The sequence below is a fragment of the Enhydra lutris genome, unplaced genomic scaffold (assembly GCF_002288905.1).
Source record: "Enhydra lutris kenyoni isolate GAN:26980312 unplaced genomic scaffold, ASM228890v2 scaffoldscaffold41, whole genome shotgun sequence".
Taxonomy (NCBI): Eukaryota; Metazoa; Chordata; class Mammalia; order Carnivora; family Mustelidae; genus Enhydra; species Enhydra lutris.
In genome coordinates this window covers 13,717,248-13,861,426 of record NW_019154125.1, presented here as the reverse complement: position 1 = coordinate 13,861,426, position 144,179 = coordinate 13,717,248, and the positions used below count along the sequence as shown (strand labels likewise).

At 37.6% G+C, this 144,179-nt stretch overlaps 1 protein-coding gene across 2 annotated transcripts; it reads right to left on the bottom strand.

The window, feature by feature from the left end:
• Positions 1-24,731: 24,731 nt before the first annotated feature.
• LOC111155420 (ST18, C2H2C-type zinc finger) lies at positions 24,732-137,704 on the bottom strand. 2 transcript variants are annotated; one of them, XM_022515563.1, is made up of 24 exons: positions 137,683-137,704; positions 129,385-129,535; positions 128,553-128,656; positions 122,103-122,157; positions 119,769-119,799; positions 96,698-96,784; positions 89,102-89,298; positions 80,765-81,556; positions 76,019-76,153; positions 74,207-74,297; positions 73,050-73,154; positions 70,848-71,041; positions 68,425-68,636; positions 59,696-59,941; positions 52,842-52,957; positions 45,156-45,218; positions 44,256-44,324; positions 42,144-42,206; positions 41,960-42,040; positions 40,803-41,024; positions 35,175-35,263; positions 28,351-28,454; positions 27,060-27,203; positions 24,732-24,872 (listed from the first exon to the last, which is right to left on the bottom strand). In XM_022515563.1, exons 4-24 carry the CDS (start codon positions 122,155-122,157, stop codon positions 24,732-24,734), a joined length of 3,237 nt encoding a protein of 1,078 aa, XP_022371271.1. In that variant the 5' UTR covers positions 128,553-128,656; positions 129,385-129,535; positions 137,683-137,704. The 2 variants fall into 2 exon arrangements, with proteins under 2 accessions (XP_022371271.1, XP_022371272.1); XM_022515564.1 differs by lacking the exons at positions 59,696-59,941; positions 80,765-81,556; positions 96,698-96,784; ... (3 more) ...; positions 129,385-129,535; positions 137,683-137,704 and having other exon boundaries at positions 89,102-89,288.
• Positions 137,705-144,179: the final 6,475 nt, after the last annotated feature.

Genomic DNA, 144,179 nt, shown 5'->3' with positions numbered 1-144,179 from the left:
GTGATTTAGAAAAAGAGCTTCCCCTTGCATACAGTGTGATTGGGGTGGGTGCTGAGGGCACTACCTAGTCCCTCACTACCAGGCTGAAGCAATGATACTCCTTTCTCTCAGTTTCTGGGTGCCACCCGCTCCCCTGAAGTGAGCTGCTTTCACCTTCCACAGAGCTGCTAGGGTTTAGGGACTCATCTACTGGGGGTGGGTAGATTTTAAAGGCCCAGTTTCCTTGACTCAATGTGCAACTATCTTAGCTCCAGAGTTATCCTTGGACTCACTGAAGTCTTTGTAAGGACTGTATCCCAGTTCAGCTCCTCTTTCTGCCCAATGCCGTTCCCACAGGACATGATTGTAAGTACACTCACCACTAAACATCTTCTATGCAAATTTTCACCTCTGTCCATTTCCTGGGATCTCACCTCTTCTTTACTGGATGTGGTTGGCATTACTTGGCCTGTGTTGTTATAGTAGAGGTACTGAGAATGTGTTGGTTGAATTGAACAAAACAGAGGTTCGTAGTTCTGCCCCCTATCATAGCCCAACATCAAAAAGTAATTCAATCTAGGTCTTGTTCTCATCAGAGATGAGCTTCAGGGAAATTGATAAAGAAGACTGGGCCTTTTATTCCTAGGTGGGAATGCAACAAATATTGAATTAAATTAAACCTATACTTTAGATAGTGGGAGAAACCGAGGCCAAGAAATGTTGTGAAACTCATCCCAGATCACAAAGGTAGTAACTAATAGAGTTAGAGCTGCAAATTAGTCCTTTTCTCATTAAGGATAACTCCCACTCATCTCATAAAGTGCCTGTGACTCTGAAAGTCTTGATTCCAATGGGATCATTACAGAAAAATCTCTTTTTTAAAAGATTTTATTTATTTATTTGAGAGAGAGTGTGTGTGTGAGTGGGGGAAAGAGCTGAGAGGGAGGGAGAGGAGGAGGGAGAGAATCTCCAGCAGACTCCATGCTGAGCTTGACCTCACAACCTTGAGATCATGACCTGAGCTGAAGTCAAGAATCAGTCACTCAACTGACTGAGCAACCCAGACACTCCCCAGATAACCATTTTTTTAAAAAAATATAAGAAAAATCAATTTTAGCTCCAACTTGGACTTCATTCTGAGGCTCTATTTTAGCACTGAGCTAAAATTCAAACATCCCTTGTTGAAATGGCTGGTGTGCTTCTCTTGGTTCTCACTTTCCCTTTAACCATTCCATAGACTTCTCTCTGGTATCTGGACACTTCTTTTGGGGGTAGTCTGGAGCTGTAGTTTTGAGAATTGCTTTTGAAGTTGGGGTTTGACTGCCTCAGGCATCACTGGAAATTCAGGCATCGCTGCCCTACAGGGCTACCTAAACAGCACACAAGTTGGGAGAAATGGAAAGTCAGTTCAGTATGACCCAAAATCGTGTTTAGAATTCCTGATGGACAAGCCAAAGCCAGCAGGGTGATATGGTTAGAACATAACCAGAGTGGCTTGAGCATTAAATACTTGCTAAAAGTATAGCTTTATGAAACTCACTATTTCCATCTTCTGTGATAGGACATTCATGCATCCTCTAAATCCATCCTGCTTCATGGGTTACCTGAATGAGATGAATTCTCCTCACTGTTTTAGACTGCGGAGTACAGGAGGGAGTGGCTCTTTCTTGTGGTTTGAGAGAAGCCCTGCAGAGAATTGTCTTGTGAGGCAGTTGCATGGTGAAGTGATGTCTGCTTGGAGATCCTTGGGAGAAACAGGATGTGTTACATTATGGATATACGTTATACCTTTGTCTGATCACTTCTTTGGATTTCCCAAAGCTAATAGAAGTAAATTTTAGTATGTGCACTTTTAGCAAGAGCCTTCAAATGTTTTAGGGACTATTAAAGGACATTATTAAGATAAATTGTTCTGGGTATACATAATAGAGAGTAGATATTAACTGACTACAAATCTACTAACCAGGGCTTTGGACCAAATTAAATCAGAGAATATGTTGGACTAATTTTCAAATAGAATAATGTGTAGGGTTGACTGGAAAAGAATTATGAGAATAAAAGAGAGGGAAGTAAAACAAATTAAAATGGTTGTTGAAGGGTGATGAAATTGGGTTACTGTTGTCACAGTCCATGAAATACAGGACCTCCCCCCCCAACACATTTTAATGAGTTCCTCTCCATAGACCATGTAATCCAACCTTTTTACTGAAGGGAAAAACATTTATCTATATGTGACATAAGCATTCCACACACTGTGTGCCCTAGTAAATCAGGTATTTGAGGAATCAAATATAGAAGCCTCAAAATCATGAGGGAACATGCAAAAAAATGATATGCACTATGATAGGAAATGAGTTTTGAAATTAAGAGCATCATGGGAAATGTGTATAATTCAGTCATAGGGACAGGCTAAAAAAGGCTATTAAAAAGTTGATTTACTCATTGTTTAGTGCCACATCCAAATGTAATTGCAGTGGAGAAATTAGCATTAGATTATTGCATAGCAGTTTTGAAAAACTGTATCTTAGCCAATTTTTTTTTCTAAATCTATATAACATTAGCTAACATGAGTCAGGCTGTAATATTTTTCAGGCTCTGTCTATTTAGTGCCAAAACCTTTAGAGGAAAAGTGAAAAATAAAATAAAAGTAAAACTGTATTGATACAGATACAGATGCTTTTAGCTTTTTACCAAATATCTTACCTAAGTACTTTATAGCTTTTGTTAATATGAATCATAATTTTACACATTTGGGTGAAAATAAAAAACAATAATTGTTAAGTGATATTTTTCAAGGTGAAATGTAGAAGGAGATAATCATTTCATTGCGCTGCCTGAAGGTGCCTGGGCCCTCTGACACTCTCAAATTAAGAGGTCATGTATCTATATGAGAAAATGGAGGCTAGCTGAACTTATTGCAGTAAACATTGCAAAGTATATTAATTCAAGCCATCAAGCTGTATGTCTTAAACCTACACAGTGATGTGTGCCAATTATTTCTCAATGAAGCTAGGGAAAAAAGAGATCAGATATAGGCAGGGTGGTGATGTGATAAGGCTTGTAGTTAGCAATGACCCTACTCTGCCCACTGGCTGGTCACCTCATCCCTGTGGTGTCTCACTTGGGTCCTTCACCCAGAAGTCCCTAAGACCAGGATGCCAGTGAATGTGATATTGGGAAATGTTCCAAGGAAAAACTGGTAGGGGAGTTAGAAAGGAGGGACAGGGAGGCCCCCAAGGATGGGATGTCAAGGAAAACCCATAGAGAGGATCCACTTAAGGAAGCTCTGCCTCCTCCAGGTGAATTTTGAGACATTGTAGGTCCCCTACTGAGAGGGCAGATCAGGGACAAAGGAGCTGCAGTACTCATATCCCCAGGTCTGTGCAACAGTCAAGAGAGATTGGGGGTGAGAAGATAGAACTCTCTTGGCACTGCTAGCTGGGCACACACAACAGTAGCCTGCCCAGGGACTAAGTGTTGAAAACTCCCAGAGAAGGGGGCACAGATTTGTTGAGGGGCTCTCAGAGCATCAGTGTCCCCAGGCACCCCAGGGCAGAGCTGCAGCAAGAGCACCACCCCCTTTTTCAGCTGTCTCAGCAGCTCCACCATCCTTCCATGAGACTGAAGTTCATTGTTTCTTCTGCTGGACCTTAACCAAAAGCCATAGAGGTTGCCATCAGACACAAGAAAAAGTAGTCAACATCAAAAATCATCCAGGGAAATGCAAATCAAAACCACGGTGAGATATCATCTACCTGTTAGAATAAATATTATCAAAAGACAAAAAATAACAAGTGACGGGGTGCCTGGGTGGTTCAGTGGGTTAAAGCCTCTGCCTTTGCTCAGGTCATGGTCCCGGGTCCTGGGATTGAGCCCCGCATTGAGCTCTCTGCTCAGCAGGGGGCCTGCTTCCTCCTTTCTCTCTGCCTGCCTCTCTGCCTACTTGTGATCTCTGTCTGTCAAATAAATACATAAAATCTTAAAAAAAAAAACAATAACAAGTGAGTGGTAAAGATGTGGAGAAAAATGGAACTTTTGTGCACTGTTGAGGTGAGTGTAAATTGGTAAAGCCACTATGGAAAACAGTCTAGAGGTTCCTCAAGAAATTAAAAATAGAAATAACATATGATCCAGCATTTCCACTTATGGGTACTTACGCAAAGAAAACAAAAACACTAACTTAAAAAGAGGTATGCACCCCCATGTTCATTGGAGCATTTATTTACAATAGTCAAGATATGGAAACTACCTATGTGCCCATAGATGAATGAATGGATAAAGAATATTCATATATATATATATATATATATATATATATATTTAAGTATTAATCATAAAAAAGGAATGAAATCTTGCCATTTGTGACAATGTGAATGGACCTTGAGAGCATTATGGTAAATGAAATAATTCAGACAGAGAAAGACAAATAATTTATGATCTCTTGTAAATGTGGAACAACAACAACAACAAAACAAATAAATCACACAAACAAAAAAACCTGAGCTTGTAGATACAGAGAGTTAGGATAGGTGTTGGGCAAAATAGGTGAAAGGGGTTGAAAAGTACAAACTAGTTATAAAATAAATAAACCTTGGGGATATAATGTATTGCATGGTGACTATAGTTAATAATGCTGTATTGTATATTTGAAAGTTGCTATTAGAGTAGATCTGAACATTTTTCATCACAAGAAAAAAGTTTTTGGAACTACATATGGCAATGGATGTTAATTGGACTTAACACGGTGGTTATCTCATCATATATACAAATATCAAATTGGTATGTTGTACACCTGGAACTAATATCATTTTATATGTCAATGATATCTAAAAATAAAACAACAAAATAACAACAAACACAACCAGCAATCTGTGGTGCTACATATTTGGGCTTCTGAGCCTCAGCCCTTTCTGACTTACTTTCTTGTCCACATGTGCAGATTTAGAAATGATCTGAAAAAAGCCCAGCTGTGATTACTAAAAATAGGTGGAAAGGGGCAGAGGGGACTGGATAAGCCCTACAGTGTGTGAGGCAGAACTGTCATCAAACCTGAACTCATTTACTTTAAAACAGCCTGATGTTACCTCATCTCTGTAGTTGAAGAAAGCTTTCCTCTGTTGTTTCAGGGCTGCTGAGAAATTAAGTCAGCACCCGCACAGAATGGGACAAGGACCTGAACACTTAAAGTGGAGATAGTGCAAGGGCTGAGAGGGGTACGGTCTCCAGCCCCAGCTGCGTCTGACTTGAGGACAGTTTGGTTTGGAGAGGCTGGAGTTATGTCACTGGTTCCAGAAGGCACCCAGCAGAAGGAGGGGGCCTGGAATTGATGGAGAACCAGGGTAGGAGGAGGGCTGCCAGCAGCTCTGCACTCCACCTCACTGCCCACACCCTACTCAACTAGAGTTAGGGAAGTTCATGTGACCAAAGAAAGTAAGTAAAATATTCTGTGTGGTGGCTGGTTGAAGGGAGTTGGCTAAAGCTCTGTGGCTCCAGTTTTTGCTCTTTTGCCTTTCTTGCCATACATCTCTTAGTCTGAGATGCAGGAGAGATGGTTGGAGATCCAGCAGCCATTTTGGCTTATGTGGTAACCTTGAGACTGCAACCTAGGGAGAGAATGATGGATTAGAAAGGCAGATAGGAGGGGCGCCTGTGTGGCTCAGTGGGTTGGGCTGCTGCCTTCGGCTCAGGTCATGATCTCAGGGTCCTGGGATCGAGTCCCACATTGGCCTCTCTGCTCAGCGGGGAGCCTGCTTCCCTCTCTCTCTCTGCCTGCCTCTCTGTCTACTTGTGATCTCTGTCTGTCAAATAAATAAAATCTTAAAAAAAAAAAAAAAGAAAGGCGGATAGGATTAGAGCTACACTGGATGCCTGCCATCCAACTTGAAGAAAGAGAGAGCAAGAGAAGTAACTTTCCATCATGTTAAATCTACTTTTAATGGGGTTTAACTATTATATTCAAATAAACCAAATCTAACACAATTAAGCGTTTTACTCTTTATGTTAAATTAGAAAATCCTGGATGGATCTAGGGAATATAATGTGCTAAATTAAATAATTCAGTCAGAGAAAGAGAAATACCACATGATTTTATTCATATATGACACTTAAGAAACAAAACAAACAAGAAGGGAGAAAAGCAGAAAACCAGACTTAACTGTAGAGAATGAACTGGTGGTTGCCAAAAGAGAGGGGGATGGGGGGATGGATGAAATAGATGCAGGGGATGAAGAGAACACTTACTGTGATGAGCACTGAGTAATGTATAGAGTTGTTGTATCACTCTATTGTACATCTGAGACTAATACATTCATGTTAATTATACTTAAAAGAAACACAAAAAAAGAAATAGTTGCAAAATTAGAAAATCCTAGCATAATTATAAGTCTTTGAGGTGATAGCAATTGTTTGGCAGCTCTGGCAGGAAGTATTGGATATTTGATTGAACATGGACCCAGAAATAATGTAAAGATTTCCCTCTCCTTAGTAATTTCAGTGCTTCAAAGGTATTAAGGTGACAAATACCTCACACTCAAACATTGAGCGGTTCAACGTTAACTTGGATAATAGTTGTAAATGGATTTCTAATCCATTCCTTGGTTATATATGTCTCTGAAAGCATTTTGGAATGTACTTGATCTTAGTATAGTTTATAAATATATCCAATAATGGGACGTTGATTTCTTTCTCCACTGAGTGAAAAAATAATCAAGTTTTGTGAAAGTATTAACTTCAGGTGATCAAACTATTAAATCTGTAGTTCACTTTATTCAGGAAATTCTCCTATCTTATCCTCAACATTAGAAATTATGATATTTTAGCTTTAAAGTTATAGGTTCATCCTATTTCTGACACTGACGATCTTTGAGATCCCAACTTAACAAATCTGCATGAAATCTGAGAGATGGTTTTAATTGGCAGTATCAAAGTAATTAAAAATATCTTTATTTCATTCTTCATTTAGGAAAAATCTCGATTAGCACTTATGCTTTCCCTTTTATTAGACAGCACACTTCAGGGTAAAAAAACCAAACTCAACTTCCTGGTTCTTTACAAAGAATGCTAAGAATATGTATATTCAGTGTCCAAAGCTAATTTTCCAATTTTCACTGTTTCCTTCAACACAGCATTAAGATCAAGAAGCATATGGCAATGCCAGCTGCTCTCTATGAATGAAGTAGTTTGTGGATTGGCATTCAGGTTGAACCAGTTTTATGCCAGTACTAATGCCCTTCCTTTTTTCACACTTAGCAGGTGCTCCATTAGTACTGATACTAAGTATAAATAATGTTTTAAAAATTGTCATTAATTCAGCAAAAAAAAAAAAAAACAAAACACAACTCACAGATTTCGGGTGATAACAGAACAAGGCTCCCTCATTAACTGTGTGGTAGCATATCATGGTGCTTACAACTGCAGGCTCCAGACCTAAAATGCCAGGGTTCGAATCCAAGCTCTGTCACCTAGGAGCTTTGTAATTCCACCTGGGTGACTTGGTTAAGCATCTGACTCTTGATTTTGGCTCAGGTCATCATCTCAGGGATGTGAGACAGAGCCCTTGTCGGGTTCCACACTCAGTGGGGAGTCTGCTGGAGATTGTCTCACTCCCTTCGCCCCTAGCTCCCTTCCCACTCTCTCTCTTAAAAAAAAGAAAAGAAATCCATACATGCCTCAGTTTCCCCACATATCACGGGGGAAATTGTTAGTATCTGCCTCACAGGAATACGTTTTTCTAAATTGAAATACTTGTGTTGGAATTGCCACCTCTTTATTTTCATGTCAACGAATCCGTTTTTAGCCTTCGTTTCACTTCTGTATCAACAAATCAAGACAATGAAAATGTAATCAACTTAAACATAAGGCTCAGCTGACATGAAAATACATTTGCAGAGACGAACTGCACCCCATTAACAAAATGTTAGCCTGTATAAACTCACCCAGGGCGTCTACAGCTTATGTGCAATTCTTCAGAATGAACTGATAAACAGGATTTATGCAGGAATAATAATTGAGTTTATATTTCACATCTGTCAAAATGCACTTGATGAATTTATTCCCCTGCCTGTTCTTCTGAAGCTGTTGCGCCTCCTAGAGATTATGGGGCAGACCCCAGAGACTCCCTGTGACCTGCTTACTACACTGTAGAAGCCCAACCTTAGATGATCAGCTCAGATTCAGAGATTTATTTTTCACTTGGAGTAAAAATCAATCAGTCAGTCTGTCTATCTATCTATCTATCTATCTATCATCTATCTACCTATCTACCTACCAACCTACTATGTGTGTTAATTTTCTTGGCTAATCTAAAAGCTGTAATAATTCTACTTTTTCAAACATTTCCTGAACGCGAACTTCCTTCTAATTTTCACTGTAATTACTTTGGTCAAGTTCTCACCATCTTTTCAACCTTTGCAATAGCCACCCAGCTGATATTCCCAACTTACTTTCTCTCATCTACTTCATCCCCTTCCCAAGTGCAATAGTTTTCTCCATCAAGGGCCAGGTTGCATATAATGTGGGGGAGAACCATGATATTTATAGTAAGACAAACTTGGGTTTAAATCCTAGCTATTTCATAAATCAGCTGGGTGATCTTAAATGACTTAACTTTTTTGAGTCTGATTTAAAATATAGATATAAATATCTGCCTTGTGAGGCGAGACTTTCTTAGATTACATATGTTCAGCAGCTTTTGTTTACATTAGACATCCCTCCGTAGTGCTCTACTGTACCCCTCCGCTCATCAATTTTGACTAAAAATTGTTCATATGTTCATATGTTTGTGTGCTAAGGACAAAGAGAGTGTGAATGCTTTTTATTAGCCCCTTCCCAGATACTTGCAATGAAGGAGTCTTGGATTGAGGTGTCTATGGTCAGGCTGTGCTATGGTCATTAGTAGATAATGGGCTTGTGGCTACTACATTCTGAGAACGTGTAGTGTCCCCATACCTAGAAACTCCTGACCGAAGCTGGTCGCCACAGTCAGTCATACCTGTTAGCTCTTAAAGCCTCAAGATTCCTTAATCCCCACAATAAAATCTCTGTAGATTTATCTTGGAGAGTGGAAACTATCTATCCCACATAGCTTACCATATACATTAATACAACAAATCGATATTATTGTAGTGTCTTTATACACTTGACCTTACAATTCCAGGAAATTCTGCTCAGGAAAATAGAGTTACAAATAATTTCATTTTTCATTTCAGGAACTCCTCCTTCCCAAAACTATTTAAATGGACATCAGAGCCATTAATTTTCCATAGATAGCATCAAACAGCTGTTTATGCTCTAAGACTACCTTCAAAATGCTTATCTCTTAACCTGTGTCCAATGATTATCAGCTATTATATCATGAAATTTACTCAATCCCAGTTAAGGAATGCCATGGAGATATCACTCTTAAACAGGAGCCCCCTACAATATAAATACCCCCTGGTTGACTTTCCCCATCTGGAAGTGATGCTTTCTTTCTGTGGCAGCAATGAACTCAGTTTCCCTTATTAACAAAATATTGTGCTTGTGTGAAGGAAAAGAAATACCTGATTTTTATTCTTCCTCTTTTTTTTTTTTTAAAGTAGCCTGATGCCCAATGTGGGGCTGGAACTCACCACTTGGAAAAAGAGTTACATTCTCTACCGACTAAACCAGTCAGGCCCACCCCTTTTTTGGTTTTCTAATTTCCTTTTTTGGGAAAATCTTATTTTTATTTATTTGTTTGTTTGTTTGTTTATTTAAGAGGGAGAGAGAACATGCCTGTGAGCTGAGGGAGGAGCAGAGTAAGAGGAGCAAAAGGGGAAGGAGAGGGACAAGCAGACTCTGTGCTACACCTCATCAGCCTGAGATCATGACCTGAGCTGAAATTGAGTCCAGTCAGATGCTTAACCGACTGAGCCACCCAGGAACCCTGGGTTTCTAATTTCTAACACGTTCTGTAAGCCTCTAATTCAGTATGAAACTATGCACTAAAACAAACAGACAAACAAATAATCAAACTGATTCCAACTATTACAATGATTTTTTAAAATAGAATTTGGTTCTGTAGATTGGTTTTTGTGGGAGAAAAAAGCTAAAATGGTTAGACTTTTGGGTTATTCTAGCTTATTTGATATATGTATAGATCATATGGTCTGATTAGCCACTTTGCTTCATTGTCTGAACACAAAAATTATCATGGTTGTCAGATGTTTTCATATTTGGAGGGTTTCTCCCTCAAAAAGCAAAGAAACAAACAAAAAGCATTATGATTGCTAGGGGGAGAAGTCAAGATGGCAGAGAAGTAGCAGGCCGAGAAGACATCAGGTAGCAGGAGATCAGCTAGATAGCTTATCAAACCATTGCGAACACCTGCAAATCCATCAGGAGATCGAAGAGAAGAAGAGCAACAATTTTAGAAACAGAAAATCGACCACTTTCTGAAAGGTAGGACCTGCGGAGAAGTGAATCCAAAGTGACGGGAAGATAGACCGTGGTGGGCGGGGCCGGCTCCCAGCAAGTGACAGAACAACGGAGCACAACATCAGGACTTTAAAAAGTCTGCTCCACTGAGGGACATCGCTCTAGAGGCTAAACCAGGGTGAAGCCCATGCGGGGCCAGCGTGGCCCCAGGTCCTGTGGGGTCACAGAAGGATCGGGGGTGTCTGAGTGTCACAGAGCTCGCAGGTGTTAGAGCGGGGAAGCCAGTTACAGAGACAGAGCCGAGGAGTGAGCTCTCAACTCAGGGTTACCTTGAGCTGGTCAGACTGGGTGAGCTCGGAGCACGGCTGGAGGCCAGGGAGATGGGAGTGATTGAGCTCTTTTCTCTGAGGACACACTGAGAAGTGGGGCCCCCAGCTCTTGGCTCCTTCGGGCCGGAGATTGGGAGGCCACCATTTTCATTTCCATCCTCCGGAACTCTATGGAAAGTATTCAGGGAACAAAAGCTCCCAAAAGAGAACCCGAGCAGATACTTAGCCCGGCCCCTGGTATGGGTGGTGCAATTCCGCCTGGGGCAAAGACACTTGAGAATCACTACAACAGGCCCCTCCCCCAGAAGATCAACAAGAAATCCGGCCAAGACCACGTTCACTTACCAAGGAGAACAGTGGAATTCCAGAGGAGGAGAAGGCAAAGCATGGAATTCATGGCTTTCTCACCATGATTCTTTAGTCTTGCAGTTAATTAAGTTTTTTTTTTCTTCTGCTAATTTTTTTTAACTTTTACCCTTTCCTCTCTTAACGTTTTTTAACTAGTTTATCTGAACAATAACTTTTATAAAAAAAATAATCATTTTTGAGACTACATTATTATAGTCATATTTTATCCTTCATTGTATCTATGTTTATTTTTTGTATACACATAGGGATTTTTCTTCTAAAAAATTTGGGGTACAACTTCTTCTAATAGATCAAAATATACCCTAAATCTAGCTCTGGGCTTGTTCTAGTCTCCAGCCTGAGCAAATTCTCTCCACTTTCTTTTTCTTTATTCTCCCAACCAACTTACTTTATCAACTCCTTTTTTAGAAATTAAAAAAAAAAATTTCTTTTCATCTTTATAGGCATATTCCATCCCTTCATTGTGTTTACCCTTATATATGTGTTTCATTCTTTAAAATTTTGGGAGGTAGTTTCTTCTAAGAGACCAAAATACTCCCCAAATTAAGTGGGTGACCCTGTTCTAGTCACCAATCTAATATATATACATACATATATGTATATATGTATATATATTTCTTTTTTATATTTTTTCTTTATTTGTTTTCCTTTTTTAATTTTTTTTTCTTCTGAACTTCTTTTTTACCCTTTCTCCCTCCCATGATTTGAGATCTCTTTTGATTTGGTTAAAGCACATTTTCCTGGAGTCTTTGTCACCCTTTTAGTATTTTATTTGCTCCTTCATATATTCTTATCTGGATAAAAGGACAAGGTGGAAAAACTCACCACAAAAATAACAACAAGAGGCAGTACCAAAGGCTAGGGACCTAATCAATATGGACATTGGTAATATGTGAGATCTAGAGTTCAGAACGATGATTCTCAAGGTTCTAGCCGGGCTCGAAAAAGGCATGGAAGATATTAGAGAAACCCTCTCTGGAGAGATTAAAGCCCTTTCTGGAGAAATAAAAGAACTAAAATTTAACCAAGTTGAAATCAAAAAAGCTATTAATGAGGTGCAATAAAAAATGGAGGCTCTTACTACTAGGATAAATGAAGCAGAAGAGAGAATTAGTGATATAGAAGACCAAATGGCAGAGAATAAAGAAGCTGAGCAAAAGAGAGACAAAGAATTACTGCACCACAAGGGGAGAATTCAAGAGATAAGTGATACCATAAGATGAAATGATGTTAAAATAATTGGGATTCCAGAAGTAGAAGAAAAGGAGAGGGGAGCAGAAAGTATATTGGAGAGAATTATTGTAGAGAATTTCCCTAATATGGCAAAGGGAACAAACATCAAAATCCAGGAGACACAGAAAACCCCCCTCCAAATCTATAAGAATAGATCCATACCCCATCACCTAATAGTAAAATTTACAAGTCTTAGTGACAAAGAGAAAATCCTGAAAGCAGCCCGGGAAAAGTCTGTAACATACAATGGTAAAAATATAAGATTGGCAGCAGACTTATCCACAGAGACCTGGCAGGCCAGAAAGAACTGGCATGGTATATTCAGAGCACTAAACGAGAAAAACATGCAGCCAAGAATACTATATCCAGCTAGGCTATCATTGAAAATAGAAGGAGAGATAAAAAGCTTCCAGGACAAACAAAAGTTGAAAGAATTTGTAAACACCAAACCAGCTCTACAGAAAATATTGAAAGGGGTCCTCTAAGCAAAGAGAGAGCCTAAAAGTAGTAGATCAGAAAGGAACAGAGACAATATACAATAACAGTCACCTTATAGACAATGCAATGGCACTAAATTCATATCTCTCAATAGTTACCCTGAATGTGAATGGGTTAAATGCCCCAATCAAAAGACACAGGGTATCAGAATGGATAAAAAAACAAAACCCATCTATATGTTGCCTATAAGAAACTCATTTTAAACCCGAAGACACCTCCAGATTTAAAGTGAGGGGGTGGAAAACAATGTACCATGCCAATGGACATCAGAAGAAAGCTGGGGTGGCAATCCTTATATCAAATCAATTAGGTTTTAAGCCAAAGACTATAATAAGAGATGAGGAAGGACACTATATCATACTCAAAGGGTCTATCCAACAAGAAGATCTAACAATTTTAAATATCTATGCCCCTAACATGGGAGCAGCCAACTATATAAACCAATTAATAACAAAATCAAAGACATACATCAACCACAATACAATACTAGTAGGGGAGTTTAACACTCCCTTCACTGAAATGGGTAGATCATCCAAGCAAAAGATCAACAAGGAAATAAAGGCCTTAAATGACACACTGGACCAGATGGACATCACAGATATATTCAGAATATTCCATCCCAAAGCAACAGAATACACATTCTTCTCTAGTGCACATGGAACATTCTCCAGAATAGATCACATCCTGGGTCACAAATCAGGTCTCAACCAGTATCAAAAATTTGGGATCATTCCCTGCATATTTTCAGACCACAGTGCTCTGAAGCTAGAACTCAATCACAAGAGGAAATTTGGAAAGAACCCAAATACATGGAGACTAAACAGCATCCTTCTAAAGAATGAATGGGTCAACCAGGAAATTAAAGAAGAATTGAAAAAATTCATGGAAACAAATGATAATGAAAACACAATGGTTCAAAATCTGTGGGACACAGCAAAGGCAGTCCTGAGAGGAAAATATATAGCAATACAAGCCTTTCTCAAGAAACAAGAAAGGTCTCAAATACACAACCTAACCCTACACCTAAAGGAACTGGAGAAAGAACAAGAAAGAAACCCTAAACCCAGCAGGAGAAGAGAAATCATAAAGATCAGAGCAGAAATCAATGAAATAGAAACCAAAAAAATAATAGAACAAATAAACAAAACTAGGAACCGGTTCTTTGAAAAGATTAATAAGATTGATAAATCCCTGGCCGACTTATCAAAAAGAAAAGAGAAAGGACCCAAATAAAGAAAATCATGAATGAAAGAGGGGAGATCACAACCAACACCAAAGAAATACAAACAATTATAAGAACATACTCTGATCAACTCTACACCAACAAATTTGACAATCTGGAAGAAATGGATGCATTCCTAGAGACATATAAACTACCGCAACTGAACCAGGAAGAAGTAGAAAACCTGAACAGACCCATAACCAGTAAGGAGATTGAAACAGTCATCAAAAATCTCCAGACAAACAAAAGCCCAGGGCCAGATGGCTTCCCAGGGGAATTCTACAAAATATTTAAGGAAGAATTAATTCCTATTCTCCTGAAACTGTTCCAAAAAATAGAAATGGAAGGAAATCTTCCAAACTCATTTTATGAGGCCAGCATCACCTTGACCCCAAAACCAGTCAAGGATCCCATCAAAAAAGAGAATTACAGACCAATATCCTTGATGAACACAGATGTGAAAATTCTCACCAAAATAGTAGCCAATAGGATCCAACAGTACATTAAAAGGATTATTCACCACGACCAAGTGGGATTTATTCCAGGGGCTGCAAGTTTGGTTCAACATCCACAAATCAATCAATGTGATACAATACATTAATAAAAGAAAGAACAGGAATCATATGATACTCCCAATAGATGCTGGAAAAGCATTTGAGAAAGCACAGCATCCCTTCCTGATCAAAACTCTTCAAAGTGTAGGGATAGAGGGCACATACCTCAATATTATCAAAGCCATCTATGAAAAACCCACCGCAAATATCATTCTCAATGGAGAAAAACTAAAAGCTTTTCTGCTAAGGTCAGGAACACGGCAGGGATGTCCGTTATCACCACTGCTATTCAACGTAGTACTAGAAGTCCTAGCCTCAGCTATCAGACAACAAAAGGAAATTAAAGGCATCCAAATCGGCAAAGAAGAAGTCAAACTATCACTCTTCACAGATGATATGATACTATATGTGGAAAACCCAAAAGACTCCACTCCAAAACTGCTAGAACTTGTACAGGAATTCAGTAAAGTGTCAGGATATAAAATCAATGCACAGAAATCAGTTGCATTTCTCTACACCAACAACAAGACAGAAGAAAGAGAAATTAAGGAGTCAATCCCATTTACAATTGCACCCAAAACTATGAGATACCTAGGAATAAACCTAACCAAAGAGGCAAAGAATCTATACTCAGAAAACTACAAAGTACTCATGAAAGAAATTGAGGAAGACACAAAGAAATGGAAAAATGTTCCATGCTCTTGGATTGGAAGAATAAATATTGTGAAAATGTCTATGCTACCTAAAGCAATCTACACATTTAATGCAATCCCTATCAAAATACCATCCATTTTTTTCAAAGAAATGGAACAAATAATCCTAAAATTTATATGGAACCAGAAAAGACCTTGAAAAGCCAAAAGAATATTGAAAAAGAAAGCCAAAGTTGGTGGCATCACAATTTCAGACTTCAAGCTCTATTACAAAGCTGTCATCATCAAGACAGTATGGTACTGGCACAAAGACAGACACATAGATCAATGGAACAGAATAGAGAGCCCAGAAATAGATCCTCAACTCTATGGTCAACTCATCTTCGACAAAGCAGGAAAGAATGTCTAATGGAAAAAAGACAGCCTCTTCAATAAATGGTGTTGGGAAAATTGGACAGCCACATGCAGAAAAATGAATTTGGACCATTTCCTTACACCACACATGAAAATAGACTCCAAATGGATGAAGGACCTCAATGTGAGAAAGGAATCCATCAAAATCCTTGAGGAGAACACAGGCAGCAACCTCTTCGAACTCAGCCACAGCAACTTCTTCCTAGGAACATCGCCAAAGGCAAGGGAAGCAAGGGCCAAAATGAACTATTGGGATTTCATCAAGATCAAAAGCTTTTGCACAGCAAAAGAAAGAGTTAGCAAAACCAAAAGCAACTGACAGAATGGGAGAAGATATTTGCAAACGACATATCAGATGAAGGGCTAGTATCCAAAATCTATAAAGAACTTAGCAAACTCAACACCCAAAGAACAAATAATCCAATCAAGAAATGGGCAGAGGACATGACAGACATTTCTGCAAAGAAGACATCCAGGTGGCCAACAGACACATGAAAAAATGCTCCAAATCACTGGGCATCAGGGAAATAGAAATCAAAACCACTATAGATACCACCTCACACCAGTCAGAATGGCTAAAATTAACAAGTCAAGAAATGACAGATGCTGGTGGGAATATGGAGAAAGGGGAACCCTCCTACACTGCTGGTGGGAATGCAAGTTGGTGCAGCCACTCTGGAAAACAGCATAAAGGTTCCTCAAAAAGTTGAAAATAGAGCTACCCTATGACCCAGCAATCGCGTTACTGGGTATTTACCTTAAAGATACAAACTTAGTGATCCGAAGGGGCACGTGCACCCGAATGTTTATAGCAGCAATGTCCACAATAGCCAAACTATGGAAAGAACCTAGATGTCCATCAACAGATGAATGGATAAAGAAGAGGTGGTATATATACACAATGGAATACTATGCAGCCATCAAAAGAAATGAAATCTTGCCATTTGTGACAACATAGATGGAACTAGAGGGTATTAGTCTTAGCGAAATAAGTCAAGCAGAGAAAGACAACTATCGTATGACCTTCTGATAGGAGGAAGTGGAGATGCAAGATGGGGGGTTTGGGAGATAGGCAAAGAATAAATGAAACAAGATGGGATCAGGAGGGAGACAAACCGTAAGAGACTCTTAATCTCACAAAACAAACTGAGGGTTGCTGGGGGAGGGGGGTCAGGAGAGGGTGGTGGGGTTATGGGCATTGGGGAGGGTATGTGCTATGGTGAGTGCTGTGAAGTGTGTAAACCTGGCAATTCACAGACCTGTACCCCTGGGGCTAAAAATACATTATATGTTTATAAAAAAATAAAAATAAATTAACAAAAAAGCATTATGATTGCTAAGCTACAGAAAAGGAAAAAGTAGAATATTTTCTTAGATTTTCTTTTTGAACATTCTTTCTGTTTTTTGCAGAAGGAATGGTCAGACAGACATGTAATGAAAGTCACACACACAACTTTGTATTTTCTAGCAGTTACATTACCAATAAGCAAAAATAGAAGGAGAATTTCACTTTAAAACTATAGTTTATTCAAAGCCATGTGCCCCAGATATTTTTACATCTGCTATGGTACCAGATGTAATTCAGTGCTTTGTCGCTATGGTTGTGAATGGTGCTGGAAGTGCAGGAAGGCAGAGACAGGGAATGAACAGGTGGGTCTGAGGTTAGGAGAAGGTGAAGGATGGATGTAACTAAGCAGGTTTTTTTTTTTTTTTTAGGAAGAGCTGAGACGAAGTGAAAGTAAGATGTTCTCAGCTGTGCACAAGTTACTTAACCACTTTGCGAATCCTCTTCAAAATATGTAATGATCATAATTCTGAATTCACTGAATTGTAGTAAGAGTTATAGCACTTGGGAAATTCCTGATGAACATTAAGCACCGAATAAATGTTGACACACACACACATGTGCGCGTGCACATACACACACACACACACACACACACACACACACACACACACATCCCCTTTTTAAAAAAAAAAAAAACAAAAAACAAAAAATACCTCAGAATGTTTTGGAGTACCTGTGGGAACAGGGAGCTGACTTCACGCCTTGTCCAGGACTATGGATTAGCTTCTGCTGTTTTCTGTAAGGAATCTGAATTCACTTTTTATTTACTTTTCAAAATCCTTATGTTATCAAGGAATGATAATTTTTCTTGTACTTGTTTCTTCCCTTTCCCTTTCACTCTCTCCTCCTTCTGCTCCTTTTCTTCTTCCTCCCCTGGTTTGGTTGACTGTGTACATTTTCTTACTGATCTAGATGGTCACCAGAGATGGGATAGGGCATGTGGGAGAGAATAAAACATTCAGTTTTGCTTTATTTTCACAGAAGTATCCAAAGGAGGTTGTTGAAAATCTTTAGTGTTAAGCTTTTAGGTGTTTGGGTGATTTAAAATAGAGCCATGTATGCAACTGTTTGCTGAAAAATTGAAGATAATCTATGTATTCATGGTTGGGTGTAGGAATTACTTGGGCCTGTAGAATCCTCCAGAATACAGACACAATGATCTGTTGATAGAACAAAACTTTGTTTACCTTGACAGAGTCTTCCAATCTGAGGAGAAGGGCAGGCAAAGAGTGGTTACGTATGCATTTGCGGGATCTGATTTAAGGAGGACTTTTTAATAACAGTGTGATTGGAATTGGGTAGATTCACAGCCTAACAGTCTAGAAGAGACACCATGGCAAAGCTGGGGTTCAAAGTGAGTCTCAGAAAACAGCCATTTCAGGCTGGCTGTTGTTCTGAGATGGGTATTTACTCTGAGAGTACCTTGGGTAGTTCCTGTTCAGATAAATATATTGTTAAGAAGTTCCTGGAACAAATAATGGAAATATTTTCAATTCTTCTTCCTGGGCAGAAATTTCCTGGAACAGTAAACTCATGTTAATGGATACAACCCAATAGTGGAGGCATGTTAGAGAAGACAGCACTCTAAGGCCTGGGAGTGGCCAGCTGTGTATGTGGGTATTTCTGGTCCTTGAAAGTTCTCCCTTTAATTTTTGAAATTCAAGTACACTAGCCTTGGAAATAAATATTTACAATGACTTCCAGTGGCTAAAAGTTTGGTCCTTCAAAAGCATTATTAAGGTGTCAAATCCCCAAAGTGCCATTCTTCAAAATATCTAGCCCATACATCCAGCTCTGGATTTCATCTCAAGCCAGACAAGATAATAAATTACAGAAGAAAAATGACTATATTTATATATGATAATACATATTTGAGCAGACAATTGTGGAACAACAGCTGTTTCTTAAGATCAGGGAACTTCACGTTCTCTTTATGTTTTTAAATATTTAATAGCTGCTAAAGGTCAGTACACAGTGAACTTTAATTTGCCAGAGGTCAATCCAAAACTGTCAAACATACACGGAGCAGCTAGGGACAGAACACAATAATTATGTTGTTTTGCCCTAAAAAATGAGTTATTTACATTTTCTTCATAATTTGGCTGTTATTACAACCCGTATTAAGATTTTCAATCCCAATTCATCAAATAAATGATTAAAATGTCATATTTTTATGATATGCCTTTACAAGAAAAATACATCATAATAGTGTGGCTTAAATGTGAAAATGATGCTTCTTTGAACAACTTCATCTGGAGCAGTGATTAAAATGACTGCCTCTTGCCCAATAACTGTGACTGGCGGCAGGTTATGGCTAAAGACAGTAATGATGGTCAGCAGGAGGGACAGGAGCTGCTCTCTGGGTCAGAGCTGGGTTGAGTACTGACGCTGGTACTTAACTCTTGGTCATCAAGAAAATTCAGTATTCTGTCTAAACCTCGGGTTTCTATCTGCATAACAGAGAGCACCGTTGTGGAGCCTAGGAGAGACAGCTCAAGGGCTTAAAGGGCACCAGAAGGCTGTCGGTAATGGTAGGTAGGCATTCAGAGAAAGGGGAACCTTTATGGAGGTTCCTTAAAAAGTTGAAAATAGAGCTACCAGATGACCCAGCAATTGCACTACTGGGTATTTACCCTAAAGATACAAATATAGTGATCTGAAGGGACATGTGTACCTGAATGTTTATAGCAGCAATATACACAATAGCCAAACTATGGAAAGAGCTTAGATGTCTATCCACAGATGAATGGATAAAGAAGATGTGGTGTATGTATATACACAATGGAATATTATGCAGCCACCAAAAATGAAATCTTGCCATTTGCAACGATGCGGATGGTATTATGCTAAGAGAAATAAATCAGAGAAAGACAATTATCATATGATCTCACTGATATGAGAAATTTGAGAAACAAGACAGAAGATCATAGGGGAAGAGAGGGAAAAATGAAACAAGACAAAACCAGAGAGGGAGACAAACCATAAGAGACTCTTAATCTCAGGAAACAAACTGAGGGTTGCTGGAGGAGGTGGGGGTGGGAGGGATGGGATGGCTGGGAGGAGGGTATGTGCTATGGCAAGAAAAATAAAATAAATTAAAAAAAAGATTTAGGAATATGGGACATGGCTGGACTCTAGCATACATCTTGATCTGAACCAGTTCTTGTTTTCTTTCTTGCAGGTGAGGCAGGTTCTGACAGGTAACTAGACTGATCCCCACAGATTACATCTTCAAAATGATGGAAAGAGGTTGAATGCTGACACTACCTATTCCTAGTTTTCTGGTCTTGAGCAAGTTACTCATTTCCCTGAGCACCAGTTTCTCTGTCAGTTTAATTGGGCATGGTGATATTTACTGCATAAATATGGTTGAGGATTTCATGAGACATAGTATACAAGGCTTCACTGATTGTGTCTGACAGTGTAGACAGCTATTAGCCAATTAAATCTGCTTACTTTATAATTATCTGCTGACTAATGAGAGGAAATAGCAGGGTACTATTCCCAGACCACACTAAAATGGACATAATGTGTGGGAAGAGATGTAGAAAACATTAGTTTTGTGAATAATAAGAAATCATTGATGTATCATAACAAGTCTCATTTTTAAAAACTTTTTCTGGTGAGGCAGTTCCTTTTTTTTCATCCAGGCCCTTGGTTCCAGTGGAAATATTTTAGTTCTTTGTCTGAAGGCCCAGAACCTTTCATGAAATGGTGAGAACAGTCTTACAGAATAGGCTGAAAACAAGCACAGCAGCACTCACTACCAATTTTCATGTTCTACTGTACAGTAAAGATACAGCCCTGAACATTTTTCTTGCTTTGGTGAAACAATTTTAATTGTTTGAATTGCTAGAATAATAATTATTTCCAGTGGAAATCCAATCCTGTCATTTTTGTTTTTTGTTTTAAAGATTTTATTTACTTACTTGTCAGCAGTGGTCTAGGGAGAAGCCGGCTCCCCACTGAGCAGGGAGCCTGATGTGGGACTGTGTCCCAGGACCCTGGGATCATGACCAGAGCCGGAGGCAGAGGCTTAACGGACTGGGTCACCCTGGTGTCCCTCACTCCCTGGTTTTAAAGATTCCTTTGGCATTCTGAAGTCTGCTTGTGGAAATTGGCACCCCTCAACATGGTCGGTTACAGTGCGGCCCCCTCTGACACTTAACTGGGTTCCTTGCCTCTTATCGTCTCACTTCTCACTCCTTTTTTGATATTTCCACTACCTTAAACTACTTGGTTGATGATTTGTCTCACCAGCATGCTTTTCACATGCAATTCCTGCTGCCTGCAATGCTTTTCCTGGAACCTGCCCTGCACCCCCGTCACCAGCACTTTCCCCGGGACGGAGTTTGTTAGGTGCCCCCCCACACCTTTTTTACAGGAGCCTGTATGCGTGGCCATCGCAGTACTTATCACTCATTTCATCATCCCTCACTGGGTTGAAGGGACGTGGAAGCCAGGAAGTGGGCCTCACAAAAATATCCTTGAATTAAACCTCTGTTGTATGAATGTATGAAGCCTAGCGATCCCTCTCTTATTTCCAGTACCAGTAGGACTGGGACTCCTCTTCTGATATGTTGGGAGACAGGGACACAGACACCATTCCTGATTGTGAAATTGCAATCAGGATAAGATACATATCCTCTGTGAAGGGTGGGCTAAGAACACAGCTGAGCATATTGGCATCTTGTGATCTATTTTCATAGAGTGTATCATATGCACATTTGGTATGAATAAATTTGGTGACTCAAAGCAGGCTATCTTGTGCATTAACGACTGTGTGCCAACCCCTGTCCCGCTTAGGTCTACCCAAGTATAGCCCTGGAGCGTTCCTTTGGGGAACCAGACTTCCCTTCAGTCAATTGTTCTTCATTACATGGATTACATTGAGTATAAATGTCAACCAGTCCTAGAGATATGTAAATCCGGGCAGAAACTGGAAAATTAAATTAAGCTGATTATTTGACGTTCGATAGGAAAAATACACAAGCAAAGGAGATGCTGTCAAGAATTAATCATTATTTTTCTTTAATTTGAGTTTAGCTGGCTTGTATGAATACAGAGATATCCTCAGTACCCAAAGCAATTGTGGAGTTAGCAGATACAGATGAATCACCTGTTAGTGCTAGCAAAGTTTTCCCTCACATCGAAGGTAGCCCCTCTTTTGGATGTGTATACTGAAACAAAGGCTGTTGACTTATCAGTTGGCAAAAACATCCTGTCTACTTGGGATAAAATAATGAGCCAGGCAGACTGGTTGGCGGAACTGAAATGCATCAGCACTACTTGATTCTGGGGCAGTCTACCTCAGCAGACCTCCTCCGGGACAGTGCTTTTCATGGAATGGCAGTAATGGTCTCGATAGAGTAGCCCAAGAAAGAGCACAGCAAAACTCATTATCAATTTTTATTTCCTACTATACACCAAATGTACAGCACTGAACACAATTTTGTTGCTTTGATGTAAGAAATATTAATTGTTTGAAGAAACAGTATACAAACAAGCTACTTCAAATTAAAAAAAATGCATACATCATTGCCTTTTTGCTGTTTACAAAAGACCCAATTTACAGTATCTATCATTAACAGAGTTGAAAGGAAAAAAATCAGTGCACATTACAAAACACATCAAGTACAAAGGAGGCAAATAAATACAAACATACTTCACAAAACAGTCTGCTCAAACTATGCAAACACAAATAAATTAACCCGAAGTCATAGTAAATTATAGTAATAAATACATAGGTTGGTAAGAGATTTCTTTTAAATTAAATAAAATATATAACAAACTTGTTAAAATATTTAGCAAATTAAACTTTTGTCTTTGTAATAAGTGAACTTATTTGTATGCCTCTATCAAGTACTGTATAGCAAAATGTTTGCAAGTACATAACTTTAATAGAAAATTTTGTTTGGTGTCCCATTTATAATAGACAGCACATATGGTAGCTCTTTTTTTAAAAGTGATTTTTAAATTAACACCGTTCCTATCTAAGAACAGACATCTCATTTTCACTAAACTAAGATTCAAGGGTTCAAATGAACCCCAAACCGAAGATAAGCCCCACTTAGTACATAACAATCACCACAGTGTCATGGAAGTGGAATTACTGTTGATATTACTTTTCATTTGTGCAGGTAACAGTAATAACAGTGGAATATATCAAGCCTGTGAGTGCCATCACATTCAATCTACATATCCATGAGGCTAATAAAAAATAAACACTTTTGTTATAGCACAGAAAATTAAGCCCACACTAAGTTCAAGTGTCCATTTACACGGAGGCACATTGCACACGAGGTGTGTGTGCACACCAAAAAGGCAGTTTAGCTGGTTGTCTATACCTTTTTCTTAAAAAAAATAAATATAAAAAAACTTTCGAAACAATGTTTAACTACTTTACAATCCCTGAAATAGACATTGCCTTTACTATAGCAACTACTAAACTCTGATCCATCCAGAAATCCAAGATTTGGGGCTCAATTTCATGCGTGTGTGAGTGTATGTGAGTGTGTCTCTCTGTGGGTGTGTGTCTGTGAGTGTGAGTGTGTATACTTTGTAGCACTTGTAGTTCTATGGAAAGATTTTTATCAAATTGAAAGTTCTCCTGTTGCCTAAGGAGGGTAAGACAATGTCACCAGTGTTTAAAGTATTTACTCGGATCGGAGTAATGTTTTTTTTTCATGTGTTACTATATTTCCCATTCCTTTCCAGTCCACCCAGTAAGATAAATGCTATTTCAGGGGATATGGTATCTACAAAATTTTCCATTTGGATGTGTTTGTATTTGCTAAGTACAAATCTACATCAATATTGTCACTTGTATATTGTACCAACATATGGCAGGAAAGCCTGGCTGGTCACATCAAGTCTTATTTCTCATCTTGGGATAAGAGTTGCCAACTATCTGATATGACTTGAAAAACAAACAGACAAATCTGCATCACTAAAAAAGCTTATGTTTCTTTAAAACATGTCAAATAAATAATTCATATTAACTAAAACCGTACAGCCAAGTCGAATACTTTGCTGATTGCTATATTTAATTATTGCTAACAAATTCTGAACAGGCTGTTTTCCAGTACACTGTGCTACTGTGAGTGCGCATTTCCCACTAGTGGGCGCCATTTATCTTCTTATTTCTTCCCGCACCTCACGGCAAGCTCATTTACAAATACAAAAGCCAGTGAAAGGGAGGAAAAGAAATGTGCAATAAAAATCAAACCGGACCATAGTGCAGTCCTTAGACAAGGATTTCCTTCTTATTTTTTTTGTTTTCTCATTTAAACCCAGCAAGGTATGTGATTTGAGAATAGCATTTCTATTTAAATTCTATTGGAAAATAAATTAATAAACACACTTGTAAAAATATGGCAGACTTCAAAATGCACTTAAAAGATAAAAAACTCTTTGATTAGAAATAAATAAAATATAAAAATGTCACATTTATTTTACATATACTTTACAAAAAAAATCCAAAAGAGTGCAATGAAGAAATAAAATTAAAACATATGAAAATAAATAAGATCTGATATTTGACTGCATCGCTTTTAATCCAGAGTCTATCATAGTTTTTCTTTCCTTTTTATGTCAGCTGGGGGGAAAAAATTAGTGCAATGTTGCAATTGTAAATGCAGTACGGCAACCTATGTGCCTTAGCAGCACAGGAGTCCCTTCCAGATCCGTCTGTGTTACTGCTGTTTGTAATTTCTGTTGCCTGGCAGCGCTGTGGTCCTACACATGGATGCCCTTCACTGCCTGTTTGATACTTTCCAGCAGAGCTTTGCATTCCGGGGAATAGTCCCGTTCCAGATTGCTGTACATGTCTGTGAGTGTATTTACATATGCTTCAAAATTCTGCTCACTGATAGGCCCCTAAATGAAGACAAAACACATGGAACCAATCAGAGTCACTCAGGCTGGGACAAAAGGAGGACCTAGTAACACCAAGAGTATCAATGACTCCAGGGTCTTAAAGGGAAGGGAAGAATCCATATGGCTGCTGGAGTTTGGGGAGATGGAGAGACACTGAGTATGTTGGGATTCAACTGTTCACTCTTTACTCTATTGATAGGCTTGCTGTGATTGTTAGTATTTTGCGGTCAATTTGGAGCTGTGTCAGATAGATACCTGGCTACTGAGCTGGACCCCTCAGAGCTGCACTGCTTCTTTGGGGAGGCTGCCTCAGCTTCAGTTGCACGTGTCCAGCACCACAGACCTCCTGTCTGCACAAGGGGAATGTCGGAGAGGCTATAGAGGAAGACTTTGCTTGAACCAGGTGGTTCCTTTGACAGCACTGGGCTGGAATTAAAGGCACTTAAGATCTGAGCAAGTTGCTCACTAACCAGGTGGACATTTTTTCTTTTTTCGTCCTCAGACACCTTTTTGGCTATTTTCCCCATGTGGCATCATTGTAATATATCCTTGCATTTTTCTATCTCTGCTCAGGTAGCACATCAGATTCACCAAGATCTGCTTATCTCTTATTCTTTTTGTGTGTTTTAGTAGCTTCTTTGTCTAATGTGGTGCTTCAGAGAGTGGTCACTTGATCCATGTAAATTGCACATGTGCCTGAAGGGAAATGCAAGACACAAAGGGCATGCTACTAACCATTTCTGGGTTCCTCCATTTTCCCACCTTTTGGAAAATGTGAATGTGCTTTACTTGCTTCACGACATGCTTGGAAGAAAGGATTTTTCAAAGGTCTAAATACTAGAGCAATAAAGGATGTTATCATTATTGCTGTTATTTAGAAGGTAGGCTTGCTAATTCTGAAGATTATCCTGCTGTGCTTAGCAAGATATTGATCTGAATTATGAGTATTGTCTAACCACGGTTTTCTGTTCCCTTTCAGTTTCTGCCCTTGCTGTGTCATGGGTTTCTTGGAGAGTTTGTAACTGGACCAGGACCCAGGCAGCAGAGTGGATAAAGTCCACACAGTAAAGCCTGGCTCATCTGGCTTTGGAGCCTGGATCAAATTACATGATCTCTGAACTTTGATTTCCTCAACTACAGAATGGGAAGGCCAAAGCTGACTGTTGGGTGTCTGTGTGAATATTTAGTGTAATCAGCCTTAAAAATCACCACTAGGCTGCCTTGCATATAGCTCTATAAGGTACAGTTTCTCTTGTATGGTAATGACTATTTTTATGGCATTTGTGAAGGAAAACATAGTAATGAATACAAATTTCAAGTATGAATTAGACAAATGTTCATAAATAATATTACAATAATATCTAAAATTTACCTTAATACTGGCCATGAAGTAATAATTTATTTTCCTTTGTTATCGATTTTTTTTTAATTGTCAAGAGACACGTTTGGAATTGGGTAAGATGAGGGTTCCATGCTGCAAAATTGGGTAAACTGAGGGATTTATTGCTTTCAGGTAAACCAATCATATTTTTTCATGAAATTGCTGCTTCTTTATATATCTTTATATATAAATTCTATATATAAAATTTGCAGCTCTAAAGAACTTGCTCTAAGCATTAAGGAAATTAAAAGCATTCAACAATGCAGCCTCTCTTCCAAATGTTTATAATATTTATGAAAATGTGACAGGAACTAATTATCTATGAATTTGAAATAGTTGCCAAAACTCAAGTATATGTTTAGATTTTGAAAATAAGGATGACTTGCTCACTTTTTATTTCATATGAGAACATGAATATGTTCTTCCTACTTAACGCCAAATTAAAAATAATTTTTTTTTTTATGGTTCTTGAGCAAGAGTGGATGGCACGAATGGCTGTAAGGCTTCTAAGTTCTCTATCTGGAAATAAACTTTTAGGAGGGAGCTTTGGCCTCCAACCTTTGTATTACATTATAAAGCAAGTTTTGAATAAACCGCCACCTTTAAATGATTCCTGCAATTTCAAAAACCTTTGGCTTTCATGTAATTTAATGTATGTGTCTGTCATGGTCCCTGTGAGGGAGGTGGCTGTCTGTCAGACGCGATAGAGCATGCGCACTACCTGTGTGGCTGCTGACGGGTGGCCCTCCTGGTGAGTGCGTAGGGGCGTTGCAACCGAGCAAGCCAAGGTCCTGCCTTGGACTTACCATCTGTGGAAGCTGAATGTCCGCAAGGCTTGAGATGAGAGCTTGACTCAGGCCCGCCAGCTCCTTCAGCAGGCTCTCGTTGTTCTGCTCTATGAGCTTGTTCTCCTCCTCTATTGTCTTTAGGTTGCTCTCCATAGATGTGATCTGAAAAGGAAGTAACTTGGGAATGTGAGCAGCTGGATTTGGAGGAGGGCAAGAGGTTTCTCTCTGAAGGAAAGGCATCCGCTGAACCTGACTGCCAAGGAATGCGTACTACTCCACAACTTCTCATAAAACCGCAACCCCTCATATTGCTTTAAGTTTTGGAATCACATTCCCAAGTTTACGTCTTTAGCCCAGACTTCCTATGAGTTGCAAATTCCACATCTCCACATGGCTACGTGGTGACTATCTCAAGTTTAGTATGTTCAAGAGTAAGCCTTTGCTACTTCTCCCAAACCTGCTCCACACACAGTCCTCATTTTCCCAACTTGAACACTGCTCAGGCCTGAAAGCTCTCTTTTTCTCATAGTTCTTCACAATATCCAAGATGGAGACTGTCCTCACCTGCACTGATGGCCCCTGGGTCCAGCCCCTGGAGTGACTGTGACTGCTTTCTCATGGGTGGCCCTATGCCTGGCTTTGCCCCATGCAATCTCTTCTTGACCTGTCTTCAACACAGCTACCAATAAAAGTCTCTTAAGATGTAAGTCTTAATATAGGTCAAATATGACTGGGTTAACCATTGGCTCAAAATAAAATATAAAAAAATATTTTCCATTTGGATAAATCTAGTCAGAGGATGGGGCAGATGTTACATAGAAGAATACAGAATTGAGAAATTGCTTGGATTTTTCAGTAAACAGTGTCTCCAGAAAAATCTCCAAAAAGACTGTTTCTAACAAATACACATTCAGAGATGTTCTAGAAAATTCAAATGTGAAAAGATCTGTTTATTTGAATTTTGAATAATACTAACTACTCTTACATCTTCTAATGACAGTTTTTCGAAAACACCATGTGCTCTGCAGGACTCTAGTTACAGGATGATTGGCTTTATTTGCTTCTAAAGCCTTTAAGACACCCAAGGCAAAAACATGAGTAGCTTTTCCTACAGATAATCAATGATGGCCCAGGGTGATCTACCTAGCCATGCAATGGTGTCACTGAGACATGGTCAATGTATTCATTGTAAGATATCAGTTTATTTTTTTACACAACATTTAACAGTTTTATGTTTTGCCTCCGCTATTGATTGCGATCACTTTAAAGATAACTAATAGCTTTTCTGTTGTGTTATTGTTGTTTTTACCTGCGTCTGAAGTTTCATCATATCTGCTTCAATTTTAAGGTTGGATTCATTCAATTCCTTTATTTCTTCATCCAAATGCCTAATTTCTTCATCACTCTCTAAACCTACAAAAAGTCAGACTATCTGAGTTTAAACAGAAAATATGAGACAGTGACAATATGAGTCATTTTATGTTTAAATTTGTGCTTTACTAAGTGAAAATTGGACTTTAATTTGAAATGTTGAATTTTTACCCAAATCTATATCCAAGATTCTAAAAAGTGGGTTAAAGAGTTCTTTTGTAAGAAAAAGGAGTAGAAAAGTAATACCATTTAATGTAGCACTGTTATGTTCCAGGTATGTTGCTACACATGTCTGCAGATAATTTCTGATTTAAACTTCACTGCACGCTATGGGGCATGTTCCATTATACCTTTTTCACATATGAAGACACTGAGTCTAGAGAGGCTAAATGCAGCCACACTCATCACAACAGAGGCTGCATAACCTGCCTGTGTCCAGAGTAACAGCAGAGCTAGGAATGAATTCCATAGCCCATGCATCCTCTCGTACACAGTGTTGTAAGAACAGTTATGACACGAATTATGCTGATTAGTTGCATATTTATTACCTGTGTAGGACCTTATGAATCATCACTGGAGGCAGAGCTGGGGTGTAAGCAGGGGGCTTAGAGTCCAAGGACACAAAATTTGGGTTCCCTATGTAGAGCTGGATAAGGAGCAATGCAATCTAGGAGAAGGAACACGGGCTTTGGAATTCGAATGCTGGCCCTGACTCTTGCTCTTGAACCTATACAACTTACTTAATTTCTTTGTGCCCCAGTTTCTTCTTCAATAAAATAAGCATAAAATCTATGTTGTAAGAATTAGTGCAATAAATTATAAAGTGCTGAATGTAGAGTAGGTTCTCAATGAGTGGGAGTTATTTCTCATCACTATTTTATAGAAGGAATATGAATGCATTTTAAGTATTTTTTTTTAAGTTCAGAATGGAAGCTCATATTAAAAAGGACAGAAGCAGGACATGAGGTGAGTGAATCTGCACCAAAGAGATGATGACAATTAAGATGGATAAATGTAAACTTCTGCATTTAGATTTAATAAGATTGAATTCATGAGAGCAAGGATGAGAAAACTGACAACTTGTTTGAAAGAGTTCTAGACTCTTACACTGCCCTGGGGTTACTACTCTGGACAACAGTTCATTGTCCCCCGAAAGTAAACTTCACGTGCTCTATGACCCAGCAATTCCATCCCTAGGTACACACCTGAGACAAACGACTGCAGGTGCACAAGAGGAGGCATGCACTAGATGAACACAACTCATTCACAAAAGCCCAGTCTGGAAACACACTGCATGCCCGCCAAAACAACATGAATGACTCTTACCAATAACATGTTAAGAAAACTGTGAGCTCTATTTTCATAAAGCTTGATGAAGACAGGTGGCTGTTTTGTGGGTCCTTACTGCTTTATTATAAGTTACTAACCACCTAAATAAAAGTGGGCTATGCATGCACCAATGAAGAGAGTATGCCACGAGATTGATCTAATACGGGGCTCTGAGATTCAATAAAGAAGAAAAGCAAACCAACAACTAAGATCTGGGTATTTTAGTACCTAGACCAATTTGAATACGAGTCAACAGAAGTGACACAGCTCCTAAGAGAACAATAAACAATCACCCAGGACCACACTAATGGCTGTATAACATCCAGGACACAGGATTTATTCTGAACTGGCTGACTGTATCTGGGGAATTTCACTGGTTTCTGAGCACCAAGTTTTATCAGTTGGTATCCAAGTACAGGATCTTTATTTCTCAGATGAGTAGGATTGAAATACTTGTTTTTGACAACACCAGGGAGCGTAGATGGTCCATTAAACAGGTATTTTGAGTGCTATCAGCGCTTAAAATTTTTCTGGTTTGAGCAAATGAAAATTTCTATTGCTATATTTCTTTGCCACATTGTTTGTCCTTTTTGTCTCTTCTCAATAAAATTCCACTTCAGAAGACGGCATTTTCTTACATAGTATCTGGTGAGGCAGACGATAAGCAAGGAAGCAACTGATAAACTATGAAGAACTATGAAGGAAACAAGCAGGGCGCTGGGGAAGCCTCTTTTAATCTGAGAGTTTACTGATACAGTAAAAAACAGGCACATGAAAAGCTTGGGATTGGGTTGGGATGAGCACCCCAGGGGAGGGACTAGAAAGCACAGAGGCCTGGGGTGGGAAGGGAATGGATATTCTGCTCCTGGGCCTATAAGAAGGCCCTCATGAGTGAAGAAACAGGTCATGGGAGACCTCACAAAGAGCTTGGTTTTATTCCTTGTGCAATGGGAGCCAGTGAAGAATTTTAAGCAGGGGAGTTGATGTGATCTGGTTGGCTTTGTGAAAGCATAACTCAGATCTGAGTAGAGAATGGGGTGACAGGGAGAGAAAACAGAAACTAGAAGACCAGTTAGGAGATCATCACTGGGATCCTGGCTCATCTGATGGTTCTTTGCCCCATGGAAGTGGTAGTAAGTGTAATAGAAGTGGACTCAACATAAAACTTGTAGGTGGGATTCGCAGCAATTGTGATGAATGGGAGGAAGGAGATAAGAGAATGGAGGAATCAAGGAAGACTATCTGTTTCTGCTTGAGCAGCTGGGCAACTAGTGGCATTCCATGGATGAGGGAGCCTAGGGGAGCAGAAGCTTCTAGCAGGAAAATCAAGAGTTTAATTTTGGTTGTGAAGTCACAGATATTTGTGAGAAGACTCTGTGAGCCCAGATTCTTTGTACTGAGCTCTAGTTAGGATTACATTCCCCTGGCATCCTATGCAGTGAGGACACTCAAGCCTCTTGACAAAGATGGGGCCATTTGAAAGATGCCTAAGAACAAAAGTCTATGGGAAGGTATGATCATGAGATGAGACCTCAAAAAAGGAACATTGTGATGGGATTTTTTTTTTAATTTTGAGGGGAAGGTAGGTATTTTAGCCAGTCTCTTTGTAATTTTTTCCATGAATACATTACCTTATCTATTTCTATTGATTATTTATCTGTCAACCTCCTCTCCATACACCGTCTTTAAGAGGCTCTGCCACTGAGTGGAACTGAGAGGATGCCACACATTTTGAATTTCACACTGCACTTGCAAATATGAACTCATTTGATTCTTTAAGGATCCCAAGAGGCAGATATACTTATTACCTCATTTTATGGACGGGAAAACAAGGCATGAAGAGGTTAAATAGTAAGCAGTAGAGCTAGGATTCAAAACGCAAGCTCTCTGGTTCCAGAATATGTTCTCTCAACCATTTTAATGCTACCTTTACTCATGGATATTTAATCTGCTTTGAAATTTTCAATTAAATATTTGCGCTGATGTTCCTTGATGGATATACACACAACAGAATAGAGAGTAGAAGTAGAGGGCTGGGTTAGACTAGCCATATATTGTTGACCATGGAAACCATAGAAACTTTCTGCTAAATATTTTAGTAGAACTATTTCAGTGTTTCCTTATAGGGAAACCTGTTTAAAATCAAAATAATATGCTTTCTTTACTTGGTGCAAATCTATGCCTAATATACATAATTAGGGATTACATAACTTATAATAATACTTTATATTCTGTATAAATGAATAAGGGATGTAAACACTTGTATATAGTGGATATGCTCAACTTATAAGGGGCTTTAAGTTGTTAGATAAAGTTTTATCCAGAAAAGAATAATGTATCACAATATTTAAAGCATGGTAATTTGCCACATGGAAAGAACTAGAAGGATCTGCTAAATATAAGAATACATACATAGGTCAACCATTATAACTTTTATTTGTCTCACAAAGAACAGAAAGGCAAGGGTTTATTCATGTACAGATGTTCTAATTTTATTATCAAGGACCAGTAATGGTCTTTAAAAAATTAGCATGGCAATTTAATTATGGCAAGGAGGAGAACTAAAGATCAATTCTTCTAAAATAAACATAAATATTTTTGGTGTTGACGTTCCATGTTTTAATTGGTTTGTAGGTAAAATTCTCCTAACATGTTAGGTAATCCGACCAATTGCCTGAATGATTTGTATCTATTTTAACTTAATATAGAACAACAAGAAGTTTAAAGTCATATGCACTTTGTACGTTATTGCAATTTGATTTCTTTTTAGGATCTGGGGAATGTTGGGTTACGCCTGTTTTATAAGTCATCCAGGGAACCATGGCTGTGTCCAAGCTTTAAGGTAGGGGAGTATGGGGATGGCACATGATTAGAGAAGGGCTCAAATAGCTTTAGGTCCTCCCTGACCCTCCACTGACCACTGACTTGAACTCAGGTAGATTTTTCTTCACACACAAGTTATTGTGGGTTCTCAGGCTTCAGAAAAGCATCAGCCCCTAGCTTTTTAGATTATGAAAATGTGTAAATTTTCCAGTTTCCTGGCCCATTTAGAATAAATGCACTTCAGACACTTGTCAATGTGTTCCAGCCATCTTTCTGCTGCTTCACATCCTTTGAAAGTTCAGCTGAAGATGCTCAATTTAAAAAGCACCCTTCAGGGCACGTGCACCCGAATGTTTAGAGCAGCAATGTCCACAATAGCCAAACTATGGAAAGAACCTAGATGTCCATTAATAGATGAATGGATAAAGAAGATGTGGTATAAATATACACAATGGAATACTATGCAGCCATCAAAAGAAATGAAATCTTGCCATTTGTGACGACGTGGATGGAACTAGAGGGTATTATGCTTAGTGAAATAAGTCAGAGAAAGACAATTATCATATGATCTCCCTGATATGAGGGAGTTGAGAGGCAATGTGGGGGTTTTGGGGAGTAGGAAAGGAATAAATGAAACAAGATGGGATCAGGAGGGAGACAAACCATAAGAGACTCTTAATCTCACAAAACAAACTGAGGGTCGCTGTGGGGAGGTGGGTAGGGAGAGGGTGGTTGGGTTATGGACATTGGGGAAGGTATGTGCTATAGTGAGTGCTGTGAAGTGTGTAAACCTGGCGATTCACAGACCTGCATCCCCAGGGCTAATAATACATTATATGTTAATTAAAAATTAAAAAATTAATAAAAAAAATAAAAAGCACCCTTCAAAGAAGGTATGTGCAGTCCATCTGCTCTGAGGTTACTATAACCATCTACTAGGGGGTTTGAACAGCCCAGTGGAGCTGTGTGTACCCGGCCCACATCTCACTGGCACTCTGCAAAGCTTTACTATAATTTGTTGCAATGCCAACAGCTTACTGTTTTGTTCTTATCTTTATTAGGAAGAGCCTGTGATTTCTATTATATTTACTGTTAAAGGTGTTGCTGGTGTTCTTATAATGAAGACTCATAGGAAATATTTTCTTCATGCAGTCACTTCCAGAGAAAGTTTTGCTTTGAATTTACTTGCTGACTGTGTGATTCTTACAGTGATTATACTCTCCTTTTGCTTTGGGGTTTAAAGAGGTGAAAGTAAAATCTGAGATCCCTTTTTAACCACGGCAAAAAGGCTTGTTTCGCACATTCCTGTTATTATCCTCAGGCTTGTCCCACCTTGCTTTCTTATCTTTGATCTCCTTTTGTCTCATTTTTTTGAATTAACTTCTAACTAGCTTTTTCTTAATGTAGCATTGCACTCCCCATCATTTAACTATTGCTTGAAAGAAGGTGACATATAAATTTAAAAAAATATACATGTATACACACACACACACACATATATAAAATTGTGCCAGTTTTACAGAGAATGTGCTAAGAGGCAGTTGAGAAGAGGGGGATTTCCGAGGAACAATGAAAAACATCTGGAGAAAGCACTTTTACTGAGCATCTAGGTGTTGGAAAGAATGTCCAGCACAATCTCTAACCTCCAGTTCTTTTATTCCTCCTCCACAGGCAAATTGACCCCCTTCACCTCTTAGTGGTGGCTCCAAGAGGGAGAGCAGGTCCCCAAGAGGCCACTTTAGATAATGCATCTGACAGCAGATGAAAACCTCAGAAGGGAAATTGTAGGAGGCTCAAAAGTGCTTCCCTCCCTCAGATACTGCATATCTTCTTTGTAAAAAGTCATAGCAAATTAAAAAGATTGGGAAATGCTTTCAAAGAAGTAAGGTAAAAACAGTTACTCCAATCCAGTTATGTGCCAAAGACGTCATCAAATCAATCTCGGAAACAAAACGATGCTTTGCCATTGTTTCTAGATGCTTTAGAAAGATGATCTAAGGAGACAACACATACCTGAGATGACATTGATGACAGCTCTTAGGAAAAGCACTCAAGAGTCAAAGGAAAATTGGAGGATCCAAAGACAGAGTTCAGAAACTGCATTACTAACTTCTATAAAGCATCGACACTAGGGAAGTATAGATATAAATTTAAATCATCCAGATTCATCATAAAAATATTTTGAGGATGCAACAAACCTTAAGGATTCAAAGACAGATGCCCAAAACTGCATTTCTTGAAATCTGATAGAAGGCTTACAACAGGAACACACATACACACACACACAGACACACACACACACACACACACTCATGCAAAGGTGTGATTTTGAGGACTGAAAGACAAAAGTTCAGCTGGTGTGTCTTAGTCCTTCAAATGGTAATGCTTGATTTTCTGTGTTAGAGATACTTAATGAAAAAGGAAAAAAAAAACCCAAGAAGTTGTTTTTTAGATGAAGTTATAGTTTTAGTTGAGATTCAAGGAAAACATCCTCCTTGTATATTAAAATTACACTTTCCATATAGGGAATAATTTGGCAGGCGAACAACTTTGGGGAGTTACGGCTGAGACCTTGGTGGGGATGGTAGCTTTCTAGCCCTGTGCTCTTACCGCCAGTTGCTTTGAGCTTGATGGTCATTAGTTCTTCCGAGACCTTGCCCTTTTTGATGGCTTGTGCGTTTAGAGGACATCCAGATAAGCTGTGAGAATAGAAATAGTACCAGTGTGTGAAATACATATTACTCCTTTTTTTTTTTTAACACATGTCAGTACATCAAAAACTAATGACATACTGTATGGTGACTAACATAACATAATAAAAAAATAATAAAAAAACACATGTTACTTCTTATAAAAATTAAAATTTTATGTTCATCACTTACTAAGTCTTTGCCTACTAATTACATTATAATCTGCAGTCTCTTTGTAGAAATAACACCTAATATCTATGAACACAAAAGCAAAGGCCCTCAGATAATATAATTATATTTTGTGTTTTTGCTCTTTAAATCAAAATTCAAATAACCATTACTGATATTATCATTTAATTAATTTTGTTAAAATGTTACTATTCTGCATTCATACAAGTGCCTTTTTTTAGGAATGGTTACTTTATTTTCTGTAAATGTAAAAGAGTACATATATATTACAAATAAGAATTGTTCCAAATGAGTCAATATTCCATAAATAATTAAGCAGGATCTAGTTCTTCCTGTCTTTTATGTACTATAGTCGGTCTTTACAGAATGACTCAAATTAAACCCAAAATAATAAAAATAAACTGGTATATCACATGCCGTTTGGACATGAGAACGTTTCTACTTTATACTCTTAATTTTTTAAACATTACTTTTCATTAAAAAAAATGCCTATGCTGAAAGGAGAATGAAAGGAACCACTATAAATATATTCAAATGCACTGCCTGCAGGCGGTGTATTGTCCTGCAGTGGGGTTTACATCTTTTCCTTAATTGCTGTATTCTTCAGCTGTGCTTCCTTTCTTTAATGTCATCTGTTTTATTTAAATTGCACCAAAATGATAATGAAACATTGAACAAAATTTGTTTGCTGTAGTAGATGATCAAATGATTTTGTTGTTTTAAGTAACCATTCATTATTTTGCAATTTTGTTGTATTTTCGGAGATGCAATTTTTAAATAATGTTAAAAATTGTCACAATCAGCCACTTAGAATATTTTTTTTCCTAGATATTTGGTTGCAATTCATGTACAAAATAATCATTTTCAATTCAAGCATTACAACACTTGGCAAAGTGAAAAGAAATATTTCTAAAGCATTGCCCTTAATAAATGTTTGCTACATGAATGTGTGTTTTTTTTTTTTTTTTTCAAGATTTATTTATTTATTTCAGTGGGGAGGGGGCAGAGGGTGAGGGAGAGAGAATATCTCAACCTGACTCCTCTCTGAGCGTGGAGCCAGATTTGGGGCCTGATCTCATGACCCTGAGGATCATGACCTGACCTGAACCAAGAGTCGTTCCCTTAACCAACTGTGTCACCCAAGCACTCTATGAATGTATTTTAAAGTACATTCAAAGTTATTCTATATGAAGATTATATGAAATCCAAAAATAATAGATATGTAATACTACATAGAAAAAGAAGGATATGTGGTTTGCCAAAACTTGATAAATTATGAAATATTTAACACAGGAGGAGAAAATAATGAAAAAACACAAACAGAATGATAAACCAGATTTTCCTATTTTGTAAGATTCTCACCATACAATGTGGCCTATATAAGCTTCATTATATTTTTTCTTTTTCTGAAAAGTTTTTATAAGTCTGTCTTACTTTATGTCCTATATAGTGTTCTCAGAAAATGGTCATGAACAGGATTAATATTTGGTAAGATGGATTTTAAAAGTGACCTGTAGTGGGGTGCCTAGGTGACTCAGTTGGTTAAGTATCCAATTTTTTATTTCAGTTCAGGTCATGATCTCAGGGCTGTGGGATCAAGCCCTGCATGGGCTCCATGCTCAGTGGGGAACTTGCTTGGGATTCTCTCTCTCCCTCTCTGACTTCCCCGCCTCCCCACACCTCCCTCTTCCCTCAAACTCGCTTTCTCTCAAATAAAGCAAAAAAACTTTTAAAAGAAAGTGACCTGTAGTAAGTCCATTTGTCATGTAATGGTAATGGCTACTAATAGCTCAGGAGAACATCCCTGACTCTGTCCTCTAAACAATCAGCTTTGTTCCAACAACAAGATAATAAATGTTCAGTTGTAACACAGTGGTGAGGAGAGTTAATGAAGTGTCCACAGCTATGTAACTTAGAACCTAAGGGTATAGTTAAGTTATGAAAGTGAGGGTATGGTTTCACAATGTCACTTGATAGTTTGTATCTTCCAACGCAGTTACATCTTCCAGGGTATAAAACAAATCTTAAATTAAAAAAAATTGGGATAAAAAAATGATAAAATGTCATTTTTCCTTTTGAGGATGACCACATCCTCCATGGGGCTTCAAACTATTCCTTAAGAAAAGATAGAGGTTGACTGGGGTGTCTCTGTCAAGATTTGGGCTCTGAATTGCAAAGGCAGGAAAAAATGTCTTTTATGGTTTTGACCAATTTGCAATTTAATCACATATCATGGCGATTTTAAACCATATCTTCATCTGCCTTGTTAAAGTGATATTTCTGATGATACAATACATGGACATCACAGTTTACATTAAAAAAAACTCAAAAAACCCTAAAAAATGACAGTTATGGCACAGGACTAAATGAGGTCTAATTGTCATAAATGTTCTAGTCTGAAGTTACAAACATCCATCTTGTGTATGTGTGTGTGTTTGTGTGTGTGAGTGTGTGTGTGTCTTTATATAAAAAAATTTGTTTTCCCAGACTGCCAGTTTTTCAAAATAGAAGTATGCCTTGCAAGACTTAAAGCACAGTTTTAAAATAATTAGTCTGTAAATATGCTGATGTAAATGCATGGATCAAATTGTTCTCAACCATCCTATAAGGTGAGTTTTGTAATTATTCCTGTTTTGGTGCATGTTAGAGTGAGAAAAATTATGAAATTCACCTTAGAGAGAATGGCTGGGGAAAGACTGTGAGGCTGGCACACAGAAAGATCCCCTGAACGCTAAGGATGGAGATGATACAGTGCTCACGACAGGGGCTCTGCTGTACTAACGCTGTGTGCAAGGGCAATCCCCGAACTACCCTGTGCTTGTCCTCTTCTGTCAATGGAGGATAATTATACTACCTCTGTAGCTCACAGGGTTTTGTAAAGGATTAAAGGAATAAACCACCTAAGGTACTTAGAACAGTGCTCTCTACTGGAACAGAGCGTGCCCTGAATAGATGTTCGCCATTGTCAGGGATGGGAAAGAGTACCGAACAACCTCGGGGATTTGAGGGGCAAAATACGGAATATATAAAAGTGTCTCATAGGTTAAATCATGCTATTTCAGCATAAGTCATTCCTACTTTAATGAATTATTAATGAATTATTGCATATATACACATATGTTAATATAATTTTTATGAAAGGGAAAGGAAATTGTCTGGGTCAGACACCATTATGTGCCAGGCTATAAGCTAGGCACTTTATTACATTATTTCATTACATTCTATATATAGTAAAGAGAAGCATTCCACCTTAAAGAGAATACCCCAAAGTGAATTCAGTCTCTTAAATCTTCCAAGTAGCAAGAGAGCTCTCTAGTGAAGAACAGTGAAGTCTGAATTATTCACTTGTTTTTACACATAATTATTTCCTTTCTCTTAGAGAATAATATCTTGGCATGAATGTTGAAGCCTAATTTTGAAATCATACTTTTCTTTCTCTTACTATGAAATAGGTAATATGTACCTAGATACATAGTGTGTATTTGCAGTTTAAAGAATACTCTCAGAGTAAATACCTTTTACCTTCAAACATGAAGATGTTTGAAGCTCCCCATGACTTCAACAATTGCCTCTCCTGCCCCCAGACATAACCATTGTCTTGAATTGTAGGTTGATGATACCCTAGCTTTTTAAATGCAATATTGTTACTTGTTTTTTACTTTTTGGAAACAGAAGCATGCCATACATATTCTTCAACAATTATTTTTCTGCTCAGCAAGCATTGTGTTTTATAATCCACTTAGAACACATCTTCATTGTCACCACCATGTGGCAGCACCCCCCCCCGACACATCCTGACTTTGTGGGTACGTGGGTTGTTCCCAGTTTGGACTTTACAGAGCAATGCTACCACAGACATTCTCAGACATGTCTCTGGGGTCCATTATGCATGAGACTCTCTGAGGCATCAGCCTAACAGCTCAGTATCTGGGTTACAAGGTATGTCCATTTGCCCTTTTTCAGCTGGACTCCTAAAGACACTTTGCTTCCTGAAATGGCTCTACCAATTACTCTTCCACTGCTAGTGGGAGCCCCTGTTGCTCCCTATCCTCACCAAGCCTTAGTGTCATCATTAAAACTTCATGATTTTTAAAGATAATCCTGTTGTTGCTGACTGAGGGATGTGCCCATCATAGTACAGCATTAACATTTCATTATCAGTGTTAACATGGATATTACTGAGTCCACAATAAGAAAGTCAAGCTACTGTGCAGTTAATATGCCATTAGGCACACTTGATTTGTGACTGTCGCTCCCAAATATGAAATGAGGATTCAAACTCAGAATAAAGCAATGTGGGCTATTGTGAACATGGCCATGCATTTGAAAATTAAAAAAATTAAAAATTAAAAATTAAAAAATATTATTTAAATTATTAATTTAAATTAATATTTAAATTTAAATTTAAATTATTAATTAAAAATTTAAAAAATAAACCACTTAAAAAATGTAGGTTTTCTCAATAAGCAGATATGGCTGTATATCTACTTAAAACAGCAATTCCTGGAAGGGTTAATTTTCTGATATCATTGATATGTACCTTTAAAACCAAATAAAATATAGAATGCCCCTGCTTTTCTCAGTTTGCATACTGCTCACAAGCGAAGCATCAGGGCTCACTAAAGCTTCATTGGGTTTTTAAATCCACATCACACGCAGGGACCAGTAGACTAGAAGGATCCTCCTTGATTGGAGAAGTGTGTACTGAATCTGCTAGTGCCTTTTCTTTAGGTAGAATGTGAACCAAAAAGCTGGACTAAGATCAGTGTTCCTGACAAAGGGCTCCATTGAAATCCACGACACTCAGTGACAAAGGAATTAAGTCATTGTGAAACTATAAAGGGTTTTCTAAATCTCTCTCATCCTGTCGTATACTTAGTAGTCACTGTGCCATTCTCTTTCTGGCTGCTGGGGATGAGTCACATCTCCCCCGAAGCAAAATAACTACAATTTGGCCTGAAATTGAACCAGTTCACAAGAGGGAGGGATATAAATATGTAAAGAGAAAGTTTACAATTACACTACATAATAGAGTAAATATCACCACTTGAAATTGAAGTGAACCATTAAAAGACTAAACCATTAAAAAATAGCAGCATAAGCAAATTTGAGAACACAAAAAACAAATGCAGTTTCTATAGCACTTAACAACTGTGTAGTAAGTTTTCAGAAACAGAGGATATAACATTTTTCATTCTTCAAAGGAGTCAAACACCTCTCTGGCAAGACTTGCTGCACCATCTAAAGTACTATGATTAATGAACTCAAGGAGGGATTCTTCCCTCAACCCAAAGCCATTGAGGTGAACACAACCACAACCACAACCACAACACAACAAAAGGCAGAAAACAAATGTTACCTTCTGTGGGTGACAAAAACATTATTTACATGGCCCAGCCCATTGCAGCCTGGCAAGGGACAGTGTGGTAGCTCTTGTTTGTTCAGTTTCCAGGAGAGGGGGCCCCCATTGAGAGGATTCTCCTTCTGTCTCTTGGCAGCCAGGGGACAGCCAGAAGCTGTGCGGTGGGACGTGTATTTACCTGATATGTGACCTTGGCCGTCACACCCTATCACAGGACATCTAGAGAGACACAGAAGAGTCATTACCAGCTGGGAGACACTAGATAACTCACACGAAGCGATGTAAGTAGATGAGTAAGAAGACAGTGGCAATTCCATATAGTACAGATGGCAAGTGGTGGAATTAAAGAGTTTTTAAAAATGCCATCACAACCAGCAAAACAGCACTGTATTACCAGAAATAGTGGTCCACAGGGCTGAGCTAAGCAAGGTTTATGCATTATCTCCTGTGATCCCCACTGCAAACCCGCTGAACATAGTGTTACTGTCCCATTTTCCGGGTGGAGAAAATGAGGCTGATAGAGCTTAGTTAAGTTGCCACCCATTTTACAAGAAGTGGAGTCAGGTTCACACCCACACTTTTTAGCTCTAGAGTCAACCACGTAAGCTCTGCCATGCTGCCTCCAACCAAAGACCATGGGTATAAAATGTTTACCGCTTTGCCCTACGTTATGCAGCACATTGCCCATAGCACTGGAATGTTGGTTTTTAAATGTCTCAATAATGCATTGAGAAATGTTGTAGAGCAAGAAATTTAAGATAAAATTTCATCTTAACCAAAATTAAAGCTTTTGGGGGAAACGTTGCCATATTGTCATGCTTGTACTTCCACCATGCTTTTTTTCTTTAAAGCAACTGGAAAAAGTATAGACTTAGTTTTTTTGTTGTTGTTGGTTTTTTTGCTGTTGTTGTTGTTGTTTTTTGTCTGTTTGTTTGTTTGTTTGCATTATCAAAGAACTCTGTACACACAGCTAGGGATAAGATAATTTGCTCAAGCTTTTAAACACTCTGATGGCTGCTTCAAGGGTCCTTGCGTTTAACTGGGTGCCTCCACCCCTCAACCTTAATCAATGCTTAGTTGCCTCCCCACCAACATCCTGCCCATTTGACCAACAAACTACATCTGGCCACACCTCAACTGACAATCACACTCACTTGAGTTCAGGGTCTTCTTTTTCTTCCTTTGTAGGAGTCATTTTGACACTACCTTTCCTGGCACGAGGGCAGCCGGACAAACTAAATATGCAGACAACAAAGAACAAAACCAAACCAGGTGATCTCACTGGCCATTGCTGTCAACATTATGACTGCCCTCCTTCAGAAACAAAATTGATCTCACCTTCTGTGCGAAGCATAGTTTCCAGTCACGTGCCCTGAACCATCACAACCTGGGGTTGGACACCTAGAAAACGCAGGAACAGAGTGCAAGAACTGCATGGTTGTAGTGGAGGCAGAGGGATCAGGACACATTCAAATAGAACTAAACACAATGAGTTGCTTTGTGTGGGACTCTTTTTCCTTATATATAATGAATTTTTAGCTAAGAAAACATTTTTAAAGAAAATGTTAAGATATGTATCTCCTGGGTGATGCTTAGCAGAGAATGTATTAGCTTTTATCCTACCTTCTTTTTTCATTCTTTTTAAACTTCATTTTGGAAGGAGCCTGAAATTTGGCCCACAATTTACTGCCAGGCTTCTGTCTACATCATGCAAAGTTTTTCTTTTTTGCTTAACAAAAAAGTTTTCCAAATTTTTTCTGTGCATAATTTATTTTGTTTGATTTGATCCACTACTGCAATAATCCATTAAATTCAGATGAACAGGAGTGGTATATATGCGCTCCAGAGACTTGGCACATTAATATAATTGCCAAAGAACCTAAGTTGTTTGCACCTGGTCTGTTCTGCCTCATGGCCCAACTTAAATGGCCTTTTGGAAAATCTACCCATAGCTATTATCAACAATCAACCACTAAATTTGGAAAGAAAAGGGGAAAAGAGGAAGGGGAATCCAATTCCACTTGGAATGCTGAGTAGGAACAGCTTCAAAATACACTTGAAAGTAAAAACTGAATAACCAAACAAGAGGTCAATAAATGTCTTTTTTTTTAATAGAAAAACACCTAAAGATGTTACTTATCAGATGTCTGCCTAAAACACGTAAATACTGAATATTGTTGTAGAACTCAGTCTACATGTTTTCAATATTTTTTTCTAGAAATAATGTTTAGAGAAACTATTTAAGAGAACCGACAGTTATTATTAAGGTACAGAAATGTACAAGTTTAGAACAACTGAGTAAGATTGAATAATAAATACTGAGTAAGTAAGATAAGTAAGTTCAATTGAGTATGAATGCCTGGCACTCCTCTTTTCAATCCGTCAGTCATGTCTCAACCTAACATTTTTACATTTCAGTCTAGAAAAATGGCAATCTATAGCATGATTTCCAGAATCTATACTGACACAATCAACTGTTCTTCACATATTGAATATGAGAAAAGTGTATTTCATAGTTCCCTTTAGTATTTCTGGTACTAATATTCCCAAGTTTTAGATCTGCTTAATATCACAGTCACATCTTCTTTCATAAATTTGTTGTTTGTAATTTTAAACAAGAATTTTAAACAAGTTAGAAAAAGGGAATATTAACAAAATATTAAGAAAATAAAATACCTGAAATTTTACTTGTGGTTTAGACACCAAATATTGTTTCTACTACTTATACAAATATTGCATTATCATTAGACTTAGTAAAACTCACTTTTCTTAAGATGTTATTATTACAAATGAGTTTCATTAATTTTGCTTAATGTTATTGGTTATCTTTTCTAAATGTATGCCCTATTATATTTTAAAGGGTGTAAGGTAGATTATAACTTCTTATTATTCTACATGTAATATAATAAGATGTGAAGAAAAAATAAATGAGAAATTTGGAATAAAAGAAGAGAAGAATAGGAAAAATAAAATCAGTAAGTAGAAGTTAATATATACACATGTGGTTTTGAGATCCTAGGTTGAAATGAGCCAAAATTGTGTCTAGGTCCCAGAATTGAAAGACAGGCATATGATTCAAAATTCCTATAAGGTAAAATATTATGCAGTTTACTTAGGATTAGAGGATGAAAGTGCTTTGCCACACTTTCATAAGTCTGATTTAGTGTATAAATTCTGAAATCAGCAGAAAAAAGTATTATGTTTAACTATTCTATTGTTACTGTAAAAAATACTATAAAAGAAAAAAGATCCGCAAAGCAAGCAAATGAACTAAATAAAATTACGATGAGTTGTTTTTAGTCATTTGGACTTTGTGGTGAAAGAATGCATTGGTTATAATTGACGCGGTCATGACTTAACTACTGGTTAGTGAAAACCCACACCGGGCTTGAATGAGGGGAGTCCTAACACAGTGATGAAGAACTAGGAGGTCATGATTCGGATACTTACTTAAGCTCCTGAGAGTTAGCAGCCATGAGGGATTTAAGAGTCTTATCTGCTAAAGGACATCCAGAAACACTAAAAAGGGATGAGAAAAAACAAAAACAAAAACAAAATAGACAACCTTGACATATACATATCAGACTCAAATGGCATCATGAGTTTGTGAACATACGCTAAATTTACTGGTGACCGGGGATTGGGAAAAATATAACTAGGTTAGAATCTGGCTTGGCTACTCTAACCAGTCTGGGCTTATGGACACCTCAATTATTTCTCATAGACTCAGGTTTGCTATTTTATCAAATGAAGGGCTTTAACCCAATGAGACTCCCCAACTCTAGAATTCTGTGATGCAATAATTACTGATTCGGAGTTCACTTCCATTGCACACTAAGGGGTGGTGGCTTAAAGGTCTAAACCGGTGCCCAAAGGGAAGGCAAATAACATCAATGAAGAAGGTAAGTGGAAAGATTAAATGCAGCTTTTTTTGCACTGTTTGTGACCTGGTATTTGCCCAGGGCTGAGTCTGCCACATTCCACAAGGTGAATGGTCAACCCAAGTCACTCTACTATCTCACCTTGGTTTCACTTGGGTCCTAAAACTAGACAGAGCCAAAGTCCTGACATAAACTCTAGCTTTTGGTTTATAATCTACACAATAAAATCAGAAAACTATCTTCAACCAAAAATCATGATTTCTATACCATATAAATAAAAAGCCAAAAGATTTAATTTAGCTTTACTTCTGGGGAAAAAAAAACAAAAAAGAAAACAAAACAAAAACAAACAAACAAACCCCAAACCCCAACTAAATCACTCTTCAATTCTGGATCCAGGTAATATCTTCCTAGAATGGGTGAGAATAAGTATTCACATTAGAATAAGATGTTGTAGGTTGTAAGGTACCTGCGATGGGAAGCATAATTTCCTGTGACATGGCCACTTCCATCACATCCTGGTGTCGGACAGCTGAGTCAATAAAAAAATATAGTCTTAAAGTCAAGTGCTTTTCATAGATTCATTTGCTCTGTCTATAGATTATGAGGTAGGTTCTCTTTTCAAGATCAGTTAGCACCATGCAGGACACACAGGAGCTAGTGAACTAAGGATTTATGTTATCTAGGAACCAGAAGACTAGCTAGAAGAATACTGGCATGATCTGAAGGTATTAGTTTTCAACATCACATTAATTCTCTGACTCAAATCACATAGAAAAGCGATGCCGAAATAAATGCCCTAGTGATGTAGTGAATCAACAACCAAAGATGTTTTTATTTCTTTGAAAGTATAAATGTTATAAATTCACGTTTTATAAAGAGAGTGTCTCTTAGGAATACTGGCACCAATTATATAACAGATTTCAGAAAAGAATTTTTATGAGTCTGAGGTTTTCTTGTCTTTGTTTTTGTTTTTTTTTTTAAGTAGACTCCATGCCTGGTGCGGAGCCCAAAGCCCAGCATGGAGCCCAATGTGGGGCTTGAACTCACAATCCTGAGATCAAGACCTGGGCTGAGACGAAGAGTGGGCTGCTTAACCAACTGAGCCACTCAGGTGCCCCAAGGATTTTTTGAGTTCTTAAGAGAAGGTCATCATAGCAACTTCATATACATTATAGAAACTGCCTGAAAAAGAATATCTTTGAAGATACTACATATACTGGAAGGTAAATTGACATTTTAGGTGGAAAAGGGGCTGACAATAAAGAAACCGATAAGAATTTTAGTTATTAAACCTTGGGATCAGTTTTATCCAAAGCTTGAAACCATCACATATAATTGCTAGTTAACCACCAAAGCAGTTGGCTCTCCCAGCCATCTACTAAAGACCAGAGTCTGTATTGGTGTACTTCATTGTATCTCAGAAGCTGGTCACATTCTGTGTATCTTATGTGTGTTTTAAAAATAATGTAAGAGGATTTGCTTCCGTAGTTAATAGATTTGTTGGTTTCTCAGTCATTTATTTTCCTCTGATGCTCGAAAGTCACTCATTTGGAGTAAGCAGATTGACCCCAGCCCACTCAGTGCTATTTGTGGCAGTGTTAATCAGAGGAAAAATCAGTTACGTCATTCAGGCTTCTGGTTTTCTCTGACATGCTGCCTAAAGTGAACGCTTATCCATATGTGTAGAATACAAAGTTTACCCCCTTTGAAGGGACATTTAGGGAGAGATTGCCAACATTCAAGATTTTCTGAAATGTCACATTCTTAGTTTTTTGTGTTTTGTTTTTTGTTTTCCCTATGAGCTACTTTCTAGTCATCTTCAGGTAACCTAAAGAAACTATAAGAGTTAGAACATTTCCATCTCTCAGAGAGATGCTTGATTTTTTTTTTTAAAGATTTTATTTATTTATTTGACAGAGATCACAAGTAGGCAGAGAGGCAGGCAGAGAGAGAGAGAGAGAGAGGGAAGCAGGCTCCCCACTGAGCAGAGAGCCCAATGCGGGGCTCAATCCCGGGACCCTGAGATCATGACCTGAGCTGAAGGCAGAGGCTTTAACCCACTGAGCCACCCAGGTGCCCCGAGATGTTTGATTTTAAGGGCTCAGTCCAAGCTGAATTGTCTAACTCTTCCCGTACCACATTCCCTAGATGGGATATCAGAAAGGAAAATGTGGAAGCTATACAAACATGTAAACAAGTAAAGGAAAAAAAAAAAAAAAGAAAAATTATTAACATTTGAACTCAGTTATCTCACAAGTGCCATTCACCCACCAAATGGAGAAATACTCTTTTCTGAACACTGTACAACTGGAATATTCAAAGTGTAAGAGATATGTTGTAATTGTCAGGGGATCCCCACTTTAGAAATACATGGCCATCTAGTGTGCAAGAACAGCACTGCATTTATTTTCTTTTTAAATTTTATTTCTATTTTTTAATTACTTCTGTTAATACTGCCAGGAGAGGCAAAAATTGCCAATGAGTTTTAAACCAGTCAGCTATAAATTAATTAGGGAGTAAGATAATAAAGTACGCATTTGATCTGCTGCTAATTTTTTTTTAAGTTTGGTGGTATAAAAAGGTCTAGGAGTAGCAAAAGGACTGGAGATGGCATTGTTGTGGGAAAAGCTTTTGTTTCAGATTCTGATAGCTGGCTTAAATTACAAATTGTCAGTGAAAAATCTTATCCAATAACATGTGCCCATACCAGTTGAGTGAAACATTCTGGGCAAGTTTTCAAGTGAAAGTATTAACACTTAGAGGGGTGCCTGGGTGGCTTTGTAGGTTAAGCGTCTGCCTTCAGCTTAGGTGATGATCTCAGGGTCCTGGGATCTCAGGGCCCTGGGATTAAGCCTTGCAGCAGGCTCCCTGCTCAGGGGGAAGTCTGCTTCCCCCTCTCCACTTTCCCTTCTGCTCATGCTCTCTCTCTCAAATAAGATTTTAAAAATCTTAAAAAAAAAAAAGCATTAACACTTAGAGAAAGGAAACGAGCTAGTTCCTTCAGTAAGTGGCCCTCAAACTCTAAGAAAATTTATTTTAATAATTGACATTAAAAAATCCCATTTTGTAATCAATTAAAGTACATTTATCTGTTAGAAATATAAGGCAAAGCATAATCTTTGAAAAAGGATGAAACTATAGTAAGACTTTTACAAAACCAGTGTATAGCACAGGTCCATAAAGATCAGAATATCTACTGATATGTTCATCTGTCTGGGGATGAAAATGAGAAGAGAATCATGAGGTCTCTATAATTTCCTAAGAATTCATAATTAGATTTTACTTCAAAAACTGTTCACAATGTTTTTAGAACCCTTCCTCTTTTGTATTTGCTTTGTCCCAGTGAGAAGTGCACATTACAAAATAATCTCACTTCATTTTTCTGTTTACATTGGTAATGCAGGTTAATTATCAATCTTTTACACTACATTTAGTTTGGAATGACTCTCACAATTTTCAAAAATCTACCTTCAAAGGATGAAAATTTGCCATTTTTCAAGATATTCAAAGTAATATGAAGAAACAAAATCCATAAAAGATTTTAAAAACTTGAATGATAGCTCCACAAGGGAGTAAGTACGTGGCTGACCCCAAGTCACCTGTGGGAAGGAAAATGTTCAGTGACACAGAAGCTCTAGTGTGTTTGGTACTACATCACCACATTGCTCCAGCCACCAAGCTCTAAGTGAACATTAAACTCATAATAAGAAAAGATGATATTTGAGCCAGTAATGTTTGCCTGTGAAATCCAGAAAGAATGCAGTCTAAGATCATTTAAAAATCAGTCACATATCCACACAATATAACAGTGTTGCACTGGGAATAATTTCATTGAATACTTTCTATGTGTAAGGCCTGTAACAGCATTTGAGATGTATCTCCTGCTCCCAACTCACTGTTTGTGGAGTTGGAGGGGGAAGAGGTACTGCAGTAAATATTACGTAGCAATGATGTGGATGTAGGAGAGAACAAAAGCAGTCAAAGAAGAATACCCTTGCCCTCTGGGGCCCTCTGCTCTAGTTGGGGAGGCAGACAAGAGAGAACGCAGGCGAGCAAAATGTATGAGTGCATTAGAAGGTGATAAATACTGAAGGACAACAGGAGTTCCAGATAAAGGGAGTAGGAACATCAGGGCTGGGGGTGGGTGGCCATAGTGCCAGAAAGATCCCTCAGGTAAGTGACATTTGAGGTATGAGCTGAGGGAGGGTGAGGACCTATGGCACCCTGCAAACATCTGTGGCAGAGGGAATAGCAACAATGAGGCCCTGAAGCCTTATGGAAAAGCAGGAGAAGAGGTGGCTGGTAGAGAGGGAGGGGCAGGGTCCTCTGGGGAGGGGAGAGCTCATTCCCCATGGGCCATTGGAAATGGGTCCGGAGGTAATGCAAGCCTGGAAGTCCTCAGAGTGGAGATAGTTCTAACACCAAGAACCTAGAGAACTGAGTGTAGACAGAGGAGAGAAGGGGTTCTGGGACTGAACTCTGAGACATTCCATCTTTGGAAGTCTTCACAGGAGTCTAATCAGGAGTAACAGGTAAGGTGGGAAACTGTTCCAAGGTGTGGTACCCTAGAAGCCAGGTGAAGAAGATAGAGGAGGAAGTGATCAGCTCTGTCAAATCCTGCAGCCACATCAAGCAGGTCAGGAGGAATAAGAAACCACATACAGATGGGTTCCCTGCAGGACTTAAGGATGGTTTTGATGGAATGATGAGAACACAAGCCTATCTGGGAGAAATTTAGGAGAGAAACAGAGTCACACTTTCTTGAGGAAGATAGCCATAAAAGAAAGAAGAGACAGGGGATCAAGGTGAAAGCCAAGTCAAGAGATGGTTTTTAACTTTTTTATTAGAAAAATTGAAACATACTTTCATACTGATTCAGAAGAAAATGATTCAGAATCAGAAGAGATTCAGAAGAGATCATAGAGATGTTGGTGACTAAGTGGAAAGATTACTTTTTGCTAGAAACTCTCATTAATTGGCAGCTTTGAATATCTTTGTGTATGAATACACTTTAATATTTCACCATTTACACACAAAAATTATTTTCCTGCATGTCACTCACTCCCTCACTCCCTCATGTGATATATAACCCAGCCAGGACTATACTGCCTGCTAAGGATGTAAGTTAGAAAAAACAACAGACCCTGCCTTGTGTTTGCTTGAAACACTTCCCACCTCTTCTCCTCATTTACCATCTATTCTGGGATCTCTACTCCCCTGCCCGGTAAAGTAGAGAAAAAACTTAGGAGTGCCTGCCGTCCAAACAATGCCCAGGCCAAGTTATATCCTCGAGGAATTTGTGTGAATCACACTCTAAATCCTAATCACCCACAATCACAGTTCTTCAAGGTTAAAAAAAAGGGGGGGGGCATGGGAGCTGGGCTCAGTGTACAATCTTTGTTCCTATCCCTGCAATAATTTGGTGGCAACACCTGTGCTGTCCCAGCACACACATTTCTCTGAATTTCCCCATCTCATGCCCCCTTCCCTGCCTCCATTACTTTGTAAGAACCATTTCCCAAAGATTTATCCACATTTTCTTAACTTCTTTGAACTTACAGGGCAAATCAATAATACTAAATGCCCAGTTTGGGAATTGTTTTAGCTTTTTGTTTCCATGGCAATCATTTCCCTTAGTCGTCCTCTTGTGTTTGTAAAGGGCCTCATTTCTGTGTTCTTTGTGGCTTCTTTTCTGCCCTCTCAGGGGCCAGCAGCGTGTGTGTCCGCAAGGCTTCAAGAACACTCTATCCCTTTCTTTTTTTTTTTTATTTTAAAAGAGCCTTTCACTACTTGACTTACTAAATCCCTTCAAGTGAGCCCAACCTGTTCACTTTCTACTTAATTCTTTTTTTTTAAATTTTTTATTTCTTTTCAGCGTAACAGTATTCATTGTTTTTGCACCACACCCAGTGTTCCATGCAATCTGTGCCCTCCCTAATACCCACCACCTGGTTCCCCCAACCTCCCCCCACCTCCTTCAAAACCCTCAGGTTGTTTTTCAGTGTCCATAGTCTCTCATGGTTCACCTCCCCTTCCAATTTCCCTCAACGCTCTTCTCCTCTCCATCTCCCCTTGTCCTCCACTCTATCCCTTTCTATACCTTCTCTAGCCTCATGATCTCATGTCTGAATCTCTATATCAGGGTTTTATTTTATTTCTTTTCACATCAGTGTTTTAGATGACCTTCCAGCTTCAGAATAATTTTGCATACCGTTCTTCCTAAAGCACTACGCCACTAATTCACTTCCCCATTTAAACTCTCGTGGCTTGCTCATGCAAACCTGCAGCCCGGCACTCTTCACAGCACCCCATCCTGCTTAAGTCCATGCCTGCACTCTCTGTCTGTCCAGGTCCGGCTGGTACTCAGAGCTCAGCTCAGGGCTCAGAGCTCAGATCTCTGAAGGTTTGTTCCTGCTCCCTGCTGCCGTCTCAATTAATACTTACTGACATCAGGTGCCCTAGTCTTTAAACTCTCTGAGTCACAGAATCCTTTGAGAAGGTGATGAAAACCATAAACTCCCTTACCCAAATAATCATTTGCATTAAGTGTTATGAGGTTCATAGATGCCCTGAAACACTGACTTGGATCTTCTGGAGTCAGTAGGTGTCAGATTATGACCTTCTGATCAAAACATAAACATTTCTTCAACTCATACACCTGACCCAGAAGCAACATTCTCTATCCCTACATCCTGTTCATTTTCTTCAAAAAGCACTTTCTGGAAGGGCAGAGTTCACTTCAAATCTGACATATGCCTACAACATAGCAGGCATGCAAAAAATAGTTACTGAATAAATTAACAATTGTTCCACTGCCACAGAAGGAATAGCTAGACCCAACTAGTCCTAAAAAGGTGTGACTCCTCAAGAATGGATTCTGGATCCTTCACTCCATCATCACAACTGACTTTATAATATCACTGAACTCATCAATGTGAGAAATGTTAAATGATTTTTAACAGAATCACAAAATTAAATGGAAAAATTCCACTCCAAAAAGAAAAAGCTGGCTTCTGCTTTCAAGGAGAATCTATGAGGCTGTGAGAGAGGTTAGACCTACGGGTAGTAGTTTTTGTATCATCCATATGCTAATGATACTATAATTATGTTAAGGAAAGAAACATTAACTTGCTGACACACTTTAGGGACTTTATATTTATTGCAGAATCAAAAAGAAAAAGGCTGCCGCCTGTACCTCAAACACGTGTCTTATTTTTAAAAATTTCAATGTAATAATTATTTAAATCCTAATTAAATGTGATTAATTTCTCAAAAAATTTTCAGTAGAGACATGAATTAATGTACTTCCCCATTAAAAAAAAGTTTATGCCTTTAGTGAGCAAAATGCAGTAATTCTGCTTAGGATTCTACATCTTAGGGGTCTCATGCCACAAGCTATAATAATTATCGTACAACAAAAACACACTATCCACTTGGCATTTTGTATATTCTTACATGTTGTTTCCCAAGATTTTCACAATTTCATGAGATGATTGTTGATAGCCCTGCTTTAAGAAACTGGAGTTTCAATGAGTTCAAATGAGTTTAAAAACTGTCTAAGACGGGGCACCTGGGTGGCTCAGTGGGTTAAGGCCTCTGCCTTCGGCTCAGGTCGTGGTCCCAGGGTCCTGGGATCGAGCCCGGCATCGGACTCTCTGCTCAGCGGGGAGACTGCTTCCTCCTCTCTCTCTGCCTGCCTCTCTGCCTACTTGTGATTTCTGTCTGTCAAGTAAATAGATAAAAAAACAAAAACAAAAAAAAACAAAAAAAAACTAAGGCCATGAGACTAGTAAATGGTACTATGGAGATGCAGAGTTCAGCCTGACTCAAGTGGCGCAGAGCACAACAAAAGGTTCTGATCAGCCAAACAAATCAAAACAAAACAAAACACAAACATTTCAAATTGTTTTACGCTGTTTTTGTTTTTTCAATCATCTCAGCATGAAATCATGTCATGTATACATCTTTTCCATAATCCTCTTAGCTCTAAGCATAAATAGGTATGTGTTGAACATTTAACTATTGACTGGCTAAATTACCCTAAAACATTCCTAAAGTCAACTATATAAACCAGGATATTATTACTCAAAATTTTGAGCCTGAGTCCTCTAATTCTAGAATCTCACAGAACACACCACTGAAGATCGCTTACGTGATTAGTTCTTTTTTGAGATCTCTTGCATGGAGCTTGGGTTTAGGGCTTGGAATGGAGGCCTCTCCAGGAAACTTTTTTTCCTCTAAATTTTCTAGAGAGCTCACTGGGTCTTTCTGGAAGAAAAAAAAATACAGAAGAACACAAGGCATTAGGGCACCCTGCATAGACAACTGTATTTAAAGTCATCAGGGTGGAATTTGAGTTTTAACTTAACAACTTAGCTGCAATTCTTCATAGGATTTGTACACAAAATGAAGAAGGTAATAAGTATAAAGATATATCCTGATTATTATGGACCTCTGTCCTTGATGAAGAATAAAAAATTACAATTCATGGGGGATACCTTTACAAGTTCACGTTTTGGCAAATACAACTACAGAGGCATTTCTTGAGCTATATAACTAATATGTTTCAGATTTTATTGTATAATGAATGTTTCCTAGATAAAATGGGAATAGTTCTTTATACACAGAACAATTATTGGTAAAACTAAAGAAATTTTGCAAAAATAAACCACAAATTTTAAACAAAAAAGAATGTCAATTTAGGTTAACAAAATATCCCTCTTAATATACAAATAATTAAGATTTAAATTGGTTAAATATGTAATAAGTTGCCCACAATATTTAGCCATTGAATTTTTTTGGATAATTGCTTTTATTATCACATTACTTCCTATTTTTCTTAAGTTACCTCTTTTGCTAAGTTGATATCTTATAACGCTTTAGTCATTGGATGGAATGTTTTGCTGGATTATCACTAATTTTTGTGGTCTTCTTTTAAGCTTAATACTGATCTTGATTTTTGTAAGGAAAATTTAGTAACACTTTCAAAAAACTTATTTACCATCTGATATCTTACAGAAGACTGATGATGGTTTTCCTCAGTTATATAATTAGCTTACTTACATCTTAAACTTATATCCAGTAACTATATAATACTTCCTGCATTTAATATTAAAATCAGATTAACTAACAGAGAATTTCTGATTCTCAAAAGTACTGATCTCTTTAAAATGAGAAAACTATTCTGAATTATTCAAGGTAAGTTTCATTTAAATTAAATGGATATAAAAATGTGATGGCAAAATACAATTTTAATAATCCTGAGTCTGCACTCAAAATCAATGGAAAAGCAAAATATCTGGGTTTTCCGCATCAAGGAAAAATTCTGCACCTTGATCTCAGTCATAAAGGCAAGTGTAATTTTTTTCACTAATTACTTGGGTAGCAATTCAGTCCTTTTCCACAAAACCATTCAGTGGTAAATACATTGGTAAACTATCTCAAGTGACTCTTGAGGCCAAATTAATAAAGCCTGGTTTGGTACAATTTCTTTCTTCATAATTATTTATATTCTAAGTTTTTTTAAAAAAATTGGTGTATGTTTGAAAATATTAGGAGATAATAGTATACCACTTGAAAATAAGGAGACATGGGTGCTTGATTATAGTGACCCTTTAAGGTACAAAGGGGAGTGCCACTTTGATGCTACTTCCACGGAATCTATAGCAAAATGGATGGTCCTTCTCCTTTTCAAGTTTTATAGTATAAATACCTAACATGAAGCAATTCCTAATTAGAAGACCTTAAACCTGATAATGCCACTATCTATTCCATTTGGTGTTATCTGGATTTCACCCAAGTAGTGTTTTCCACTACAATTTATAAATGTCTTGGCTTTTTCAAAGTAGATACAAATACTAAATCCAATATTGTCTCAGTGTGGAACAGCCTTTGTTTTTCTGTTTAGGATGCTGATTTTTTTTTTAAATACCATACAGTGAAAAAGAGCCTTTTATTATTTTCTTTATGATAAAATTAAGAACAAACTATTCTTAAAGACATGTACATTTATGGATGAACATATGAAGTTTATCAGCTATCATTTGACTGCTAAATCTATACATAATGGAAGATAAGGGAATAAGGGATGTTGAAAGAAATCAATAATTACAAAAATTTAAGTTATTGTTGTAACTAAAACATATATAAAAATAATGCTTACAAAATATATGGTATTTAATTTGGCGTAGTAACATGTGGTAATGTTTTAAAAGGGTAATTTCACTGGATATGAGCTTTTAAATATTTTGTGGGTTCTTATAAAAACTATGGACTCATATTAATGCAATTACATTATGAAATAATTATCTTTTTCCCTTTTCTTTGCTGAGCATCCTACCCCAAGAAACCTGCAGAGAGCATATGTACTAAAATACAGGTGACCATCACTGGAAGAATTTTTATTTTGTTACACTATCACTGTACATTAGATAAATTTTTAAATAACACCCAGTAAAAAATAAGCCAATGTCATTTGGAAGAATTTTTTCAAATTTAAAAATATAATTTAAAAAATAATAATTTTATCTTGTGGCTATGTAAGAGAGAATTTGGCATATATACGTTGTGTTTGGAAAGTATACGGATGCAATGAAATTCTTTTAATGTACAGATGGAAGTTTATATTGATTTCAGTAAAGACCAGAACATAATGGTAACATGAATAACAGATAATAGCATCTGGCACTTTTAACATTTTAAGCCCTGAAATCTTTGGAGAACTGACAGTTGAATGGAACTGACAGCCCTAGTTATTTCTCAGCACTTTCCTTTCGAGATTTTTTGAGCTTTTTCCAGATTCAGGATTTTTTTTTTTTTAGAGGGCATCTGGACAGGCTATTTCACTGAGAGAGACAGACAATATTTTCTGAAAATTACCACCAAAATTAAGCAACTGTTGTGCATATGAACTAGATAACAATGAATTAGAAATAATCGTTCCATTTCTGGTTGTGTGTGTGTGTGTGTGTGTACGTGTATGAGTATCGTGTGGGGTAAGGGTGGAGGTGCCAGTGGGAAGGACAGAGTGTCAGATCAGGAGCTGACTACCACCCAGTCTTCAAATATTCATGGTATATTGCTTGGGCCAAGTGCAGCCTCCAAGTGGGCTCATTGGAAAAAACAGGCACGGGCCACTTCCTGTGATTAGTTTGTGTGGTTATGTCCTACAGATTACGGTCAAGGGAGGTTTGGTCCTGCTTCCCTGGGAGCATTGTTGGGTCCCCCACACCTCACCAAACACCATTTCTTCTTCCTTCTCTTCTTCCCTTCTCTTTCTAATTGTCCTCAATATTCCCTTGTTGTTGCCACTTTTTGATGGGCTGTTTGATCTTTTCCTTCTCTCCATTCTCTCCCTTCTCCTCGTTCTTCATTTGGGCTTCCGCCCAAGCCCATTTCTTGATTTCTATAGGACCAAAGACTAACAACCTCCTTGAGCCTCAATTTTCTCCTCCAAAACTTTGACAATAATCCCGCTTTTCATGACTGTTAGGATAATGAGACACTGTGTGTAAAGATCCCTTATCTTTATTCTTACTGAACTCAGTGTCCCTCTGCTACCTTCACAACAAGGACGTTGAATACAATCTATTTTTTCAAAATAGTAACTATCAAGTATCACAGTTTTCATTTATAAGAGTCAGAACAGGGTGATAAATACTGTCTATTTATAGATTAGCTCACCACAGACACAAAGAAGGAAGGCACAAAGGCACAAAGAAGGAAGGGTGAGGCGCTATCTTAGGGAGGTACAGTGCTGCAGAAGCACTTTTTGTGTGAGGGTGTCCCCATAAGGTAGAGTTTCCCCAAGCAATGAGTCATTCATGGTCAGATCACTGTGATAACAAAAATTAAGCTTAAAAAATATTTGGTCAGGATGCCTGAATGGCTCAGTTCGTGGGACTCTTGATCTAGGTTCAGGTTGTGATCTCAAGGTACTGAGATTAAGCCCTGCATGGGGCTCTATGCTGGGAATGGAGCCTGCTTAAGATTCTCTCTTTCCCTTTCCTTCTGCCCCTCCCCCAAATCTGGAACAGGCATACTCTCTCCAAAAACAAATAAAAACAAAACAACAACAACAAAACAATTTGTCAACTCAAACCTAGGGCAAGCACCTTGACTCTAGGAACTCACTTAGCATCTTCAAAGTCCTCTTTTGTCATTCTTAGTGACATCGAATCTCCACATTCTCCATTCCAGATTTCAGAATGTTTAGGTTGCAAACTGTAGCAGGAAAAGTCTGTACTGTCAGACCTGAAGTAAGTAAGCCATTCTGAAAAGAGCAGAAATCTAATCTAACCAAATCCGTTTTTCCCAGGAATTTGCTGGGAAATAAAACACTGTCACAGATATATAAGCATTAGAATAAGAACATACTCCAGTTGAATTTATGAAGCTGCTAAGATGAATCCAGATGTTTTTTGGAATTACACACACACAAAAAAATGAGATTGGAAATAAAGAAGCTATTTGTTATGGGACGTCATTTTCTGGCTATCTGAGTGGTAAGAGGTATAGCTAAGGAAGTTCTTGAGGTACTTACTAGACCTCCAAATGGGAGGAGGGTCTCAGAATATGAGTACATTTTTGTCATTCTTGTGAGGCCAAAAATTATAACCAAGATAAAACAACATAAGAGACCTTAAATGAAAACAAGAACCCACTTAACACAAATTTGCTTCATTACCATTCAGGACTGAATCAGTATGCCTGACATTGGAAAGAAGATTTCTGGTGATTTTTGACCATGGTCCATTTATGGCAGTCATAGGGTGGGGACAGAAAGTCTAAGTCTAAGCACATGACACTGAGATCTCCCAAACAAGGTGGGTTTTATCCTAGTGGGATTCATCTGAGAATAGGAGCACAGTTATGCTTACTTTGTAAATACAGTCCTTCATGTGACAAGAGACTTCTACTGAACCCACATCAACAGATCTTCTAACTAGGATTAGGTTTCCTTTTGGTGGTGTAGAGTGGGATATGCTGGGATATGCCATGATCGCATTGACTATTGGACTAGCTGAGGATGAAGCAGTTTTATGAATGAGAGGGTATTCCCTTTCTCTAAACCTGGCTTCTACAGAGTGGGATTGGATCAACAATCTTGATCTCATCGTGATTGTGCTTCTCAACAACTTACACTGCTTCCTTACCTCCATTTCAGACCAGTTTTGCAAAATGATCAGTTCATGTGAATACTGACAGATCTCCAGATCATAAAAATAAACAGCAGTTAAGCATAACTTCTGTTACTTTTGCACAAGTCCAAAATGGCAGGGGGGAATGTGGTGGAGGGAAGAAGTACGTGTTTGCCCATCTGTGGTCATCACCTAAGGTAAACCAGCTACTAATACTTTGCAGGTATTAGTTTTATAATAATCAGAGTCAAACATACATTATTTCTAGAAATTGTTCTTCTAAAATAGCATTATGATAGGTTAACGAAGACCATCCCTAAATACTTGAAGCAGATTTTGTAAAGCCAAGCAGAATAAAATGAGTAAGACTGTATGGCAGAATCTAGTCAGAAAGTGCTGTTGTATGGATTCCCCTCCCACTTCTTTGTGATGGTGTGGCTGGTGGTAACACAGAGCCTGCCTCAGATCCTGGGGGATCCTCCAGGAACCCATCCCTGACCACTGTACATAGGGTTGGCATTCCTCCCCCCGCCCCATCATTGTGTGCCTGCTAGTGCTATTCCATTTGTCACTGTATTTGTTCACCTGCCAGTGTCCCCACCAGACTGAGCATACTTGTGTGGGAAGTTTGTCCCATTTGATGCTGCAACCTTGGGACCTATGTTACTGCCTGGACATGGAGATGCCAGCAAAAGTGTTCTGAAGGAAGCAAGGAAGGAGGGAGGGAGTGAAGGAAGGAAGGAGGAAAGGAAAGGAAAAGGGAAGGGAGAGAGGGAGGGAAAGAAAGGATAAAGGAAGGAGAGAAAGAAGGAAGAAGGGAGCAAAGAAGGAAGGAAAGAAGGAAGGAAAGGAGGGAGGAAGGGAGGAAGGAAAAAAGAAAGGAAAGAAGGAAGGAAGGAAGGAAGGAAGGGGAATTGGAGAAACAACCCAATCTTGTGATCACTATTGTTTCTGTCAACTTATGCTCTGAGATGTTAAAGCATATGCTAAAATCAAATTAGTTTCCCCCCGCCCAAAATTTCTGAACTTCAAAGAGATGAAAAAAGTGGTGCACCCTTCCAAAGACAGTGGCTGTTTTATTTCTTTAAACATATCAACCAGCAAATATCAACAACTTTCCTGACAAACAGCAAAGCAAAATGAATCACTACTGTCACAATTAGGGTCACATTTGCAAAGACATAGAATCTAAATAGTGGAGGTTTCTGGCCATGAATCCTTTTGGATGACACTAAGTCATGGCTAATCAGTCTAGGCCAGGTGGCTCAAACTATGGAGATAAAGGCTTGATGGACGTGCACAGCCACAACATCTAGCTACTCCAAAGATAACCAAATACACAAATGCATCTCCTTGACTTTGGGATTGATACAACTTAGACATGACTCAAATACCTCAGCCAAAGGCTCTATATGTAGATATGCTTACATAGTTCCTTCACGAAACCAAGGAAAACAATTTGACATGATTCTTACTCATCCCTGATTCTATTTCATTTTCTATCCTCTGGTTCAGAAAGAGTTAACAAGTTGGCATTTCAGTGTTGAGGGATACGTTGCACCTTCCAGGCTGCCATATCTGAAGGGGTGGCTAATATAATCTCTCATGCAGTGCACACAACTGCAGCCCTAATGGGGATCAAATTCACTACAGTGACATCATTTTAGGCAAGTGACAGGAAAAGCTGGATTCATTTATCAGTTTCTGATGAAATTGAAGATCACCACTTTACCAAAATCTAAAACATGGTACAGAATTGTGTATTATCTAAACAGGAATATGAAAAATAATGCAGGAGGAAAAAGCCGAGAATACTCTCTAATCATGCTCTCTCTTAAACTTAGTGATTGACATATTGAAACAATACCTCTTTCTCCTCCTCTGTCTTCCCATGAGTTTTGCTATAGTTGATAGGAGTATCCCAGCCCTCTTGATCACAGACAGCCTGATAGAATGCTGCATTGACCAAAATGCTGCTTGTTTTGAATGGGGAAGAGGAAGGAGTTGGAATAGAAGTGTTAGAGGAAGTTAAGGGTGCAGCTTTGTCCAGGATTCGATTTTTTTTCAGGCTTAAGTCCAATGTGCCATTTTCATCCACTTCTATCTCGGCTCCCTGGTATACAATAGGAAACAGAAAAACATTTAAACAGTTTGCAGTTATAGCCTAGCCATGTGGGGCTTTTAAGGGATAATTTTAAATGCAAGCTTTTATGTAAGTATATCTGATTTAAAATCTAGCTTTCTGATTTGCTTTGGTTAATGTTCAATTCTTAGGCAGACTTTTAAAAGCAGCACCATTAGTGAGCTTCATGTTTCTGGGTTAAACAAAGTAAAGCCTAATATAAATAAGATGTTCCAAATGCTAAATGTATTGGCTAACCCTGTTTTATATATTTTTTTGAAGTTTAGCTTTAAATCTCCTTTTCTGGCTTGCAGAATTATCACTCTCAATTCATCATTTATAGCATTAACACTTGAGTTTATAAAAAGGCACAGCACTACTTCCCAGCTCACCCCCCCCAATACAGTATTAATTTAATGTGAATATATGCAAAAATAACCAGCTGCAAGAGAATTTGTTATTGGGATATTAGAGTAATACGGATGTGACCTTTTCCTCTGGGTTACTTGAATCAGAAAAGCTTTGTTTACTTGAAGGGGGGCTGGTGCGGCAGAGGCAGACAGGGCAAACTGTTGTTGATTCTGGGGGCCTTCAGGAGCAGGTGCCAACAGGCCTATTTGGGGGTAAGTTGTACAGTGAAACTTCAGAACAAAGTTGATTCTTTTCCAGACACTTTGTATGATACTTAAAACTCACTATACCTCACGGCATTTCTCCTTGGGATAGCTTTGGCTGTCTTTTGTTGCTGTTGTTGCTGTTGTAGTAGTTTAAGGTACAAAACCCAACAACTGCCCACGTGCTCTGGATTTTCCAAAGGATACACGCCAAAGGATGGCTCCTGTGCTGTCACCAATGGTGAGCACTGCCACGCAATAGGACTCAGAACGCGGGAAGAGCTCGCTTGTCTTTTTCTTAAATGGGTCAGATAAATACCTCTCCGTATTTTCGCTGTCATCCATCAAGTCACAATTAAATCTTGGACAACATCTCTGCTCTTTTTCCTTTTGGCTGGCAAAGCAGGAGTCTCTTTGAATACGTTAGCAAGATCCCTAACGCATATGGTAGCCAGTTACTTCCCCACGGGGAATTTATTTTAACTCCCCATTTACACTCTGCCTTCCCTCTCCCCAACAGTTGTCGCTGAGGACTGAGGTGTGGGCCAATGTAGCTGAGCTCCAAAAGCTCACTGCTTGTACCTGATTTAGAAAACAAGGCACCTCTTCTGTTTGCTTGTTTCACCTGTAAAGTTCCTATTTTAAATCTCAGCCTCTGAGGTAGGTATGCTTTATTATATTTGTGGGAGGTAAATATACTTCTAATATGTTTGCACTAAGATGCTTTGGCTATATCTTTCTGTCCCTTTTAGTAAATAGTTTAATCTCCTGTGATAGTTTTAAGCCCTGAATTTGACAGTACAGCTTATCCGGGATAATAACTTAGTAACCACAACATCTTATGCCATCTGTATAATATCAAATACGTTTTTATACCAACATTAATAAACCTTAGTTACAAAAATCCAAGATATTAACCATATCAGTGCCATGTGCTCTCTCCGTGGTATAACAATGTATTCTGTCATGAGCACATCAAAATAATTCTTGGCTTCATAGCTGATATGTAACTATAGCAATGAAACAGAGCTATAGTAATGAAGTTTAATGGCCAATGTAAAGTAAAATGCTCAATATTGTAGTTGCTGACATTTTTCATTAAAAAAAATAAAAAACTTGGGTTAAGACTGCACAACCAACATTCACATAAAATTCCAGACCTCTGTGACAGATGGCTTAGGAAAAAGAAGCCATGTGACTGGGCTGCAGAGTTTTATAGTGCAAAACCCATAAATAGTGCAGATTCGATCTCCCTGAAAAAAATATCAACGATTCCAAGACAACACTAATATATGTTTTAGTTCTTGCCGAAAAGAATTCTAAATAGTAAACAAAAAAATTAGAGATTCTCGGAGTTGTTATGATTCTACATCTTGAGTAATCACGAGCTGATTGGGGGGAAAAATCACTCTTAATGTTTAAAAGAGGCGCTCTTGTATATCCCGCGCCCCAGCCGGCTGCTCTGAGCACCTGACTTGACAGGGAGAAAGCACGTTTGGGCAGCAGGGTACAGATGGGCTTTAAGTGAGCGCACAGATGCATTCAACAATTACACATAGTACCAGAGGAAGGGTCCCTTTCTGCCCATAGATGGGTGGATCACACGTTTACTGCATGGATTTTTTATTCAGATGTCAATAGACATCACTTCTCTCTGTGCTTGAAACTCTAAATGGCAGCACACAAAGGAGGGGGTGGTGGGAGAGGCCATAGGAGCAGGAGAGCATAACATTCAGCTGACATGGAGCCCCACTGCTGACTTCTAGCATTCTGATTTCTAAAAGCACCATTCGCCATTCTGGATCCTTATTTTAATCATTTAACTTAAAGGGTTTTTGTGAGGGTAGACATAAGTCCAATACTATTTACGTACTTGCCAAGTTAGGGCCAACATCAAGGACCATCACTTTCAGCCACTTTTGAGGTACCGATGCCATATATGATGTATTTATTAATTAAATTATTGAGAAGGCACTTATTGTCTTCAAGCCTCCATATTTTGGGGAAAAGAAAATTGAAAAATATATTATTCCTATCTTCAAGGAGCTTATCTCATACATAGAGGAGATTGTTAGTGAAAGATAATTTAATAAATAGAAATTATTATTCAAATGAAAGTTGAAATAATTATTTCTTATATAATCCTTATGTGTATCATAAACTGAGAAGTGATTCAGAGGTCTACCAATAGAGAAATGATTAATGAAATTATGCTGCATTTATTTAATGGCACATTATGCGACCAGTAAAATGATAATTATGAGGATTTTATTACAACAAGGAAAAGACATCTATTACGGAAAGCAGGAAACAACCTGGCATTCCTGTTTTGCCTACAACCAGGGGGAAAGGGTAGAAATTTGTTCCCTGAAGAACAAAAGGGAAAACACGGAAATTACTGTACTTGTATTTAAAAGATAGTCTTAAGGCCGGTCTCCAATATTTTCCAGACAAATGACAGCATAATAATGTTTTAACAATTAAAAATTAAACATTCAAAGATGGTAATGAAATAAAGTTAACTTTGCCTAAAAGTTCTACTGTGAAAATTGTTAACTTTCAAAACATAGATATAAGAAGACACCACTGTTTGCTGTATTTGTCAAGTTTTCTATTAACACAAGAGGGGATGACCGCTATCTTTTCCATTTTGACTTGGCTATCAGGAAGTACAAAAATTAAGTATCCCTCAGCTTAGGTTTCTGCTGTAATTAGCTTCTGGTTTTCATCCTCTGAGTCATGTTTTTTCTTTTGCTTCAGAGTGTTTCGTTTGGGGAGTATCTTTTCTGCACTGAAAGCTATCTGAAATATGTTTTTAAAATAAGCAGGGTATTAACAATAAAAAATGAAATTGAAGTATCTTATTCTTACCAAATAGTAATTGAGTACTAAAACAGTTAAGTTCAGAGTATAAACTTGTGAAACTTATGCAATATAAATAGAATGATGGAATTCAGGGGAGAAATCAGTGTCTGACGTAAGGTATGAAATTAAAATTAAATTTATAACCATTTTCCAAAAATCTTTGTCTAAGACTTGGAACCAAAGCAGTGAAAATTCTTAAGTTGGCCAGCAGTCTATATAAGACACGAAGATAAGATCTTTAAGAACATAAGAAGTTGGACAGGTATGAATTAAAACTTCTGTTCCAACAGTTACAGTTATGCCAGTCAGAGAAAATTATTTAATATCTCCGTACTACTATTTCTTCACCTGCTAAATGGGATGATATCTTCTTTACAAAGTTTCTGGAAGAATTAAAAAGAATATAAACAAGGTGCTTCTTTACAGTGCCTGGCTCTTTGTAGGTATTCAATAAGTGACAACTTATAATAAAAATAATTTGATTGGGTTTTCAAATGCTTAAAGAGACATCCCTATGCTACTGTATGCAGAGGTAAAGAGAGAATTACTAAATATATACACACATATCAGTTGGTTCCTTGTGATCTCCGACCCAGGTCTCTAATAACATTTCATTCAGAATATATGGTATAATCTGACATGATATTAAAGTTACTGAAAAAAGCTGCTTTTGAATTCTAACCATCCCAAGAGCCATCAGGCTATTTCTGATATCCGGCAGCAAGGATGGTGAAATGTTATCATGTTGTTTCTAGGCTTTATTCAAGCACAAAACAGACTTTGAACTTTAAACATTTCAAGCAAGTGTCAGTTTTTTGTTTTCTTTTAAGGCACACTGTGCATATGCCACTTTGTCTAAACAGGTGGGGAAAACACCAAAACAAACAACAGAATGCTTGGCAAGCAGAAGTGATCAGGATAAAGATAGACCATGTGCGTGATCCTACCTCTGTTGCTGAGGGTAGGAGGAAGGAAGGAAACGGGGAGTGTCTCTGACACTGGCACGTGCTCTCAGGGGCCGGAGGACAGCCTTCAGCACACCCAGCAAACCCAGGATGCTCATTCTATGCCTGCCGCCTGTTTCTACTGAATGCTGTGTTCATAACAGCAGCAACGGTGGCCAGACGGAAGGGGGGAGGGTTTGAAGCTGTGGCCCATGAACGTTTTACAAACTCATATTAATTCCAAATTAAAATGAAGGACATTATACCAATCTTAGAACCAATAAAAGTACTAGTTTCAAGAGAGGGCTCATACTTCAAATTACCCTAAACCATTATATTGATATTGATATATATTGATATTGATAAACCTAATATTGATATTACTAATTTTTTCTTCTGATTTGATTCCTCAGAGATACTTAAAGCAACATACAGATGATTTTGGTGGTGTAGATGTATTGTGTACATGTTGGATTGTATTTTTTTTTAAGATTTTATTCATTTATTTGACAGACAGAGATCACAAGTAGGCAGAGAGGCAGGCAGAGAGAGGGGGAAACAGGCTTTCAGCGGAGCAGAGAGCCCGATGCGGGGCTCGATCCCAGGACCCTGGGATCATGACCCGAGCCGAAGGCAGAGGCTTTAACGCACTGAGCCACCCAGAAGCCCTGTTGGATTGTATTTTAACAAACAAATAATTCTTTTTCACATCCACTTTGAGGATATGATGGACTCATTTGGGCAGTGGTGGGCAATGGTAGCACTGACTTTCTCAATTCAGTATTGGGAAAGGGTCCATGAAGGAAGTGCTTTAGTGTTGGGTAGACAGTCAGGTGGGGCTAGGAAACTTCGGAAAGAGAAGAACACTGTGGAATATCCTTATTGTCCCACATTGTTTTTAGACTGTGTGGGAACTCAAAGTTGTTTTGCCTCTCTGAAGACAGCCCCTGCTCCCATTATTCTCTATAAGAATAGGGATTTTATAAATCATGAATTTAGATTTCTCACTAAATTTGGACTCAGTTGCAGGTAGCACAAGAAGTATCTGGATTAGCCCCAACAGGTGGATATGGAGGCAATTTAAAGGTTAGTGTCCTTTGGCTTGATTTTAAAAAAAACGTTGTGCCTACATGTGACAGCCTGATCTATAATTTGTTCTCCTACTGGGCTCTGTAAGAAATGTCAGAGAAACGCATTCCGTCAAAGAAAGGACTGCATGGAGGCAGAAGGAAAAGGAGAAATCTGCCCTCATTTCTCTGGGTTCTGATCAAAACCACCCCTGCCTCCCCTGGACATTAGAAACATTACCTATGAAAACACAGTTCTTTACCTGGAACAACCATTTCTTTTTTTCTGCTTCAGCCAAAATCTCCTTGAAGGGACGGGTCTGTGGCAGGATCTAACATGTGTCTTGGGAAGTCCAAATCTCATAGACCATTTGGTGAGTAGAGCTAAGAGTCCATCTGCCAGAATATCTCTCTATACATCAAAAAATGCTTCTACACTCAGCTGTAGAAGTCAATAGGGAAAATTCATACATCTCTATATTCTTCTTTCTAAATAAGGAGCTCAAGAGATCTATGGATTTTGGCTAGTGGAAATAAACATACTAACCACCATGGAGGAAAAAAATCAAATCATAGTGGGTAGAGAATCAGGCTAGTATTCAACAGGGGAAGATCGTTTATATATAGTTAATCCTATATTAAGTGAAGGGCAAAAAGGAAATGCAACACTGAATAGAAATGGCCTACATTGGGCACTGTTTGATCAGAGGCCATTTTTCAGGGTTAATTACTTTGGCTTTTTCTCATTTTTGCTACAATAATTATTTTTTGTGGTTTAAGCAATTTATGAGGTTCTCCTTTATATTCAGAATATAAGATCCAGCTAGAACAGAATTCTGTAGATTGTTACAGTTGTGTGAGAATATGCGCCTGGAAGGAGAATTCTGCACAAAACGACACTGTAGGGTGCCATATTTATCCTCTTTTAACCACCACTATGTCAAATGAGATCATTTTGGTAGGAACATGGCTTTTTAAACTGCTGATGTAACAAACTCCTTCTAAAAGTCTATTGGTACACTCTGTGTCTCTTCCATCCTCCTCCTCATGTCCACGATTTGGCTTCTGCAGTTCAGACTTGGGTTGGCTGTTTGGAGGCCGAGACCCACAGGGCAGGCAGTTCCTGTCACCCTGGGCGGGAGTATCCGCTCCATAGAGCAACTCCAGCACACAGCATGCTCCCAATAGGAGTGTGAGAATAGATGCACAAGTCAATTACTTGGATTTTTAGAATGTGCCAACTTAACATTCACATTTCTGACCAGAAGGTATTCAAGAAAAGAACAAATCATATACTGATAAGGGAAAATACTCTCAATCTTTGGTCATCTTTGTTTGATTCATTGTTTCGCTCCAGCAACTACTAGAACATGAAAAATGTGAAGGTTAAGGGCAGAATTCCGAAAAACAAACAAACAAATCTGCCTGTGCAGATAGAAAGCACTCATTCCACAATAATTTAAATAGTGCTAATCATTATAATAGTGGTCCTTTTATTCTCAAAGGACAGCCTTAACAAACAAATCATATAAAGTGTAAGAAGGAAGATACTTTAGTATTACCCCAACTAGCTGCCTATTAGAATGTGCCTTTAAAAAGGAGGAATGTATTCAGGTTTTAACAAAATGAATAAAAATAAACCAAAGTAGCATTGCAAAGCACCCTAAATCCTTCATTGATGTAAATAATGTCTGACCTGAATTCCTTTGAATTTGGAAAGGTGGGTATTTTCTTTATAATTTTCAGAGGATGCGTTTTTCTTTGTTTAAGAACCTCATTTGTTTAAAAATTGTTTTTGAGTGGTTTTTGGCCACCAACTCTTCCTGGGGCTTACTTGGCTCAGATTTGTCCAGAAGCTAATTCTGATTCTTCTGTCAAATGCTCTATGGCACCGCATTCCCTGCTCTCCTGAAGGCCTGGCACAGCACAGGTGAGCAGCTGACCACACCAGGGATGGGGCCGTGCTTGCAGGGAAAAAGAGAGCTATCGACTCTAAATCGCCTGAGTTTCAGGGTTAGGGTTTAATGCAGGAGATCTCCCACTTAAAGCAAGGGGAAAATCTCTTTTCCAGATAAGCCTGGGCACTTTATTTCAGTGGGCTTCAGCCATCTAGGTAGGAAAATGATTTCTTTTCACTGAGTCTTTTGTGTCGATGGGAGTTACAGGCTCTGGGTGAATGCGGTTGCAACTTCTACCCTCCCTCTGAGGATCTGAGGATTGCTGCTACTCCGTAGCCTGATAAGCCTCTCCTCCTCCAAAGGGGACACATGGAGGATCTTTGTTTTTTGTCGTCATCAAGGTATCAAAAACACGGTTGTCTCCCTCATTGTTAGTCAGGGAGGAGAGGTTTATTAGAGAAATGTGATTAATTTCATCGGCCTCATAAACTTTACAGAATTTGATTCTGGATTTGAATGCCCTGAGTTCTCAAAAGTACCCCTGAACCATCTCTTGTTAACTTAGCGTATCCCCCTTTAATTCAGTGTCCTTTGAGGAGACGGCAGCAACTGAGAGTATCTTGTGTCATAAAATCATAACGTGTGCAATAAGAAATCTCATGAGTCCATTTTGCAACTGTTTGACAAGCCACCGTGTGGTCAAACATTTCCTATCATCTTTGACTTGCAGACAGCAAAAAGCTTCCATTGTTCGGTTTGATTTTAAAGGCAAGCCTCTTTCTTGTGTGCCAAAGTCCCCAACACAAAGGTAGGTTTGATAGCTATAAACCTCCCCAGCCAGGCTCCATCACTCACTTCTCCCCAGGCTTTGGTATACCGCCTTCAAGAACACACTCCTTCACTCCTTCTGGAAGCCACAAAACTCATCCTTGTCAATGCTCCTCTGAGTCTCTTCCTAAGACGAGGAAGGGATGTGCTTTAGGGATGGGGAGCGGCATGGTAGTGAATGTGGTTAGGAACATGAAAGGCAGTTTATTCTCACGGTTCAGTCACTGGCCCACCCTCCGGGCTCTTGGACTGGCCTACCTTGGCATGCAGACTCTGTGGTTTGTTGGAGAGGATGTCTGCAGCTTCCCTGCAGCGGGTGGAAAGGTTCAGGATGGCAGCAGCTGCTGCTATGTGGGTGTCTTCACTACATTGACCGTAGCTATAAGAGCTGGCACGGCAAGGGCTCTGTGTGTGGGCGCCTGCACTAGGCAGTCGATTAGGAAATTTCCCTGGATTTGAAAACTGCTTTGCTGTTGAAGAGAGATTTGATTAGCAATTGCATGTACGTGTTTTAGTCATTAAATAGATTTGCTTTAGAGATATAACTTCTTACATTAAAATACGTTAAGAATAAATTTAAACATGATCCATTATCCATTGGTACACTCAGTGAAGGTTATTGAGATTGGTTTTCACAGTAGTTCACAGATCGAATGAGGTGATGACTGGGGAAGAATGTCTATTCTCTTAATATTTTTCGTATTTATGCTTCTTATGGTAAAAATTTTATAACTAATGTTATGGGACAGGTGCACTGGCAGCATTCGTGGCAAAAATTATGGATTAAAACTACACTGGCAAAATCTGTCAGGGACTACAGAGGCTTAAGACTTGGACATCTATGAACTGTGCATGTGTGAAGACCAGTAATTCCAGTAGCAAAAAAAAAAAAAAAAAAAAAAAAAAAGGTGCACCCTTTCAACATTTGTTTTCACAATAACAATTTATATTTAGACATAGAATTGTATTTTTATTTTTATTATTTGATATACAGGTTTGTTTTGTGCTTAAACCAGCAGAAGTTGTTCTTAATGTCCGACCAGATGGAACTAAATAAATGGTAGAGCCTTTAATGAGCTAGCATTTTGCATATTTAGGTAAAACATGATAAGTAAAGGACAGAGAAAGTGTTCTCAGGATGAGCAGAAAGGCAATTTTAGTTATCAAGGCTGAGTTTCTGTTTTATGTTACTGTTGTGGCAACAAGGCATTACGGAGTGAGAGAATTAACCATATTTCTCTTCACTCTGGGTGTTTGTAAACATTGCTCAAGGTTATGGGAGAAACACCCAAGATTTAAGTGGGATAATATAGAAGCATTTAGTTATTTATTTTGCTGCAAATTTTGTTTACTGTAAACTTTGATCATTATTTTTCATGAAGCAATTTAAAACATTTCCAACTGTGATTCCTACAATTATAAAAATACAAAAATGTCACTGAATGTTTGCATTTTTAAACAATATCTATATTATATGAGTATATAGAATGCCCTTAACTAGCTTCACTTGAATTAAACATATATGTATATGTGTATGCATATGTGTACATTTTATATATATATAATAGAAAACATTGTGTACCTGTGCATATATAATTTTTCCCCAAATCTAACAGGTAGTTGATGTTATTTAGGCTGAGCCCTATTTTTAGTCAGAATAGATAGAATATATTTTGGAGTATAGCATACTCCATTGTTAACGGGTCAACTCCTTTCAAGTATGTTTATCAGTGCTATGTTTTATATAGCATCTAGTTCTTTGAAAGAAGTGACCAACATCACAGAATGAAGCCCATGTTATATGTTCCTAAAGGCACTCAGTGTAGGTCCAGAGGTATGAGATCAAAGGGATTCCATAGATTTGCATGTTGTGAAGAATCCATGGTCTATGGAGGACTCAAATTGGGGAATAATTTCACTTCTTTCCTTATGATATCGTAATGCAGGATTCATATCTGGGTTCATCCCAATGTTTACTTCCTTACCTTTTATTAAGCTATTCAAGGACTCTAAAACACTTGAAGAAATGTGTTAATAAAAACACCAAGTTGTATATATTACACCATCTTTGAGTTATGATCTTCTATACAGATGTGCTACCATTAGAGTATTAACACATTTTAAATGATTCTATATTAATTCTTCAATATATGGATAAACCTCTCCACTGTCACACATATTGCACCTATTGTAAAATCTTGATTTCTAAACTGTGAGTTTCTTCCAAGACCTTCACTTTTTCTCTCTTTCAGTCTAAGTGCTTTTGCTGATTTAAGTACTATTTTAAGTAGTATTTCAATATTTTACCTGTTAAATTTCCATAATTTCAACATGAATCAAAATTACTGTATTGTGATGACTATAACAGTTGTTATTAATCCCAAACCCAGCTGAATGTGAATTAAATATTTCTTTAGAATTACTGTATTTTGATTCAACAATGGCATGATATTTGGAGAATAATTAATCCAGTAACTATTCACCATGTTCAGTTTAACTTCATGTAAAATCGGTAATTCTGATCAAGTTATCACTTGATAACTTATTTTTATTTCACTGCACAATATATTTTCTCTCCTTCTTGCAGTAAATAATGTATTCTAGATTTGAGTACACCCCCACCCCCAAACACACATAGACAAGATGCATTTTGGGAATAAGGATTAGAATTTGAGGCTTACATTCAGGAAATGGTGGTGTTTTTCGTCCTTGAGCTGTTTGCATGAGGGGACGTTTACCAAAAACCTGGGCATCAAAACTGGCATAATCGAATGGTACTTTTCCAAACTTCTCTTGTTCTTTTGACACTGTGGCTCTGGGAGAGGGGATGGCTTGTGATCGGAAATTGAATTCAATTTGTTTCACCAAACTTGTCCTGAAGAAAGAGGGGAGAGTTCAAAAGAACTATGATGAAATTCTTAGTGAGCATATTAGCATCAGAATTTAAAGCAGATCCGATGTGTCATGCCTGTCAGTACCCACGGAGACAGTGTACTATGGAAAAGAGCTGGTCACAGTATGATAAAAGAGAGTACTCTGTGCTGGGAGTGAAAGATGGGAGGCACCAAGGGTTCTGGATGTCTATTGCGAGGCTGCATGTTGTAGGTCTGTCTCCCATTGATAAAAGAGGAATGTGCAATTTTGCATTTGTCTTATGCAGATACAATGAGCAGCAAGTATTTAATGTCTGTTAGCACTTCGAGTTCCACAGAGAGAAACGCCATCTAACTATCATTAGGGCACTGACAAGGTGTGCACATTCTACATATTAAGACTATTAATCAGCCTGGTGGTGAAAAGTCACGTTTGTAGCTGGTGGGGAAATGGCATTGTAGTCCATTCAAAAGAAGTGATGCTGAATCCCACTCTCCTTCAGCAGAGCTGACAGGAGCCTGACACCTAACAGGGGCAGCATACGCACCAGAAACTTCACTTCTGAATTGTGAACTTCCTAGACTTTTCACCTTTTTCCCTTTGTCTCAGTGTTTTTGTTGATACTTCAATATTTTATCTGTGAAATTGTTATCATTTCAATATGAATCAAAATTTTGTATCATAATAGCTATCACATTTTGCAATAGAATTACCTTAATCCAAGCTATGAGTTAAATATTCCCTTAGAACTACTATATTGGGATTAAACAAGGACATCATATTTGTGTAGTACCAGTCCCAGTTAAGAAAAACACAAATATAGTCTAATAGCAAATGAATATAAACAAATACACCTTTCAGAATTTAGCAATATCTAAAATACTTATATGTTTTTCTTTTGTTTCCACCAAAGAATGCCTGACTCATCAGAATGTCAAAATTTCAATGATATTTCTTGGATTACATAAAAAACATTTAAACTGCTACATAAAAATATTTGAAAAAGCAGTTGATCTTATTATTAGATATGTAACTTGGTGTATAACCTTAATATATCTTCATCCTAGTCTAAAACACATTTTTTAAGAAATTAGGGAAATAAGACTAAATGCTATTTCTATATTTGATAAATAACCTACTTATGGAGAAACTAGAGGATATGGCCATATTAACCAAGAAATTTGTTGTTAAGATTTTTAATTGCTAATTATTCAGTAATTCATGATCTTTGCTTGACATATGTTCTTCACTCATCTGATTTTGACTCTTTAATTAAATCTCTGAGAGCACATATTAAGGGAAGCCATATCTTGAAAATGCTTCTAATAACAATGTTGCATTTCAGTGTCTCAGTAACAGTGAAGATCTGGTCATCTGTTTTAATCCTGAAATAACTTTTCCTATCTATATGATTTGTTATTAATAAATGTATAACTTTACATTGTGCTATCACTTGTGGTTTATTATTTAAGTATAAGTAAGGTCTTCCAAACTGCTGAAGATTGTGAAGTACCTGGGGCAAACAGGAGATATTTCATTAACACTTATCAATTCATGGAATGTACTTTTGCCTTAAAGAAATTATATGTATAGCTGGAACAGAGGAATGAATATATAACACCACATATTTTGGGTGGGTGTGAGTGATTTATGAAGGCATTATCTGCAGGGAGAAAGGTTAATCAATCATCGGGAGGGCTTACCTGACTAGTGGGATGGGTTGCATTTAGTGACACAGAATTTTGATTAATGTATGTTATACACTTTATTTCTTTTAGATTCATCCACATTGTGTTACCTTTACATATAGATTAATTTCATGTTAAGCTTCTCAGGGTCTAGCAGTTCATTTAAGTGAGAGTATGATTAACTGGACCAGCCTCTCAAATAGACATTGGTAGTTGTGAATGAAGGTCGGGCCATAGTGAACTGGCACATGAGGGGAGCTGGACGCATTGCATAGGGCATGGCATGGACAGACTACTAGGAACGTCATGGGAGGGTCATACCTGTGAACCTGGTCAGGACACTGCCCGGTTTTGGGTGAATCAAGCTGATTTTTATCCTGGGACATTGCCAATTTTTCAGCTGCAGCAATTGGACAACCAGAAAGACTGTTAAAAAAAAATTAAAAAGGAGGATTTGAGTTAAAAAGATAAAGTAATTTGCTTTGGCATGTACCTCACAACATATTTGGCACGCATTAAATGTTAAGTCATATTAATAGTTCACTTAGCACCTTTCTCATGCTAATAGATCCCAGAAGGGTTTTGCAAACTACCGTGTCAACATTTGCCCCCCAATCCCATCTAAGAAGTGATGAGTAGCAAACTCATTTTTAAAAATCGGAAAATTATGTAAGGGAATTATTCTGAAAGTCTATAACATTTTAAGTAGAATGTACCCACTCCAATTGCAATGTGCCCAGCTATAGATGTTAGCATGATAATTCTATGATTTATCTCAAGATTTTTAGAAAAATGTTAGGGACTTAATTTTAAATCAGTATACTTATATACTGATTTATTTTATATATATATATAAAGTGTAGAATATGAAGTTTTCTGGCAATATGCTTACGAGTTACATAGTATCTTGTGAGCACATAATAGATACACCGTATATATTTACATACCACACAATACATTTGTATGTAAATGCACATGTGTGTTTTAAGTGAGTAGGAATCTCAACGTAATGAATCTCAATGAGATGAAATGATGTTTACCTTCCTCCTGGCTTATGGTCAGAACCACAGTAGATTGAAGCCCTTTTGGTACCTTGTTAATGTTTATTGGATGGGATCCAAGACAAACCCTACACAACTCTTTTCAGTGTCAAAACGGCTATGGTGAAGTTCCAGAGCAAAAAAGAACATGTTCTGTTTATATGCTTATATGAATGTATAACTCTAGTGTTCAAATAGAACATTTTTTTTTGTTTGCCTGTCTGTTAAATGATAATTTCTCAGAAGGTAAAGTGTGTTTTTTTGTTTTTTGTTTTTTACTCTGTATACATTGAGAATATTTCTTATCTATTTCAAGTGGTAACATATTTGATAGTGATCCAGAGATTTTGATGACACAGTGTTAGTTCCTTATTTCCTCCGTGGGAAGTCTGTCTCACTTCTCTTCGTTAGGTAAGAGTAGCCTCTCATCACAATTACCTCCTGTGGGTGTTGCGGTTGCTGTTCACGTGCCCTCTTCCGGTGCATCCTGGGGTGGGACACTTGAGCACGTTTTCATGCATGGCAAGAACTGAGCACAAAATATCACAAAAAGAAAAGAATAGTATACCATGAATACATAGCATGCTAACAAACTGACTTCTCAACTTTGCATTCATAAGAATTTGGTTATATAATCTGCCTTTCTTCCCCCCATAAATGTTCTGGTTGAAATTAATGAGCACTCAAGAACTTCAAAAACTAAATTCAGCAGCGTGTTCAAGTTTTAGTTTCTTTAAACGTCATGTCATGGTTAACACTAGACTTAAATAAGTCTATTCTGTTGGTATTTAACTTAAAATGAGAGGCTCATAACCTTCCTTTTATATTTATGTGCTTTTCCTTGGAAAAGTGGATGGAGAACACTATTTGTCAAGTAGTTCCTGTTAACTTTTCCTCACGGTGTGAAGTTCTGAATATAGTGTTCTTTATTTTCTAAGAGATATTACTTTGATTCTTGTCCATTGCTCCGCACTCCCCCCTGCACTGCCATTCAGTTATTGGTGGAAGAGCATGGTTGAGTGAACAACTCGGTAGTCACTTTGAGGAACTGGTAATCTACCGGGACAGCGCTGAACAGATTAGATGCACTGACTTGTAAAGCTGTGTTTTCGAGGAGGGTGATGCTGAGGCACTCCCACCACTGCGGCTTGTACGACCCACGGGTGTTTCAATATGTAGGTTAAAGAAGTAGAGGATGTAACACATTGATACTTCAAAACTTAGAAGACAGCCCTTTCCTTCTCCTCCAGTTTCCTAGCTCACAGCAGGGCTGAGGGTAGAGAAGCCACCAATGTTTGCTCTTGCTCAGGGCCCTCTGCTACTGCAGGATGCCCTCGAGAGGCATGGCAGGCATCACAAGTTCCTACACGGAATGGGGAGATGGGGAGTAGGGAGGACCCTGGTGACGATGCCCTTTTTTTTTTTTTTTTTTAAAGACTCCATGCCCAGTGTGGAGCCCAGCTCATGGCTTGAACTCACAACGTTGAGATCAAGACTTGAGCTGAGATCAATAGTCGGATGCTTAACCAACTGAACCACCCAAGTGCCCCTGGAATGCACTTCTTATATTTAGATGATGCACTGAGGCCAAAACCGCTCCTGGGCTTAAGGAAGCCACACCTCTGGGTGAGAAAGGACTGTGCAGTCCACAGTTAATTTTAACCATGACTTTTATTTTCTGTACTCTGATGCTTTGTCATCTGGGCCCTGGCAAACCCTGGAGAGACTGCCCTTTCAAACAGCTTTTAAAGGCAAATCAACCAATTGTGAGCCCACGCCCAACTGCCTCTTTTATTAAACTCACACTCTCCACCTGCCAGGTATCAGACACCTATAGACAACCCTCAAGCTTTGGAGCCTACTGAAAGAATTCAAACTAGCCAGTCTTAAGACTGCTTACTTTGCTCCTTCCCACAGAAACCAGAAGTTCCCCCCATCCCTGGCCCCTGATGACCCTGATGCTCCCCTATGTGGCCCTGCCTGTTGTGGCACACCCCCACCCTTCAGGAACTATAACAAATTCTCTTCGCAATGTCGGTTGTCTCCTAACCTACTGTCCTAACTGTACTCTCAGGTTTTCTATTAACACATTGATTTTAAACACCCAGCTAGATGGAAATTTTCTTGACATAGAAAGGAAACTTTGTATTTCCATTCCGAATTCCACATTGGAGGAGAAAGAGGATAAGATCATAATGCTGTGGTGCACTAAGACGAAGCCTACTGGTTTTAAGGATATGTCATACTCACTTTCCAGGGGAACCCGCACTTTGTGGGGGCACCCCGAAAGGCTGCGGTGGTGGGGGTAGAGTCCTGTCACGTGTCCCGTGCCATCGCACCCGGGGATAGGGCACTTGGTCTCCCTCTTTTCAGGCCTTGGTGAATCTACAGAGAAATTAAATCAAGAGATTCATCTGGCTCTTCTTTCCCTCCCCATTCTCTAGAGTGGCCTTGCAGGGTGACATTCTCACTTCACTCAGTTTTTACAGCATAAACATTCTTCTCACATTGCCTTGAATAAGACCCTCAACTAAGACCTGTGGAAGCATAAAAAATGTTTTCAATTTTCTTGGTTTTCTAAACAAAGACTGACATAGGGCAAGGGAGTGTTAAAATACAGAGATGGTTTTAAGTTGTCATATCACATATTGTAGTTAGTGTCTCGTTATGAAAAACGAACCCCACGCCAGAGGCAGACGATGCCTAAGCTCCTGAAAAGGAAAAAAAAAAAAAAAAAAGTGAGAAAGAAGAAGGTATTTAAACTAACAAAGAAGAAACCCCATCTGAGAAGGGTTGCTCTGGTCTTGTTCCTGCAGGTCCCTGGCCTCCTGTGGCCCTAAGGTTCCAGGTCCAAGTGCTGCTCCCTCATACATGTAGAGCCCGCTCTGGCTAGAGTCAGGGAGGGAGTCAACAATGGCATCTTGTGCCATGCCCAAACAATTGGCCGTGCTGCAGAGGGCCCAGATCCCCAAATCCCAATGCATTGCCACTTTGGATCGATCAGGAGAGAGCAGCTACAGAGAAGCAGCTTTCATTTTACTCTGAATGCAGAAACTGAAAGCTCAGGTGATAGGACAGCCTGGCAAGGAAACATTCTAGGAAGAATGGAAATACAGGGTGGGGTTGGCCTTGGGTGGTCTGTACCACCAAGAACATTGGGGTATAGAAGGGGACCACAGGTGCCAGGAGGCAGAGAAAAGGGGCACTTTGTAACACTGCTAGTCAGGCTGCCGTGAGGCATTGACCTAGAGGGGGAGGTCGGAGGGTGAGCTGGGGTTTTAATTTTCCAGCCTACACTTTGCTGAGGGTTAGATGAAAGGTTATATAAATTTGTAAAATAAATGAGGATTATCATGAATTTTGGTGGGGTTAGAGCTACCACAGCAGAGGCCTTCTGCAGATATTTTCATACTTGTGACTGAGATAATAAACCGAAAACAGAAATGCGTTTTTGGAGCCCAAATCACCCCCCTAACTTGTGCCTGGAATGATATACCAATCATTGGGACAATCTTGTCTCTCAGCACTGATGATCAGAGGAACCAGAATCACAATGGACATGGGAGCATCAGAGAAAGGACCAGTGTGGAATGGAGGCTGGCCGCAGGCTTCTCAGAACATGAAGTATCACGAATAATGAATCCACTTGATGCTGAGAGTGAAAATAAATAATCTGTGTGATCCTGTTTTAGGAAAGCTGTCGGCGGTGGACTCGGGGGCAGAACCCTGCTGCGTGAGGATGCGGCGGGCCCATATGCTCCTGCTCCAAGCCTAGTACCGAGAGCAGAGCAATGTCGCGGGATGCGACAGCCATCTCCAGGGTGGGATATTGCGATGAGCAGACGTGCCTCTGTGATACCACGTCACCCCAGTTGTTGGATTATAAACAGTCCTGGGCAGATGGGCACAGCAGGTTGTATGTAATGCAATTATTTGGGGGCATGCTTTCACTAAAGGGGGAGGAGCCAAGGATCCTTCAGCTTAGGCACACACTGCCTGGGAGGGAAGGTCAGCAGAGAAAACTGGAAATCGAAAGTGAGAAATGAACAACCCAAAGACAAGGATGCCTTAAGTATCAGACATTTATGTTTCGTGAAAGACAGGATTTAAATGCCATGGTATCGGGATTGTTCTCTGTCTTTTGCAAGAAACAAAGAGGCATATTAAGAGTTTTGACATGTTCTTTGACTTTTATGGCTATATATTTTACTTAATCCAAAAATGTTGCTAATTGTGAAGTTGTTTTAGGCCTATAGTATCTGTAGATGGAGAGTCAAAAATCCATGAAGTTTGATTCAAGTGACATTACGGTGGTTGACACTGCATATGAGAAGGAATTAGAAAAGAGGAAAAGCAATGTGGGTTTTGATGCCCTTCCTCCCTTGGACCTGGTCCAGGTGAGGCCACATTTCTAAACCACATTGAAAGGTTTGGCGCTGTGCATTTCCCCTCCTTGCCACATTATTTGTCTATAGGAAGCCAGAGAGGGTGTGGGAGATAAGGCCGGGCTGGCACCTGACCAGGTGTGGTCCACTGACAGTCCATCATGCACATTTGTCTGCAAGCCTTCTCTGCTGGGTGAAACAGATGCCATGAAATGCTCTGTGGGGCAGAACCTGTTTGCATGATAAGAAGGCAGAGCTTGAGTTCTCAGGTGACTCTCAGGCCTGGCTCTTCCTCTCCTTTTATTTTCTTTGCTGAATGCTGCATAATGAGAGTGACCTTATACTCTGGTGAACTTACATGTGGGTATGCCTGGGACTATCTTATTTGCACCTGATACACTCCTGTGATTGTTTGTAGCACTCCCCTTTGCTCTGAAAGTGCCTTACGCTGTACAATAAATTCTATGGGGACTCCATACACACTGTGACCTAAAATCTCACTAAATCTTAGTAGCAACGAGATAGCCGAACTTTTTAAAAAAATTGTTTAGAATTGTTGACTATCTGCAGACTTGGGTAAAACGATACTTTAAAATGTTAGTGTTCTCTCCTTTAATAGCGGGGTCTCATGCCCAGGGTATATGGGAAATTAGGATGATATTGTGGAGATCATGAATCTCAGCTGGTATGATTATTGACCTAAGAGCATGGAATGCTCACCAGAGGAAGAAGCTGCTCATAAGCCACTATGTCCCACATCTGGGATGAGGAAGAAGAAAGTCAATATCTAACTTGGACTCTGCAAGTACCTTCTAGATGAAGCCTATAGTTCCCATGCATTATGGGCCTTACCTCTTTTTGCCTCTCTTTCATACTAGTCTGGTCTGGACCTCTTGCAAAGGCTTTGAACGCTGCAAGGCCGGACTATGCCTCACATAATAGGATATATTATTGAATTAACCAGCCTCATTCATAATTCTCTAAACCTTATATCACCCACGTTTACAAACACAGATTCTATTGCCTTGGTGGTTTTTGTAAACAAAAAGTTTCAAGTTCTATAAAAATGACCAAAAGATTGTCAAATATTGTAAGCTATGGCACAAAGAATTAAAGTTTCTCCAAACACTGAATTTCATGGAGCTAGAAGATATCATCAGCTGCAACATAGTGCCGCATTTTGTGTATTAGCAAGCAAGAAAAAAATTACTGAAAATTAAATTATGGCATACCCTTTTGATTTCAGAGATGTTAAAATGGGAAAACTTTGTATCTTAGAATGAATGAAATATAGTAAATGACAAATTATGACTTTTTAGGATTTGAGGTCAAATTTATCTATTTTTTTTTTTTTGGTTTTGTAGCCCATTTAAAAAAATAACAAATATGCACACAGGCAAGTTTAGCACGTTGCATATTAGTGGAGTATACAAAGCTCACAGTGGGTCCTGTCCCAAATCATACACTGCATCGATATTCTATCTTGATCCTAATCCTGGCAAGTGTGTTTGCATAGTATTATTATCTTGCTCTTCACTACATGACATTATTTTATTCTTTGTTTTGTTTTCTCAGCTCTGAGCTGCAAGACAATAATTGACAAGATTGCAGGTGAGTACTACAATAGACCCCAAATGACAAAATATACAGTTCATTTCTGCATAAATCTCAGAAAGCAGATCAACCAAACCATAACTAACATATTATTCTTGTAAGCTTCCTGGGGACATGACCTTAATTTTCTCTAAGATATTCTAATTCTGTGGTTCTTAGACTTCAAGGTACACAAGAATCATCTGAAAAGCGTGCTTTAAAAAAAGGCAAGTTCTGGAGCAGTAAGTCTGATAGGATCCTGGAAATACCCATCTTAAACAAGCCTTCTAGGCACTTGAGAACCACCATTTGGGAATTATCACCAGGCCCATCTGGTGTAAGACTCAGGGTGGGGGGAGGAGTAGCATTATGGGAGATAGGACATAATTTCACTAAAGTTGAGGAACAGTTTTAAGGCCTCCTGCAAGCACATTTATTCTTCTCATTCGTGTTTGGACCAGATATTTGTGGCCCTGAGTTAGAGACCTGGTAAAAGCACAAGGCTTCTAAAGGCATTAGCATTCAGTTTTATCCTAAGAAGGATCAGAGCATCCTGTCCAACTTGCCAGTAGCTCAACATTATTTTGAAGCTCCTCCAAAGGAGTCAGATGATCCCCATAAGAAAGTGGAAAAGAAAAATTAAATTTCTGGAATTGATTTGATTAATAAAATGATTTAAAATCCAAAAAGTACTAACGTCCCTCTAACATGTCCAATATAGTACTGTACAAATACTATATATTTTTTAAAAAGCTGTCAAATTAAGAGAAAAAGAGGCAATGATTCCTTCTTCATGTGTAAAAACATTGCAAAACTGACCAAGCTTGATCTGAGAACAAGCTAGAGAGCAGACAGAGGAAAAAAAAAAGATATTGTTATTTTACAATATGAATTGGTTTTTAAATTGCATCAAGTTGTCAAAAGCTATCTGGAAGTGATAATCAAATCTTAATAATTTTTCTTCCAACCATCAAGGCAATTTTATTCCTAAAATAAATGCAAAAAAAATGTGTCTTACGTTTATTGTTAAAGATTTGTCTTCCACCCATGTCAATAACTTTGGTTTGTCTCCTTTCCCCAGCAAGGTGTTCCAGTAGAAACCTGTCCAACTCTTTGTAGGTGTTATGGAAAACACAACCTCGCTCAGCTTGGAGAGCAATCGCCTGCTCCAGCAAACTAAAGTTCCCCTTCGCCTTCTCCAGGTCAACAGACTCTTCTGTCATGGCTGTCAGACACTCGTTATCATCTTCCTCCATCCCAGTGAATGAGGGCTGGGCTTTGCTGTCCAGCGGTTCCATAGGGGCATTCTGTGGGTCTCTCCTTTCTGTTTCAGAATCACACATATTTTCATAAGAGATAAACTTGTCACCTTCAGTTTTTATTTCAGGAACTTCCAATAGGTCTTTTCTATTATCCACTAGAATATACTTTGGGACCCTGTGTGGTTTGGTTTCTTCTGAGAAGTTGGAGCCACTGTCCCAACCATTCTCTGCACTTTCAGAGTTACTTTCACTGTCATCTGAGGAGCAGAACTGAAGCTGGGAATCATCGATCTTTCCTTTTCCATCATCAGAATGAATCATAAAGCACTCATCAGCTTCATCACTCTCTGCTTTTAGAGACTGGATGCCACTGTCATTTAAATTCTCACTTATGGTCTGAACAGACACATTTTTTTCAAATTTCCCCAAGTGCATTAAAGATTTGACCACAAGCTCTTGATAGCAGCCATATCTGTCTTCCTTCCCATTGGAGTTTTCTTGTGCAGTCGAATGAAGGTTTTCATCCATAGGTTTTATCACGATTTCTTCTATGGAAAAAGAAAGCCAATACTTAAAAAACAACAGCAAAAAATATTTTAAGAAAATTGCACCAATAAGTAGATGAGAGACAGATTTATATATATATATGTACATATATATATATATGTACGTGTATATATTCATATATCATATATATGTATCATAAGTACAACATGTGAATATGTGGATTCTATCAACTTTATAAACATTGAAGAGAAAAATATATATGAATGAATATGAAACAAAACAAAACAGACCTTAATGTTCTGAGAATTGCATTTAAAGAAGTGAGCTAGTAAAATTTTCAGCATATTAACAGCTCATTGTTTCCAGGATACTGAAATAGATACTTAGCAATAACAGAATGCTGAATGTAAAATTGTTGTTACTGTACCTCTTATATTTGCAAATCCTAACCAACCAGAAGGAAATCAAATATGTATAATACTATGCATAAAGGAAACATTAAATTTCTCTGCTAGCATGGCAGCGTATTTTCAAAGCTTATTTGGTTTATGTTCACTGCCTCCACAGTTTCTCAAACATACTTTCAGATTTTATGGGATGTTAGTTAAAAGACAGAATATATCCACATACAGATGATAACTAAGAGAGTTCTGAAGCTTTCAAGGTTTCCTGTTGACTTTCAGAACTGTCACACAGAAATTCCATGCCAAGGGAAATGCAAGTAAATGGGAGAATTAGCATGATCAAATATCTTTATTTAATTTTATTTATTTATTTATTTATTTATTTTTAAGGATTTTATTTATTTATTTGACAGAGAGAGAGATCACAAGAGGCAGAGAGACAGGCAGAGAGAGAGAGGAGGAAGCAGGCTCCCCTGCCGAGCAGAGAGCCCAATGAGGGACTTGATCTCAGGACCCTGAGATCACGACCTGAGCCGAAGGCAGAGGCTTAACCCACTGAGCCACCCAGGTGCCCCCAAATATCTTTTTTAAAAGGATTATTTATTTGTTTATTTATTTGAGAGAGAGAAAAGAGAGACTGAGGAAGAGATTGAGAGCAGAGGGTAAGAATCACCAGCAGACTCTGTGCTGGGTGCAGAGACCACCGTGGGGCTTGATCTCAGGACCCTGAGATCATGACCTGAGCTGAAATCAGAAAGTTGGAAGCTTAACCAACTGAGCCACCCAGGCTTTCCAGCATGGTCAAAAACATAAAATAGTGACACATTTTCTGGCCTGGTACGTGCATGCATTTGCGTAAGAAGACAATGAGATGAGAGATGGAGATGGCCAAGTATGTAGAACATTAACGAATTGTTTTCAGTAGCTGGCCGACTGGAGTCTTGACAGTCAGAGAGCCTTGGGACTAAGAGCAGGTCTCTGCATGCCAGTCTGTCCAGAACAGTCCACTGGATCTGTCCCAGTCCAGTTATCAGTGTCATCCCCTTCATCCTTGGCAGTGGCCCAGCTGCAGTGACAGTATGTGCATGTATAGTCATATGTATATGTATATGCATGCATGCATGTATATGTGCACACACACATATGTATTATATCTATATATATAATATATACGCACACACACATATACATATGTGTGTATGTGTATGTGTGTGTATGTGTGTGTGTGAGTGTATACATATACACACACACATACACACACACACACACACACACATATACATATATATATATACATATATATATATATATAAATGATAGCCTACCCAAGCCTGCACCCAATTAAGGGTACAATTCAGGGTGCAGATCTGCTAGTGTTCCAGCCCTGGCTTAACATACATGGTGATCAGGGGAGCATGACACCCAGCATACATGCGGCTGTGAAATGCACCAGACAACCCAGCAATGGTCCCCTTAAATATTCAGTCAGACAAAAGAAGAAGGAGAAGAAGAAGAAGAAGGAGAAGAAGAAGAAGAAGAAGAAGAAGGAGGAGGAGGAGAAGGAGAAGAAGGACCATTTCTGTGTCTCTGAAGGCAGAGTGGAGGATGGGCAGCGCAAAATAATAAGCCCCCTTAAAGACTGTGAAAGACACCAAGTGAAGTGCATTCTGTGTTAATAAACATCTTTGGAGGGAAGAAAAGGACAGCCATCCTGCGTGATGGCTGCAGGAAAGGGTGTCTGTGGAGGAGACAATGTGCCTTTTTTGGTCTCATTTAATTTTTTATAAACATTGTCTCTGACAAGGACACTCAAAAATACATCTCCATCATCTTCCTTTCTGGTAATTATCTCCCTAAATCAACACTGGACTGCCAGGATCAAGTAAATATTGCCATAGTAACTAAAAGCATTTTTGGATGAAGGGAAGAATTTAGTCACAACACTAGCCCCTTTAAATAATGCTGATTATAGGGTGCAGTCTTTTGTTGGGATCTATTCAACATAAACTGAAAAATTTAACATTTTACTTCCTAGAAAAGAGGCTGGATAAACAAGCACATCACATTTGATGGGATGGTCTTTTCCCTTCTGAATTCATATCAGAGGAATTCCAGGTTTAAATAATATATTAAACATAGTCTAAAATGCAAATGAAATTTTTCTCAATAACACGGTTGGCTATTAGGAGAAAGTGTAAAGGGTTATGATAATTTTAAAGTATTATGAACTACAGAAAACAAATAAAAAGCATTTTTAGTGAATATGCTCAATTCATTGAACTATTCTCTCACTCCACTTAACTACCCACATGTGTACAATAATGATTTATAGACATTATACCTAATTATGCATATTTGGGCTGTGTTAGAGTGCTAACAAAAGCTCTAGAAAGCAACAATTACCTCTGTTGCTTAGCTACATAGTTTAAAATATTCCTATTAAGTGCAGATCACCAGAGAGGCGGGAGTGACAAAAACGCACATGTGCAGGACAATGCGTTTCCCTGTGCTGCTGCCAACAGCTAGCATTTTGGGTCATTTCCAGTTTACATAATTGTTTGGTTCAACTGTTTGTTATATGCTAAAAGAAAATATTTATTAATTATTCTTCAGAAAGAGAGGAGTCCTGCTGATAGAGGTGCCTATGTGCATCGCGCGAGATGGTTTCCAGGGATGTTCCGCAAATCTGCAAACCAACTTCCCATATACCTACCCCTCTCTGGCTTTCGCTGTCATTGGAAGAAAAAAAAAAAGTTGAGTTAGCTTTTGAACCTGACAGATCTGTGATGAGGTTCTTGTTTCTCCTAGCTCTGTAATGGGCTGCCTACATGTTTACGTTAGTGTGTTTTTATTTTCATGGTGGCTCGGTGATTCATTTGGTACCTTTATCATTGAAACAGCTAACCTGATTTGATTCCAGGCTTGCGTGCTCGTGTCTGCGCAAACCCCAAAAGCATCCTTGACCTTTCTGAACCCTGTGTCTTCATTTACACGGTGAGGCACGTTGCAGAATTTACACGCGAGAGCACGCAAAGCAGGTGCCACACAACAGGTGTTTGGTAAATGACGGCTGTCTTCTCCCTTCCCCAGATACACTTTTAGAGCACAGTAAAGGCAGGCAGGCGATACAAGGGAGCCTCTACATAAATGAGGTGGGACCTGTGTTCTGCTTAATAAGCAGTGAAACTGATCCCTGAGAGAGGGCACAGCCCACAGTGTGAAGGAGGCTCGGCCAGTTTACCACCTATGCCATGCGGGCTATGGAACTGCTCATCAACCGCCTTCAGAAACTGGGGCTTCAAAGCCCAGTGCACAATGTGGAGGGAAAACCACGACGGGTTTGAGGTCCAGAGACTAGGGCCGAACTGCTGGCTCAGCACCACCTGCCTGTGTGACCCTGGGGCAGGTCTGTGTGTCTGAGTCCTGGTTCCTCATCATTTAAATGAGGATGATCCAGTGACATCCTAGGACAATAAACTGTTATGCTCCTGGCATGGTGTTCAGTTCTTTATTGCATTTAATCTTTATAGTAATGACAAGAAAGGGACTTTCTGCTCAATTTTACAGAAGGGAAATGATTTTCTAAGGGGCTAGGGGCTTGCTCAAGATCACACAGCTAGCCAGGGGTGGCAGGGGTGGAGGTGGGGGCTGACATCCAGATCCAGGGCCATCCCTCTGCAATAAGCTACCCCAAATCCCACAGCCCAGGAAGCTCATATTTCTCAACTGATGCTTATAAAACACAGCAACCCTTAGGAGAAACTGTTCAGAATACTAATAGTCTATTATTTTCCCAAGTTTGGTTACTTTCAAGGGTGAATTTACAGGAAGATACTAAAATACAATTATCACCTGACTTTGATCAAAAAACAATGACTTCTAAATTATAAATAAAATATGTAAAAATGAATAAGCAGCAATAACAAGACAAAAATTAACAAGTACCCATGCCTTGGCTATCTCCATATAACAGTGTAGGTCAGAAAATTCCTTGGGCACACTCCCTGGGGACACTGAGAGTTGGATGTTTACCTAGCACACACCTTTCTCCTCCTGAAAGGATTTCAAAGTGTGGGGCAGGAGGAGGGGCCAGAGCTGGATGACACCTTCTGCGACATGAAGTAAAAAAAAAAAAAAAAAAAAAAGTTTTTGCCTGATATGAAAAATTTCACATTTGTTTATTTGCTTGAAACCAAAGTCTCTACTCTAAGGGGTCTGGTAATCCTAGAAAGCATATGCTAATGACTCTCACATTATCTCTCAGATGTTCTGCCTCAAAACAACTTTAAAAATTCCTCTGAAAATCACAAGTTTGGAGTTTGACTCCTTTAATATAACTGGATTTTATTTTAATTGGATTTTAGTTCTCTTTCTAGAACTATCAAAGTTACTTGTATACATATGTTAGTTTTCCAGGTCTCTTGACTATGTAAATCTTGCTAAGAATTAAAGCCCTAGAAAAATGAATTATTCTTTCAAAATTCTAAAATCATAGTGGTTTATCCCTTATTTGTGTTTCGTTGAGAGATAAGATGTGTTAAAATGATCATTTCAGCCCCTAGAGCTCCTAGAGTTGTGACAGATTTCCCTGCGTCATGACTCTGAGTTTAGAAACTGAGGAAGGACACCATACACGTGGCTAATCTCACTTCCAGGCGACTCTTCTTTTCCTTGTTGGCATTGGGAAAGCACACACTTGTCCTACCGCCTGGTAGTACTTTACAAGCTCATCTTCTGCTTGCCCCAGTGAAGAAGGTGTATCTGTAAGGTTTGTCCACATTCTCTTCTATCACCATTAATGCGTACCTGCAGTTGTTTGAAAGACACCCAGTTGAGGGCTTGAGACATTATTTTGCTATTAAATGGATTCAAGCCCAGGAATTAAAGCCTTCCTAAGCACTGCCCCCTTCTTCATCATCTGAACCACCTGCTGAAGGCACAACTGGACACACACGTGCAAGGAAAAGGCCTCGGGGAACCCGGAGTAAATGAGATGACCGGTGAAAACCCCCCTTTCCCTCTGGAGGGGTAGGTAACTTGCTCAGAGGTCTGAAAACAACTTAAGATTCTTTCAGCTGGGGGTAAGAGCATCTGTGACCTGTTATTTCTGGAAACGTAACTTTGTGATCGGATGTTATAGAATACTGCCCTCTCTACTTTTGGAAAGTAGTCAGAGCATGGGAGGATTGGAATATGGAACACAGTTAGCTGGGAAATAATTATTTTGCTTATCCTTCAATTGTTACCTAATTATCTTCTTTTCAACACCTACAAGTTGCATTACCTTAAGCATTAAATCTCTTTGGTCTTCAATGATCTCATCTGTAAAATTGGGACCATAATCATGCATACCTCATGTCATCGTGGGGTGGATTAAGTGATATAATTTATGTGCCTGGAATATATTAAGCATTCAAAAATAATGGCCACTACCACTACAATTTCAGCATATTCATTATTAATAGTGCTTCCAGTGCTAAATATAAAAATAGATAACATTTGTGAACCTGCAAATATTTGTCCATCAGTGCTTCTAACTGAATGTTTCACTGAGTACATTTTGACAGAATATTTTCTTGGTGGATACTGGGCATCTATGATGATCACACAACTAACATAAAAGGCAGGAAATTAGGGTGCAGATATAGTCCTTGTCCTCATGGCACTTACAAGAATGGGTTGGTGTAAAAGATGCCCATTTAAAAAAAAAACAGCTGGTGAGTTAATGTCAACTAGGTGAATTTTATAGCTCAAATCTAACCACATCGATTCAAGGACCCTCCCTAATACTAGATTCAACCTACAGCTTTCATAAATCAACAAAAAGTGGACCAGCTCAAGGAAACAAGATGAGTCAAGGCTCATTATAATTTACAGATGAATGATGAGGCTTTAAGCCATATGGTAAATACAGGGAATCCAGGACATTTGCTTAAACACTGTCAAATCAGCATACAGCTTTGTTTTCACTACAGAATCTCAAACTACTTGCAAGCTAAGATTACTGAAGATCTGATGGTTGTGTCCTGAATTTGTGTTCAGTCAGTATGCTTTTACATCTTTTCTAGTAATCCCTATTGCTGTCACTTTAATTCTGTCTATAATAGATACTTATGATCTAAGAGCTCTTTGCCTATGGTTTGTAACGTACATACTTCTTTTCAAATGACACATATTTAGTATATTTTGATTCTTTAAAAATCACATTCAGAAAAAAACATATTTCATAGAATATATGTACACCTCATTTCATTTTCTAATCAGTCAAACTTTTGATTTCCATTTATTTTTTTCATAAATTTTTGAGATATTTGCATGTCCTTCAATTTCAGCCTCAAGCACAAAGTGGTTGGTGATGGTCCAACTCCTGGAGACACTGTGACCACCATGAACCCAATAGGAGTAACTGTGAACTGGGGAGAAGCATATCCTAAAATTTCAAAATAGTAACTATATATCACTTAGCATGCAAAGAGCATTTTGTGAGCAAGTGAAGAATTGAATTCATGAAATACAATGTGTGCCTAAAGGTAATTGAAAATCACTTATTTCAGAACTAATGGGCACAGTGATACATTTTCTATAACACATCATTTTCCTACTGAAGGATCTAGGCTCCCAACTTTGGGTCCCTTCTGCTAAGTCCATTGCTATAAGTATTTATTTTAAAGATGGTAAAAGATTAGGGTCACAGGTCACCTGCATTAGCCTATGTTGTTAATACCTATTATATTTGGGGGGACAAATAATATTCTGTGTGTTTATAAAGAAGTAAATTCTTTATTTATATATGTCATATCTTAGATACCTTAGGCTTAAATATGTCCTTTTATTTTTAAGGGTTCTTTCAAGGATAGACATCTGTTCTATTAGGGAGTCAAGGTACTCTTTAAGGCTTAGTATCTTTTATTTTCCTCAAAAAGAGGCACACTCCAATTCTGTGCTTTTGAAAACAGACTAAGGCAAGAACTCTCTATGACTTAAATTTAGACTCCCGCAGTTACTGATAAACAAAAAAAAATTGGCTCTCGGTAAATGGATGCCAAGTGAATAAATGTTTGGTTTTGCTTTCAAATGGGAATTTGCTTCTACAGCCACAAAGACTGGATGTTCTACATAAGTTAAGACTGAGGCTTTGGTGTCAGGGAGTAGATAAAAGTTTGGGCTATTCCCGCTTGCTACCTGTGGCAGTGTGATCGCTGGCTTCCGGGAGGCCATCTTCCTCCTCTGCCTCGGTCCTGTCATCACATTCTCTGCAGTCCAGGTTTGGGCTGTAGTGTCGGGGCTTCATTAGCAGGGATTTTCTCTTGTTGACTGGGACACCCAAAGCCTGCTCTGCAGCTCTCCTCTTCTTCGCCATGGAGCAATCATATGCAGCACTGTAGTGATTGAGGGAAGAACATGGAGAAAGACTATACCACATACTTGCCACTAATTTGATTTCCATGAAGTATAACCCAAAACCCGTGGAACCTGGGAATAAAGTTTAGGGTTAGGTGTTGGCACTAACAAAAACAGCCCACCCATTGAATCTACTGAACTGTGTGGATTCTGTTTTACTGTCTATCAGAAGAGTTTTTTTAAAAAAAAATCATCCTTAATCCTGAGTAAGCATATGTTAATCTGTGCTTTGCTTGGCACTACATTAAATACCCAGGGAGGGATGAAACAAGATTTGCACTGGTTTGCTAATCCTAAGAAACAGCTAATGTGAAAAATATACCACCAGACACACACACACAAAAACATGTCCAGTATGGATAAATCACAAGGTTTTTCAAATAGTTGTTTGCTACCCAAACTGCTTATCTCTGTCACAGTTGCGGATCAGACTTGAGATGCCACATCCTGAGTTTGACCTGAAAGAGGAAAGCATAAAAGGAGGGGCAAGCTAGGAACATTCCATCAACCCATCTCCAATATCTCTCTCTCTCTCTCTCTCTCTCACACACACACACACACACACATACACTTTAAAAAAAGGTGAAAAGATGCTACCTGGCATTCTGCCTTCTGATTTTCACCCATTTGGCACACAGAACAAACAAATAAAAGGAGGAGAAATAAGATTGGATTTCACAAAAATGGACAACAGTTTATCCTTACTCCTGTCCTCATATGATTTTGTTTGGAAATGCTCCTGAGAGCAGCTCTTTCAAAACAGATTTCCTACATATAGCTCACTCAGAATTAATGCAGATCACTCTATGTGCTGAAGTTAAGACAAACATTCTCTTGGCAAGATCCAGGAAGACCAGAGGATTTAGCCCACAGTGAGTCTGTGAGAGATATTTATTAAACGCCCTTTGAAGAAAAATGCAAGAGATTTAGAAGCAAAGATCCAGAATAGAGAATCTTAGACTCCAAGTATTTGAGATATTATTTACTCCATCACAAAAAAATGACTGAATACACAGTAATATTATCAAATAGACAAAAGTCTTAAATTGTTCTCTTGGGAATATCAGTCCAAAGATGGTGGCCCATTCATAAAAAAAGATTATAGTCATGAATGGATTCTTGAACTTATAACAACTAGATTAAAAAATCTTCAGAGGGAGGGTGCCTGCGTGGGTCAGCCAGTTAGGTGTCTGCCTTCAGCTTAGGTCATGATCCCAGGGTCCTGGGATCAAGTTCTGCATCGGGCTCCCTGGTCAGCGGGGAGACACTTCTCCCTCTCTCTCTGTTCCTACCCCCATGCTTGTGTTCTCTCTCTTGCTCTCTCAAATAAATAAAATCTTAAATTAAAAAAAAAAAACTTCAGAGGGAAAAAAATGGGAGTGTTATTCCTTCTAGGAAAAAATGAATCTATAAGGAGAGAGTCCAGGAGGATTACAAATCTTTTAAAAAAAGATTAAAAAGTGAATGATTGAAAATTATCCTGAGGAAGAGAATAATGAAGTTCCCAAATAAACTAATTTCCCTTTATAAAATCTCTCTCATGAGTCCAAATTTAAAGTAACCCTGTAGAGAAGATGGAGCAAAAAAGATGACTATGGAGCAAACTCCAGATGACTATGGAGCAAACAGGCATTTATGTGGAGACTGTTGAAAGTGGAATCCTATTATCTACTGGTTTGTCAAGGAAAAGTCTACAACATGCGGTTATGATATAATACAAGTAGGCATAAAACCAGAATTACCCTTACACTAGTCTTCTTTGTCAAGGAGACTGACCTTGGAAGGAAGAGGGACAGAGAAGCATATAAAAAAAGGCTACATCTCCTAAGTATATGCGGTAAGTTTAAGAACTTCCCCAAACTAGTGGAAGTCTCCAGAATCAAGTGAACTTCCGTTGAAGATGCTCAGAAAATATGAAAGACCACTAAACTATTATCTCAAACTAAGAAGAGAGGCTCCTGGCAAACATCATTCAGGTATTAAAGCAGGGAAGAAAGGTGGATTCTAAAAACCAATATAAACATACCATTGGTTCTGGGAAAGAGACCAAGAAAGTTTATCAAAACAAAGATTTGTCAGTATCAGGAAACACTGTTCAATAAGACCTGGGTGGCGACTAGTTAGAAAGAACTGGTCAGTCAGAAAAATGTCATTTCTTTGATGCTTGATGAATGAGGCTGAACATTAACTACCCGTAAGATCCTTACAGACTTTGTCTTGTTAATATTGTTATCCAAATTTACATATAAAGACAAGTATTCTCAAAATCAGGTTATCTGGTAATCAGTGGAGCTGACATTTGAATCCCAGGCTGCTGGACCCTAAAGCTCATGCTCTCTCCTACATTTACCAAATTAAAACAATAAAATTGGTTAATTTCCATGTGCATTTGTCAACTGAGTGGAGTAATACCTAATCAACCAGCTCCTATCTAACTGGAAGGAAGCTGCCTATCACAGGGTTTTGCCCAAAGATTGAGGTGCAGATAAACAGGACACTCATCAGATCTAGAGATAATACTGAATTGCAGCAATGGAATCATGTTGCAAATGTAATTAAGACCCCCTCAAATGACCATTGTCTGGAGTAGCAGAGTGAACCTAATGAGATGGCACTTAATGGTAGTAAAAATCAAGTTCAGTGTTTAGGTCCAAATAATAACTGTGCAAGGATGAAGGAGATATGCAAGGTTTTATCAAAAGTACAAATTAGGCTTAAAAGAAATGATTGTATTTGATACTGTGCATAAAGTTCCTTAAGGAACATTATCTGTGTAATCTGAGAAGAATAATTGAGTTTTTTTGAAGACTAAATTCCTCATCCCTCGAATACAGGTAGTAATTTCTGTATCACGTGTTGTAGACAAAGAAGATGACATCGGTCCTGGTAGTGGCTGAAATAGATCAAGATAGAATTGTTCTGATTCCCAGTTTAGTGCTCCTTGGACTCCATCACTGCCAGGCTGACGCTGCCACAATGCAACATCACAAACTCTCTCCTTAGGACACTGTATAGATTTATGCATGCTTGTATGTCCATAAAGGCATTTTAATTTTTTATATGTTATTTATATTTATGTAAATTACATGAGATTTATACACAACATTTACTTTAAATCTCACATTCTGTGCATTTCTCCATTGCAAAGTAGCCATGGCCCAGGAAGCATTTGGAGCTAAAATGAAAGGCTTTATAATAAATATTACCCTTTGTGTGTGCATGGAAAATGGTCCCTTTCCCTAGTTTTCCCTGAGGGCACACTATTTTGGCTTTATTGTGACACTTCACTGTGACACTGCAATGAGGGAAAGCCATGCTTTACATGTCACTGAAAGAAATGCCACAAAATGCTAACATATCTTCTCAAGGTTGCCAGAAATAATTTCCACTGGGTTGTGTTTTCCCATCTGCGGAGCTCTGAAATGTTAAGGAAATAAATGAGCTCTATTATCTATATTTTTCTAGTAGATGAGAAAAAAAGAAAAAAAATACACTCAGCCCTGCATTTATTGTTCTATTCAATCAAACTGTTGCTTTAAACATCCAGAGTCCTCGAGGGAACTTTATCAATGCACCAAATACCTTTCAACATCATATTTCATATCTGTGGTTTTGATTTTATTAAAATATATTTAAAGATCTGTATTTTTACTTTAGAGAAATTTTTGATTACATAATTGAGAAATCCTTCCATTTAGAAACTCAGATTCTTATTTGAAAATGATATTCCCTTTGGTGACAACATATGGCTGAAATTTTACTCAAAACAATGATTGAGAAAAACAATAATTAGATAACATTAATGATAGGCTCAGTGCTGGAAGTATGTTTAGAAGTCAAATTCATTGATCTTTCAGATTTCAAAAAAGAAAACAACAAATTAGGGAACTATGAATCCCCAAAATCTGTCCAATAAACACCGGGCTCTACAGTTTCACAGTTTATCTTCCACAGTAATAAATTCTCAATGCAAGTCTTAAAAAGATATGTAACAAATTAAAAAATGAAGGTTCAGTAACAGATATACTCTGAGCACACTCCCACAAAGAATAAGATAGAAAAAGCAATGAAAGTTATGAATCCCTGAGCCTAAGGAAATTATTTATATGTTCCATTTCTGTGGAATATTCACAGTGGGTATTCGTATAGATTTCTTTTAATTAGGAAGAATACCAGAGACTTGGGGAAAGGAACCAAGAAGTATGCATTTGAATTAAAATGACTGGCAGAAAAAAACAAAGATACAATTATTGTAAAAGAAAAAAAATTTAAACTACTATTATTTTCAGAGACACGATTTTATTTAAGGAAAATCCAAAAGATTCTACACATAAAATATTAAAAGAAGGAATAAAATATAATAAGGTCATTAAAAATTATTTGAACTTCTATAAACAAATCAATAAAAAATTAGAAAAAAACATTTATAATGCACAGAAATATGAAATGCTTAGGAATAAACCTAACAAAAGATGCATAAAACTTATACAAAACATTTAAAGAAAATTAAAGAACTAAATAGAGAAATATGAGATGCACATGGAATAAAAGAGTCAGTATGCAAGATTTCAATTCTCCCCAAATTTATGTTAGATTCAAGGCCATCTCAAAGAAAATTCCAAGAACAATTTTTTTAGAAATTAATAACTTAGTTCTAAAATTTGTGTGAAAATTTAAAAAAAGCTAAGAACAGCATAAATCATCTTGAAGAAAACAACAAAGTTGAAAAACTGACAGTTTTGAATGTCAAAGTTTATATAAGCCTATATAGCACATGACATAGGGTACTGTGGTGCAAGCATAAACAAACAGACCAATGAAACAGAATAAATGTTCCATCGACTGGGTCGAGAAATAGGCTCACATATATATGGTCAATTTTTGACAATGGTGTCATTGAGAAAAGGGTTGTTTCTTCAATGAACGGCACTGAGCCAACTGGATAGCTATCTAAAAAAAAAAAAAAAAGTTTTGTCTTCTACCTTATAGTATATACAGCAAACAATTCTGGAAGAATTATAGATCTAAAAAACGAACAAGTCAGTAGAAAAAGTAAGCCACAGAATGGGAAAAGGTATTTGCAGTTCACCTTTATTTTAAAAAAGTACATACAGAATATATAAAGAATACTTGCAAATAAATAAGAAACTAACAATCAATTTAAAAGTGGACAAAAGATGTGGGCAGGCACTTACAAAAGAACAGATACACAAATGAAGAGGGGTTCAGGCTCTTTCAACTCCAGAGAAATGCAAAAATATATATTGGTTCCTTGGCTAATAAAGTGATAACCATAAATGAAATCCTCTAAAACTTCTTCCTTCCCATTTCCAAATAGCAAATCCAAAATCTTATATTCTAGAAGGAATAGTAAAGATTAGTGCCATCCTTAAACTTAGAGTATGTATGGTCAGTGGTTCCTATAATTTTTCCATTAAATTTACAATTGCAGACCCTAATAAGGTTAATGATTCTGGTGGTTAATGGTAGACTACCATGAACTCAAACAAATAATAGTTCTAACCACAGCAGCTAAAGTGTGGGATCTTTGCTTTAGCAGATTAAGACTCAAATATGTACTGAGTCACTGACATGGGAAATGTGTTCTTTCCCATCTCTATCAGAGAGCAGAACCAAGACCAGCCAGTGTTCCAATGATAAGGAAAAGAGTGTAGATCTAAATCCTTGCTGAAGACTGCACATTCTGCTGTCCTTGATCATAATGCAGCCTGAGTAATCCAGACATCCCACAAAATATCACATTGGTAAATTATGTTGATGACATCATATTAACCAGAACAGATAATCAAAAGCAGCAAGTATTCTGGAAGTTTTGACAAGACATCTGTGTTCCAGAGGGCGTAAGATAAATCAACAAAGATTCAGAGGCACAACATACCAGTGAAGTTTTAAGGGGCTCAGTGGACTGGAACATTCTGAATGTCCCCATTTATAATAAAGGACAAATTATTGCATGTTATACTTTCTACATTGAGATAGAATCATAATGCCAGATTAGCCTTTTTAGATTTGGGGGACAGCATATTCCACACTTATTCGGACCCATGCATTGAGTGACAAGGTGGGTGGAAAGATTTGAAAGAGCTGGAGAGCTGTTCCAGGCTACACTGAGATAGCCTTGCTGGTTGGACATAAAACCCAATAGACCCTATGGTATGTTTAGAGGTACCTGTGGCAAAAGAAAAAGGTACTTACGGAGTTTACGGCAATATCTAATGGAAGAATCACAACACAAATCTATAGGCTTCTGGGGCAAGGCCATGACCTTGCAGCAAAGAGTTATAAATTACTCGAAAAACAGCTCTAGCAGAAATAGATTCTCTGACCTTGAGATCAGAGCTGGCCATCATGAACTGGTTTCTGTTAGAACTACCAAGTTATTATTCAAGCATGCCTAGAAGTAGTCCATCATAAGATGAAAGGTCCAATATTAGGCTGAAGCAAGTTTAGAGGAAACAAGCAAGACGAATGAATAGATCTCCATGACATTTCACCCACTATGGTGGCAGTGCCTCATCCCCAGCTGCCACAGATGAACCCAAATATCAAATACAAAGGAAGAAAAAGAATGAACTTGATTTATAAGCGTGTTGGCTCAGCATCTGAGTGCAATCTGGAAATAGGCTGCTGGTCACCACTTAAGAATGCCTGGTCACCATTTTGCATGAAGAGAAAAGTTGCCAAAGTCAGAAAATAGATGTACCCATAGCGAAAGTGAATAGTTTCAGAGAGGAATGGTTTAGCTGGAAGGTCAGCAAAGAGAAGGTCTGAGGAAGAGGCATGTGGTTGGACTTATAAAAATTAGGAAGAAATGTGAAGGCCATTGTCTTGCATGATCACATCCACCAGAGAGAACATATGAAGGAATAAACATTAAACCACCAGCCAGACAGAATGGCCTGGTCAGAAGTCAGCCAGTCTGTCTTTGGCTGTCATATGCTGTTGCAGTGGAGTCATTAATGGAGTAGACTCAGGGGAAGGGAATGAGGCATTGAACAGACCCCAAAATGTGGATTCCCACTAAGACTAATTTAACTACTCTCACTCCAATCTATCAGCAAAAGAAATAAATGGCATGCACCCAATATGACACCATCCCTGAGGAGACCAACTAGCCACTGGGCCCTTTTTATTCTGGAAGGGACAACAATTCAACTTGACTGGAAATAACACATATTCTGGATATGGATTTGCTTTTCTTGCCTTCAGAGCCTCAAATAGTAGCACTATCTGAGGGCTTACAGAACATTTGTTCTACTAACAAAAAATTCTTATACATTTCATTGGATCAAGGGACCCTGTTAGGAAGACTACTATGGGAACAAAATAATTGGATACACTGTTATTATCACTTACCACACATCGCAGAAATTGCTGGCCTGATGGAGTGATACAATGGCTTCTGGAAGGCATAGCAAACATGCTACCTTTGAAGGTGATACCCTGCCAAGATGAAATCATATGGCATTTGTTTTTCTCCATCTGATTTACTTCCCTTAGCATAATACTCTTAAGATCTATCCATGTTGTTACAAATACAAGATTTCATCCTTTTTATGGCTGAGCAGTATTTGTGTGTGTGTGTGTTTGTGTGTGTGTGTGCACGCGTGTGTGAGACATCATCTTTAACCATTCATTCATTGATAAATACTTTGGTTGTTTCCATATCTTGGTATTGTGAATAGTGTTGCAAAGAACGTAGAGGTGCATGTATCTTTTCAGATTAGTGTTTTTCCTTTCTTCAAATAAGTACCCAGAAGTGGAATTCTTAGATCATACAGTTCTACTTTTAGTTTTTTGCAGCATCTCCTTTCTGTTTTCCATAGGGGATGCACCAATTTACATTCCCACCAACATTGCACAAGTGTTCCCTTTTCTTCACATCCTCACTAACACTTGTTATTTCTTATCTTTTTGATAATAGCCATCCTGACTGGTGTGACATGATATTTCATTGTGGTTTTGATTTTATTTCCCTGATGATTAGTGATGTTGAACATCTTTTCATATGTCTGTTGGCCAACTGTATATCTTTGGAAGCATATCTATTCAGATTTCTGCCCGTTTTTTAATTGGATTGTTTGTGTCTCATTGTTGTTATTGTTATTATTAAGCTGTATGAGTTCTTTATATATATTGAATATTAACCCCTTAGCAGATAAATGATTTGCAAATATCTTCTCTCACTGAGTAGGTTGCCTTTATGTTTTCTTGATGATTTTCTTTACTGCACAGAAGCTTTTTAGCTTGATTTAGTGCTATTTGTTTATTTTGCTTTTGTTGCCATTGCCTTTGGAGTCAGGTCCAAAAATTATCACCAAGAACAATGCAAAGGAGTTTACTGCCTATGTTTTCTTCTACGAGTTCTGTGAGTTTTGGTCCTATATCCAAGTCTTTAAACCATTTCTTTGTTAATGTCTATCATATAAGACAGTGGTCCAGTTTCATTCTTTTGCATGTGGCTGTCCAGTTTACCCAGCACCATTTATTGAAGAGACTGTCCTTTCTCCATTGTATATTATTGCCTCCTTTGTCATATATCAACTCACCATATATGTGTGGGTTTATTTCCGGGCTCTCCATTCTGTTTCATTGGTCAGTGTTTCTGTTTTTATGCCAATACCATACCGTTTTAATTACTATAGCTTTTAACACAGTTTGAAATCAGAAAGTGAGAGGCTTCTAGCTCTTTTCTTCTTTATCAAATTTGTTTTGGCTATTCAGGATCTTTCGTGGTTTCATACAAATTTTAGGATTTTTTCTATTTTTTTGAAAAATGCCTTTGGAATTTTGATGGGGATTGTATTGAATCTGTAAAGTGCTTTGGGTAATACAGACATTTTAACAATATTAATTCTTCTAATCTATGGCATGGAATATCTTTCCATTTACTTGTGTCTTCTTCAATTTATTTCATCAATGTCTTGTTGTTTTAGAGTACAGGTGTCTCATCTCCTTGGTTAAGTTTATTCCTAGGTATATTTTTTAATGCAGTTGTAAGTAAGAACATTTTTTTAGGATTTCTCTTTCTGATAGTTTGTTATTGGTATATAAAAGCACGATAGATTTTTATAAATTGATTTTGTATCCTGCAACTTTACTGAATTCATTTATTAGTTCTAAGTTTTTTTGATGAAGGTTTTTGAAAGATTTTCTATGTGTAGAGTCACATCATCTGAAAACAGTGACAGTTTAATTTCTTCTTTACCAATTTAGATGTTTTTTATTTATTTTTCCTGTTTGATTTCTGTGGGTAAGATTTCCAGTACTATGTTGAATAAAAGTCGTGTGAGTGGACAACTTGTCCTGTTCCTGATATTAAAGGAAATGCTCTCAGTTTTTCATCATTGAGTATGGTGTTAGTGGTGTACTTATATATGGCCTTTATTATGTTGAAGTACATTCCTTCTACACCTACTTTGTTGAGCATTTTTAGCATAAATATATGTTGTTTTCTTCAAATGTCTTCTCTGCATCAATCGAGATGATCATAAGATTATTTTATCCTTCACATTCATTTATATTAGTAGGTGAACCATCCTTGAATCCCTGAAATATAAACCACCTGATCACAATGTATAATCTTTCAGTTTGCTAATATATTTGTTGAGGATTTTTGCATCTGCATTCATCAGAGGTTCTAGACTGTAATTTCCTTTTGTGTGTGTGTTGTCCTTGTCTGCTTCTTTGTGGCCAGGCAATTCTGGCCTTGTAAAATGAGTTTGGAAATATTCCCTACTCTTCAATGTTGTGAATAATTTGGGAAGGATAACTATTGAATATTCTTTGAATATTTGGTAGAATTCACCAGTGAAGCCATCTGGCACTGGACTTCTGTTCATTGGAAGGTTTTTGATTACTGCTTCAAGATCCTTACTAATTGATCTACTCAAATTTTCTATTTCTTCATGATTTAGTCTCAGAAGATTTTGTTTCTAAGAATTATTGATTTCTTCTAGGTTGTCATTTATTGGCATATAATTGTTCACAGTAGTCTATTACGATCCTTTGTATTTCTTTGGTATCAGTTGTAACTTTCCCTCTTTCATTTTTGATATTATTTATTTGAGCCCTCTCTCTCTTTTTTTTTTAATGAGTCTAGCTAAGAGTTTATCAATTTTTTTTTAAATCTTTTAAAAGAACCAGCTCTCAGGCTCACTGTTTTTTCTTTTTTTCTATTGTCTTTTTGGTGTCCATTCCATTTATTTCTGCTCTAATCTTTATTATTTTCTACCTTCTTTTCATTAACTTTGAGCTTCATTTGTTTCCTTTTTTCTTGTCCCTTTTGTTGTAAAGTTAAATTGTTTATTTGAAATTTGGGTGTAAAGTTAGATTATTTATTTGAGATATTTCTTGTCTCTTGACATAGGCCTGAATTGCAATGAATTTTCATTTTAAAACTGCTTTTGCTTCATCCCATAGATTTTGGTATATTGCATTTTCATTTTCACTTGTCTCAGGTATTATTTTTTTTCCTCCTTTGACTTCTTCATTGACCCATTTGTTGTTCAGTAACATGTTGCTTAATCTCCACATGTTTGTGATTTTCCCAGTTTGTTTTCCATGATCGATTTCCAGTTTCACACCATTATTGTTAGAAAAAGATGCTTGTTATTATTTCAATATTCTTAAGTTTATTTGGGCTTGTTTTGTGAGCTAAGATATGATCTGTCTTGGAGAATGCTCCATGTGCACTTGAGAAGAATGTGTTTTCTGCTGCTTTTGGATAGAACGTTCTGTTAGGTCCATCTGGTCTAATGTGTCAGTGTTTCCTTCCCAATATTCTGTCTGGATAATTTATCTATTGATGTAAGTGGGTGTTAGTGTCCCCTACTACTACTGTATTACCATTGATTTCTGCCTTTAGGTCTGTTAATACCTACTTTGCATAATTTGGTGCTCCTATGTATGATGCACAAATATTTGTAGATGCTATATTTTTTGCTGCATCTACCCTTTTGTCATTATGTAATGCCCTGATTATCTTTCATTACAGTCTTTGCTTTTAAGTCTATTTTGTCTGAAATAAGTATAGCTACCCCAGCTTTTTGTTCATTTATTTCCATCTTCATAAAACACCTTTTCCCATCACTTCACTTTCAGTCTGTGTGTTTTCTTACATTTGAGGCAAGTCTGCTGTAGGCAGAATATATAGATAGCCTTGTTTTTATAATCCATTCATCCACTCTGTGTCTTTTGATTGGAGTATTTATCTCATTTATATTTAAAGTAATTATGAATAGGTATGTACTTATTGCCGTTTTGTTCAGTGTTTTTGGCTGCTTTTGTAGTTGCTCTCTGTTTCTTTTTTCTTTTCTTACCTTCTTCCATTGTGGTTTGATGCCTTTCTTTAGCGTTATTTTTAGATTGCAGTTTCATCATTTTTTGTGTAGCTGCTATAGGTTTTTGCTTTGAGGTTACCATGATGCTTACATATGGCAATGTATATAAACTAGTCTATTTTAAGTTGATAGCAAGTTAAGTTTGAACTAAACCGAATTTTCATTCCTCACTCCCACTTTCTATGTTTTTGATGGCATATTGCACATCTTTTTATTTTGTCTATTTCTTTTTTAAAAAAGATTTATTTATTTATTTTAGAGAGAAAGAGAGTGTGGGGGAGTAGGAACAGAGGGAGAGGGAGAGAATCTGAGGCACACTCCTTGCAGAGTGTGAAACCCAATGGGGTTCAACTGAGTCATCCAGGTGCACTATTTTGCCTATTTCTTAACTAATTTTTACATTTATAGTATTTTTTTACTATTCTTGTCTTTTAACCTTCATGCTAGCTTTATAAGTGATTACTAACTTTATTATATATTTACCTTTACTAGTGAGCTTTTACTTCCATGCATTTTCTTGTTACTAATTAGTACTCTTTCTTTCAGCTTAAAGAAGTCCCTTTAATATTTCTTGTCTAGTAAGTTTAGTGGTGATGAACTACTTTACTTTTCAATTATCTGAAAATCACTTTATCTCTTTTTCAGTTTTGAATGATAACCTTAACATGTATAATATCTTTGGTTAGAAGTTTTCACTTTCAGCATTTTGAACATATCATGATACTCCTTTTTGGACTGCAAAGTTTCTGCTGAAAAATCTTCTCATAGTCTTATGGGGGTTTTCTTGTACATATGCTTTTAAGATTCTGTCATTATCTTTAACTTTTGACATTTTAATTATGATGTATCTTGGGGTGGATCTCTGGATTCATCTTATTTGAAATTCTCTGAACTTCTTAGATCTGGCTATTTGTTTCCTTCCTTAGGTTAGGGATGTTTTTGGCTATTATTTCTTCTAATATGTTTTCTGTCCCTTTTTCTCACTTCTCCTTTTGAGACCTTTATAGTGTGAATGTTGTTCTAGATGATCTTGTCCCATAGGTCCTTTAAGTTATTTTCACTTTTTAAAATTCTTTTTTCTTTTTGATGCTCTGTTTGGTGAGTTCCACTGCCCTGTCTTCCAGGTCACTGATCCTTCCTTCTGCTTTATCTAGTTTGCTGTTGAACTCTTCTAGTGTATTTTTCAGTTCAGTTATTGTATTATTCACTCTGTGGCTTCTGTTTGGTACTTTCTTATAGTTTCTATCTCTTTGTTGAAGTTCTCTCTTTGTTCATCTATTCTTCTCCTGAGATTGTTGAGCATCTTAATGAACATTACCCTGAATTCTTTATCAAGCAAATTACTTATCTTTGATTAATTTTTTCTGGAATTTTATCTTCTTCTTTTGTTTGGAACATATTCTTCTGTTTCCTCATTTTGATCAACTCTGTGTTTGTTTCTGTGTATTAGGTGAATAGCTGTCTCTCCCAGACTTCAAGGAATGGTCACAGGAAGACAGGAGGAATGTTTTAGTCTGCTGTCTATGCTGTGCCCTGAAGATGGTAGTCTGCCAAGAACAATTTCTATGATGCTTCAGTCCCTTAGCACCTAGAAACACAAGCCCTGATGATCACAGAGCCAGGAATTCAAGGAGTGTCCTCTGTATAGATTGCCTTCAACCAGTGGGCCTGGGCACATCACCCACTGGGTTTAGAGCCATGAGGGACCACCAGACCAGGGTAAGCCTGTCCACTGGCAATATCCCATTTTCATGATTATTGCATAATGCTATGACCTTGCTAGTTTGAATATATGGGTACAAGAAATAAGAAGTAGAATTAGGAGTGGCTTGGTTTGCTATGACTCCCAGTGGCCAACCTGAAGGACTTATACATCCCTCACTGCAAATCTAGGCTCTGTGGCTCTAATGATCTCTGGTCCCCAAAAGGAGAATGCTTCCACCAGGGAACATAGGAAAAATCCACAATAACTGACAAGAGAGAATATACAATTACATTTGAAATGAGTGCCACAGCAATACGTGAGAGAGTGAGGTCAGAGAAGAGGTACACAAAGTGGATGCTTTGTCCCTATGTTTTAACAGATAAGCTCCCTTTTAGTGATCTAAAATACTACCTAGTGAAGTCTAAGTACCTCATTAAAAAAGAAGAAGAAGAAAACGTAATCTTAATATTGTGTATTAGAAAATTGGCCTTCCAATATTTCTCCACTATGTTTTTCACAAAATGAACAGATTATCCCAAATGTCTAAATAATTGCTGGTAAGAATTTAGGCAAACATGCAGTAATTTTTACTCCAGACATGATGCCACATTTGATACAATGTTATATTTTCTCTGAAGATTTTTTTTTTTAATTTGAGAAGTTGTTACTTCCTTTCCTGAAACACTCCACCCTCTACTCCAAGCTATGAATACCCCAACAACCTGTGATAGCTACTTGACTACACTTTTAGGAAATCAGGAGGTAAGACTCTATGGGAAATTTAAAGTCCTGTGTTTGTTTGAAATGGGTCTCATGATTCCTGAGAGAGTCTAAAGGCTATTATGAATGGCAAATTTACTTTAGCATAGGAACTACAGAGATATTGTTCATTCTTTGGGGACAGTGTCTTAAATTCACAAGCCAGCTCTCTCAGCTATGTTTTGGAAACTTGTGACCATGTTCATATTTACAAAGCTATGTCAAGCTAGAGTGTGCCCAATAATAAATCTGTAATTTAAGCTTCTACTATTACTCATGTCATAAATTCAGCATCTAAATTGTTGCTATTTTTCGACGGTTGGTTTGTTATCATGGAACACTGATTCCACTGGCAAGGTTATTTGATAATATCAGGTTTATAAGAGGGGGGAATTTTTCCCCCATAAGGTCAGAGCTAATAGATGCTTTTTTTCCTCACTTAACTGAGATTAAGTTTTATGAATGATAGATTAATTGTATAACATCCACAACAGTTTTTGCATAAAATAGTCAAGACATTAAAAGCCACATTGCAATAATAATAATAATAACAACAACAACAACAACAATAATAATAATAATAAAAACTTGCTCTGAGTTGTAAGGTAATAGGTAAATGGCACTAAGAAGACTCCCTACAAATCTTCTGCTGCCCTTCTGTGCTGGTGAACATACTCTCCTTTGGGATGTCATTCCAGCAACATTGTCAGAGTGCATTTCTTCTATGCCAGCATAGTGTTTGGCATTTACCATGATTATAAAACTTAATCCTCTGAATTGTAATCGTCTCACCCAGTAACCTGGAAACATCTTGTTTAATTTTATATCTCCTGTATATAACATAAGGCCCGTGTCTTAGTAACATGCTTAGTAAATATTCATTGAAATTCAACTCCACCCAGATGTAAGCATATAAAAATGATGTCAGTGCAAAAGTGAACCTAGAAAACTAACTTTCCCCAGAAGATGCATCAGAAAGCTCCTCAATGAATGTACGGACGATGTACTGGCCCACCTCCCTGGAGCAAATGTTAACCGATCTATATGAGCTTTTGCTTATAGCTCCCTTCACCACTGAAGCTGTGCTTTTGCAACACAGCCGAAAAAGAGACAGGAGGTAAGTTAAAAGTAGTAGGTAAGTCAAAAAATCCTAGTTGGTGCCCATAAAAGACTGAACAAATGACCGTGATGTTATGAACCAATCAGTCCAAACTACTCTCCAAGAATGCAAAAGAATCCTACAGTTGTAAAAATAATTCAATCCTCACATGAACCAGAAATTTTAAAGAAAGAACTATTCTTTAAAACACAAAATAATACACCAAAATTTGGAATATGCTGTAACTAAAATATAAATTTCCTCCAATGTGTAACCAAAAGCAAATGATGTATCTCAGCCAAATAAAGTGTATACCACCATACTTCTTTTAATTGCCTATAGGTTGACTAAAAATTTCAGTTAATATATAGCAACAGCTTAGCCATGCAATATATGAATAGTTCATTGGTCTTTTCAGGAATTACATGATAACAGGTCATGGGGATTTCCCCAAAAGAAGTTGGATATAATAAGATAAAGTTAGAAAATTAAAGACAGCAAGAGATGGTCATTTGCAGATTTTAGGATCAGGATACCAAAAGAAATTCAAAAAGAATTTAAATAGAGAACAAGATTTGCTGCTTGATGGGAAATTTAAAGTGAGACTGGTATTTTAATTTATTAATACTTCAAAATACCTTCTTGTAAGTATATAAAATGAAAATATATGGGATTTTATGTTTTGTCAAATAGCAGTATAAAACAAAGTATTAAGAAAAATGAAATATAGGGTATCTTATTTTAATACTAAAGAAATACAAAAACAAAATTCAGAGTTCATAAACGTTTGCCTTGTCAAAATAATATTATATTTGAGGAGAAGATATTTAAAGTAAGTCCTACTTTAAAAAGAAGTTTATTCTTTTTTAAAAGATTTATTTATTTTAGAGAGAGAGTGAGAAAGCACATGCACAAGCAAAGGGGAGGGGCAAAAGAAGAGGGGAAAGGGGGAGAATCTCAAGCAGACTCCCCACTGACCATGGAGCCCCACCTGGGGCTCAATCTCACAACCCTGAGATCATGACCTGAGCTGAAACTGAGAGTCAGACACTTAACTGACTGAGCCACCCAAGCACCACCCCCCTCTCCAAAAAACTTTAAAAGAAGATTATGGCATCATTTTAGTTGATCCTATAATAAGTATTTTATTATATAGATTATATCTGCTAAAAAAATTAAACATGGTTGAATAATAACAGCATCTCGACCATTCAAGTTAAATGTGTTTGTAGCATTGAGTTCAAAGTGACTCTTTTTACTTTAATAAATCAAAGATCTAAATTTTTTTTCTTTTATTTAAAGGTTGTAGGGGATTGTGTTAAGTGAGATAAGTCATGCAGAGAAAGACAATTATCATATGGTTTCACCCATATGTGGAACATAAGCAATAGCATGGAGGACCACAGGGGAAGGGAGGGAAATCTGAAAGGGAAGAAATCAGAGAGGGAAACAAACCATGAAAGACTCTAGACTCCAGGAAAAAATACTGAGGGTCACAGAGGGGAGGTGAATGGAGAGATGGGGTAGCTGGGTGCTTGGTATCAAGGAGGGCACGTGTTGTGATGAGCACTGGGTGTTATAAGCAACTAATGAAGCGTTGAACACTACATATAAAACTAACGATGTATTATGTGTTGGTTAACAAATAATACATTTTTTAATTAAAAAACAAAATAAAATAATTATTTTATTAAAAAATAAAATAAAATAAAATTTGTATGCCTAACTAGAAATAAAATAAAATAAGTTAAAATAATGAGAGCTGTACAATTTCATGACATTGGGGATAAGAATACTATATTTTTGTACATTATATTAGTATACGATAGACCACATACATTCGTTTTTTGGGTATATTCACAAATATAGTGTACCCTCCTTTAATTTCCCTAGCATAGTATTTTACAAAATTTTATATAACAATTGTGCTACTAGCAGAAATTTTGTTAGCAGCTGGGAAAATGGTTGCATTTAAAAAGCAAAAGACATAGTTGAGGCTGAAGTGGGGGTTGGGAGATGCTCTTGCTCCTCCTCTCCCTACCACTTCCCTAGGCTGGGCTAACAAGACCACTGGGCTGCCAGGGCTCCCCCTGCTTTCTGGAGAGGAATGAGCCATGCTGGCTCAGCTCTTTCTTGGGGTAAATAGTGTGGTTTTTGTTTTTTTTTTTTTAATTTATTTATTTGACAGAGATCACAAGTAGGCAGAGAGGCAGGCAGAGAGAGGAGGAAGCAGGCTCTCTGCTGAGCAGAGAGCCTGATGCGGGACTCGATCCCAGGATGCTGGGATCATGACCTGAGCCGAAGGCAGAGGCTCTAACCCACTGAGCCACCCAGGTGCCCCGGGATAAATGGTTTTAAGCCCCAAACCTCAATCTTGAAAGAAAAAGAAATCTTAAATACAAGTATTTTCATGTTATTTTCAAACCATCCCCATGAATTCTGTGGAAAAGCTTCAATCATCTTGCCATTTAATCAATATCCCATTTTATTTTGTTTGGCTAGTCTTGTGAGGACTGAAAACCTGTATGTCTTCTCCCTGACTTTAAACCTTACTCATATTTTATTTAAACATATTTATACTTTATGTATGTGTGTGTAGCAGGGTGTCTGGGGTTTCCTAGAGGTTATAGAGTGTTTGTTTTGATTGTCTAGTCACTGGGCAAGCACCTTCTGCAGCTGGAAGAGAAACAGAACCCTTCCATGCATGCTTGTAAGGAAAAACAAACCAGTTAACTTTGTCATAAAACTCAGGGTTCAAAGTAAATTGCAGTTATTTAATAGAGCAAGACCTTTAAGCTTTAATGAAAGGTTCTGAATAGAATGCAGAACCTCCCTCCATGCAGACACTGGCAAAATTCCACTTTGGTTCTCATTTTTTAATGTAATGTCAGAATGGAGTAAGTAACAGTGATTGTAAAATACACATGCTTTAAAATTACCTTTGAACAAAAATAGCAAAGGTAATTAATATTTAATTCATGACCCTGTGAATAAATTCAGGGTCATGTGAATTAGCCAGACAACACTGAGGGAAGGAAAAAGTTTATTGTGGATGACTATATAAAAAAATATTTCTATATGCACCATGTCCCAACGTTTCAAATATCAAATTCCTACAAGCTTGTGATGCAGGCACATCCTTATTAACGAAAATGATGTCATTTGTTTACAAAGTAAAAATCATTAATTAATGATGGAGTTTGGAGCTTCTTTGTTTCTGGGGGGCCAATCACTCCCAGAAACACTCAAACCAGGGCCACATAAGTAAAATCAAGTTAATTTAGTAGAGATCTAAATGGAGATCAGGAAACACAAAGGTCTAATTAGCACTGTAGTGAATAAAGTACAGGTGTCCTTCTGTTCTCTAGTATGAACATTTTATTATCTTTTTCCCAAGATGTGCATACGTGAACTCACTAAAGAGTGGTTTCTGAATGGACATTGAGAATGAAGCTTAATATAGGTTTAAAATTTGATGTAAGAATTAAATATTTTTACTTCCAATGGATAATTATAACTATACCTCGTGTATTGGAAACTAATATAGTGGGCTTCTTTTCTTTGAAATGAATGAAATTTGTGTATAAATAGTTCCATTAGGTATTATTTATATTTGTATGATGATGCAGTAAGAAGGAGAGACACATTATTTTTGTTATCAGATACAGAGTTTACCAATGCTGACCTTTTTATTAGTCACTGATTTTTTTCTAGCAACTCCCACTGTGGTTTCTACTATAGATATTTTTCAATGTTCAAAAGAAAGTTTTTCTCAATTTCAAGTAGGATAGATCGAGTATGGATGTTTAGAATAGAGATGTGCAGAAGGACAAATACTTTCCCTCAAGAGAGAGGGAAAGAGAGGGTGAGATAGAAGAGGTCACAAGGACGGAAGAGGAAGTCAGGGAGGCTGGAAAAAAGGGGGAGGAAACTAAGCATGGGGTGGGGGTGGACACAATGAGATCATCAAAGATGAGCAGAAATGAAGACACTGAGCACAACCTAAAGTGGGAAGAGTAGGAGATGCAGACACACCAAGAGGAGGGAAAGTTGTGCCCACTGAGGGAAAACAAAATACAATAGACGCAAATACAGACACAAACACAGAACTTCATCAAGTAATATGAGTCATATGGTAATTTTTTGGTTTTTAAATTTACTATTGACAAAAGACTTTTTAAGAGCATATGACTGTTTTATGACTACTATCATACATGCCAGTTGTATTTCTTGACATTTACCTGAATGCAGATATTTGGTCCATAAATCTAGGTGCTTTCTTAGTTCCCTAAACTAAAATACTAGAAGCCTACAGATTGGCACAAGGTCTTTGCTATGAAAAAGAATGCCTGATACTTGGAATCCTCCCATTTATCCTTCTCTACTTCACCAGAACACGCTATGAATCATTTCACAGAACTTGCTTCCATGCTGGGTGGGATAACATTTAAAAGGAGGATCAAGGGTTAAAATAGTGAAGTGAATACTGAGATAGTAGGAATCACCTACTTCAATATATCGTTATAATTATATGTATATAAATGTATGTGTAATGTCCCTCTCTGTGTGTGTATGTGTAAGTATATATGTGTACACACAGAAATCTGCCAACTGTTTTAGCAGCCAAGTATCCTATTGAATCAGAAATAACTTGCTTTGAAAGGCTGCCCCTGATTTAGAAACACTCTGCTACAAAGAAGCCTACCAGTCCCATACATCCCTTCCTATAACCCAACCCCTTCTGCATGTCCCCGTGTCTTCCTTGCCATGTACCACCCCAGCTTCTGAGGAGCCACTTCCTGGCCACCTGTCCCCAGATTGCACCATTGCTGAGAGGCATGGTCCCAGCATGGCTCTACTGTCTCCCAACCTAGGAGACTGTTCAACTTCCTGGGCCACTTGTAGAATGCCCCTATATTTCCTTTCACCAGTGGGGTAAGAGTGAATGACCATTTTGCCAGTGTCTCTATTCAAATTTAACACATTATCACATAAACTTTTTTAAAAAAATTCATATTCTTATTCAGAATATTACAAAACTGTGCTTCCCTGAAAACACCAAAGCAATTGGGAACCCAGTTCTGAGCCAGAGATTGCTCATTTCATGTGGACAGCAGTGCTTCAGGGCATGGGAGGGCTCAGGATTCTCATTTCACCACTTGATCCACATGTTGGTTGGGTGCACTTCTGGGAGCTACCTTGTAAATCATTATTTACAAGGATGTTTCCATGATTAATAAGTATCATGAGGTTAAAGACCTGTTTGTGGGCTTGGTCAACAGTGTTGTCAAGAGATCATCCTGCTTTTTTTAGATATAGAAATAAACTGAATGTCAAAGCTTAATTCATTAAAGCACAAAATCAGAAAAAAATGAAGACATCTGGATCTTACAGTATAAGCTTTCTTCTGATGCATTATTTTTCATTGCTTTTAAAAATATGGAGCAGTCTTGTTCAGGATGGGCAAGTAGAAGTGGGTTTGAAGTAACAAAGGGAATTGACCTTCATATATAGTCAAGGGGAAAGCTCTGTTCTTATCCATCCCTTTTTCATTGACCCCGCTGCCCAAGCCACCCAAACCCAGCAGGCCAAGGACCAGGCTAATGGAAGAGATCACAATTCAAGCTAATTTCACTCATCAGAGTGCCTGCTTTCTGCCCATAGGAATTGCCTGGGCAGATACATTCTTACCCTTCCAACTCAGGTCAAACCCTCTCCAGTACTAACTGCTCATCCCTTGTGCTCCCTTACATAAATCTATTTTATAGGAATTATCACACTGTGTTTTCATGACCTTTGGGCTATTGCAAACATTGTGAGTTCTTGTCTTATTCCAGTGCCTTCTGTAGCACTCAAAAAACATTTATGCAAAATTTTTCAATTGCTTCTTATATGTGTCAGGTGCTATTCTAGATCTGGGGATATTATCAATGAAATGAAGGATAACAATTCTTGCTCTCAGAAAATTAACAATGGCATGAAAAGAGACAGATTAGAAACAAGGTAATAAGTAGTTGTACTGTATATTAAAAGGTATTCTTTCTTTTTTTTTCCACCAAAAATAAAACAGGGAAGGAGAAATTAACAGAGTAAAGAGCACCTCACTTTTATATTTGATAAAATATATTTGTAAAGGAAGACACTTTTGACAGTAGGAATATGACTTAGGAATGAATTAGAAGCCAGCTAGAGTAGGCTGGTTTGTATTTAAGGATACCAGTAGGAGTTTTGCTGGCTAATCAGTCTTGATTTTAATAGAACTAAGGAAAGAATCTAAGAATTTGGAAGCAAAGAAGCTGTGGGTACTATGTAAAAATAGTTAAAGAGGATCAACATTAAATAGAAATTCCTTTACAATGAGTTACTAACTACATTATTTACTCTAAAAACAAACGTTGGTGGACAATGTAAAATATTTTATAACATCTTGTACTAGGGATACAATGGCGAATAAAATGTTCTTTGTCTTTAAAAAGTTGACCCCAAAAAAGTGTATCAAAAAAGCAGAATTGTATGTGACTAATTAAAATTTTTTAGTTTTTAGTTTTTTAGTTTTTTTTTTTTTTTTAAATTTCACCAGTCAAACTCTGAACTTAAAGGCAAGGGATCTGCTTTCTTTTGAATGGGTGGACAGATGGATGAATCAATAATAAAATAGCTATGATTCAACATAATAAGTGCTTTAGCACAGACAAGAAAAGAAGTGCATTGAGTACACAATGGAAAAAAGTATTAGTCAGCCAGAGAAGTCACAGGGACAGTTCATGGAGGAGATGACATTAATCATTTGCTTTAAAGGATGAGTATGAGTCCCATGTGGGAGAAGATGAAGGAAAGAATTTTCCAGAAATAGACTATAACAAAGTTGAAATGGAAAAACAATAATAAACACTAGCTTTAGGCATGGGCTTTTCTTATAGGAAATAGTATGGCAGCAAGACTGGATGAATAAAATGTGAAGATGAAGGTAATTAGAAAAATGCTTTCAAAAAAACAACAACAACAAAAAAAAGGAGGTGGGGAGCCTGCGTGGCTCAGTTGGTTAAGTGTCCAAATACTGATTTCATCTCAGGTCTTGATCTCAGATCCCTGAGATGGAGCCTGGCTTTGGACTCCATGCTCAGCAGGGATTCTGCTTGAGATTCTCTCTCTGTACCTCTTCCCTCTTCTTTCTCTCTCTCTAAGATAAATAAATAAATCTTTAAAAAAATTTAAAAGATGCTTTCTTCAAAAAAAAAAAAAAAAAGCAAGGGGAAATATCGTGCAAGGAAAATAAGATCAGGCACAAAGGGAGCCAAGGAGAGTTTCAAAGGCAAAGATGAACTCAGAAGATAGGTGTGAATAAAGCAAGAGGTTAAATGTAACTATACTTTGGGATGGGGTTGGGGGTCAATTAGGTAAATTCAGGGGCCAAGACTGAAAGTGCTATACAGAAGTTTCCTTAATCAAGAAGGCAGCAAGACTCGACATTTGAACACCTCTACATAGTCACATGTTAGCCACTGACAGAACACCCAGAACCCAGTGCTGCTATTAACCCGCTGCTCTTTCTACCACATGAACCAGTCAAATCCTAAGTGAGGGTTTGCATTAGTGTTATGAGAAGTCACCAATTGTGAGGACTGAAAACTCAAGAACACCATGTTTTGTTTGTGGGAGCTGACCTGTCAACACTGTGGGCCATACTTATTTCAGTTCACACTTCATGCGGAAGAAAATATTGCAAGATGTCAGAAACATTTTTTTTATTAAATTTTATTTTTTATAAACATATAATATATTTTTATCCCCAGGGGTACAGGTCTGTGAATCGCCAGGTTTACACACTTCACAGCACTCACCATAGCACATACCCTCCCCAATGTCCATAACCCCACCCCCCCTCTCCAAACCCCCCTCCCCCCATCAACCCTCAGTTTGTTTTGTGAGATTAAGAGTCACTTATGGTTTGTCTCCCTCCCAATCCCATCTTGTTTCATTTACTCTTCTCCTACCGCCTTAACCCACCATGTTGCATCTCCTCTCCCTTATATCAGGGAGATCATATGATAGTTGAGAAACATTTTTTTTTTTGAAAACATATCATGCAAGTGAAATGGGACTTCCAATGGTTACAATTTACCTAAGAGGTAACAGCAAGAGATAAAATATTCTGCCTGAAGATTAAAGTCAACGTCCTCCTTCAAGAAGGACTGAATCGAAACAAGCAGTAGTATTGAATAACTCTGTGTTTCACTAAAGGTGCTCAAGAGCACATTAGGGTGAGAAGATGCCAACCAAAGGAAGTAAACCGTGTAAAGTAAACAGGGAAGTAAACTTAACAAGTAAACTGTGAAGAGCCTGAGCAAGTTTGAAGGAACCTCAGCATATTAGTTACTAATATGTCAAAGTAGCAAGGCTGTTATGTGACAGAAGGAAGTTGACAGAGAGTCTGGATTTTGCTTGAGACACAATCATTAAACTTTGAGAAGACACTGGATGACTATGGAGTCACCTACAAAGGCATTTAAAATATTGTTTAAAAAGCATCCTTATATATTTTCTCTATCCAATGATCTGTGGAAAATATTTAAAGCAGATTTGGTTGATTTCAAAAATTCCCAAGAGGTCAAAACAAAAACTTACAGAAGATCAAGGCTTGTGCTTTTTGCTACACTACTGTTAAAATTGTTCAGTATGCTGCTACTTTTCATCAAATAGAAATGCAACAATGGGTTAATAGAAGTCCTAGGTTCTGAGGGTTCTGTCAGTGACTAGCGTGTGATCTTGGAGATATGTTCAAATGTCAAGTCTTGCTGCCTTCTTGGCTAAGGAAACTTCTGTGTAGACATCATTAACGTTAAGCCAAGAATTCACGAACTATGAAAATCCCAAAGAAACCGAAATATTTGACTTTCTTGCCAACCCACACCATTGAAAATTAGCAACGAGAGAAGAGTTTTTCCAAATAAGTAGTAAAGTCTAAGCTAGTGCTTCTCAAACATTAGTATGCATGATAGTAGTTTAGCGATCTGTTAAAACGCAAGTTTATTAAGTCTGGGATGGAACTGAGATTGCATTGCTAATAAGCTCCCAGGGATGTCAAGCATACTGACATTCTGAGTAGCCAGGCTTCAGGTCACATTTGATCCCCAAATTGGAAGTTATCTCTCTCTCTACACGTCTGTAGCACTTTGCTCTCATCACTCACGGTGACGTCATCACATAACTCCCGGGACTTGTTACACTGATGCCATTAATTTTCCGTCTACTGCAATCCCTAGCCCTACACCGGTGCAGAAGAAGCCCTGAATGAACAAATAGCGAAGGAAAAATTCATTCCTCAATCAAGAGTGGCAAATACTGCTGTTTAAAAAGATTTATGTTACCAAAAAAGAAGAGCTAAATGGGTGAAAAAAATTATCTCTGTGGGTGAGCTCTGCAAATCCGAAAGCACGGTGAGGTAAATCTTCACATGTGGCTCACAGTGGTGGCGTTTTGTCATGGTTTTAGAAAATGTCTGATTTCTAGAGACATTCGTGCCTTAGACTCTTTTAAGCCATTGGTTGACATAAGCCACCAATATCCTTGTGATAATATTTGAATGTAAAAATAAAAGGTAAAAAAAAAATAAAGCACATTTTCTTGTTCTTATTTTTTTCCAAGAAATTTTGCTCTGGATGTTTGCTCAGAAGCTCCATGCTATTTTTCTGAAATACAAACATTTAGTTTAAAGTAGAACATAAACAATTAAGTTGGGGAGTGCCCCATCCCATGTAATCACAACTTCATATTTTATATACATATACATATATATGTATACATATATATATATACATATACATATATACATATATATATATGCACATACCTATTATGGTCTGTGCAAACTGGAAAATACACAGCCATTTAATCTTTAAGTTCAATGTTCTCTGAAGGGACAGTACCCCATTGTTGGCCCATTTCTAAATGCCTGTCATCAGCCTCAGGTGGGTGTTAAGTGACACACACACCTCCCACGCTGTGAAATCAGTCTTTGAAGTAAGTACAAGGCCCATGGTAGATCATCACCTGGGAGGTAGCATGTTGAAAGGAAAAACGAATAGAGGAGACAAATATTTGTATCATCTCCTGAAACTTTAATATAGATGTAAAATGACATGATCAATTCGTGGAAAAAATCTAGAAAGAAAGGACACAGGGTGATTGGCACTGTGGTGAATAAAGAAAAGGTGCTAGGGTTAGTGGATATATGCCAACTTGAGTTATTAATTTATTGAAAAAGTTCAAATAAATATTTCCCCCCAAAGTGGATGATGAATTGGAATACTGGTGTATTAGTGTAGGTTCATTAATCGTAACAAATGTACTGCTCTGCTCAGGGGAAGTGTAGATAGTGGGGGACATTGTGTGTGTCAGGGCACGGGGTCTATGGGGAGTCCCTGTACCTTCTACCTTCTGCTCAGTTATTCTGTGAACCTAAAACCACTCTAAAAAGTAAAAAAAAAAAAAGGGGGGGGTGGCGTGGAGGTCGGCATGGAATGTGAGGGCTTGCAGTAGCGGAAAATAATATAGAGGTTGCATCGGGTACTGGGAAGAGTGGGATGTGCCCTGGACCCCATACAGGACCTAAGTTCTACTTCTAGTTCAGTCACTTACTACTCAGACATCTTGTATAAATCACTTAACTTCCCCCAAACTCGGCTCAGAAGCTAAACGTAGCTAATGTCGTTTGTCCTGACTGCCCCTCCAGGCGGCTTGTATGGATCCAATTAGAACTACTTGTTCTTTCAACCACTCACTAGACAGGCACATTTTGCAGGCCCACTCAATGGCAGTTTCAGGGCTAAATGCTATTAAAGGCTACGTAAGCACATAAATGTATGACAGAATTACAGTTAATGGAATTTTCTTGTTACAGAACAAACTCTTTTAAAAATTTCATTCTTATTGGAAGTTTCCCTAATCTATTTCAAGACACTCTCTTACCCTAGTAAGTACAGTAGAGTAAACAAAATGATCTCTCTGGAGTGATGAACTCATCCTATGCCTCAGTGTCCCATGTCCAACAACAGCCTACCCACTACCCAGAGATGAGGATGAGGAAGGCACCCCAAGGTGGACACTTTTCTACATCTAATCCTTCTCATCTGCTGCTTTGCTAATCAGTCTCACTTGCACCCAAAGTGGCCTATCATAAAACGAGTTTTCTTTAAGGTGTCAGGCTTTTGGATTCTAATTTATAGGCTTGGCAACAATATTTAGAAAGACATATTGCTAACACAAATGTAACAGATACATTATAAAAATCTAAAACATGAACTGAGCCCTGCATTTGGAAATCATAGGAATGAAAGGGGAAAAAAAAAGAGTCTTTGTTCCTTCTTTTATCCAACCTTGTAATTATAGCTACTTATTTCCTTTAACCTGGATGATGGATTTATGGAACTCTTAACTTTAGAAACCCGCTTCTGTCTATTTTATTTCCTTTAGTTGTCATCTCCAGAAGTCTCTGTGCAACAAGTAGTTGCAATAAAATCATACTTATTAAAAGAAACTCTATTGCCCCACCCCAAAATAGGGAAGAAAGCTATTAAGTATTAAGTATTAAGTAAAATGTTTAATTGATATAAAAACTCTTGTGAATGAAATAAGATAGAAGAAAAAAGAGAAAACCATCTAAATCTGTAAGTCATAATTTTTTTCTTTTCTTTTTTTTTTTTTTAAAGATTTTATTTATTTATTTGTCAGAGAGAGAGAGGGAGAGAGAGCGAGCACAGGCAGACAGAATGGCAGGCAGAGGCAGAGGGAGAAGCAGGCTCCCTGACGAGCAAGGAGCCCGATGTGGGACTCGATCCCAGGACACCGGGATCATGACCTGAGCCGAAGGCAGCTGCCCAACCAACTGAGCCACCCAGGCGTCCCATGTAAGTCATAATTTTTTTCACATGCTGATTAAATGTTATGATTAAATCTATAGCCTATTGATTACAGACTTTATAAAATACTTAACATTTTGGGGTGCCTGTGTGGCTCAGTGGGTTAAGCTGCTGCCTTCGGCTCAGGTCATGATCTCAGGGTCCTGGGATCAAGCCCCACATCGGGCTCCCTGCTCAGCAGGAAGTCTGCTTCCCTCTCTCTCTCTCTCTCTCTCTCTGCCTGCCTCTCTGTCTACTTGTGATCTCTCTCTGTCAAATAAATAAATAAAATCTTTAAAAAAAATACTTAACATTTTAAACTTACAAGAAAATGCCAAATGATACAGTTCTTAAATGAAGAAAGAAACTATATAAAATAAAATAAAGTAAAAAGAGACAACTAAATGGTAATTTTCATTACAAAACTTGCCAACCAATTGGTAAGCAGCAATAAGACCATGAAAGGACAGTGGGATTTGACTCTAATACACTTAAGAGTCTTGAATTTATTTGTGTCTCTAAGTAGTCACATAGGAAAGCCATTTCAGAGGCTAGAATATATTTTCCTAATTAGAGGAAAGGGCTGGACTGGTGTAAAACATTTTGCCAATGCATGAGACAATTACCAATATTAGTAGATGCAATAGCATTCAGATCAGATTAAGGATAATAGTAATAAAAGAAAAGCAGAGATAATACAATGGTCATGATTTAGAAAGACATGAGAATGCCTTCTTGACATCACCTGTAACCTGAATTGTTTTGGAGGAAAGACTGGAAATGCTAATAAGGAATGTGATTAAAGGTGGGCCTGTGGTTATAAATTGCTTTTTTAATGGTGATGATAGTAGCTGACATAGAGTATAATAAGAAGATGAGAATGTCACTATCAATTTTTATTAGTGTCATGAACAATATACAGTATATTTAAATTAGCTTCATTTGTATAAGTATTTTTGTAAGTAGTAGGTCTAGAAGCAATAACATGTCCAATGCATTCTAAAAAGAAGAACTAAATAAAGTTGCCAATGTTCCCTAGAAAATGGCCATAACTTTTACACTGGGAAAAATGTGCCACATATCCTAAGATACTCAGAATTCAGGTGCACAAAAATTCTGGGTTCTAGAGCACAACAAATCTGCAGAATAAATTGGAGGAGCAATTGTAGCAAATGAATAAATTCATACAAAAATGTCAAAGACACTAAAAATACAACCTTCTATATAAATCGGAATGCTTTCCCAAGATTTACGTAGAATGATAGTTCAAGTCTACCCTTGAGTCAACTTAAATCATGTAAGAAACAATTTGGAATCTATTTGGCCTAAGCATGAATATTCTGTTGAAAGTAAGTAATTATAAAATTAAAAAATCAGTTAGTAATTTTTATAAACTTGTTCTTATTAAAGAAAAATAGGTGAATTGGGTTTGCTAGTGAATTTTCCCAGCAATTATCACCAGCTTTCTGAGTTGGTCTGATGACAAATTAGGTAAAATTGAATATCTGACAAAAAATAACTCATAGAGAATTAGGAAAATAGGAAATATTTTTACTTTTAATCATAACATCTTCTTTGTTCAAATTCCAGACACCTAAACTGTTGAAAAATAGGCCTTAAGGGTTAAAATATAGAATTTCAAAAATCCAGCTGCTGACAATATGAATAAGCCATTTCTTTTTAAATTGTATTCTAGATGAGTAGTATTGTGTATGAGAAAAGCATAGCTTGGGGGTTAAGAACCTGTCCTCAGTCAGAATTCTGGACTACTTACTAGCTGTATAATGTTGGACTAGTTATTTTCATTTTCTTCATCTGAAAATTGGAAAAACCATAGTTCCTACCTTATAAAGTTCTTGTGAAGATTAAATGAGACAGTAGCGTGACGAAGAATGCTTAAGAATGTCTGGTACACGACAAGACCTCAATATTCTATTAGTTTTATTGCAATTACTAAAGCTAACAGTGTGCTTAAATAGTAATCTCTATTTCTCCAAGAAGTTTATATTAGACATTTTTTTTCCTACAAAGTTGCTTCTCTCTGCTAATTCCTCCCTTTTCCTCTATGAATTACAGATTTCTCCTTAAGCCAAAACACACACTCATTCATTCCTTCAAAATTCTCTTTTCTTTTTAAGTTATTTTTCAAGACATATCACCAAAAGGCCCACTTCCCTTCCAAGAATGGTTTGAGTCCCTAAAAAGACTGATTGGAGACATAGTTATTTCAACAGTTGGGGAAGACCACGAGTTCCTGGGTACCCTGTTTTTGATTGGACCGCTAGGAAACTATTGATTAATAGGAAAACATCTCATGCACTTTAAGCCCTTGATCATTTTAAACTTCTCTTGATAATTCTATAGGGAACATAAAGTCTCCAAACAGGAATTTTAAATGAGAGAAGATTTAAAAACAAGTGATTAAGCAAGTCAGACACTTCATTCATTTAATCCTGTCCTGATATGTGGGTGCATTCTCCTTTCTGCTCAAGAAATTTAAAATGTAAAATGTAAACTTCTCAATCATGAAATTGAAAATATAAGCAGGACCGGGGATTCCCTACTAACAGATTTCCACAGAGAAGGGCATTAGCATGAAAGCTTGTACTCCATTCTGATAGATATGTATTCCACTAAATAAGTGTACCAAAACTGTGACAGAATGAATCCTCTGAAACATGGAAGTAACTAAGAGAGCCTTTTCTTCAGGAAATCACAGAACACAGTTGCCTGGAAAAATAGCCATGTAAACTGTTCATGGATACAGTGTAAATTTCAAAGTGTATCAAACGCTGTTATACAACTTCCTGTTTTCAAACATTTCCCTGAGGAACACATATAGACCATTGTTGTTTTCAGAAAGGTGGATTAAAAGGTTTGAGACTTGGTTTGCAATAGCAAATAAGGGACAAGGGACAAAGGATTCATCTTGCTCCTGACACAATTTCTCTAAAAAATATCACTTATACAAAATATGTATGTCAGCATGTGTTTCCTTTTAAAAATGTACTTTAAAAAAAAGATAAATTACGTCTTGAAAGAAACTCTGCAAAAACAAAACAAAACAAACTCCACAATTAATTGGGGTTTATTCTGCAAAACCTACTATGATGGAATTTCCATAACATTGTCCTAGGTACATTAATAGTCTCTAAGGTGAAAATGCATGGACACACCCACAAACCTACTATCTTCCAATGTCTACAGTTAAAAATTTATATGATAGAGTTATCTAATTATTTAAAACAAAAACTTGAGAACTTGGGACTTGGGTCATTTTTTAATCAGGCTCACAGATGGCAATTCAGTTCTTCACTCATCACCAGTGCACAAACCAACCACAGGCGAGGTATGGACACAAAAGTGGGCAAACACTCCATGGAGGGAAGTGGGAAACTACATTATAGCAAAATGTTGTGTTTTGTTATCAAAATGGGAGCCCTAATTGTTTTGAACCAATTACGGGTGGTTTCTCCCTTTCTCTTCTCCTCTGCAACATAGACAAATAAGCTTGTTGGCTTATTCCTCCTACTACCACAGGGATTCTCAGGTTTGAAATGTACAAAAACCTTCTAATAATTAAAGCCAACTGATACTAGAAAAAGTAACATGGGACAAATCTTACCTGAGCTCCTGAATTAGAGAATCTATTGGCACTGTTGACAAAAAGAAAGAAAAATCAGTTTAGTTTTGAAAACTGTATGACTGAAACTTTTCACCCATCTAAAAATAATGACCAATAAATGGTTAATACAGACCCCACTTAACTTCCTATTGGGTAGGAATAGGATCATTTCTGGTTCTGGTTCTTTGGAGTGAATACCAGTGGGTAGATGAATATGGTCCAGAACAGATGATTCAGGATTGAGTGCCTTAGATGACTCTGGGACCTTGCATTAATGGATTTGATTTTCCAAATACAAATATCTGTCTTTAAAAATTCATTGAAAACTTACAAGAACATGAAGGACTTGAATTATTTTTAAATCAATTTTATTGTTCATATGAAATGTTTCAAAATAATCCTAAGATGACACTTTTATTGATATTAGACAAGTATTTATACAAAATGGAAAGTTTTACTAAGTGGATGCATCCCAAGATAATATTCCATAAATTTCATATGTATAGAAAGAGGAAAATATGCTTTAGCCATGTTAATATCAACATGGTTTTAAAAATAAGAATCTTGTAAAAAAAAAAAAGCTTTGATTTTTTTCTGACAAGTGATGGGAATTAAAGAAGTTCATGTTTATAAATACCTGCCTACACAAGGATAAGCAGCATATTGAGAAAGACAACAGGTGGTTTTAAAGATTACTCATGACACACGAGAAACAGTTGTTTCATTTCTAGAAGAACATTTTGGCTCTATTTAAGGGTGTATATTATGTGCCAAAAGAATTCAAAGTACAAAAAGAATTGCAAATTAAAAGACCCACATTTAAAAGTATGCTAGAATAGTGTGCTTTTAGAAGTCAAAAGAAGGGATTCATATTCAAACACAGTCCCTAGAATGCTGGTATTTATGGCAGATGCAAGTTTATCCTAAATAACAATGCAAATCATTTTTTTTCCTTCAACTTGTATTCTATTGAGAAGTTTGCGGCATAAAAATTTAATGTTTAGAACTACTGCATTCCGGGCGCCTGGGTGGCTCAGTGGGTTAAGCCTCTGCCTTCGGCTCAGGTCGTGATCTCAGGATCCTGGGATCCAGCCCCGCATCAGGCTCTCTGCTCAGCAGGGAGCCTGCTTCCTCCTCTCTCTCTCTCTGCCTGCCTCTCTGCATACTTGGGGTCTCTGTCTGTCAAATAAATAAATAAAATCTTTAAAAAAAAAAAAAAAGAACTACTGCATTCCAAATATTGGGATATATGATGTAATTACTTTAAATATAACTTGAAGTAAAACGGGGTACTACCATGGTATGAAACTACTGTTTGGATAAAGAAAATTCCTGCATCTTGTAAAGCATTATTCTGCTTTTTGGCTGTCATAGCTAATGATTTTTACTGAGATGGTTATATTTTAACTGAAAAAAAATCATCCTGGAATTTATTGAAAATTTTGGGATTCTGGACTTTACTCAAACAGGCATTATTTACCTTGACTACAAATAGAAACATAGCTAAGGAAAGCATTTCATCTGATTAGCCCACTTTCAACAGTAAATCTCAAAAACCCTTCCTTAGCAAGGCTGACTGGGAGAAGAGTCAGGTGGGGAATGGCTATCCAGAGTGTTTTCAGAGGCTATGGTGAAACTACAGTTTTCCATTTAGTATTAAGGGTCACAAAAATATAGCTAATTATAATAAAAGTTATTTTCCTTAAGGGGTATTATTGCCAGTCAATCCTGTTTTCCAGATGTTTAGATCATCAAGGGCCTGTTTATATTTCAATATTACATTACCATCTGTTGGTTACAAAAAGAGAAGGATAACCAGCAAGTTAAACCTTTCAAACATTACTTTGCGGAGCTGCCGGAAATTCCCAGCAGGGACAGGCAAAAAACAAACATCATCATTTTACTCGAACTAAGTTTAGATTGGGAGCCACTAAACCAGATAACATAAAAATCAAAATCTGCTTTGGCAATAAACTAACAATTCTGTCTTTTCCCTTGGCTGTTAAAGGTCACTTCAATAATTTGGAGGTCTCCATGAAGCATTCTTCCCTTGCTGACCCTTATGTTGTTTTGCAGGATGTTTTAAATCTACTCATGATTGCCATTTTGTAAAAATTAGCATCACACATCATTGGGACTTTTCTGAGTCCTTTAGCTCCTGGTTCATAATATTTTGCCTCTCAATGCCATGATCCAATGTCCTAGCTTGATTTAAAAAAAGAAGCCCTGAGGAAGTTGTAATGATTCTAACTACACATTAGGGACTGAGTACTGGAACTCCCATATTTCATGGTGTGGTGGGCACGGTGTCATGGAACCTGCTTGCTAACTCACCCTTGGTTCCTTTAGAGCGGGTACGCAGTGTTTTATCTTCAGCCTCTGCATCCATCTGTAACATGAACACAAAGTCCTGAGGTCATTCCTTTGACATTGACCAAATTACAAAAACAAGTCCTTGACAGTTCTGAAGGTCATAATGAAAAACAGAGTAGTCCTCCACGCTCTTGAATAGCACCCTGCCTCAGCAGGTAAGTAGCTGAGACTGCTCTTGCAGTCCATGAGTTTTGGAAATACTTTTATAGATGCTGAAACCAGAGGGAACAGTGAGAAGAGGGCAGATGTCCTTGTCCATAAGTGTTTGCTAGCAATTCAAACACTTCTGGCATTACAAAAATTGGGAAAAAAAAAAAAAAAGGATTGTCTGATTAACAGTGGTTGTAAAGTAGACAAAACCTCAAATGCCAAACCAAAAGGTTTCAGACTAATTTACTAAAACCTGCTTCTAAAGCAATGTGCTTTCTTTTCAGGTGTGGAAGTTTTTAACATATTTTTACTAGACCTTGTCTGATATGTACCTCTCTCTACTTCAGGAAAAGTAATCCCCTGTGTAAAAAAGCAACATGAAGGCCAATCACTGAAATGCCCCCATTTCAAAATACCACTGGAAATGTTAATCATCAAATGACATACATTTACTCCCAGAATTCCAGAATAAATATTGGTTCTAATCATGCAAAGCTCTGAGGAAAGTGAAATTTGAGTGCTGCATGTGTCTGCATCAAACTCCCTAAAATATCATTACCTAATATCTTAAATGTAATCAAATAAACTATTGAAAGAATAGAAAGACTTTAAAAAGCCTGCTGTTTTTGTCCCTCTGGAGATAGTCAGACATGACTACTCCCATCGTTTTCACTAGAATCTTCCAACAATGTCTAGTTTAATTCACCTTTGCACATTATCAGAAGGAATCCTTAAACAGTGAGAAGTTATTTTGCTTGAAAATGAGAAGCAGGCAGAAGGTGCTGTCTGTGGTGCCCATCCTTAAATCCTGACATAGCGTGTATGTGGTATGACTGCAATGGTAATGGGAGGCGCATCTCTGCTCTCAGGCTGAGTTGTGATTGAAGGCACTGACCTGCCATAGACTTATAATAGGGGAGCAGGTGTGGCAATGATGGACTTTAATTTCCTTTAATAAACCTTTTATGTGCCACACTTTTACTGCCATTCGACGCTCTCCAAGGTCCTGCACATAATAGGTTCATTACTTTTGATTACCATAGTCTATTGAGACAAACAACTCCAGAACACACTATATATTATGTTCAGTTAAACCAATATAGACTATTTATCCATTGTGCATTTTTTCACCTGCAACACTACAGACAAAATTAACGACAGCTCTTGTAAGCTAAAACTATTAAAACCACCAGTACTCTTTTGTCATCATTTCATAATAAACACCACACCAATCTCTGAACTGTTTTTTAAATTAGCAAACAAAAAGTGTTCACTGCTTTTGCTAAGCTGCAGTCGCTTTAGTCTAAATAAAATGGTCCATCATTATGAATATTTTAAAACTACATAATAAGAGGAAACAACAATAAAACAGAGGTGATTTTTTTTCCTGTAGATTTTCCTTCTTTTAAAACCACATGAATTTATGACAGATGCGACACTGCCTAGGATTAAAATGGCTTGGTTTACTCAGGATGGTGAGCACTGCTTTGTGAAATCCTCCTCCTCCATGAGTATCTCTGTTGCATATAAAGTGGCTCAACTCAAGCAAACTCCCCTCCATGTGTTAAATGAGTAACTCGGTTAAGAGAGATCAGTAGCAGGAGGATTAAAACAATGAAAAACACGAACTATTTCTGAGGAGACTACTCCCGTGGGTGAGTAGCAACTCAACACAACTCTAATATTTTCCTGCCACACAGGTGCTATGAGCTCTCCCTAACCAATGTGAAAAATCTCTCCTGAAAGGCAAGTGAAGATTAAACTCCATGAGTTTCTTTACCAAAACTGAAATGCAGGTTGCAAACAGTGCCAGCAGGTACATATAAAAGTTTTAGAAACCTACTTAAATGTAACCTTCCTTATAAAAGCTTTAAGACTAATTCCATTTTGCAATTCAGTTATTCCCTTGGACCTGACGGGTCTGCAGCCACCCCATGAGCTGCCTCCCCATTAAAGTCATTGGAAGGAATGCATAAATATTCATGGACCTCTGCTTGATTATGCTTGGAATGCTAGTCTCATAATTGCATTTTGTGGTGCTATTGTCCTCTTGGTGGTACAGCATATATATCCTATGTAAACATTTTAAAGACTGGTAACTCATTCATAAAGCTAAGTTTTCAAATTTAACTTGTGAGCCGAGTTATATGAGTGAAATGGATTGAGATCATAATATATAATCCATCGATTTCAAATTCTCTCTCTGTTTCACAACCAAAGAACAATAGAAGTTACTAAGTTCAGTGTCGACTCATGTCTGATAGTTCATTGAGGAATAAGAAGATCAGATACATAAAGCAATGTGCTTTCTTTTCAGGGGTGGAAGTTTTTAACATTCATGAGATGGCTTGCTCTCCTGACAGATCTCAATCTGAAGATAAGACTTTGTTTTCTAAAACCTTATATATGGGAGGAGAAATTTCTAACTATTCTTTTATATGGACTATTTTTGTGGATTTTAATAAACTCCCAATAATTGGACTTAATTTTTGTAAAATCAAACTTCATATTCAGTGAGTACCTTTTGCTGGGAATGGTGCATTAAAGAGATTTCTACCTCAGTGCATGGGGTAAGTGTGGCAGGGCAGGGGTAGGGGTGAAATTCCCACTCATTAAACTTCTTCCAGACCTATAGAGAAGGCCCATGGCTATGGCATGATTCAGGAGACTGACCTAACTAATACATGCTACAATATGGGAAACTACACTTCTCGCTGGGAACATTTTTTTTTTTTTTTCTGTTGTAAGAGGAGACTTGATCATTTTTACTGCGGAAGTCCCAAATGCTATTGACAAGTCTCCAATGAATCTGGCAAATCTTAATGAGTCATTTCCTTTCTCAAAACAGAGATCTGATTTCCTTTAAAAAAAAAACAAAACTGTCCTTCTTCAGGTTTCTTAGAACCTTTGTTTATCTCATTTTGTTGTTTATGAATGGGAACAAGTCAAGATATTTTCTGGGATTCCTATAATGGGTTCTTCCTGGCTCTGATAATCTACTTCTCAATAGAGATAAAATATTAAAAATACGCTTTGCCATTTGTTTTTCCTGATCTGAAACTACTTTAAGAAAATTCACCTAGCCTACAAGTATGAAGATTTTTTTTTTAAGAATTTATTTATTTGACAGAGAGAGATCACAAGTAGGCAGAGAGGCAGGCAGAGAGAGAGAAGGAAGCAGGCCCCCTGCCAAGCAGAGAGCCTGATACGGGACTCGATCCCAGAACCCTGAGATCATGACCTGAGTCGAAGGCAGAGGCTTAAACCACTGAGCCACCCAGGTGCCCCAAGTATGAAGATTTGTATGTACAAATATGAAAAGGAGAAAAAAGTGGTTCTTACCTGGTATTCATAATAAAGCCATGAAAAAAAATTTACAAGATTTCATTCTCTGGGAAGAGGAGTTAATATGAGGAGAAATGGCAAGAGGGAAAGAAACTTATGAGATAAAGAAGGCAAAGAAGTGAAACTTGCAGGAAGGATACGCAAGATCCAATAAGAAGTAAGTAGATAGGCAATGAAGAAGAAAAATGAACATAAAAATGAAATTTAACTACTTAGTTGAATTTGGAAACCTGTTACTTAACATCCTTATATACTTGCAACCCTATATACAGGTACCCATTGGAAATTCCTAGTTGCTTTTACTTGATCATATTTTCTTACTGGCCCTCACATCAGGGGCAATCAGCAGATCTCCTGTCCACATCACCCAGTATATAGATCGGGAGCCTTCCTCTGAGCTGAAGAGAAAGTCCTGAAATTGTTGGTTTGTAGAAAGGAGAGCCTCAAGGAACAGGACACAAAGTTTATAAAATCAATTTTGTTTTCAGTCACACAAACAAATTACTGCTATGTGAGGAAATTTAGTTCCCTTTGATTTTATTTTTCACTCAAAATCCTACTTTAACCTAATGGTAAAAAAAAAAAAAATTCTCCAATAAATATTTAATCATTTCTTAAAAACTGGATAAAAAATATCTTTTGGTGATATTGAAGTTTTATTTTTCCTTTCAATAGAACTATAGACACTGGTGTCCTAGATAGATAGATAGATAGATAGATGATAGATAGATGGATACAAATACGTATGAGTAATCTTGAATTTGTTACATTAATACAAAAAGCCATAGTGATCATAACATTTTGAGCACAACTTCTCAAAATCCTGATACAATTAAACTTCATACTCTACTTACACATAATCTTATGATGGTAGCTACCTTAATTTGAGAAGTCCTTCATATACACTCAACTTGCAATAATTTCCATTTATAACAAGATTTCATTCTGTTTCCCTCCTCAGAGCTTTGGACTGGCAATGCATTTTTGTAGGTTGTGCCACATGACTCTTGTTAGATGTCATTTCAATCCCAGGGAACACGTGGCAATGGAGAGAGGAAGCTCTATGGCTGCTGAGAAGAGGTCCTGGGGTCCTCTCCATGAGGAGCCTTTTATCCTCAGTGGATGCTTCCTTTACAAAATTCAGTTTTAAAAAAAAATAACAAAGAGAAACTCAGGAAGTTGGAAAGGGCTAAACCCAGAAAATGAAACAACTGGAGGATGCCAGTATCTTAGAATGAAATTTGGCCAGATTGAAGAACAAAGAACCTTACACTGAGTGCCCTTTCTTTTGTGGATTCTGGCATCATTTTCTTTTAAATACAGGTTTGGATCAGCCCAAAGCGGCAACAAAAGCTGTCTCCCTCTTATACAGGGAATGGATGGGGAACATGAGTTCTAATACTAAAAGAATAGTTTTCTTGTTGAGAGAATATTGAGATGGAATGTTCAAGTATTTGTTTTCTCTCTTTTAACCCTCTTTTTTCTTTTCTGGTTTTCTTTTCATATGTTTCTTATTTGCTCAGAGAGAGGACATCAAAAAATGAATTTTTAAAAAATGTAAACTAATAAAAACTGTTTTTTGCATCATTCAAGATACCATGTTAATTTTCTCTACCTTCTCTAAATCCCTTATTCTAGATAAAATGAAAATTTTCTGAATCTTTTATCTTTATCCCTGATTCCAACTCCCTGTTCCTACTTATATGTTTCTTATTATACTACCTTTGGTTCTGCACAGAAAGCTAAGGAATAGAATGATGTGTCCCCTTTAGATTTAGAATACCTCTCTTGTCTGCTCTAATCTTTCCCACCCTGACAAAAACTACACCTAAGGAAGAGACAGACTTAGTCCACCATCAGAGCAAGTACAGTTCTCTGGAAAACTCTTCTTTCTGAAAGCCAATTTCATTCCCATTCCCCTTAGAGGAAGTGATTCTCACAGGGATTTCCAGAGTCACTTGGAAATGCACTCCAGTAAAAGAAATCTTCGACCTGACACAAGCTTGTGTAGCTTTATAAGGAAGTTTGTCTATTTTGAGTTTCATTTTTCATTTCTGAGTTGTCACTGCTTTGTCGACTTCATCCTGTAACTTCACACAACTGGCAAAGCTGAATATAAACCAAAGCCATATGTTTGTGTCCTTTTGCCAAACGACTCCAGCAAATAGTTCTATTATTCCCTTAGGTAGCCAACGTGTGCCAAGGATTTCTATTAGTCGCTGTACCACGGCCTCTGAGTCACAGCTTTGTGATATAAGGGGGCAATCGCCAGCTTTATGTTTTAGGAGACTTTTTGTGTATTTTTTTTAATATGCCCGGTTTAAAGACAACTTGGGTTAAATAATACCCTAAAAGGGCCTTAAGAATTTTTTTTCTTACTGATATATTAAGATGTATGTGTACAAATATGTAATTGTTAGAAGACAAGCTACTTCATATAGAGATAAATTATTTTTAATAGGTTTTTCCCAAGGACAACTTAATTCTTTACTTTCCAGTGTTTGTAGGAATTAACTTCAGAATTCATCTACAGTGCTTTTAAAAACAGGCTTTTAAACTATCTCACGTATTTATTCTTAATTGATTCTTCAGTAAACTAATTTCTAATACAAATGAATTTAAATGTATTTTTAAAGACAATTTTAATGCTGAAGCTTTCTTTTAGGGTAAACATGTATGAATAAATAATATAAACCAATCAATATGCAAAAGGACTCTACCTGTTTAATATTATTAAATATTAAAATGATCATGCTTCTGATAAAAATCCCAATTCCAAATTCAGCACTAACAATAAATTTCTTTCAAAGCAAATCCACCAAGTGCTGTTATAAAGGAGAGCTTTTATATAAATGCTTTGATTGGATACATTTTATTTCAACATATTCTCCTTTTTAACACAAAATGTTGCCTTACCTCCCTTTTTCTTCAGGTAACTTGTCTGCCAACTTGGTTTGCCCTGCTCTGTCAAAGTGACAAAATTTCTTTGTCCACCTCAGTGAGAAGTCCTTAAATTCATTCTATTAAGATCAAAATAAAAAGAAGGAAAGAGTATCAAATTAAACAGAAGATCAGTAGTAAAAATTAAGTGAACAATAATGCATTGACACTTTTACCTGTAATCTGGATGGGCTTTACCATAGAGAGAAAGAAAAATTGTATACTACAATATCAATGAGAAAAAGACTTTTATATTTTTAAAGGTAGTCAAATTCATTCTGGTCTTAATTACTAAACTATATATGTATATATTATGTCTTCAATTTGGTAGGGAAATTGGATAGTATTATCTACTAGTATTTGTACTATTATCATTAGTATTTTTACTTTTAACCACGAAAAGAAGAAGTTCACACAAGATTTGGAAAGTACTCTACTCAATATATCACAAAAGACAGGTTCAAAATTCATCCTGTTCTTGTTTAGAACTCTCTTGAATGAGACTTTCATATAATGCTTGTAATGCTTTTGGCCAATATTTTAACTTGCTTTCCATAGACACGATTTACCCTTGTTTTACTTTGCATTCAGACATACCACACAGAGCTGCTTCACCTCTATTTTGTCCCAGGAATGGGAAGAGAATCTGTCTTCAGACCATTTGGCCCTTGAGAGGAAACTTTGAAATTCAGCATAGTACATTCAGCATCCTAGAGCAGGACTATTTATACAAATATCACGTATATCAATGCACATCTAAAATGTGTATATCTGGCAGTTCTGGTATTTTAAAACACAAGCTACCAACCTTCCTTGCAGAAGATTTCTATCTTCCTGTATTTTACCCCTTGCAGTAGATTGAAGTGCGTGGCTTTTTAACCATAGATTTCTGTATTGCTTGTAAGCTTTGACCAGACATTAAGCAGATCTTCTTCAACTCAAGTCATCAACTGTAGTTCCTGGGGAAAATAGGTATAAAACTCTATCAAGTGATAGAGCAGATTATTGAACATGATGTCAGAATTGGAAAGGGGCACAGGAGCTTGGGAATTCTTAGTTTGTGTTTGAGTGCAACTGGGGAAAAAAAAAAAAGTCATTCTGTACAAATGGCATTTGGCTGATTCTACTTCACTCTCAGTTCAGAAAGAGTCCCGAAGCTTTCCACCTGCCTATTCCCTTTTGTTTGCCACACTCTAACCTAAAACAAAAGATCCTGGAAAACAGTCACACTGGTGAGCAAAGCTCTTTCTAAATCCTGAAAGTAATGGCTTTTTGTCTAATACCCTATCGTGTTATGTATTTATTAGCAATACATTTTCCATTTATTTTCTCAAAGATTGCCAATAAAGAACTGAATCACATAAGGGAGTAGCTGTAAACCCTCTGAGTTCCCTAATGTCAAACTCATTAGCATCCGAATAAGCACACAGCAGCACATCATCTGCACAATTGCAATTTTTTACTACTTTTAATAGCGTTTCTCAAAGGGCTCATTTTCAACTTTCTTCAGTGGTTAGTTGGTTCTCAGGGGAAAAGTAGCTTCCTGACGCTTGCAGCTTCCACTCAACAACCCGGCCGTTTGCTGTCAGATGCATCAGCCCTCTGCCCTAACCCCATCTGCTGTCTCTCCCCTCCCTAGGGAGGAGAGTTAAGGCAGCACAGCTGAGATCAACTTGGAGAAGTGCACAGAGGGCGCCAGCAAAATATAAGTTTAGAAATATGATTTGACACAAAGGGGTTTGAGAAGTCCAAGTACACCAAAATACAAATGGGAAATTCAAGCCCTTTAGAGGCTCCCCATCCCATGTGTCTATCATTAATAACTCCACCCCCAGGCCCCCCTCCAACCCCGCTTTTTGGAAATGCACTCTTGGCTGCTACCAAAAGGAATCTTCCACAGAAATTGGTTCCCTCTGTTCCTTACATGTGTCCTATTAGTACAGCGAGAGAATACCTTTAAAAACCCACTTTTATTAACTGCCATACTTCAGTCTCTTTCACTGATCTTGAATCATTTTGTAAAACTTCAGGACTTACTAATATATTCATAGAAAACAGACATTCTAGAACTGTTAAGACTTGGAATCTTGACCAAGTTCCCACAACTGGCAAGACCATTAGTTCTAGCCCCACTACTAGGATGAACACTTTTTCATTAAAGCTCACATTTTTATGAAACAGCAATCTTAAAAGATAAAACCAGATGACAATTACCAAAGTGTTAGTAGCCTAATGGGCTACACGGTCCTCAAATGTGCTGTCTAATTAAGACATGGCTTTACTTGTTAAATGGAGTCATCACAAAGTACTTCATTTGTCTGCTTTACTATATGCCAATAATTAGGGCCTCTCAGTTCTTTACAGCTGCTTCATGGGTGACTACTTACTTCTGAAAAAGACAGTTCCTTCAACCAATGATGCATTAGAATGAATCTGCTGTGTTATTTTTTAAAAGGGTATACCTGACTATGTTCTATTGGAGGTCTGGGGGCGGGAGGGAGTGAATGACCTAAAGTGATATGATGTGTATATCAGTTGTATCCTTAAAGAGAAAACCACAGATGTATTTGTGGTTCCAAAAAACACAATATATTTTTTTTTTAAATCCTCTGAACTACACTCAAAGTAAAAAATCTAATGATAGAGCTAATAAATTTAATAAGAAAGGTATGTCACACTTGTAGCCCTTTAACTAATAACTAAAAGGAGCTCACCACAACCACCAATCTCTTTGGAATTTCTCACCAATGGAACCAGAGTGTTGTATTTCAGTCAGGATGGAATGTATGGCAGGATCTTCTCGGAAGTTTAAAATGTTAATACAGGCTGCAGAGACCACTCTCAGAGTTAGTTTCTTAAAGAGTAAGATAAAAACAGAAGAATGCCAGCATATTTACCCTAGCACTGCTATCCTTTGAGGCCATGTCTCCACAACTTCTAACAGTCTTAATCTCCTAACCATTTTTCAAAGATTAAAATCTTCAACAATTGTTCATCAGGTAGAATGATGAGAAAGGAGGGGGTAAGGTTATCCTGGCTCAGTTTACTTTTTTGAATGCTAAAGCAAGTCCTTTACAGTCTATAGTTTCCAAGTTTATTTTTATATGAATCGGCAGTTGTTTTAACTTAGAGTCACATTTTGTAGAAACCTTAATGATAACCTGGACAATCAAGTTCCTTATTTTCTCAGTTGCCATGTAGCTCCATTAAATGTCTAATGAAACTCCAAACCCCCTACTTTTGAATTTCTAATCAATGAACTATAGAATTGATTTTTCTGTCATAGTTAGAGATTGCATATATAAAAATTGGCACATAAAAATTATGTCAGCCTATCGCCAATGTATATTTACGTTGTCAAAGACAGACGGCTTTCTTCTGCCTAACTCTCCAGGTTGATATTAGGGGATATGCTTCGTTGGCTGGAGCCAATGAAGAGAAGTAGTGAGTTTCTTTTAAGTTGGTTTAGGAAAAGAAAAATACTGTTTATTGGCCACAAGCTTTACTTTTACCATCAGCCTCTATTCAACTCCTGATCACAGCAGTGGTAGAGAAAAGAGCTTCAGCAAAACTGATACTACTCTGCAGGAAAACCAGCTCCTTTGGCAAATTGGGTCAATGGTATTGCTTACTTTCAGGGAGAATGTCTGGATTTTCAATCATTACATATTCAACAAGACTGATTCTTTGATATTGGCAATGAAATCGCCTTTCATGATCCATTTTGAACAGTTTTTTGCTTCCCTGACTGATGACTGAAGTTCAAATACTCAAAAAAAAAAAAAAAAAAAAAAGCCTTCTTGTTATTCAGCAGAGTTTGTCATTTTAAAAGAATAAAAATAAGATTTGTCAATGTACAAAATTTCCATGAATGGATTTAATTGATTTTTACTGGTTTGCCTGGCTTTTTGAAATCTCTGTCCTCTAGAATCTTTCAAGGAATTTTAAGTACAAGGAGTGCTATGGCAACTCTGATCTCCTCCCAGAAAATGCAATTTTTGCTTTGCAAATTACTGAAGTCATACAGAGCATCAAAATAACTTCTGGTTTCCACTGTGATAGATATGAAGTAATTGTACTTGTACCAGCAGTCACTATAGTATTTGTATTTGTCCTTCCAGTACAGGCAAAAATTAAACACAAGCCTCTTCTCCTTGAACTAGAAAGCAATGCCAAAAACTTGTGCAACACCCATATTTCTCCCTGCAAGAGGATTTAACTTTCACCTGATTTAAGTAACAAAATAGCCCTCAAAGATACTTAAAGCCTTGCCGCAATTAACATAACTGCATTTAGATGCCATTCATGACTGATAATTCCAACACCTTGTGGGAAAAAAAAAAGTTGCATGCTGTAAACATTATAAACATATTCAAATAAGCTTAACACAATCTGCCATGCTTATTTCTGCCTAGATCATGGACCAGCGAAATGGTTAATGCAAATGGATTTATAATTTGCTTTGGGGGGCCAGTTTCTTCTCCTTATTTATTAGCCCAGCTGATGGGGCAGATTTGATGAGGCACTTCTGGAATAATTGAGTCATCACACAAAGAAGGCTGCTAGCATTCAGAGTGGTTTTATCAGCGGCAAGCAGGCCTGATTACTGACAATTACACTCTGATCCGGTGATGGAGGAGAAAGAGCCAACGAGTGGGAAATGTCCGTGTTTCTATCCAGGAATAATTTCTACATTCATTTTACATGCTAAGTGTTTCCTATCTCTGCATAATAAACTGTAAACAGGAATAGATGGCACAATGTCCCTTAATATTTCCTGGTAATGAAGACACAAATGTACAGTGAGTGCTGATAAATATAGATGAAACATAAGCTATTCTCCTAGTCTGTATTGTTACCTTTAAAACAAATGCATTTTTGTGGTAAAAGCATAATCATAGCTAATGCAAAAAAATGACAGAAGATTGAAACTGTCCTTGTAACTACATAGAAACTTTGTAAAAGTCCTGTTAATCACTGCTGCTTTAAAGGCTCAGGAGCTGAAGGTGAGATACTTGAAACCACATCATTTTGTTTCTCAACAGTCAACTGTGAAGAACTCCTTGGGCAAACACAGCAGAGGACAACGCCGAAAGTGACCTCCGTTAGCACTCCGAGAGAGCACATCTCAACGCAACACTGAGAAAACAATGAAGCTGGCACAAAGAGACTTCTTCACCAGCATGGGCTTCCACTTCCCCTCCATCAGGCCTTTCGACAAAATGTTAGCCCCAAGATTGTATGCTCTGCCCTGTAAAGCATCTAGAAGATGGCACCGCCATCTTCTAAAATGGCATTTTTAACCACTTGTTTTATTGGATGGTTTATTAAGGTAACACCTTGAGCAAAAATATATCTCATAGGGATATCTTATTAAGCTAGCTTTCCCTCTGACTCAAAATCTCATTCAAATGCCCAGAGAAAGGAAGTGTTCATATTTCTTAATGAGCTGCTATACATTTAAGTGGGACAAAGTTTAATTTCCTGTAATATCAAGAGTTTCCTCTTTTAAAAGCCAATCAGGTGCAAAGTTCCCCATAATGAAGCTGCTTGGATCTGTTTGCTTCATCTTTTTTCTAAAGCTCCTTCCTGACTGCCAAAGAAATAAAAGTTATCCTCTGTTCTCCTGTGGTAACTATGGAAACTCTGTTTTATTAAACTAACCACTTAACTTCAAGGCTTGTGTTGCAACACTGGATGTGCTATTTTGAGTAACTATACTAAATAATCTTATAATGTCAAAACATTTGTAATAAAGTTCAAAGAGCACTTGTTGATTCAAAAATCAGAATTTTTATTATGTAAAGGGAAATTTCTCTACTTAGTCTATTTTACTATATAGATTGTTACACAGTATGCTTGATATTTAGGCTTAGACATTTTTCATTTTCCTGATCCATTTTAAAGAGATTTTTAGATTTTTTTTCTAGCAAGTCTGCTGTTTTTCCCAACAGTAACTATTTTTCATAAATATCTTCACCATATTCTGTAAATTTAAATTAAAAGAATAAGGTCATTTATCTTCATCACCTGACTACTAAAAATAGAATAGGAGAATCTACTGAAACTTACCAAAAAAAATTGACATGAGCCTCAATTGTTGAGGCCAATGGCACATTGGATTTTTGCAGAATGACCTTGGATTTTATTCTCAATGCAATGCTTAATTTAAACAGATTCTTTTAATAAAAGTATCCTTCTAAAAAATTTAGTTATTACTGGTTTAATGCACATTTATTGAACATCAACCAATGGATTGCTCCATGCCAAACAGTGAGCATGTAAAGATATATGAAGTGCAACTCTTGTCGTCACAAGTACAAACCAGGCAATTGAGGATTCCAGTGAGATGTGGAAAGCCTAATTATTGAGGGAGGCAGAGGCACAGTGGGACCAGATTGGATAAGCTTGTAGAAAATGATGTTTCCTCAAGAATTCATCCCTAGAGAGATTTAGAGAACTTTGACTAAAATAAATAAATGTCCCAAAGGTCAATTGGAAAGATACAAATAGTTGAAATTGTAGTTGGCCTGGCTGACCATGTATTAAAGCCATATTTTTCTATAGTTACATAAGGGTCAAAGGAGACTTGATGGTCAAAATTAAATAGCTAAAATTAAGAGACTGGATGGTCAAAATTAAATAATTAAAATTAAATGCTTAGAATCTGTTCATTTGTAACTTTCCAAGGAACTTTCCCCTTCAGTGTCAGAACTGCAAACTCTTTCTGCAAAAAAGTGATTTGTCACTCATGTAGTGGATTAAGTGAGAGCATCTCACAGAACTCTGGATCCCAGTAGGGTTTTGATGGAACCTTCATCTTGATTTCTCTGTTGTGCCTGATATTACCTCACTCACGTCCATCTGATCTTCTCCATGCCAGTATAGCTCATGGAAGTGAGAGGCTGTGCCTTACTGTCCTTTCACTATAACGTAATGCTGTGGACAGAGTAGGTGCTCAATACAGGGTTATTGAATTAAGTAAGCCAAAAATAATACTCTTCTGACGCTTGAGATAGTGTTCTATAAATTGTATTTTAATACAAAACATCCCAGACGCATAGCGTCTGGGACTCTATAGATTTTTGTCTGACTGCTATGCCAGCTAAGGAGACTTTACACTTTTGTCTTCCCCTAAGTTGAAATGTCAGATCCCCAAATGCAAAGGAGAACAAGCATGAAATGTAATGGAATTTATGGCCAGATTTTCCCTAATGTCTACTTTTATCGAATTTATATGAAAAATTATAGTTTATGATTTAAATTGGCCCTTTTGTGAGAATAAAAGCCAAAGATAAAATTAGAATATAGTCTTTTTTTTTTTTTTCAAATTTGGCAAGAAAACCGTCTAGGAAGATCTCTAATTTGTTTAAACTAGATCCAGTTCCTAGTTTTTAATCCCTCACTTTTCTTACTTGTAATGTGCCAGAATGTCCTGACTATTATGCACTCAAACATTTTATTTTAACCAAGGTTTATTCATATGCTGTAAATTGAAGACTTGTTTTGGAGGTAAGATGGCACTCGCCACAAGGAAAGACAAAAGTAATCTACTATTTTTATCAAAATAGTAAAGTGACAAAGTGCTTTCTAAATAAATTTAGCTCACCTTTACTGCAGTCTTACCAAGTGACAGGGACTAGTGTGAGTACTCACAAGCACTTTTCCTTAGTCATCATGATGGGTCTATAAGGAGGTATTAGCAGTTGTACATGTGAAGAAAGGAAACCAAGTGAGCTCACTACCTTACCCAGTGTTCACACAGGTAGCAGGAGGTAGAACCAGACTCCACATGATAACCGTCTGCTTTTAAGCATTGGGCTCAGCATACTTTGGGACTGTCAGATCAGCTTTCTTTCTGCAGCAGGAACCTTGCCTTCCATCCACTGACATTCCACTCTACTCGCCTTTACTCAGTAAAACACAGTCTCACTAAACACTCCAATAAAGCTATGTATTCATTTGCACCTTGAATGATACACTGTGTTTACAAAAATATCATGTGGAGAAGTGTGTGCGTGTGTGTGTGTGTGTGTGTAGGACGGGTTTTGTGGGGGGGGTGTGGCAAAGTGAAAGATGGAATTCTCAGAGTTGGTGGTAAACATCTCTAGGATCTAAAAATGAATATTCTAACTTCTAAAGACTGTATCAGTCTTGGTCTTTTGAGAAATTTTTTCTCCTCTTTGTTCACACACAGGAAAGTCTTCACTGGATTTATATTTCCAGCTGTAAAATGTATCCCATCTACTGGGTGTCTCATCTGCTGTATTAGTTATTTATTGCTGCTGTAACAAATTTCTAAAAATTTAAGGACTTAAAACAACACAAATATATTCTCTTATGGCTCTGTAGGCCCACAGTCTGGTACACTCTCACTAGGCTAAAACCAAATCAGGCTGCACTCCTTTCTGGAGGCAGAAAGAATTCATTTCCTTGCTCATTTGGGCTGTTGGCAGACTCCAGTTCCTTGCTGTTACAGGACTGAGGTCCCTGTTTTCTTGCTGGCTGTAAACTGAGAGCCGTTCCATTTTCAGTTTCTAGAGGTGGCTGAATTCCTTGGCTCATGGCTCTGTTCCTCTGTCTTCAAAGCCAGCAATGGTGGGTTGAGTTGAGTTTTTCTCATGTGGCATCTCCCTGACTCATTCTGCTACCCTCTCTTATGGAATATATGACTAATTGAGCCTACCTGGATAATTCAACATAATTTCCCATCACTAAATTCTTAATCTCATCACCCTCCTTTTGCTTTGTAAGGTAACATATCCACAGGGTTCAGGAATTAGGACACAGACTTCCCTTGGGGGAAGGGGAAACATTATTCTGTCTACCACATTCTTTAGCTACATATATGAATTCTAACTGGGTTAAGGTATTAATGCTCTTCATATGAGCCATGTGACATCACAATCAGGATGAGCAAGCGTATGCACTCCTCAAAAAAAAAAATTGCAAATTAGCGTGATGATACCAACACTAAAAAAATTGAACATCTTTAGTTGTTCCCTAAAACCAAGTTCTTAACTTCTCAAGTTTTCAAAGGCTGTCGAAAAGTTAGGAATCTTTTCTCTTTGGGGGTAAAGTTTATTTTTAAATAGTCTTTACTTACCTTCCCTAATATTCATTGGATTTGAACTGGAAAGTTTCCATTGCTACTGATGAGAAACATCGTCAGAGGAAAAATAGAAAGAAAGAAGAGAAAACTTAATTAAATGGCAATTATCTACAGCTTATTAACTATATAAAACAATCCTTTCAAGTAATTTACATACTGACTATTGGAGTATGGGTTGGGGTACGAGCAATCTTGAATAGTCAAACATAGTATTCATTCAAAATAACTCCCCCTCAACAAGAAAACAGGTGTCTACTGTTATCAGAAAATGTTTTTTAGATTTGAGCCCTTTTGTATATAAATACATTTGAGAACCTTTTCTAGGGACACACCTGAGAGTGAAAGTCTTAAAAAAAAAAAAAAAGAATCAGTGGTTTAACACTAATTTCTAATCAGATCCTACAGAAAGGAACAGCCCGCACGGCAGCTGTACTTTTCCCAGGGTTAATTACCTTTCACTGCTCTCTGCTAATGAGTCAGCTGTTCCTGTCACCGCGCACTACACTGGTTCATCTGGAGCTCTAGTTGTGGACAAACACCGAGTGACAGTCCTATTTACATACGGGGGTGTTTGTTGTGCAAAGATTTCAAAGGATTTTAAAAATCCTTTAATTTTCATGTGTTTCTATGTTAAAAATATTTTTACAAATAAGATTTTACTTGGTGAACTATTCTTGTTCTCCCAGTCCACTGGATCTACCAGTAGTCAGTGCAAAAGGCCAAATCCTTGGAAAGAGGCAAACTTCCTTACTTCCACAGACAGCTTTGTCTTACTGATTCCTTAGCATAGTTACAATCACTCTGTCGGGATGAGACAGAGCTTTGAAAGTTTGTAACCTCCTCCGCTTTCTAAAGAGATTCCTACAGAAAATTAAATTCAAAGGTAGAAAGTAATCTAAGATAAAAAGATGCAAAACAAACAAAAAAGGCAAAAAAACATATCTTAGATTTATTTGTACATGAAAACTGAATTAAAAAATTGAATTTTCAAAATAATTTAGATCTGAAAACTATATTCACCTAATATTTCTAGGTCATTGTAGGATATGTGTACATGTATATAAGTATGTAGATGCATGTGCATATGTATATATGTATATACACACATATGATTTATTACATAGATAATAGCTCTGCTACCCAGATAATAGTTCTGCTCCCCAACTCATACTATAGACACAGTTTACCTTTATGCATTTTTTGAACATTGCAGCCAAGAGGTTTATACATTTCTTCCCCCTTTTTTATTACAGAGGGAACTGAGAGGCAATATATAAATGTAAAGTATCTATTGAGGTCTTTTTTGACAACCTCTGAATAGAGGCTACTCTCCCACTGGTAAGTTTCTTGATTTAACCCTTAGAGCAGTGGCTATCAGATTTTAATATGCGTAAGGATCACCTGGGTACCTTGTTAAAATGCAGGTCCTGTTTCTGACATCCTGATGTCCTGCATTTCTAATAAGGGTCCAGGTGCTCCTGCCAATCCATGGACCACACTTTGAATAGCAAAGTGTCACAGCAGTGGTTCTTAAACTTTAGCTGGTGTCAGAATTACCTGGAGGGCTTGTTAAAGCACAGGCTACTGAATCAGTAGTATGGAGTGGGGCCTGAGAATGTACATTTCCCCAAGTTCCCAGATGATGCAAGTGCTAATGGTTTGGGGGTCACACTTTGAGAAGCATCGCCTTAGATATCCACTATTAAATGCTCTGAAGAATCCTAATCCCCAAAGGCAAAAAACATCCACATGGAACAGTAGCATTTCCACTTTATTCTAGAGCTTTTATTTGCTCTGATTTTAATATTTTATGATAGAAAGAAACAGAAAAAGTGAATGTTTTGGCCCATCGTTGAAGTACATTCTGAGAACCACTTTATAGCTTATTGAACTTGATCTTCCGTTCAGATGAAGCCATTCATGTCAAGAAAGAAACAGCAATTAAGTACTTCTTCATTACAGGTGCCATTATCAAATGTAAGCTCACAAATTACAAATGTAAGACTGCACAACATTTAAACTTGCCCAAAGCAAGTAAAATATGAGGATGAATTAATTAAAAATCATATAATAAAAAAATTTCAATATCAAGAAATAATGCAAATTTCTTTGAGACTTCAATGTTTTACCAGCCATAGTAAACTCTGACATTTTCTAACTGGTACGATGAGTTTCTCATAGACACCATGTGAAGTGTTCTTTTTCTTTTGCTATTTTGAAGAACGCACTATCTTAAAATCTCCTTAAAATATTAAAAGGAAACCTTTTGGTCTAATACTAAAAATACATTTGCATTTCTGTTCATGTAAATATCTCAGTGATAAAGCTCTTAAAAGGGAATTTTGCAACATCACTTATAGAAATAATACGTATATTTTAGAAAGAGGAGAATACAACCAGTTAATAATGAGAAAAATTATAGAATGAAATCTTGCTAAGTGCGATTTAGTAAAGAGATGGAGGGTGAGTCTCCCAAATACCAAGCTTCTCATTGAGAAGAAGTTAGGTGCTTTAGCATTGATTTACTCAGACCAGGAAAAGCTACTCAGTAATCCTTAAACATGGACTAATTAAATTGTACTCCAATAAAGCTGGGAGAATATGGCACAATGTAAGAAGTATCAGTAAACATAGCAAAAGGCTATTAAAAAGAAACAATTCCCCTTCTGAATTCTTGCCACCACTTATTTGGTTTTGCTATCTCACTGACTTTTTTAAAGCTATTTTAAATCTATCAATCTCATCTAAACACAAGAAAATTATAATGTTGTAAATAAGGAATTTGATTAATACCAGTGTAAACAGCCCTCTTGATATAGAATGGTATTATTTAATAAGTTCATTAAGTTATTTACACAAATCTTCCTTAAGCACCTATTCTTCCGGAGAAGAAGGGAAACATTTTTGTAAGCAGGTGGAGTCTTAGTGAGCAGAGAGGGGTGTATGGTGTGTGCCGCTTTAATAGTACAGATATATCCGCTGTACAAATCAAAGAGGCAGTAAAATGAAAATCTTTGAGGAGATGTGGGTACTGAATTTATTTCTTGGTAACATGGGACAACAATTTGATGGGTTTGATAAGAACGCTCCTCTGGAAGCACAAACATCAGGGTATAGTTTGAGTAAAGAACTCATAATCGTACATATGTAGAATGAAAATGTACATTGTTGTCATGGGCCGACATATTCACATGTCATGCATGTGAATATCAATATCCTAACTGGTCTTTCTCCTTGGATGGTTTTTAAGAGTTACAATGAATCAGACTAAATACGTTCCTTTGGTCATTGGAACATCTGGTTTTATAGTTGTCCCATGTGATTAATCAGAGGTCAGTACAGTTCACATCAGGCATTTTGTCCTATGCTTATCCAATTCCATCCTATTATTTTTATTGGTTTTCATTGGCCAATCAGTTTCTCTCTATGACAGTGTTTCATTAGCTGTGGCAGATTATGGAAGGAATCTGACCTGAGTTTTCTCTCAGAGATAACAGACTACGTATTTTTTTGGCTATGTTGAGTTTTTCCCCCAAAAAGCATGTGCAGGAAGAAAATGCCTCAGAAGATCTATGACATCCCTGCTTTTAAAGACCTAATATGAACACTGTGTTGATATACTGAATGATAAGAGAGCTTGCAAAATGAAGGCTTTAAGTCAGAGAAATTTGTATGGGTTTCCTTTCATCTGTTAACTTCTCCTGCTCCAAGTCTGGGTTCTGTGTTCCCGTAGGAAGTTACCTACACCTCACATAGCAGCTGACCCACCAGGACAAGTCACTGTCGGTATACTCATCATTTGCTCTAGACTGGACACTCCTGCAGGGCAAGGGCAATTTCTTTGTTTCCCTTCATAGATAAGGTACTCAATGAGAATGTTGACTGAGTGCCAGTTGACTATTAAGAAAACAGGGAACCATGACAAAGTCACTGCCTCTGTGATGTGAATTTTAGGAAACAAGTGGATGAAATATTTAGAGATAAAACAGAACAATATCCATACAATGTAGCAAAAAGTCATGTTGGTGAAAACACATAGTTGAGATTAGCTGAGAGTAATAAATGTAATGCCATAAAGTAGATTATTGAATTATTGATGTTATATCTAAAGACCAGTGAAGTAGAAAATAATCATTTTATAAACAGTTTGCTTATAAATTGAGATTAATTTTGCAAACAAAAAAATGGACTCACAGTATAGGCAGTAGTATTATATCCTAGCCACTTGAACACAAAGGGAAGGGGGTATCAATATTTAAGGAGTGTTACTGCCGGTTCAACCACATGTTAAAATTAGAAAAGTGGCACATTACAAATGCTGAAAAAGACTAAATGGAGCAGTTCTTGAAAATATAAAATAAAATTAAAAGATAATACAAGAAACATAGTATTTATCATGAAAATATACATGAATGTTGTACAAGGCATACTGATCTCAAATTAGATAGTGGACGTAGGGAGGAGAGAAAGTAGTAGACAATACTTTGAGTGAGGTAAATTTAGGTGGGAAAAGGTAAAAATAAAATCAGATGAGGCTTTCAGCTGTTGCTGCCATTAGTGTGTGCATCAACACTGACTCAGCCACCAGACCAGGCATCTTATGTTTCTGTTATCTTATTTAAACCTGACAACAACCTAAGGATGTTGACATCATTGTTATTCCCAACTGAAGTTGAGCAAACTTAGGTCACACTGGCTAGTAAGAGCTGGTGCCAAAATCATGTCTGATGCCAAAGTTTTTCCTGCTATGTAGCACTCGTTAAGAGTGGCAGTGTGACGTTGGACAACTCTATGTCTTTCTTTGAGCAAATCATAGAAAAATCTAAAATGAAAGGACAGAGTCAAGGAAATGTAAACTTTTGTGCTACATTAAGACTGGATATAGGCTGCACAAAATATTCAGAAAATCAGTAATAATTGCTAAGATAATGGAGACACTGAAATACATTTTTAAAAAATCATAAAGCCAGTATGTAGGGAAGACAGTGATAAATGACCCAGGAAATGCTTTGTGGATGACAGGAGACCCTGAGCACTGGCCCAGGGCAGCAGATTCAGGGAGTGCCATACTTTGTCACTGAGTTATCACCAATGCGAGTTGGGATCCTAACTGTGACATCTGCTAGTTCTCGATCTCAGAACTATGTGACTTCCCTAATCTCCAGGTTCTTCACCTATAAAAAGGTGAAAAAACAGAACCTCTAGAGCTGTTAGGACTACATGAGATGTCACACATAAAAGGCAAGGAAGGCACAGAGTAGAAATTCTGCAAAATTCCATGATCCAAAAGATCCAAAAAGAGATCACTCCTTACACAAAACCCACTGGTAGGTAGGTAGTGCCCCCTTCATAATCCTGTGTGGTCATGGTGAGGACTCGGCTTGATGAGACTGATTCAACCTTGGGATGTTAAACGGGCCCTTTTCTTCAAGAGAATATGCAGTTAGGAGGAAAATTCATTAAGTACTCAGTCAAAAAAAATTTGTCACTTTTTAAAATTCAATTATTTCTTTGTCATAGATACTGTTATAAATGTTTTATATATATTAGATGTTAACTCAATTTGCACAACAACTATATGGGTAAGGGATTATTTACTATTCCCATCTTTCAAATGAGGGGATTAAAACAGAGAAGGTAAGTACTTGCCCAGAGTCATGAAGCTAGTGAGAAGCCACACTGGAAATTGAATTCTAGCTCCAAGGTATATGTGTTTAATCACAACAGTCTCTCATCATCATGAGACAGGGAATAGAGAAGCAGGGATAGAGAGCAAAAACTGTATTCCAGTGTGGGAACCAAACCAAAAGCCAAGGAAACAGCAAATATACAATTGCAATCTAAAGCAGTGATAAGTGCTATTAGAAAACAAGGTAGCCTGGTAGATAGGGAGTATTTCAGATTGAAGTAGGAATTATCTTTATTCATTTGAGAAACCGTAGAGAAACCATGTGCCTGGGGTGAAAACAGAGCCCTCATATCTAGAATATGTGAAGAACAATTGCAACTCAATAGACAGATCACTCAATTAAAAATGGGCAAACGACTTGAATAGATACATCTTCAAAAAAGACATACAAATGGACAATAAGCACATGAAAAGACATTCAACATTATTAGTCACTAGGGATATGCAAATCAAAACCACAATGAGATAGCATTTTATACCTGGTAGGACAGCTATAATGAAAAAGACAGACAGTAACAAGTATTGGTGAGGATGTGAAGGAATCTCAGACCTTCATAAACTGGGTGGGAATGCCATTTTATTGCATAGTCTTTTCCAATGCAGCTGCCTTGGAAAACAGTTGGGCCGTTCTTCAAATTGTAAAATACAGAGTTATCATATAATCCAGCAATTCGACTCCTACATACATACATAAGAGAAGTGAAAACATATGTCCAAGAAAACTGGACATGAATGTTTATAGCAGCATTATTCATATTAGTGGAAAGGCAGAAACACCCTCAAATGACCATAAACTAATGAG

Excerpts from the sequence above, each read along its gene's own strand:
- LOC111155420 (XM_022515563.1), bottom strand. The coding sequence starts at position 122,157 with ATGGATGCAGAGGCTGAAGATAAAACACTGCGTACCCGCTCTAAAGGA. Across the intron at positions 59,942-68,424 it reads CACAGAGTCTGCATGCCAAG|GGAGCCGAGATAGAAGTGGA; the intron begins GTAGGCCAGTCC and ends ATTGTATACCAG. Across the intron at positions 42,041-42,143 it reads AACTATGCTTCGCACAGAAG|TTTGTCCGGCTGCCCTCGTG; the intron begins GTGAGATCAATT and ends CTGCATATTTAG.